Here is a 102,641-nt window from a genome sequence, read left to right as displayed (position 1 = left end):
TTGATGTAGAGTAAATCCTAAATCAAGTGTCCAGAATGCCAACCGATACGGTTCGACTGGGTAGCTCCAGTGAAAAGAACGCAATAACCAAGGCGTTTTGTTTTAGTTTTTGTAGAGCTTAAGTCAGAGCGGAAAATGCGAAGGTTTTTCTGTCATTTCCTTTTTTTTATTTTATTTTATCCCATACGACTGAAGCGCCTCTCGGCTACGAGTATTTATAGAGACAATATTGTACATAGATATTTAATGACTATACTGCGGCTCTAGTATAAGGAAAGGATCATTTACACTTGCTCTTGGCAATGTCTTATGCATCAGTTAACGGAAGATAGTGTGTCACAGCGTAAGTGAAATGAGTTCTCGATGAGGATTGGAATGGCAAAAATTACAGTTACAAACGTAGAAGGAAATCTTCGGATTCTCAACTATATACTAACTTCTCCGGATCGGCTAGTAATTAATATACAGTACATTTCTAAATATAGAATCACATTTCTTGGAGGTACGACTGTTATGTTGATGTTTGAGGTTATGGCTTTCAGTCTTAAATAAAACTCAAAAACGGATTTTTGCTTACATCCGACGTTTCGGACACATGTATTGTGCCTTTTTCAAGGATTAGCTGTGTTCCGTTTTATCGTTTGCCCACAGCATAGGCAGCATTTGTCCAACAGCATAAAACGAATTTCCCGTTCGGGTACTATACGGGAGTAGAAATCCGAAAACGATCCGGGTCGCAGAACTGAAAACGCAGTTGCCTGTTTTGGCGCCACTTTTACTCAAGAGTAAAAGTGGCGCCAAAACAGGCAACTGCGTTTTCAGTTCTGCGACCCGGATCGTTTTCGGATTTCTACTCCCGTATAGTACCCGAACGGGAAATTCGTTTTATGCTGTTGGACAAATGTTGCCTATGCTGTGGGCAAACGATAAAACGGAACACAGCTAATCCTTGAAAAAGGCACAATACATGTGTCCGAAACGTCGGATGTAAGCAAAAATACGTTTTTGAGTTTTATTTAAGACTGAAAGCCATAACCTCAAACATATAGAATCACATATTTGCCGCAATTGGATATGGCTGAAACGTCATTGGGAATTTCACAATATCTTGACTAATATCTGGACTAATATCAGACATTGCGAAACACACAGCTTCTAAGAATATGCATGCAAGAGCCAACCCAAAATGGTAATGCTACCATATGATTTAAGAACTCAAAATGTGACATAAATTTCGAAGGTCCGTATTTTACTTTGCCAGGTTTGTTGTCGACTTCTCTTAAGGTGCTTGTATATCGCGTCCACGTGCTAATAATTCTAATCAGTTCACAATTGTGGCACTCCAAACAAGGAAAAAAGTCATGATTTCGGGAGGAACGTGCATTTTAATGTTATGAAAATACACCATGACTTAAAGTCATGATATCAAAACTCATTTAACCGTTATTCCAGCTGTACGTTACTTTTTAATTTTTTAGCAAAAAAAGTGTCAATTTAAATCATGAAGTATGTATGCTGGAACCATGAATAAAATGCATAAAAACATAAGCACAATTCATGGATTTAGTTACCTGTCATATATGATAGTTATATATGATATGAAAAATGACAATTTCGGTCATGAAATCATGAAGCATCATCTAGAATAATGAATATAGTTCATGAAAACATAAGCACTATTTATGATTTTAGATACCTGTCATATATGATTCCGATTTTGTTGTTGAAAAGTGACAAGTTGAGTCATGAAATTATGAAGCAGGATCATGAAATTATGAACTCAGTTCACGAAAACAAACATTATGCAGCCCACAGACGCTCAGACGGTTTGACCAACATTGACTCCGCCCCCCAGGTTGATGCTCATGTTGGTGCTATGTTTGACCGTGTGTGATGCTGCTTGACGAACCAATTTGACAGTTTGTGAAACCAATTTGACGGTTGACGAATCGGTCGGCCAAAATCAAACGAGTTTGATTTTGCTCAAACCACCGGTGGGCGGAGCTAAATGTTTGACGAACCGATCGTACCATCTGTAGGGATGTTGCACGAACATCGACGTCATCATGTCAAATTGAAGCTTCGACGTCCCATGAACTACCGATGCAGATGGGTGGAAAGTCAAAATGCGTGAATTTACGCAGCGCCGGTGCCATAGTGATCTATCAAATGCGCGCTCTTGAGTTGTTTCTATATAGAAAGTGAAATATCGTTTCCAAGTATCTCTGACCGTTTTCTTTAGTAAATTCATCAAGGATTCTTTAATTATTCCTGAACCAATTTCTCCAGAAATATCTTCAGAGAATCCTGTGATTAAAAAAAATCCATCCATGGATTGTATTTGGATTTGTACTACAGGGATTCCATCAAAAATTTTACCAGGAAATTCTCCAGGTAATTCTCTTGTAATATCTTTAGGAATTCATCCAAAACTCCTTCATGATTCCTCCAGAAATCCAATCAAGATTTTGTCTAGTGATTTAACAAGAAACTTATGTAAGAATTCCTTTATAAATTCCTACCGGCAAGTTCAACTGAAATTCCTTATTGGATTCTATCAGGAGTTCCTACAAATATTCCATCAGTGATTCCTCTAAGAATGAGGAGTTCTTCTTCTTCTTGGCGTTACGTCTTCACTGGGGCAGAGCCTGCTTCTCAACTTAGAGTTCAATGAGCATTTCAACAATTTTTAACTGAGAGCTTCCTTTGCCAAAGTTGTCATTTGCGCATTCGTATATCGTGTGGCAGGTACGATGATACTCTATGCCCAAGGATGTCAAGGAAATTTCCATTACGAAAAGATCCTGGGCCGACCGGAAATTTAACCCAGAAACCTTCAGCATGGTTTTGCTTTGTAGCCGCGGACTCTGACCACTCGGCTAAGGAAGGTCTCTAGAATCAGGAGTTATTCTAGGGAATTAAACACAATTTCATCCAAGCATTCCATCAGGAGAACTTCTAAAGATTCAATCATAAATTTCACGAAGGTTTCGTTTAGCAGTTCCTTCAGGGTTTTTATCAGGACTAGCTCTAGGGATTTTAGTTTCTCTAGGAATACCATTAAGAATTCTTCTGGGGGTATCATCAGATGTTCAGCTAGGGATTCCATCAGGAATTCTTTCAGGGATTCCATCTGGAATTTCTCCAGAGATTCGATCAGGAATTCTTTCAGGGATTTCATCAGAAGTTTCTCCAGGGATTCTATCAGGAGATATTTCAAAGAGGGGGCCCAGATAGCCGTAGCGGTAAACGCGCAGCTATTCAGCAAGACCAAGCTGAGGGTCGTGGGTTCGAATCCCACCGGTCAAGGATCTTTTCGTAAAGGAAATTTTCTCGATTCCCAGGGCATAGAGTATCTTCATACCTGCCACACGATATACACATGCAAAAATGGTCATTGGCAAAGTAAGCTCTCAGTTAATAACTGTGGAAGTGCTCATAAGAACACTAAGAAAAAGAAGAAGAAAATATTTCAGAGATTCCACCTGGAATTCCTCCATGGACTCTGTCCGTCGTTGCTCTAGTTCTAGGAGTTCTTCTCGGGATTTCAACAGGAATTCCTTCAATGATTCCATACAGAGTTCCTTCAAGAATATCTTTACAAATTCTTCCAAGGATTCCTTCAGAAGTTCCCCCAGGGATTTCATCAGGGGCTCCTGTATCTATATTATCTGAATTTATGTATCTGCATCTGGATTCTATCGGGAGTACCTTTAGGGCTTTCATCAGAGTTCTTCTGGAGATTTCATCAGGAGTTCCTCCAGGGATTCCATCTTTGCCTCCAAAGATTCAATCAGGATTTCCTTCCTAGTTAATCTACGAATTTCATCAGAAATTCATCCATCAGGCGCTCCTTCAACAATATATTTAGGATTTTCTCCAAGGAATTCCTCCAGGGTTTCTTCTGAGATTTCACCCGGAATTCCTCAAGAGATTCTATCAGGAGTTCCTCTATAGATTCTATCAGGAGTTCCTTCAGGAAACTTATCAGGAATTCCTCCAGAAATTTCATGTGGAGTTCATCTAGAGATTTCATCGGGACTCCTGATACTATCAGGAGTTCCTCTTACAATATCTTTATATTCCTCCCAGTGGTGATTCCCTAACCTCAAATCTACCTGTCCCACGAATATAAATTCTTAAATTTCAGCAACAAATTTGCATGCAATGAGTAGAGATTTGTTAGAAAGGACGTTTTCAATAATTTACTCTTTGATTATTTTTAGATTTGTATTCTAAATTTGTCGAAATAGTCATTTTTACAATCATAGAACAGGTAGAAAATGAGGTTACGATTCGCCACTGATTCCTCCAAGGATTCCATCAAGAGTTCTTCTAGGGATTCTATCAGGAATTCCAATAGGGATTCTATTAGGAGTACTTTTAGGGCTACCATTAGAGTTCTTCTGAGGATTTCATCACGAGTTCATCCAGGAATTCCATCAAGAGTTCCTTCAGAGATTCCCGCTAGCATTTCTTCCGAGATTCTATTAGGAGTTCCTCCAGAGTTTATATCAGGAGGTCACCTACGAATTCCATCAGGATCTTCTAGGGATATCATAAGGAATTTCCCTAGGCATTCTATCAGGAGTTCCAGCAGGAATTATATCAGGAATTCCTCCAGGGATTTCATCAGGAGTTCCTATAGTAATTCCATAGGGAATTCTTCAAGGGATTTCATCAGGAGTTCCTCCTATGATTTCATCTGGAGTTCCTGCAAGAATTCTTCTTCTTCTTGACATTAACGTCCCCACTGGGACAGAGCCAGCTTCTCAGCTTAGTGTTCTTATGAGCACTTCCACAGTTATTAACTGAGAGCTTTCTTTGCCAAAGTTGCCATTTTCGCATTCGTATATCGTAGGGCAAGTACGATGATACTCTATGCACAGGGAAGTCAAGGAAATTTCCTTTACGAAAAGATCCTGGACCGACCGGGAATCGAACCCAGACACCTTCAACATGGCGTTGCTTTGTAGCCGCGGACTTTAACCACTCGGATGGGATGCCTCCCAAAATTCTTCAAGGAATAAATATCTCCAAGTATACTCAAGGGTTATCAGGAATTCCTCCTAAGATTTTTCCGGGAATGTCTCAAGATTTTATCACCGGAATAACTCTACAGATTCCATCGAGAATTTCGCAAGGAATTTCTCACAAAATATTTTCAGAGATTCTTGGGGGTTTTCAGAAATCATTCAGCAATTTTACCAACAATTTCTTATAAAGATTTCACAAGTAATTAGGGAATCCATCAGTATATCCTCAAGTGACTCTATGAGAAGTTCCTCCTAGGATTCAAAAAAGGAATTACTTCAGCGATTCCTCTGAGAATTCATTCATTGAATCCACCAGGAATTGCTTCGAAAATTTCCTCTAGATATTCCAACTAAAAACCCTCCAGGATTCAACCAGAGGTTCATCCATGGATTGGATCTGAAATTCGCCCAGGTAATTCTCCATGATTTCCATTAGGAAAATCTTCAAGGAATGAGCTGAAATTCTCATAGGGGTTCCACTAAAAATTCTTTCAGAAGCTTCACCAATATTTTTCCAGTGATTTCACCGGAAATTCAAGAAAATCTTCTAAAAGTTCTTCCAAAACATTCTGGAAAAAATCCTTCGGTTCCTTCAGAGATGTCACCAGTATTTTCTCTAACTATTTCTTCCGGAATGGTGTTTTTTTTAGAAATTTCGCCATGAGTTCTTCCAGGGTTAAGAATATTAATAGAGTTTCGCTAGAAATTCTTTACCAGAAAAATCTAATACAGCTTCGCCAGAAGTTCTACCAGAAAATACTGCAATGATTTGACTAGGATTTTCCTTCTTCAAATTATTCAGGTTTATCAGAAATTCCTCCAGGCAATTCCTGGTGGATTCATTGGAAAAAAATCCCCCAAGACATACTGGAAGGAATTAATGGATAAATTCCTTTAGGAATTCTCGGAGAAATATCCGGTAGATTCTTGAAGTAATTCCTTCAAAAATTCGAGGTCGAATGCCTCGTAGGTTCCCTTAAGGGATACAAAAAAAATCTTTTAAGGAAACACTGGAAGAATTCATAAGATAATTTATTGAAGATTCCCAGAAGAATCCCCTGAAAGTAACCTGGGGGAACCTCTCGAAAAATTGCAAGCGGAATTTCTAAAGGAATTCCTGGTGAAATCCCGTGTATGAAGTTTTTTTGAATTCTTTTGCAGTATTTCTTGCTGAATTCCCGAAAGCTTTCTGGTGGAATCTCAAGAGGAATTCCTTAATGAATCCTTGGAGAAATTTTGGGTGGAATCACTGTTAGAGTTCCTGAAGTGAATCTCTACATGTATTTCTGTAGGAGTTTTTGAAGAAATTTCTATCAAAAATCGCGTTGGAATTTCTGGAAGAATGTTTGGGTCAATCCCTGAAGGATTTTTCGGAGGTATTCCTAGGGAAAGGTTTTTGATGCATAGGAGAAATTCCTGGTGGAATTATTGATACAAATTTCTAGAGGAATTCCTAGTAAAAGCGCAGGAAAAAAAATCCTTATATAATCTGTATAGAATTTCTTGAAGTTTCGATGGAGGAATTCCTAAATACATCTGTGGAGGATATTTTGAAGGAATTCTTGAAGGAAGCATTGGATGAATAAATCCCTTGGAACTTTTTGGGTAAATCTCTGGAGGACTCTGTAGAGAAAATTACAAGAAAGAATCGCTGAAAAAATTCCTTTTGGTTGAAATTAAGGAGGAGTCCTAGGAGAAGCCCTGAAAAAAGTTCTGGTGAAATCCTTATGGGAATTTCTGGTGATATATTTATTGAGAAGTATCTGAAATAATTCGTTATGTGATTCCTGAATAATGATATAACTTTTAGAGGAAATAAAAGAATCTTTGAAAAATTGTGATAGCAATCTCCGGAAGAATTCTTGAAGTCTGCTTTGAAGTAAACTCTGAAAAGTTACTGAAGAAATCACTTGAGGATTTTTTTTGATCTTTTAAGGAATCAGTAGAGGAAACCCTGAATAATTAGCAGAGGAATCTTTGAAGAAACCTCTGGAAGAAAACCAGCCTGAAGAATTTTCCTCGGAGGAATTTCTGGGTAAATCTGAGGATAAATTTCTAGAGGAATTGTTGATGAAATTCCTGGTAGAATCCCAGGAAGACTTTCTGGTGGAATCCCTAGTATAATCAATGGTTCTGGAAAAACTTCAAAGTAGAATAACTAGAGAAAACCACTAAAGACTCCGAATACAAACTTTGAAGAAATTACCATAGCCATTCTCATATCGATGACTGCTCAGAATAATCCCCGATAGAGATCCCTCCTAATTTTAGAGTTCTGCCGGAATACTTCGTGCGAGTTGTAATTGTAATTCCTCCTCAATATCCATATCTTCCGGTATTTGTATTCTGAAAGTTCTGCTCTTTCTCACAACGATTATTGCCATAGAAGTATTCACCCCCACAGTCAAAGAAATCGAAAAAAATAATAACAATCACATATTCACTAGGCTTGCTGGGGGCATTTAAAACATGCGAAGAAATATGGTGTTGCTGCAACAAACTTTGACAGTCGGTCAAACGGTTGCAGCAACATAAATCGGTTTGACTAACTTGGGGGCGGAGTCAATGTTGGTCAAACCGTCTGAGCGTCTGTGGGCTGCATTATACGTCAATCAAGATTCCAGTTTTATAAAAGGTAAACAAATAACATGAAGTTGCAGTAATCGTTCCGGCTTTTGTACCGGTAGTTTCGGAATATACCGTGTCGGATTATTCTTTGGGCCATTAGCCCTTTACTCAGGGCAAAGAGATTGTCAACCGCGACAAAAACAAGAAGAAGAATAAAACGTGAAAATCATTCCAAATATGTAAACCGTAACGAGTGCCCCCAAAAATGCCACATCTGTAGCAGGAACGCGAATATCTAGTGCTAAGTTTGTACGCCAAATGGTATTTTAAACATCAATTGAAATGGAAAATGCTGATCGATTGTTTGGCGATGAGACAGTTCTTTACTCTGCGGCAGGCATTGCAGGATTCGCTCTCATTTGAGTATGAAGCACGATCAAAGCAAGCAAAGAAAAACATCCCATCTGTTGCGGTCCACGATCATCATTGTATCGCAAGGTGTAACAAGTCTGATAAATGGAAGCAGCGAGCGAGAGCCCCAAAGAGAGAGCGATGATGAAATCAATTTTTCTCGCTTGTTTACCGTTGGGGTTAGGTGTTTTTCTTCACTTGCACGATATATAATCCACGAACTTCCAATAGCAATAGTGTCCCCCAGGCTTGGAGCATGTTTAGAGGGGTTTTATCATGCACTACTATCTCCCCTATCTGATCAAAGTTGTAGCAGTATACGATAAACAATCTCTCATAATGTGCAGCATGTTATGATAGTTACGGAGAGCGATACGTGAGAGATTCTCTCAATTTTCTCAGGATTCAATCCCTGCTGCGGACGAAGAAAATGGAAGTGGAACATCCTGCTTGTGTGAGCCGTTATATTGCTGTTTGCGTTTGACGTGCAAATCTGGCTTGAATGCGTTCCAAATGCGGTAACACAAACTAATCAAAGGACACTTAGCAACCATGATCCATATCACCGCCAACCTAGCAAAGAAAAACGATCTTTGACTTCGCCTTCCTTGTTAAGGCTAAGTAGCCCGTCATTCGTTTTGGCAACAATGATGACTTTTCAGCTTGCATTTCAAAGTGATAAAACTCAGTCTTGATAGTTTATATTGACTTGAAAATGTATCACTGTACGCGCTAACATGCATAAAGTATGCTGATACTTTTTCAGCTGTGTCAGTGCAAAACCAACTGATTTTCTTTGATTCGAAATTGTGAGATGAATTAGCAACAATCATCAACGATGCGTACAAATTTCAATGACGGCCTACTTCGCCTTAAATATCTTCCCGCGTTTGGAGCTCCCGCATTTGATATTTGCATTTCAAACGCACACAGCAATATTGTAAAACGTGGGGAAACGTATCATATCCGAACATTTAAAATCGCCGACGAGCTTGTCAAGCAATTTTTTCGCTTAACGATGGAAGCTTTTAAGTACATTTTGGAACATCCAACAGTACCGGTAGATTAATTGATTTGTGAAACAGTTTGGAAACGCTTGTAAATGTCGCCAGGAATTCCATTGAAATTATGACAAAGTTTCGAGGAGCATGGTCAGCTGTTTATCCTTTTTCACACACAAAAATAGTTTCATTTTTATTTCACTTAAAAACACTATCGACGAACGCGAAAGAAGTTTTGACAAAGATTCAAAAAGGTGACAGTTAGATTTGTGTACCGCCCAGAGCACACGAATTCTTGAAAAATACTCATACTTTTATGACTTTTTGTTCACGAATCCGGCAACGGATTTTTTTCATGTAAGCAACGTGTAGCAACATGTGAGTCTACAAATTAAGTAGGTCCGTGCTCTAATTTTCATAACTATTCGCTATTCAAGTTTCGAAAAATGTACTGGGAATCCCAGCCGGACGGTCGGTTCCCAATTTATAAGGATATTCCGTGGACTCTGTCGAAGTCATTTGAGACATTTCCATAATTATTTTGCACAGATCGAACAAAACTACACACGGGTAGAAATCAGAATCCAAAATCATGATTATGCACCCGGATATCATGATTCCTGTGTGTTTTCATCTTATGAAAATACACCATGATTTGGGCTCACGATATCATGAGTCAGATTGTCGTAATGCGACACAAGTTGCAGCTGAGTGCTCGTAATCATGCATCGAATGCTCGAAAATCATGATTCGCGCATCCATTTCGGATCTATTTATATTTCTGTCAGTCAACCCGATAAAATGAAATAAAAAAAAATATTGAAAAGCAAGATTCAAACCAAAAACCTTCAGATTGCGAGTCACGTACTTTACCACAGTACCACTCTATCGTGATGAGAAATGGGTGATCGATGCGAATGACTTGAAGCAAAGTTCACCGCTTTGTGTTGTCGCTCTGGATGTTGCCTTTATGAAGAATCATGATTATGGCTCCAGAAACCATGATTTGTCGTCCTGATATCATGGCCTAATCAATTTATGAATTTCATGACTTGTAAATCATGGTGTGGGAATCAGATTTTTATCCGTGCAGAAACTCATTTGAAATCATTCTGGCCGGTTCCTGATTCCCTGGAACCGGTTTCTGGAACATCAGGTGGGGACCAAAATTTGATCAGCACAAACCATATCATGCGACGCATCAATCTTCAAGATTTTACAGCAGAAGTATAATACAATGCATTGAGTAATTATATGCAATATAGGGCTATCTGCAAGTACCTCCGGAAAAACCTAGAGCCGATTCCGGGACCCTGAAAAAGGACATCAATCCGATGATTGCAAATCATATCATGCGACATTCTTTAAGATTATTCGCCAGAAGTATAATTTGATGCATATTGAGTAATTTCTTGAAAGAAATACTTCCGGGATGTTCTGGAATCCATAATACAATCCCATAATTACAATCCATATCATGGGACACATCAATCTTCAAGTGTCACATTAATCCGATGATTGTTTTCCGAGATGGTTTTTTTTTTCAAGAGTCCCGGAATTGGCTAAAGGATATCCGCAAGTATTTGTATATAACCCAATGCTGCAAGTAAGTACTCAATTTGGATCATATTATACTCCCGGTACACAATATTGGAGAGTGGTGCATCGCATAATATGGAATGATATCATCGAATTGATCTTTTTCTCAAGGGTCAGGTAGGGGCTCCAGAACATTCTGGAAGTGCTTGTATATAACCCTATATTGCAAGAAATTACTCAATGGAAAACTCCCAATGGAAAAAACTTGAAGTTTGATGTATCGCATGATGTGGATTACAATAATTGGATAGATGTCCTTCTCATGGGGCCCTAAATCGGCATCAGAACATCCCAGATGTATTTGTAATTATTGAGTATACATCGTTATATACTCACAGCGAAAAATTTTGAAGATTGATGTGCCGCATGATAGGGTTTGCAATCATCGGATCGATATCCTTTTCCAGGGTCCCGGAATCAACCCTAGGATATTCCAGAAGTGCTAGTGTAGATGGCCCTATGTTGCATACAATTACTCAATATGCATTATAGTATACTTCTGTTCAATCTTGAAGATTGATGTGTCGCGTGATATGGTTTGTTCTGATCAAATTCTGGTCCCCATTTGATGCCCCAGGAATCGGTTCCAAGGAATCCAGAGCCGACGAAAATGTTTCGAATTTAGTTGAAAGATTCGGAATATACTAATGGTATACGATTTAGTTACAAACGTTGAAGATTGGTTTAATCCGTATAAAATAATTATGGATAGGCCCCGTGGAACATCCATATAAATTCGAAACCAACCGTGCCGAATGTGCTTCCCAGTACTGGTCACGAAACTTGAATAGTGTTGATGTGGTTTGTCCAACCTTTATTGAAATCAACCAACCAACATCGAACTATAGTCTTGTTTTTTTTCTAAAGCTTTAATATTATTTAGATCACTTTTGTTAAAGTGAACTAAATTATAGTCTTAAGATGGCCCTTTCCAAACAATGCCAGATTGGGTTCTCTAATTCATAACTTGGACTGGGGAAAATCCAAGTGAATCATTTATTCCATTTTTAATCTCTTTAGATGACTTATAGTCACTTGAGAGACATTTCAAGACGACTTTGAACAAACGTTCATTTTTGTCGAGATAAGTTAAAAAACGTGTGCTTCTTCTCTGCAAGAAAAGAAGTTCGCGATCTTCAAGGGTTTCCGGCAAAACGCGACGATCTTATTTTTTGCGATTTGGAAGGAAACCTTGATTCCCCTAACGGAGTTCGAAATCTCCTGCTAAAATCCTCAGAATTCAGAACAATTGACCACGATAGGCGACTCCCTTTGTTTCCTCGCTTGAATCAAAGAGCCTGAACTAGTGACTGCTTCGATTTGATATTGGGAAAACTTTTTTTTTTTTTTTTTAAGGCACTCCGTGCTCGTGGCCACTACTGTGCCGGAATCAGTTTATCTGTATCTTCCTTACCGATACAGTTCTATTTTTAGCTAATCTATATTTACATCTGCTTTCACTCTCTTCTGCTCTTTTGCTCTCACACCGAGCAGGTAGGAGAGTGCTCTGCTGTTGGTCCAATCGATTTCCATAAGCCATAGTCCATTACTCTCTTGCGGTGGTTCGTTTTGCCGTGTTCCTGAGTCGTTTGAGGCTAGCTGCCTGCGAAGTGGGTCAGTTTGTCTCAGTCACCATCTGATACTGACGGAGAATGGATGTGCTCCCCTAAGCACGGTCCTCCGTGCGGCGTCTTCTGGTGGCTGGACGGGTTATTTTTTTGGAGGGGCTGGAAATTGAATCCATGACCTTCCGCTTATGAAGCGAAAGCGTAACCTCAAGGCTACGGACCCCCCTATTGGGAAAACTTATCTAAAGTATTGAACTGATTGCTCTTTTTGATGCAATTGTCAACATTTGCCATTTCACCCTTGGAAGAAAGCGCGTTCGTGGTTGCAATCATGTTAAGTGGAATATACGAAAGAAGAAGTGAACTTCAAAGAGTTTTTCCTTAGACAGTATCCAAGAAGGGCTACCACCGTTAGCTTTCGCTAACTGTTCCAACAAAAAATCGAAGACACGGGTCCAAACATCAAAAAAGGATCAAAAGGTAAACAATAGTACTGAAGAGTACTGTTTTTGGAGCACTGAAAAGCTGTTTTAGGTAGTTTTGAAAACTTCCGATAGTAGGAAGAATTTGTGTACGCACAGCTCGAGAGAAAGATGCGCACTGACTGTTGAAGATAATGATTCACAATAAGTTCTAGTGTATTTCTAGACCTTCCTTGTGATTTATTTCACGGCAATTGTCTAATAGAAAAGTGGAGATATTTTCGCATCTTTGTTGGAAAATTTATTTTTATATTATCATTTAACAATATTATTTATAGAAGTTTAATTTTAGAAGTAGTCCATAATAGGTTCAACAAGCCTGATCTCTAAAGATTTCTTAAAATCTTCTTCTTTGACAAATTCTTCTAAATAATCTGTTTATAGCGTCATTCAATTCTGCAGAATTGTATATATGAAGTCTTGAAGTTTTGCTTGTATTCATGTTTAACTCACAAAGATAACGATTTTACGTACAGAAGTACAAAAGTAGTATAAAATTGTTATGTTCAAACATTTTATATATTTTGATGTGCAATTCACATTTCAAGGATATGTTATTCCACATCAAGATTGCTTTGTTGTTTCATAACACAGCATTTCTGCTTTCTGAATTTATGGAAAAAAATATATAAACTCTTGCATTAATTTAAGGCAGAATAATATTTAAGTTATTCTTTAAAAAAAATGTTTCGAAGTCATAGTTATAATTTGAGAACATTGCCTACATTCCTACATAGATGTCTTGTGCAATTTAATTAATACCTTGGGGTAGAGTTCTGCAGAATTCGAAAGTTTATGGCTAACAAATTCTGACTGCATAATGTATAAAATGATGAATGACGAATTTCCTGTACCCAGACAATAAAGAGAGAACTAATGAAAAAAAGTTTAACAGAAACACAGAAATTTTAAAAATGTTTCTGTTAAAAATGTCTGAGGAATTCTATGAATAACCCTCTTCGAAAACGCCAGCATAAACCATGAAGGATCACTAAGTGGAATATCTTGAGCAGTCTCGATATGTTCATAGAAGTTCTGAGAGTTTTATCAGTATTTATTTCATTCAATTCCAAGGAAAACTACAGGTCAGTTTTTCCTGTTTTTGTTTCAGAAACTGCTACAGAAGTATTATTAGATATTTTATCATAATATATGTTAGAATTTCGTCAAATGTACTCCTAGGAATTTTCCTATAAGGAATTATAAGCAATACCTATAAGAAATTCCATCCGAAAACTTAAAAAAAAAAATCATCGATTACTTTTTTACGTTCTCTTGAGACTTCTTAAGAAGCCATTTTATGTTCTTCTAGCATAATTTGCACCACAGAAATTCCATAAAAAATATCAACAGAAATTTCAGAATGAGAAATTCTTAAATGTTAAATGGAAAACTGACCATAAATTTTGCAAAAGAAAACCAGCTCCTTCGATTCATATTGAAATATTTTTAGGTGATCTGCTAAAAAAACAAAATTCAACTATCTTTCTGACTGTCGACAGTCATCGCGTAAGAGCTAATGGCAATATCTCCATAAAACATGTCAGTGGGGATTCATAAAAAACGTCACTATCACTAGTTATACTTTTAGAAATTTTGTAGTTAACATCCCAAGAATTTCTCAAGAAAAAGCAATATTGTGGAGCTCTACCTAGGATATTTATTGATGTTCTCCAGGAAATTGTTTATATATTCCTTCAGGTACAGCATTAGCTTTACGTTATAAAATCCTATAAAAGTTTGCAAAGAACTTTTTTGACAAATTCCAATGATTTTTTTTTTCAGAATTTAATAATTCTTCTTTATTCTACCTTATGATTTTGGAACCTTTTACTTGTTCGTACCTACGGAATTTCTGGGCTATAAACACTGGCTACCGAAGGTACAGAAGAGAGACTTCCCCGGACTGTGGACTGATTAACATATTATGTTATTCTTTAAAACGAAGCATTTCAAATATCTACAAAATTAAGCATGGGATATGGTTTGAATATAATTTCTATGGAAATTCATTAAGGATTTGAAAAAAGTCCTGAAGTTTATTGAATTGTTGGAAGAATTACTGAAAAGATTATTACCTGACTAATTCCCTTGAGAATTTGAAGGGTTTTCTAGAATGACTTACAAATATATTAGAATGCGCATTTTCTGAAGGAGCGTCCTGTCCTAAAAAAAATTCCGGAGGAACGTTTGGATGAACGTAGATGAAACTCCTTAGAACAATCAAAGGGATTCCTTTTGATTGTTAATTCCTATAGCAATTTAATAAATAATTTTTATGCGAAACTCTTGTGGGATTTTTAAATGATCCATTGTGAAGATAATTTATGGAAATTTTAAACCATTTGCTCAAAAAATATTTAAAAAATGTGAAACTTTTATGGAAAATTTTTGAATTAAATTTAAAAGGAAGGCTGAATAAATCGCTAGTGGGTTTTTTTTTTCAACTAATTGGACTTTTATACTTGATTTTGAAATTAAAATTAATAAATCCTTGCGAATCTTACGTTTTTTTGTGAATTGTGGTGAAATTTTCAAAGGGATTTCAATCAGGAATCTTAAAAGTGATTCTTTGGAATCACGGATAGTTTGCAAATCGCATATATTCACTGTTTTCAATATTTAATTTTGAATTCTCCGCAACTACCAAATGTGCACAGCAATTTAGGATAAAACGTTTGACCTACGGAAATCACAAAAATGCAATTACTTAAACTTACGATAACTATTAGATTAGTAAAAACTATGATTTTTGATTATATCTCGCATAACTTGTGATCTCGCCCTAAAAGCCATTGGTAACCGAGTGTGTAGCTCCTTGTTTCTAAGCAAATGAATGAACCCATGTTAAATACTATCAACTCTGGGAGATAGAGGAGGATGTTCTCTTCATCGTAGCATTGTTGAATAACGTGTAAATCCATTCGTTTGCTCGGTAACAACAAACTACACACTCGGTTACCAATGGCTTTTAGGGCGAGATCACAGGTTATGCGAGATATATGCTAAGCCCCCACTGGACCCCCTCAAAAAAATAATCCTAGTTACACCAATGTTGCTGGTCCCAGAAGCACATTCTGATTGCGCTTCTGGAAACCATGTATAACAAATGTAGAGTGACACAATCAAACATCACATCTGATAAAAAAATGCTACATGTAATATAGTGATGAATTAGTATGCAACGTTTTTGCCATTTCCAGCCATCAGAAACCATTTCTATTTCCAAGGACACGCCGCATATTTTAAAAGAAACCCAATGCTACACATTGGTACCAGGAAAAAGGTCACGACAGTTATTCCTGTCCTGTCACCTGTCACCGCTTATCGCGCACCTCCCTTGCATAAATTGGTACCTTAGCGTCTACATACCATGTTTTACTTATTCATTAGGGAGAGAGCAAAATACACGCAAAAAAAAAACTGATAAGCAATTAGAGCAACGTAGGGGTCAATAAAAATGTTCAACTAACCCCTCACAAAAGCAGCCACCTGTGAGGCATGGAAAACAGCGCAATTAAAGCATGGAAGTAAGGAACGTCGTCCCGGTAAGCATGCCACATGGGGGAGAAACACCCCCCGAGTGCGGTTCCGTTCGTTGGCCACTATTGCAAATGTTCGTATGAAATGTAGGTTAGCCGTGGCAGAGTGCTAGAAAAATATCACAACCCAGGAAGAAAGACACTAATCGATATAAGTTAGTCCAAGAGTGGCACACAAGGGTAAAGAATGAGCCCGGAGGCAAAGCTCTGATGTAGGAACGGTGGCAAGATTGTAGTAAATTAAAATTTATTTATTCAAGACACGCGGATCACGCTAGGCGAAACTTAAAACTTCCACGTTTTGCCGAAGGTTTTGCAAAGCATTTGTACGTTTATGTTTCCAAAGCATTTGTACGTTCTTGACACCTCAAAACACAGACTCTGGCCGTCAAAAGAACTAAGTACAGGAGCAGTCCAGGGCAAGTTTGAAGGACATTGCCAACACCAATCGAATTAAGTTTTCACCTTGGCGCAATCGAATTTAGCAAACATTCCACTTTCTCCGGTAGACAATCCAAATTTTAGTCAACCCGTGTGTTTGTTTTCCCATTATTGAAAACTTCGTTCAGCAAGGGCATCCATTCTGCTGGCCAGACAGCAACTGCGCGGAATTCAAGGCACTCGCTGAATGACGCATTTCAATGATTTTAGTTTTTCCCTCCTCTTTCGAGTGCTATCATTTCCGTTTCGCGCCAATATCCGATAAGTAGAGTTCCGTGCACTTCACATACTTTTAATGTTAGCGATTTCCATTATTGAATATGAGGAATCCTATACTAGCACTCATCACTTTTTTTATGTCTCTCTATACGTATACAAATACATCTACACTAGAAACTCCAACACGCTGCGAATGTCGAATAGAACCTCGAATAGAAATATACGGAAGCAATCAATATTATCACAAGCAACACCATTATACACTATGAATCGAATCAATACAAATCATACCGATCTATGTATAAACAAATGTTTTATATCTCATTTATACGTTTAAGCGAACCCTAGTTGATAGAGAAGGTTTTAATTAAAAAGCTATTTAGAAAAACAAAATCAACTTTCCCTTGCCCTCAAGGCCAAACATCACTAGAGCCGGTAGTGTTTTATCACAGCCCTGCTAGACCAGCAACCGTTTTATTAAAGATGATTACAGCTGACCAGACGTGCTCGCCTCAGTTCGCGAAACATTATAAGCAAAATAGCACAAAGTGATCAACCGGGGCCCAGATAGCCGTAGCGGTAAACGCGCAGCTATTCAGCATGACCATGCTGAGGGTCGTGGGTTCGAATCCCGCTGGTCGAGGATCTTTTCGTAAAGAAAATTTTCTCGATTCCCAGGGCATAGAGTATCCTCGTACCTGCCATACGATATACACATGCAAAAATGGTCAATCGGCAAAGAAAGCTTTCAGTTAATAACTGTGGAAGTGCTCATAAGATCACTAATCTGAGAAGCAGGCTTTGTCCCAGTTGGGACGTAACGTCAGAAAGAAGAAGAAGATCAACCGTGTGCTCCATATAACTTCCATCTAACTAGACACGTTCTGTTGGGGTCGATCCAAATATGTTGACCAACATTTTTTCAAACTCTGTTACGCTGTTTTACTAACAAATACCCGTACGATCACTTTACCCTAAATCCACCTCCTTCATAAACAATGGACGTCATGCTCGGACGAGCCCTCCTAGTTGCTCGCAATTCGTGAGCAGTTCGTAGAAACACTTATTAGATTGGAGTATACAAAAGATGCTCGCTTTGATAGATGCTGTGGCGGCTTCCCGGCTTGCGCGAAACGGACGCATACAATCTGTTGTTCTGTTCTAAGACGTTCGCGTGCCAGTACCCGAGGCAATGATCAGCAATATGTAGTAGGTTGAAGATCTACGGGTTGGAAGTGAACTTGCTCAGGAAGGGGCATTGGGTGGGCAGAATACATTTTAGATGATAAGTGGAGCAACTCGTCGAATGAATGAACTATATACCGGGTCAGATGATACGGTAGTTTGTTTCTTGCTCATCCGTAGTGCAATGGATTATATTATACTGTTATCAAACGGTGCAATTGTTTGACAACTATTGGACAAATTGAATCGATGATATCACTAATCTAAAGTGAACAAGATTTCCTTAGAGCTATTGTTCATGACGATTCTATACCATTACCAGGAATGCATTTTACCGGAAGACCACTTAACGGAATGCACCATTAGTCGGAAAACTAAATCTTCTATTTTCGAAGACCTTTATCAGTACATTTGTAAACTATTTTTATTCTCTTTCATTTATGCTCAGCACAATTTTTTATCACTCTAACCATGGACATTATCGATTCCCTTGGTTTCCATAAACACGAAAGACATCTCCAAACTGCTATGGACCAAATATTTTGTTGTTCTTGCTGGCGATAGGATTCAACTAGGACAAAGCCTGCTTCTCAAAAACTTGATATTGACAATGCTCTTGAAAGTTTAACAAATTCCATTGTTGAAGCCACGAGCATTGCAATTCCAACATGTGAAGTAAAGTTAGAATCCGTGATTATAGACGATGATCTTAAACTCTTGATCCATCATAAAAACGTGAGGAGAAGACAATTTTAACGCACTCGTGATCCTGCTATGAAAATTATGTGGCAAGATTAGCGGAAAGAAATTAAAACACGATTTTCACAAATAAGTAACAAAAGTTTTGAAAATAAAATTTCTCTATTGGACCCTGGCTCTAAGCCCTTTTGGAAATTATCTAAAATTAAAAAAAAAAAACCTCAGAAGCCAATACCGGCATTGAAAGACGAAAACAAATTATTACTAACTAATTGCGAAAAAGCTCAAAAACTTGCTATGCAGTTTGGAAGCGCGCACAATTTTAGTTTAGGACTTACTAGTCCAATTGAAAATCAAGTTCCTCAGGAATTCGAAAATATTCTCAATCAAGAGAACGTTTTCGAAAATTCCTGGGAGGCTGATTTGGAAGAAGTGAGAACTATTATCAAAACATTCAAAAATTTGAAAGCTCCTGGCGATGATGGAATTTTCTACATCCTCATCAAGAAACTTCCCGAAAGTAGCTTATCATTCTTAGTTGATATATTTTACAAATGTTTTCAATTAGCATATTTTCCTGACAAATGGAAAAATGCTATGGATGTTCCAATTTTAAAACCAGACAAAAATGCTGCAGAAGCTTCTAGCTATCGTCCAATCAGTTTGCTTTCCTCCATCAGTAAACTTTTTGAAAAGGTCATTTTGAACAGAATGATGGCCCACACCAACGAACATTCAATTTTTGCCAATGAACAGTTCGGATTCCGCCATGGACATTCGACCACTCATCAACTTTTACGTGTAACAAATTTGATCCGTTCCAACAAATCTGAAGGCTATTCTACTGGTCTTGCTCTTCTAGACATAGAAAAAGCATTCGACAGTGTTTGACATGAAGGTTTGATTGTAAAATTAAAAAACTTTAATTTTCCAATATACATTGTTAGAATAATTCAAAGTTATCTGTAAAATCGTACACACACTTCAGGTTAATTATCAGAACTCCAGATCTGAAAGACTTCCTGTAAGAGCTGGTGTTCCCCAAGGCAGCATTTCGGGACCAATATTATACAATATTTTCACATCCGACTTACCTGAGTTACCTCAGGGATGTCAAAAATCCTTGTTTGCGGATGACACAGGCCACTCCGCCAAAGGACGAAGCCTGCGTGTCATCTGTAGTCGATTGCAAAATAGTTTGGATATTTTTTCTTCATAATTGCAAAAATGGAAGATTTCTCCTAATGCTTCCAAAACTCAACTAATAATATTCCCACATAAACCAAAAGCTCTTTATTTGGAACCTTCAAGTAGACATGTTGTCATGATGAGAGGGGTTCCAATAAATTGGTCAGAGGAAGTTAAGTGTCTAGAGCTCATACTAGATAAGAATTTAACTTTCAAAAATTACTTTAAAGCATTCAAGCCAAATGTCAGAACTTTGTAAAATGTCTCTATACCCTTATTAATAGAAAATCAAAACTTTGTCTTAAGAACAAGATATTCAAACAAATTTTCAGGCCAGCCATGTTGTATGCTGTACCAATATGGACTATTTGTTGTGATACCAGGAAGAAAGCTTTGCAGAGAATTCAAAATAAAATTTTGAAAATGATTCTGAAGCTTCCTCCCTGAGATACATAGAAATATTCTCCCGAATCTGATTTGACAGCTGCTACGGTTTGATTCGACTTACTTTGTACGAGTGTACGGGACGAAACAAAATGTACAAATGAACTCAGAAAAGAAGTGTTTTATGCGAGGAAGCTCATCAATTTGACGAGTTTATCCACGTCGTTTTGCGGGTTTGATGTATTGACAATTCGATTTACAATTAGAAGTTCGGCAGTCGGCATTCTAATTTAGTGCTTCGCCGATGCATAAGGTATGCCTTTGTCGGCGAACTTTTGTTGGTGATATTTCATTTCTCTTATAAACTTCGGTCTAAAGTTAATCTGAATGCACAATAATTAGTATGAATAAACGAGTTATAACGTGAACTTTCATGCGATTTCTGGTTGTCTGGGTTAGTAGCTTAAGCTCATTACAAGTGTAAAACTGAGAAATGAGAAATAAGAAACGAAGCTCAATAGAATTGATAACTAGTTCAGTTATTGACTACTGCTAGGGATAACCCACGGAATAATATCGTGTTGTTTATGACGTGGGGATAACCAAACATTCCAATCTATCAGACAATATAAAGTAGGCGTCTCGATACTGCATCACTGTCATCACCGCAACCATGACCTACGATCTTACGCTCGCAAAGTTGGTGGACTTGGCCATCGGAACCCCCGAGGTGGGAACCTTCGATCTTACGGCACTGCACAGTTTGCTGCACATCATCGTTCGCAAGTTGGGTTGCCAAAAGTCACAAGTGGAACTGCTACCCGATCACAAAGGGAGACTCGATTGGCTAATTGAATCGTTGGATGAGAACCCGTCCGTTAACGTAGCAGTTGAACAAAGAGATGGCGATGAAGTCTTCCAAGTTCTAAAATTTGAGATTCAAGAACAAGAGCAAGTGGAACAGAGCACGGAGAGTGTTTCCAATAGCTCCGACATGCAGGACATATCACAACGGCTGTCAACTCTGGAAAGTGTTGTATCTGTTTTGCCAAGCCCGGAAAAGCTACAGCGATATCAATCTAGTCGAGAATCGTTGAAGCCTGAGGAATCGGTTGACTTCTTGAATATGGCCTCCCGCCTGGACACCATCGAGGTCAGTTTAGGGAAGTTGACTTCTTTGGCTAACGATCTGCTTTTGGAATTTGCTCGCTTGGAGAAGATGGTACTTCCGTATCTGGAAGGTGGCGATATAGCCGTCATGAAGACCCAAATTGATAACATAAACCATCTTTTGACGACACAGTTTCCCGGATTCTGCTCCAGGCGCTCGTCGGACCCACAACGTGCCTCAAAGCGATTGACGATCAATGCACTTCCAGAAGATTTCTACACTCGAGGAGTTCCTACAATAGCACAGTTACCAACAACCGCCACTAAACGTACCAATTCTCGCTTTCAATCCATGATGGTACCAGATCAGCTGGAGAAAGAGGTCGAGTGCATCAAAAGTGTTCTGAACGGTTTGATCGGGATGTTACCGCTTCCAGATGCTTCCGGGAGCGAATTGGTTCTAAGTAATTCAGAGATATCGTGCGATGAGTCCCAGCCCGCCATGAGAACTAACTTCCATCAGAAGGCGGCCAGTGCCATTATTAATCTACGTTCCGTTCAGAAGGAAATAGACGAGATTTTTCTCGAGAAAGAAGAACGACTAGTCGCTCTGGAAACGGCGCATAAAGAAGTTCTTGATTTAGGAAGCAAGTTGCAAGAAACTAGCGACACAATTAGAGAACAGTTTGATGTGTTGGAGAGCAAGTTAGAGCAGATGAGAGAAGAATTAGTTTTAAATATTGAAGATCGTTACAAAAGCCTCGAAATTAAACTTGAAAAACTATCTGAAAATGTTGAATATCTCAATAATGACACCGTAGGACGAGTTATCCAGCTGGAAATGCAAATCGAAGATCGTCCAGACTTTGCCTTGTTCAGAACCCGAGTATCGTTGGAAACATTCGAAACGGAACTTGCTATTCTCAAGCAGTGCATGGAAGATTTCAAACTAGAATTCGACAGAAACGATTTGCTACAACGAATCGATGCCGTGGCGTTGCAACTCTGCGAAAAGGTGGACCACAAGGAACTGTCTACGTTGGAGATGAAAACCAATAAGAAGTTGTCGCTGTTGCAGTTACGTTTGAACAAATTTCTAGCACTTCAAGAGAGCATCGAAGCGGCCGGAACTAAGCTCAAACTGTCCGGCAACTTTAAGTGCATTTCCTGTGACCACGAAGCTACGGCGAAAGCACTGGCGGAAGTTGCACCGCAATCAAATCCATTCCGAAGTAAAGTGCACTACCCGTATGAAATGGACGCTGGACATGAGACTCGCAAGAATCGGTACTGTGCCGGTTTGCACACTGCAGCTACACTGGCGCGTAAACCGAGGAAAATCAACGTACAGCGGATGTGTGAATCTTTGAAACTGGATCAGCAACTGGACTTGGGTTTGCACGTTGTGTCGCCGGAAAATCCCGCTTATAAAATTCATTTGTAGCTTGTGAATCTTGATTGTGAATTTTGACGCAATCAAGCATGTTGTTCAGTCAGTGCAAACACCACAGCCCAAAAATTACTTTGATTTTCAGTCAAACGTTAAATTTACAAATTCTAAAATAAATCACAAACCAATACAGTTGAATTTGTTAGTATTCCTGTTACTTATGCCATATGCCCTGAGCAATCAAGAAAATGTCTTTTAAGAATAGATCCTCGACCAGTGGGATATGAATGCACGACCCTCAGCTAGGTCTTACTGAATAGCTGCGCGTTTATTTTATACAAAATAGAGAAGCGTGGTAACTAAGAGATCAATCCCAAACGGATGCAATACAACTTGTTTTAGTTTTCTATTACGTAGTAATAAGTAGTTGATAAACTTTTATCTTTTCGAAACCACTATGTCCAGCGAAATAACATGAATCTCACTGGCAGACTACTAACGTCCGGTCCACGTTTCACACTATCAGAGAATGTGCAAAAAAAAAACGATAGAGTAAAGTGGGGCAAAAGTTCGAGTGGGGTAAGAGTTTCTTTTTAAGATTTCTAGCTCAATTCAAAACAAATCTTATAAATGTCATTCTGGTTCGAATGCCATTCAAGTAAGAGACTTTTACTCCAAATATCATAAAAATCGATTTAGATTTGGAAAAATTGTGGCTATTTGTTGTTTTTCGACGTGAACATTGTAATTTTTGGTCAAACTTTCGTTGCATGGAACCAATTGAAGATAAAATATTTTTCAATATTTTATGTAAGGTCGTTTCTAGGCCTATCATAAGGTTGCTTTGACGTGTATTAGATTTTGCATAAATGCTTGAAAACAATTTTTGGCCCATAGTGGGGCAAAAGTTCGAATCAGCGGGGCAAAAGTTCGACCCATGTATAAAATCACGGAAAAATTTTCAAATTGTTTAAAATTCACATATTATCTTCAAATTTAGTAAAATTTGTCTGATCGTGTGAAAACTGTCACCAAAATTTTACATTTCCACTTAGTTTTGCGAAAAACTGCTATTTTTGAGTATATTACAATTAACCCGGTTTTGGGAAATTTTTTGATGAAACTTTAGTGTGTATTTTTCGGCAAACTTAAGTTTACGGCTGGTGTAAAGTATGCCTGTCATAAAAGGATCGATACTTAGTGTTTTAGCCAGCGAACTTTTGCCCCACACTAGATTCGAACTCTTGCCCCACCGGTGGGGCAAAAGTTCGAATAAGACAATAAATTTTGAAACTGTTATAACTAAAAATGGATAAATATTTGGACACAAGTTTGTTCAGTAAAATTATAGCCAATATGTTGAAGGTTCACTGTATGGTATTTGTTTTGTTTAAACTGCTATTGTTTTCCTGGAAACTTTGATTATACCACTAAGGTCGAACTTTTGCCCACCTTACTCTACAAACGGGCACAAGCCGGAGATGAACGATGACGACGACGGACTGGCTCTCCCTCTCGCAATACACAGCTTCTCGTCAAAATGATGCAAATTTCCGTTTGAGTGTCTTATCGTGCGGGGCTGGCGGAAAAGTGCGTCAAACCCAATCGAGTATATACAGAGGCAGTATTGGATTTGCCTTATTTAACTTAAAATTTGGATCAGTATTATGTTAGTATTATAATAATCTGTATAATATTGTACTTACTGAGTAATTTCGTCCAGTTTCCGGCCGTATTTTAGTGCTTCATCTTCATCAGCCTTTCGCAATGCTTGTTAAGTCCTTCTAAAAACATCGTATTAAAAATTTAAAAAAGGATTTTTTTTGTTCCCTCTTACGGTGAGAAAGGTAACCGTTTCTATTTTGTACATTCCAATTGTGCTGCCTATGACAATGTTGCTGCGGATACAAATTGTTTCAATTTCGGCTCTTCATCAACAGAAAGTTATAGAAATGTGCCTACTTCAGGTAACATGCTTTTTTTTTTGAGAATATTCGATACAAATAATTAGTGGAACGGTCAAAATTGAAACTATATATGAAGTAGTTAAAATAGGGAAACAAATTACAAATAAAATATTATCGAACTTTTTTCTCTTTTTTTTTGCTTTTGGAATATTCGATACGAATAATTAATCTTCTTCTTCTTCTTGGCATTAACGTCCTCACTGGGATAGAGTCTGCTTCTCAGCTTAGTGTTCTTATGAGCACTTCCCACAGTTATTAACTGAGAGCTTTCTTTGCCTAAGTTGCCATTTTCGCATTTGTATATCGTGTGGCAGGTACAATTATACTCTATGCCCAGGGAAGTCAAGGAAATTTCCTTTACGAAAAGATCCTGGACCGACCGGAAATCGAACCCAAACACCTTCAGCATGGCTTTGCTTTGTAGCGCCATCCTTAGATGCAACGTTCAAAATTCAAACTATGGATGAAGTATTTAAAATATGGGAAACAAATTACGAATAAGATAGTTATCAGATTACGGTATGATAATAGATCAATATATTGTTTATCTCGAGCACATCCTCGCTTTCTAATGGTAAAGATGGTAAGCTATTATTTTTTAACATAATAATAATAATAATAATAATAATAATAATAATAATAATAATAATTATAATTGATACCAGTTTTAAACCTGGATCATTTAGATTCATAAGATATTCAAACTTTAACGTTTGGGGGTCATGCACAAATTACGTCATGCTCCAAGGGGGTCAAGCCAAGCCTTGCAAAATTTTCGAAGGACTCATACAAAAACGTGACAAAGGCGGTTGAAAAAGTAAATTCTCCACATGTTTTGTTCAGCTCATCGAACAAAATATGTGGAGAAGTTGCTATCATCATTCGTACGATTATGAAATTCCGTCGTCAATTTTGATTTACATTATTTACATTATTGAATTTATATTATCAATGTTTTTGATTTTTTTTAGTTTTTGTATTAAAACATAGCTTGGCTTGGTACTTTGATTCATTTTTCATTTATTTAGTTAACATCTACACAGATAACACTGAATCAACAATTTCACGCCACAATACTCGGTTCGTGGCCGCATCTCTCCATCCTCGGTTCTGCCCCACGCTCGCCAAATCGATACGCACTTGATCCGCCCACCTAGCTCGCTGCGCTCCACGCCTTCTTGTACCAACCGGATCCGAAGCGAACACCATCTTTGCAGGGTTGCTGTCCGGCATTCTTGCAACATGCCCTGCCCATCGTATCCTTCCAGCTTTGGCCACCTTCTGGATACTGGGTTCGCCGTAGAGTTGGGCGAGCTCGTGGTTCATCCTTCGCCGCCACACACCGTTCTCCTGCACACCGCCGAAGATCGTCCTAAGCACCCGACGTTCGAAGACTCCAAGTGCTTGCAGGTCCTCCTCGAGCATCGTCCACGTTTCATGCCCGTAGAGGACTACCGGCCTTATGAGCGTTTTGTACATGGTACATTTGGTGCGGGCGTGAATCTTTTTTGACCGCAGCTTCTTCTGGAGGCCATAGTAGGCCCGACTTCCACTGATGATGCGCCTCCGTATTTCACGGCTAACGTTATTGTCAGCCGTCAGCAAGGATCCAAGGTAGACGAACTCGTCGACCACCTCGACCCGTCTATCGTAACACTGCTACCTAGGCGAGCCCTGTCGCACTCGGCCCCACCAGCATGTACTTTGTCTTGGCCGCATTCACCACCTTTTCAAATGTTCGGCCGATGATGTCCATATCATCCGCGAAGCAAACAAATTGACTGGATCTCGTAAAAATCGTACCCCGGCTGTTAAGCCCGGCTCTCCGCATAACACCTTCTAGCGCAATATTGAACAACAGGCACGAAAGTCCATCACCTTGTAGTTGTAGTCCCCGGTGGGATCCAAACGAACTGGAGTGTTCGCCTGAAACCTTCACACAATTTTGCACACCTTCCATCGTCGCTCTTATCAGTCTCGTGAGCTTCCCGGGAAAGCTGTTCTCGTCCATGATTTTCCATAGCTCTACGCGGTCGATACTGTCGTATGCCGCCTTGAAATCGATGAAAAGGTGATGCGTTGGGACCTGGTATTCACGACATTTTTGGAGGATTTGCCGTACAGTAAAGATCTGGTCCGTTGTCGATCGGCCGTCAACGAAGCCGGCTTGATAACTTCCCACGAACTCGTTTACTACGGGTGACAAACGACGGAAGATGATCTGGGATAGTACTTTGTAGGCCGCATTTAGAATGGTGATCGCTCGAAAGTTCTCACAGTCTAACTTGTCGCCTTTCTTGTAGATGGGGCAGATTACCCCTTCCTTCCACTCCTTCGGTAGCTGTTCTGTTTCCCAGATTGTGCCTATCAGCCGGTGCAGACAAATAGCCAGCCTTTCCGGACCCATCTTTATGAGTTCAGCTCCGATACCATCCTTACCAGCAGCTTTATTGTTCTTGAGCTGGTGAATGGCACCCTTAACCTCCCTCAAAGTGGGGGCTGGTTGGTTTCCATCTTCCGCAGTACTGACGAAGGCATTTCCTCCGTTGTCCCGTCCTTCATTGCCTGTGCTCTCAGCACCATTCAGGTGCTCGTCGAAGTGCTGCTTCCACCTTTCGATCACCTCACGCTCGTCCGTCAGAATGCTCCCATCCTTACCCCTGCACATCTCGGCTCGCGGCACGAAGCCGTTGCGGGATGCGTTGAGCTTCTGATAGAACCTACGCGTTTCCTGAGACCGGCACAGCTGTTCCATCTCCTCGCACTCCGTCTCCTCCAGGCGGCGTTTTTTCTCCCGAAAGAGGCGGGTCTGCTGTTGCCGTTTCCGTTTATAGCATTCCACGTTCTGCCGGGTCCATTGCTGCAGCATGACCGCCCGCGCTGCATTCTTCTCCTCCAAAACCTCCTGGCACTCATCGTCGAACCAATCGTTCCGTCGACTCCGTCTCACGAACCCGACGTTGCTCTCAGCTGCATCGTTGATGGCTGCTTTTACTGTTCTCCAGCAGTCCTCAAGAGGGGCTTCGTCCAGCTCACCCTCATCCGGTAATGCAGCCTCGAGTTGCTGCGCGTATGCCGCTGCGACATCCGGTTGCTTGAGCCGCTCTAGGTCATACCGGGGCGGCCGTCGGTACCGTACGTTGTTAACGACGGAGAGTTTTGGGCGCAGTTTGACCATCACCATCACCTGACGTCGATTATGTCGGAGAAGTGCCGACCATCAATCAGAACGTGGTCGATTTGCGATTCTGTCTGCTGTGGTGATCTCCAGGTGTATCGGTACGGAAGGCTGTGCTGGAAGTAGGTGCTACGAATGGCCATATTCTTGGAGGCGGCAAAATCAATTAGTCGTAGGCCGTTTTCGTTCGTCAGCCGGTGGGCGCTGAACTTTCCAATCGTCGGTCTGAATTCCTCCTCCTGGCAAACCTTAGCGTTTAGATCTCCTATGATGATTTTGACGTCGTGGCTTGGGCAACTGTCGTACTCGCGTTCAAGCTGCGCGTAAAAAGCGTCTTTATCATCATCAGTGCTTCCGGAGTGAGGGCTGTGCACGTTTATTATGCTGAGGTTGAAGAACCGGCCTTTGCACATTCTCTCATTGATCGGCCACCACCCGATCACGCGCCTCTGCATATCACCCATCAGTATAAAAGCTGTTCCCAGCTCATGTGTATTGCCGCAGCTCTGGTAGATGGTATGGTTACCTCTAAACGTTCGCACCATTGATCCCTTCCAACACACTTCCTGCAACGCTACGATGCCGAATCCACGGTCCTTCAGCACGTCGGCGAGTATGCGTGTGCTCCCGATGAAGCTGAGAGATTTACAGTTCCACGTACCGAGCTTCCAATCGCTAGTCCCTTTACGTCGCTGTGGTCTTCGCCGATTGTCCCGGTTCGTATTCTCTCGTTGATTATTCGTTGCTTGATTTTTTTACGGCTGGCTTGCAGGCCTGACACCAACCCCCTAGATTTCCGGAGGACCATTCCCCCTAAATGTTCGGAGGACCATAGTGCGCAGTTTGATCAGCCGCCCCTGACATGGGGAACAGACGCTGTTGTGAGCCGCTCCTAACATGGAGTACAGACGCTCAAGGTTTGCAGAAGCAAAAGCAAAAGCAAACCCCCCCCTTCCCTGTCAGCATACGACCAAAGTTCCCACCGGGGGTTGGTTACCCGATCTTCCCTAAGGTTACTCGTACCCCGGCCAGTACCGCGAGGAGGTAGGGATAGGAGTTGCTGGGCAAGAGGCTAAGGACCGCACAAAGGGGTCTATTTTATTCCTTCAGGTACGCGAGGTACCAATGGTACGCCATGCCCAGCCATTTACCAGCCATCGTTTAAGCAAAGGGGAGCAAAAACTTCAAAATTTGCATCAGTGTACTATCCATAGTTGTTTTTCAAGTTTTCACTGTTTTTTCTTTCGGGAATCTCACTTACACTAGTAAAAAGAGAGTCCATTACGCGATGCCCGGATCTGAAAACACTGGCGGACAGTCTTTTCACACACCGATAATTGTGTATTTTAAACATATTTAATGATAGTGGAGTCACCGAACTTCCAAAATATCTCTATTTAAACAGTTTTGGATAAAACATTCTACCGTGATGAATTAAAATCCGGACGGTACCAATATCCGCACACTTGATTAATTGATTAATTTATGCATAATTTGAATGTTTTTATGTTTGGGATTTTTACATAGTCCATACTTCAAACATTGAAGATTATTATACTATCATTTTCAATTTTGTTAACATTGCCAAATAATTGATAAAAATAACAACACGTTGATCGTTTCTGTCGGACGTCATTCTTTCGTAGTCCATGTTAATTGACTTCACCATCACCATGATCTGGTTGATCAGACGTGCGTTAGCCGTTACGCCTTTGAAAGTTGCTTATTTTCCACAGATAAAAATACCTCGATTTTTCACCTTAACCCTCAACCTTCTTTATTTATGCCAAATCTTACATCAAGTTATTTTCTACCCCTACCTCAGCCATACATAAATCTACCTAATAGCATAAACATAAACATACGGCGCTCATTCTCACGCGACGCTCCCGCCTAAATGTTTCTTATCACATGTAGAACTCAACTTAACGAACGGGAGCGTAGAATCGCTCTGCTTCTCTTTGCGAGAACATCAATCCCCCTTTCATTCCATGCTATATCCAATTCGAGAAAGGGGGACTCAATTGCGACTTGCGGAAGCTCCCACCGCTCAGAGTGAGAATGTCCTTTGTGCAATGCGGTTCAGTCGCCGAGGACCATGACCGCTGAGCTCGCAAAAGGACGGTCGGTGGAAAATCCATTTTATTCGGACCAATCCGTGCAGTTAATTGCCGTGTGGAAAACCTAGCAGCTGCTGTTATATAGTGAGTGGATTTTAAACATGCCCAAGTGATACATCGATAATGAATAATCTAGTGAAGAGGTGTGGATTTTCCTTTCGTCGAAGCGCTGTGAAGCAAAAGGGAAAATCAATCGCGAAAAGGTGAATCACAAGCGGATGTGAAGTTTTTCCGTGACTCGATTCAAGTTCGAGACGGAAAATGAGATAAAATCTGAAGGATAATTGATGGTGCCGAAGGTCACATTCACGGTTCACAGTGCTTTCAGTGAAGTGTTTGACGCTTTTTTTGGATACGACGCATAATGTGAAACAGATGAAAATGAATGATAAATGTGTAAATCTGCTGAGCTAAAAGTGAAAATTGTGTTTCTTCAAGAAGATTAAAAAAATTGAAGATAAAAAAGCGTACGCCAGCAAGTATCAGTGGTGGTGGTGAGAGTCATTGTTATAGTCTGAGTTGTGAATCGGATGCTGGGTATCCGGACGCACGGCACATAGCAGATCCTGTAGCGAAGCGTGTCCTGCCGAGTCGGAGCGAAGGAAACCAAATTTGAGCAAAAGGTAGGGCGCTTTCTCGTGAGTTTCGGTAGCATTTCGCAGCATGGCGTGGATGGCGTTATTCGGGTGTTGCGATAATACAATAATCGTGCTGAACGTTGTTTACAAACGGAGAATAATCAAATGTGGTATAACTATAGCTATATCGCTATATATGTACAGTGTTTGCTACTCTGTAGAAATAAATGGGTTTCAATGGCTTTAATAGTTTTAACGCTGTAGTTGAACATTTTCTGATTTTTTTTTCTTAAAGGCATTTTTAACTCAAAACGCAAATTGCGTAAAAACTGCTTTTTCTTAACTGAACGAAACTTTGCACATGTATCAATGGCTATCCAATATAACATATTCCATCGAAGTTTCGATAAATTTTGTACGTTTAGAAAAGAATTATCAAACGTGTCACAATTTATCTTGCGAGTAGCAAATCACGTACAATTGACAACTGTTACGTGGAGCACATAGTAATAAAAATAACAATATTTTCTGTTCTAATAACATTCTGTATCATATTTAGAAAAAAAAATATGGAAAGTGTCATAAATAGTCATTCTGAAAATGCCCTATTTATTTGAGCTGGTTATGCTCTCTAATGATTTCATTGAATATAGTTTTTCATCGAAATACTGTCATATTACAAAATACTCAGTCATTACACAATGAACCAACGCTGCATCTTCGGTGAGAACCTCACTATGTAACACCACATACACGTAGTGAAGTGAAACTTGCCACGTTCGGAAGAAGTGTAAATTATTTTGGCAAACATTCAATTTTGTTTGTTGTCGCTAATTCGCTTCGAATGGATGGCTGTTTCGAGGAAAGCGATTGAACCGTCGTCGATGTCATCGTTGAAGATGACGATAATGCTATACGTCGATATTGCGTGAGAGTCGTTAATTCGTTTAAACAATGTTTTTTTTTAGGCGGTTTCACATTCTGAATAGGATGTTTGTTATTTATCGATGCGTAAACTCTTCGTACGAAGCAAATGGTCTCTTGAAAAACTGTCAACATAGCCGACATGCTTCTCCCAAGATATCGTTAGGGAGTGCATAATTGAAATTATTCTAACTTTATATGAAAATCAATAAATAAGCATTTAAATAACTCTTCAGTGTTCCACATTCTTCAAATTAATAGCATCTTCCCAACTAACAATTCAGAGCCACTAACAAGCATGCATGTTTAATTATTGTTCAATAATGGTAATGACAGCTAAATAAAAATTTTGCTCTATAAAGAACTGAGAAGGTGCTTTTTTAACACAAACTTAGATCAATGTTCAACGTTATGCATTAGAATGAACAAAAGTTGAATCGCCACTTATTAAACGTTTCCAAAGATTCTCATTCGACTAGTCAATATTGTTTTACTAATGAGCTGAACAAGACATGTTTCCCCTAATTAAAAAGCCAATATTCCACTTAACAATTGTATATGTATAAAAGGATATTCAGAAGACGAACTAACGTTTTACTTGCATCGCACTTCAGCTATTTCCACATGTTTAACATAAGCATGAATAAGAGCTGAATAAGTATCTTATAAAATCCTAATTCAGCTTCGGTATATTATAAGAACAGTTGATCCAATAGAGGCTAAAATGACGATTAACAAACACATTGTTCAGTAATAAATAAGCCTTGTAAAAGCGATCACACTATAGCAAAATTTCATAAAATGGACAAAATATCCGAAACGCGTGTTGAGTTCCGAATGCATTTCAAAGCTTATAACTTATGCTTTCTCAAAACTTTTTGAATAGTCGTTCAGAAAATAAACATGGTCAGCCTCCAGAAATGTAGGATTATTTTGAAAAACAAACATTTGAGCTAAGTATTCCTAGTAGGAGCGAAGTACTGACAAACAAAGCGTGATATTGACTTGATTGACATAAAAGATCTGAAGACAACATCAAAATTTTGTTTGATTTCAGTATGTAGTTAATTTTAGATATCGTTTCCAGATCTCTCAGGTTATTATCACTTTCTGCTATCCATATTATAATTAGCTATTGCTAAGCTTTTTTTGCCTGCTCGGGATGTTGTGCCGTACAATAAAAGTGGACATTTCTTTGACAGAATTGATTAAATAAATATCTATACCGAGCTACATTAAAAATGACATTTCTTCCCAACTGAATAGTGCGATCTAAGAAAAATGATTTACTTGGCCATTTCTGAAAAAAATCTCATGCGTCAAGATATTCGAACATTTTTCTATTCAGGCGCATAGTCTTCAGAACACTTCAAATGATTTAAATATATTCATAATAGGTTTATGAAAAATACAAATCAATAATATAATTAATTAATACAAATATAATTCATGAAATAAATGAATTTCAATTTAAGTTAATATATCATTAAAATTGAAGTTTTGAACAAACTTAAAATTATAAGAAATTAGATTAAGGTGAAGATGCATCGAAGCCAAACCTCAAATTTTCAAGAACATAAATCTAGAGAACTAAACATCCGTTCAAGCTGAAAACTTTATCGATTGGTCACCACCAGCGTGTGACCAAGAGTTCTGTTTGATCCTTCGACCTTGACGCTTGCTCCTGGGCAGTGCGTCAAGAAAGCCCGAACAGTTTTTTTTTTTTTTTATTCTTTTTGGGTCGCGCGCTTATTTTTTTTCCTGAGTGCTTTTTTATAGCCGAGCAAACGAGTGAAGCCGAAAGTGGATTGTGGCTGCTCAGTCAAGGATAACGGATCAATTGGTGAGCTCGTTTCATGCTACTATTTCTAATCTATAAAATATGTATGACTGCACATTCAATCGTTACAATGGTGGGATGTAAATATGATTTTTCAACAAACTATGGATGGTTCGTCACTGTGAGTGTCGACACAAACTCTGATTCATGATTTATTTATGTTTAACATTTTTTTTTCAGAACACCTCTTATGTTCCTTTATTTTTGTAATTAAAAAAAACTTTGAATGGTTCGACACTACAAGTGTAGACTTGCGAAAGGTTCACTTTATTCAACAAACTTTGGATGGTTCGCCACTGTAAGTGTCGGCATAATAATAAGAGTGTTCTATGATGTCCCAACCAATCGAGTTTTTTGTTTCTTTTCAAATGAGTAAAATATAATAACACATGCTTTCGTCCTGACAGCTGTAGGAATGTTACATTTAGGTATTTGTTCAACAAACTTTGAATGGTTCGTCACCTCAAGTGTCGGCATAATTTTCCTCTACATAGAAATTGTTCATATCAATTGAAAATATTATATTTACGTATAAGCATGTATATATCTCACAAATCATTGTTTATCATGGTCTAATCGCTTATCAAAGTGAATCCTATGACCCAACGATCCTCTCCATTAACAAACATCCCTCCCAGTAACCTTTGTGGAGATGCAGAGGCAAACACGGTCTCCAAATAGCAAAGGTTACACACTAACATTCCTTCCCTCAATCCCACCTGACTGCAAGGACGTGGCCGGCGCCGTTATTGACCCTGTATAAATAGAGGCACTGAATTATGCACACTGAAGAAGATTATGGCCAATCCCAGCCGAACTTCTAGTTGATTCTTTGTGCATTTTCACTGACTTCGGTCAATCACGGAATAGCAACCATTGATATGTGTAGTCAGTCTAAGCTAAGCTAAGCTAAGCTGGTCACCACCAGCGTGTGACCAATCGATTAGGTTTTCAGCTCGAATCGCTGCGCAGTCTGGTTCTCTAGATTTGTGCTCTTGAAAATTTGAGGTTTGGCTTCGATGCATATTCACCTTAATCATTCCAGACTGATTTCACTTTGTGTGAATAAACATTATTTTTGACCATCATTGACATAAATTTTCTCACTGTGCGCTTAAAATAGCCGACTGAACTCAGCTTGGATCAGCACTAAACAGCAGCTGAATAATATGCTTGTTCAGTTGTTGATTAGCGTACCATGTGTTGATTAGACGATGTCGAATAGAAGCTCAAACAAGATTAATATTCAGCTATGAGAGGTTTATATTTTGCACTGGACGATTCATTCATCAATTCTAGGATGGCGCAGATGGCAAGGCATACCGCTGACGATAGGAAGGTCTCGAGTTCGAATCTAGTATCCAGGTGATTTTTAAATATGGTTGTCATATCATGATAATTGTGTACACTACATTTAAATTGAAGCGCCTGAAAAATATTTTTTTGTTTTTTATTTGTTTTTAATTATTTTTGGACCAGTCGTATAAAAGCTGAACTAAATGTTTGTAAAACGATTTAAAAGCTGAAAAATAAAGTTGGAATTCGACGACATGCTTTAAAGTTTCTCCAGATTTGTGTGAACAACGCCTGAACAAAGGTTAGCCATGAAAATTATTAAAATGTTATTAAACATTATGCTGAATAAAACTGCCATAATGGTGTTTCTTAAATGAGTGAATGTTAGTTGGGTTAGCATCGCTATGTAAGATATCTTCAATGGTTTTGTATGTTTGTAGTATTTTTTAGAACTTTGTTTAGGTTTTTAAAGTACGTCTTAAAATACAAAGGAATCTGATTTAAAGTCATGATGTTAGACTGATTTAAAAAGAATGCATTTTCGAATTTCGTGCCTCTGAAAAAGAAGCCAGTGAGGATATACTTTATCATCATTTAATTGAATTCAGTAAAAAATCAGCACGTTGGTATGAAAGGAACAGTTGTTGAATTCAACGTTGCATGTTTTGGTATGAAAATAAAAAAAAGCCAAAATAAACATTTCCGAATGATCCAGATTTGAACCTTCACCTTCGGAGTGCAAGTCATGTATCTTAACTCGACACCAACTCGCATCTGTTAGAAGTAATTGAACTCAATATGCTTCTAGTATCAGCTGTCAATGCTTACTTGCACATAAGAGACGTGATGTTCTAAATCAACGATTATTCTTAGCATATCATTCTGTAGCCTTTTTTTTTTTTGAACCTTAAGCTAAGTATGCTGTTCCGCTCAAGAAAAGTAAAAATTTCTGCCCAAGAAATTGTCAAGAAATTTCTTACAGTGAGCTCCATTTGAATTGACATTTCTTCTAACTGCGTACTGCGATCAAAGAAAAATGCTTTTCTTGAGCATTTCTTGCAAGAAATTTCCCACGCATCGAGTAGGCGATTACTTTTCTGTCGAAGCGCATACTTCGCTTAAGGGAAAAATATAAGAAAAAATAATTCTTAATTTTTCAGTCGAATTCCGTCCATAACTTCTTACACAGGAATCGCAGTAGGCAGCAAAATGGATTATTCTACACGCGTTCTGCTGAAAGCAGCATCGATGCCAAACATCAAATTATCGGGAGCGCGGATCTGAAGTGCCGGAAAGCGGATCAGGCAGGGTGGTGGATCGATTTGTCAAACGCTGGTGATGACCAATCGATTAAATCTTTAGCTTGAACCGCTTTCTGGTTCTCTAGATTAATGCTTTTGAAGGTTTAAGTTTTGCTTTGTTTAATCTTCACCAGAAAAATGTTTTCACGTCGCCGGAGTGATATTTTGCTAATGTGAAAAGAACATGCTGATAAAAGTAGCTTACAGCTGCTCAATTGAGAATGGTAGACTAATTTGATGAGCTCGTTAAAAGCTTTTATTATAAACTTATTATAAACGAAACATAAACAGTTCTTCATTGTAAGTGTCGACGTAGACTTTTGTATATTAACATTGAGAACCCCATACCTTTCATTTTATCTGATTTTTCATTATAGAAAATAACCTTTGAATGGTTCGACGCTAAAAGTGTCGATTAACCATATGTTCACGATGTCTTTAGAGTATTGATAGGTGATTTTCTAACTAAGGTTCCATGAATCGCATCACTTACCACGGGGAATCCTGATCATGCAGCTATGATTCATCCCCACTAACAAAACTCCTTCCCATGGCAACCATGGAGATGCAGAGGTGATCTCGGTCTCTGATAACAATGGATGTTACACTAACACTCCTTCCCTTCCCCGATGACCGTAAGGACGTGGCCGGCGCGGTTATTGATTTTTTTTAATGTTTGGAGTTCTCGAAAGTGTACATTAAGGCCTTATTTGCTGCTGAACAGGAATCGCTAAAGAAATTTCTCGCCGATTCCTTGCAGAAATTTTCTACAGCGACTCCCGTTTGAACTGACAGTTCTTTTCAACTGCGTACTGCGATCAGAAAAAAGCGCTTCCTTGATCGATTCCTTGCAGGAATTTTCCACGCATCAAGATAGGCCAAGAAATTACTTGTCAGCAGCGAATCAGGCTTAAAGATGGAAAGCTACTCCCAAGCTACATCTCTTGGTTTCTTGTGCAACTTCGATTGTTCTGGTCAATCATGGAGTAACACTACGTACGTAGGTACTACGAATTGTACGGTCATCAATGCTTATGCTTAATTCCGTCCATAACTTCTTGCACAGTATCCATAACTTCATCAAAAAATACAAAAATAAATTAAACATTGATCTATATCTAAGAAATATATTTTGACTTATTTCTTATAGAATTACTTTTAGAAACACCGTCTGGTTTAGACATTTTCTTGAAAAAATGACAGATAAGGTAGACAATGGTCTACCTTATCTGTTTTTTTTTATTATTTTCAAGAAAATGTCTATACCAAGCGGTGTTTCTATTATTTTGACTTATTTCTCAGATATAGATCAATGTTCCATTGATTTTTGTATTTTTTGATAAAGTTTTTTTTTTTGCATTTTCCCCACAATATCCTTTTAGAAATACTTAGGTACCCGAACAAATTTGGACCTTAAATCAGAATAACAAAATATGCATCGAAATCCATCGAACGATGGCGAAGACACAAAAATTTGAAACTTTGTTGTGGTCACCCAGTACTATAAAGATGAGGCGAATCACCTTGGAATATAAGATGATCTAAGACATCCACTGCACGTCATTCATCATTTATTCCAACTATGCGGATACAAAAAAAATATGATTGATTCCCATGAAACGAAAAAAAAGTCTCATTCAATTAACCTTTATCTGTTTTTGAGCACAATCGCATCCGGGAACATCTGCGAACTTGCTTGCTGCATCAGAACTAAACATCGCCCTAGCTTTAACCAACGCATCGAAAATTGAGGTGCACCTTCGTGCTGAAATGAGTAATTAATATGTTTTATAGTGGTTCCTGACCAGCGAAGATTCACGAGGTAATGCTAAATAATTTCCCACGATTCGGCGCCCATAGACAGCGACAGCCATATACATGAAGTGATGAACGGCAGCTGTGTTAATAACGTCATCATTGCTAATGGATCTGCTGCCCGTTTGCGTTATGCTTAAACTGGCTTCCAAAAGTTTAAGGTTTACCTTGTTTGATGACTAAGAATGAGTGGAAACCGTTTGACCCTATCATGCAGATAAGTGGCATATGAAATTGATTTTAGCGAGTAAGATAGGTAATAGTTGCACTCACGTTTTATGTATGCATACCGGTGAGGTCAATTTGCCTCGTCTACGTCTGATAAACAGACTCACAAACGTTTGCTACCGGAACAGCAATCAGTGCCATTTGATCTAATGAAATACTAACATCTGGAATAAGCAATTGAACGTAAAACAAATGAAGCTATGAACAACACACTGGAAAGCCAATAACTGTTTCGCGCAGCGTTACCAACCTTCCTGTCTAACTTTGCATCCCAACTGGGACAGAGCCTGCGTCTCAGCATTGCATATTATGAGCACTAGCAAGTAACATTATAGCCGATAATATTTTTTTTAGATTTTATTTAAGTGAGTTTCAACTCATCTGACAAGTTCGGCACTCAAGTAGCCGAATAATAGTTTATTCAGATGAAGTATGCTTGTGAATGATTTGTTCAATTATTCTTATCCAGCAAAATGTTTTTGGGTGCCACAGTTATTACTGAGAGCTCTCTTCGCCAACTGACCATTTTTGCATTCGTGCATCGTGTGTCAAGCAGGAAGATACAACATGTCCTGAGAATTGACAAAATTTGCTTTACGAATAGATCCTCGCTCTGTGGGATTCGAACCTATGATCTTGATGGATATCTTCAACTAAGGGTATATGGAGCACGGCGATGAAGGGATGAAAGGATTAATTCCCAACCGGCATGTTTTTGAATTAGACATTTGACTAATTTTATGCTTGCGCTTGATGTATTTCACCTATTTCATGAAACATAAACAACATGACTAAATGACTAATCACTTCAAACTATGGAAATTTATAAGAAACGGTCACTAGTTTCGTAAACAAAATGGTCTGTAAGAGGATACCCCCTCTAAACCCGTTGACTACCATTTTGCAATACGCAGCTAAGAATTCAACTGCCATGAGTATATACCTACAGCTTGTATATTCGGTCTGACATTATCAATTTCTAGAACTAGCGAAAGGTTTGTCTTGAACAAGATCTAGCACTCGTGGATCACTAGTGCCGCAATGAAATGAAACAATATTGCGAATCAATCAAAATTTTACTTATTTTGTTCACATAAAATGCCTTGTATTCCAATTTTGATCTCGCACAGAAACATAACACGAGGAAGACATATCATAGACATAAGAAAATTATAGTGTTTGTCTGTACTCTTAATAGGCATTCCAACATAATTTAAGGTCTTATCTGAATAGTTCCAAGTCCCGAGATATTTTTGAAAATCCCAAGGTTTCGCGGAAATGCACATTGAACTATAAAATACTGATGTATCATTTTCAAATAATAACTCAAGAGCAACCGGAATGTTGACCGGTGAGTGTTTTTCTGCATAAATATGTTAAAGTTCTTGCATTTAGCTTATAATTGATTTCTATCGAGGTTATGCGTTCACTTAAGCTTACAGTGCGACTACTATTTACTGTCAGTAAAATAAATGATCATTAAAAAATGCTTGTATGAATTTCAATTTCCAGTGTTTATCCAGTTTTGTACATCTATAACTTTTGTCTGCAATTAAAAACACTTTTGTCTTGAATGTGCATAAGTAGAATATTCCTTTGTTTCACAGCCACTTCCAGAAGCATATATGTTAACCAAATAAGCCACATTTTACACTAAAAGTTCCTACAATCAGTTGATTGCCACTCCTGGTTAGTCTGAAAGATTGTGGTAACACCCAAGTAGCACACCATGTCATTAATAAATCACAGCAATTTGTGTGTAACAAACTCAAAGAAAATGGCAAAGCCAATGCACCGAAATATTGAACAGCTATGTAACGAAAAAAGCGCAGGAGGTGGAGCCAATATGTAACAAGTGAAGCAAATTATTACTAGTCACATATGAATTACAGTCGTTTAAATTGCTACAACTATGCAACAGACAAACATCGCAAGTTAATTGCAGAATCCTGGACAAAATGTTACCAAAATACATGTCGTTAAATTTAATTTTAGCTAAACAAAATATTTACAAAAGAAAAACAAAATCAAAAAGAGAATTTTAAGCCATTTAATTATTTTAAGCCTCTTCATATTTATTTTCATACTTAAATTACCGCAACTTTTAATGCGATTCAATATTTACCGTGATATTTTATATGATAATTTGGAAAAATACATGCGCCTCGAAAATATAAGCATTTTTTCCTGACATTTTTGAAATATCAATTGTTGGTGCATGCAAAATGTTCACGGTACTGATCTATTTTCGATTCACCACCCACCATCTCACATGCACTACATTCTAAAAGATTTAAGCATAGGTACGCATTCATCAATCTTGATTACATTGCTTATAATTAAAATAAGTTATAGTAGAAAGTATCAAAAAATCAATTTTTTTTATGTTTTCGAAAATGTTTAACGTTAGAAGCTTGATATTCAAGAATAATGCAGATTAATCATATGAAATCTACAAATAATTGTAGATATACAGAAATTTATGACCAGTAGTGTATAGAAATAAATAAAATCTCGCGTAACTTTTCAAAACGGCCTATCTAACAATTCACACATTTCGAGTAAATCGAGCTTGAAGGTTGTGAAAATATATTTTGAAACTGTATCAAAATGAAACAATTTTTCCCCACTGTGTTGCTTGTAGAGGGAAGCAGTGTAATAGAGTTCAACGTATGAAATGAAATTTTGTCAATTTATTTGGAAATTACACTGAAATCTATAAAAACATCAGATAGGACGTTTTGACCAAAAATATTTACATAGGATAAATCACATAGGTCGTTCTGTTTCAACAATTGTTACATTGGACATTCATTTCTGTCATTTTGTTTCAGTTATAGTAACATCGGATATTTTGATTTGAGCACTCAACAATCATGTTTTATTTCATTTTGTATCCACGTGCGTTTAACTGCTTCAACATTCAAGTTGAACTACTCATTTTGTTGCGGTGTGATAATCGCAGGCACCAGCTGTGCTTTGTTTTTATTCATTTGAAGAAGAGACGAATGACCTTCGGGTTAAAGTCTCTCACGAACAACAACAATTTGATTCATTCAATGCCACGCCGTCACTTCCCCCCCCCCCTCCCCCCGTCTATGTGTCCTATGTAACAACAGAAGGAGGGGAAACGTTGAGCTGTATTTGGGACTTTTTGCTTTCTCACTGTTTCTCTCTCAATATTCCCCTCGTTTCAATGCTGGTTTCGCCCACACTTGTTCGTGTGTGAGTTACCCACTGCACGACGGGTGGTGACGACTGTGTTGCATTCGGCACCAGCCGTCGGCGCAAACAAGAAATAGCGGTGGGAAATGATGACGATGACGGCGCCGTCGATTGTGTTGTAGGAAACCAATACCAAAAAAATACATACAGCTTCTCCGCTCTTCGGTGAATGATTGCTCTGCAAATATATGTACGCAAGTCGCGCATGCACGTTGCTCGTGTTGCTGCCGTGAAGCATATGTATATGCTTCATCGACCATGGATCTGAATCGAATTGATACAATAAGATCATGATGCTGAATATCATTTTCCTATATGCACTCAATTCGCTGATAATCGACATTTTGTTGCGGTGTGCTAATCGGAGACACCAGCTGTGCTTTGTTTTGATTCATTCAATCACACGACGTCACTTCTTCCCATCCGTCTATGTGTCCTATGTAACAACAGAAGGAGGGGAAACGTTGAGCGTATGTAGGACATTTTGCTCTCTCACTGATTCTCCCTCAATTTTCCCCCCGTTTTTATGACGGTTTCGCCCACATGATCATGTGAGAGTTTCCTACTGCATAACGTGGTGATGGTGACGGCTGTGTTGCAATCAGCACCAGCCGTCGGTTGAAACAAGAAATTGCGGTGGGGAATGATGACGTTGACGACGCCGTCCATCTTGTTGTAGGAACTCGAGAAAGGAGCCCACATCTAACAAATACATACAGCTTCTCCTCTCTTCGGTGATTGATCGCTCTGCAACTATGTGTGAGCAAGTCGCGCATGTACGTTGCTCGTGTTGCTGCCGGGAAGCATATTTATATGCTTGATCGACCATGCATCTGAATCAGATTGATACAATGACATCGTGATGCTCAATCTTGTGCTCAATATCATTCCCCTATATGCACGCAATGCGCTAATAATATGAAAAGAGATGTTGCAGCTGATCCAATCCAGCGAAACGGTAAAACATGGTTTGGCAAAAAGACCAAAATACAGTTTTGTGTAACTCATTCTCTTTTTGTCACTTGAGCGTTTTCAATTTTGCGAGGCAGTGCGACTATGAAAATATCGACTGAAATGATTGAGAAGCAGTTATTATGGCATTCTATGCATCTAAGTAGTGTCTCAGACACGCTTCTACAAATCATTCTACCTTTTAAACTCCATTACAAAGCTTTATTCAGGAATCTCCAATGTAACATTAGAATCGTGTTTATTCATAAATGTTACATAGGACATGTGGTTGGTTCTCTGATCAAAGGTCCAATGTAACAATCGATTAAAAGCGATGCAGTTTTGAACATTGGTCATTTTGTTAAGCTTTGAATAGATTAATTTGTTGTTAATATATCAGAACGAGTGTTCTAGTGTGCTGCTAAGTGGTGCAACGCAAATGATTTGCAATGATAATCTCGATTTGTTTACATTTGTTACTTAGGACGTTTTGAAAAGTTACGCGAGAAATCACTGTCTTAGGAACCCCTTATGAAAATTCGCCACAAGGAATCGGGTTGAAATTCATAAATTTGCCTTATGAAACCGAAATTTGAAAACAAAAATAGTTTTCGCGGCAACCTGGAATCGAATCACGGACCTTGCGATCGATAGGCTTGAGCGTACACCCCGCGCCATCGACGCCTTGATGTTGAGTGATGCTAAAACGATACATAAAGCGTTTCTATAGCGATAATCGTTCCATCTTTCATAAGGCAAAATGTATGAATTTCGATAGTCCAGTTCGCTGCGTGTATTAGTCACTCGTGATTGAAGGGCATGTTTTGACTTATATTAAATTTATTTGCAACCATTCATAGAGTTTCTTTGTCACCAACTTCATACTGCTTCAGGTTACATACGAGTAAGATGCGCTGTAACGACAAAGTAACTTTTTGTGCATTCTGAAAGAAGTGATGCACAGTGGGAATAATAATAAAAAACCTTATCATAATAAATATTCAATATTGTTTTGTATGAGTATTTTTATTGTCGGAATGTTCAAAACATATTAATACTCTCGTGATTAGAGACCTTAAAGAGAATTATATTTTATCCTTTTATTTTTCTTGAAAATTGTTTGCACAATTTGATCATATAAACTTCCAACGGGCACTTTGTAATAAAAAAAAAACAAGTATAACAATTAAAGGCATAAGTACAATGATAAGTCCAACTATAGCATTTGTTTCGTAATTCTGGTTCATCATTAAAAGATAATATTCTGTCCAATAAGAAGGATAGTTTAGCCCATTGTGCAATACAATAACATAATTGTTACATTATTGTTGCAGTTATGTCAAAAAAGTTAGCAGGCAACCTCGACAGTCTTCTGAAATATATGCTGCAACGCAGCTGTAACTTTCTCTGTTGACTGTTTACTAGGTGTTGTTTGTTTACTCTTGTTCTAAATTTATGGTAAAAAGTAATCTTCAAATTAACAAATGAAGAAAATTAAATTGGTTGTGAATTTTATTAGATAAACGCTTTAAAATCTATGGAAATAATTGAAAAAGTGTGCTTTGTGTTGTCCGCAAGTGTCGTGCGTGTAATCGTCTGAAAACCGAGTGTAATGAGTGATCTTTGTCATCGGTATTGAAACCATTTCGACACAGAAATTCAATGGCATGCCGTAAGTAAACATATATCTTTATAAAAGAGAGATTTTAACGTTCTATACCCAGTGTTGTTTAGACTCATTTCCCCGAAAATAACATTTTCCGAACTACGAAGCCACGAACTACTACAACCATGCTCTATCCTCCTAAGATAGAAAAGCAGATGGTTAAGCTTGAGTACTGCACACAAAATCGATCAATTTTGATCCCAGAGAGCCACAATTCAAGTTTCGGTGAAATGAGATGAGTGAGTGAGTGAGTGCGAATCATTTCACCGAAACTTGAATTGCGGCCCACCGAGATCGAAACTGTCGGATCCCATGTGCAACACTCAAGCCCAACCACCTCCCCCTCCATCTCAGGAATACAACGCACAGTTATAACAGTTCATGGCTTCACAATTCGAATTTCGGGGAAATGAGTCTGGTCAACACTGTCTATACCATTCGTTTTATGATATTATTGTTTATTGGTTTTAATATGTTTCCTACATCTAAAGCGACATACAATTTTTAAAATCATCTAAAGGTTCAGTTGCGGTATAACTATTTTGCAATTATTGATTTTCTTGTAACAGTGTCAATAACTGCACAGTAACATAGAACTTCATTGAATTTCTACAATGTTACTGAAGGACCGCTTCGAAACTGCTTTATGATTCACATTTTTCTAAGGTTTTTCGTAACAGAATGACAACACTATTGTAACGAAGGGAAATTATATATGTTTCTCTGTATCATAAGTGTAATTCCTATGTGATTCTCTCTATTTTTCTTATTCACTGGACAAGTTACAAGTGCTACTTGGGCATGTTGTTTCGATCGTGGGAAGTTTCAAAAAGCGTTTGGGTTAGAATACATATAGGCTTGTTCGACAATGTTTGAACGGTCAAAATGCTCGCTAATTGTTGAACACTCCAAAAGGAACGCATGGACTGCGAGTTTTTTAGCTGATCAACATTAGGCCATTGCCCTATAAGTATAATATTTGTGCCAACTTTAAAACCCTTAGAACAACATATAAAGCTAAAATTAAGGTAAACTAAGAACAATTTAGTCTATACTTTGTCTAGATAAATGGGTTTATGGACAAAAGGTCGGAAGACAAAAGATCGAAAGACAAAAGGTCGACAAGACAAAAGGTCGAGAACGATTTGGATGGTGGGAAATGTTTCCTCCTTAGGAAAAAGATGTTCGACCTTTTGTTCTTCTTTTTTGTTCTTCGCCTTTTGTCCTTTCGATTTTTTGTCCTTCGACGTTTTGTCATAGATTCAGATGAATGTTGTAAATGGTTTTGATAAGTACACAGACCCTTAGTCATTCACATAAGTGAACGGAGTAACATTTTGGTTCGTAATGATGTTCTTGATCCTACAAGAATTCCATAGAGTACAGACCTTGAGGTCTACATACAAAACAAGTTGTTTATTGATCGTTTTTAATTAGGACATATAGCTGTTAACCCTTCGTATAAGAATACTGAGTTTTAATTTTGTTTATAAATGCATAAATGCCCCTAACTATTCATGGGAGCAAACGGAATATTGTGCTTATTTGTACCGATGATCTTGAATTAAGGCTATCTATCAATTTGGATGTAGATCTTATGATAAATATTACAAGATGCTATTGCTTTTGCTACTGGACGTGTGCCACTTATCAAACAAACTCGACTAGTACACGACACTGAAGACGGCCTTACAGTTGAGGTCGAAATACGCGTATCTGTCAAAGGATACAAACTCTAGTGGAATTAAATGGTATAGTACTAAATTCGGGTTTTTTCATCTACTTATAGGTATTCTACTAAACAGCTCGAAGATTTATTATAAACAAGTAAATTTTGACCGGCTATTCCCATGGCTTCGCAAAATAAAACTCAGAATCGATAATATTTATCGGCAAAGGATGTTAAGTAATCAATTAATAACTGTAGTTATGCTCATAAATATATAAGGTTAACCCCTTAACTGGCATTTTTTTCACAAAATTATTCAAATCGCGATAACGGTTTTATACCTTAAAACATTTGATTATAAATTTTAAACAAACATCTGTAAATGTTTTTTCACAAAATCTTTTCTATTTTTACAATCCCTGTCAATTTTGATCATATGTCATATGGTTCCGAAGATATTCCGGAATTCTTTAGGTGACTGACCCTTGTCAATATTTCAGGCATCAGAATTCTTCAAATGTTCGGTTATTCAAATTAACCAAATCGCATGATTTTTTTAAAGCATGATACCTAACATTGTAAGCCCATACTTCACTCGATTGATAACTTGACCAAAATCAAAATGGTGGTTATAGAAACTTTATATGGGGAATCTTTGTTCCCCATGCAACATCGGAATATCTTAAAATCCAGGAGACTGGTGATCTATATCGACACATCTTGAGCATAGATGACCACATAGTTCGTAGTTGCTGCTCCGTGATTGACTAGAGCAATCAAAGTTGAACAGAAATCTAATGAATGGGGCTTGGAATTAGCTTATCATTCTCAATGTGATCAAATCGTGACTTAAAATTTTAAAAGTCAATAACGGTGCTGGCCACGTCCTTACGGTCATCAAGGAAGGGAAGGAATGTTGAGTATACAACCATTGTTACTAGATAACGAGTATACGTCTGCATCTTCACAATAGTCATAGTAAGAATATTGGGTTAGTAGGATAAGGTAAAAAAGGTGCAAATGTTTGGGTTCACCTTCGCATTCGGAAGGCGATGGGTTATTCTTACTTCGTATGTATATTTCCAAAAATATTTTTCGATTTTTTTTATACTATTTTTTTACTAATAGCTGAGCTAGTGACAAGATATACACAATTTACACCATCTTCAGCCATTGGCTTTACAGACCTAGCCACAGACTGAACATAACTAACATTGGACAACGGAACGAACATCGGACCAGTGAAGAATTTTTCGTTTGACGAAAAGTTTTCTCCGACGGGGAAGGAAATCGAACTCACACACCTAAACGACCGACGCCACTAACCGCACGGCTAAGGAGCCCATAGGGTCAAACATTACTTTTAAACAATGGTGCACAAATGTTATAAAAAAATTGAAGAACTTTTTAAGGTAAGAAAACTATGCTGCCGCTAGAGGGGTAAATATTTGTTCCGATGCTAACGAAGTATAACTTTGGTATATTGAGGTGTTGGTGCAAGCTCTGCGAGACATCTGGGGATTTTTTTTTATTACCGTACGGGTTTGGGCCGAAGGGTCTCAGATTTTCATGAAACTTTTTCCACAGGCAGGGTTCATGGATATATGAATAAAAAAAAATTGAGAAAAATTCAGGGTCGCCTATTTTTCCGGAAAACTCAGGTGGAAATTTTTTGTTTTCCCTTGACACTACTTACTTTGAAAAATCATAACTCAAGAACAAAGCATCGTAGAAACAAAGTTTTTATATGAAAATTTAAGCAAATTTTCTCAAAAATCCAAAAAAAATATATGAACTGGAAAAAGTTTTCTACAAAATTTTCAACCGTTGGAAAAATTCGTAAAGAAAAGCCGGAAAAACTATGCCCGAACTCGTGGAAAATTTTCAAAAAAATATTTTCGAGAAGGTAATTTTATAAGCTTTAATCACTGAAATTTTTGGAATGCACTTTTTTTTCGTTTTTGAGTTATGGCCAATTTTGTGAAAAATGTCCAGATGTGCCATATAAGACTTTTCTTTGAAAAATCATAACTCAAGAACGAAACATTGTAGAAACAAAGTTTTTATATGAAAATTTAAGCAAATTTTCTCAGAAATCCAAAAAAAATATGAACTGGAAAAAGTTTTCCACAAAATTTTCCACCGTTGGGGAAATTCATAAAGAAAAGTTGGAAAATCTATGCCCGAACTCGCGGAAATTTTTTAATAAAATATTTTTAAGAAACAAACTTTATAAACTTCAATTCTGGTAACTTTTAGGATGTACTTTTCTTTAGTTCCTGATCTATGGCCAATTTTGTAAAAAATGCAAAGATTTGCCATACATGCCTTTTCGTTTAAAAATCATGACTCATGGAAAAGGTCCATGTGATGGTATCGGTGGCAATATTAAGCGAATGGCTAGAGATGCTAGTATTAGAAAGTCAGCGGAAATTAATAACGCCAAACATTTGTTTGACTGGGCTGTGTCGCAAAAGGTGAAAGACCAATTTAAAAAAGATTGGGAATTCATCTATGCAACTGAAAATGACTATTGAGAGGCTGAAAAATTACTTCAGGAGAGATTTTCTAACCCTGTTCCAATTCCTGGAACAAAAAAATATCATTCATTTATTCCAAAAGACGAACGAAGCATTTTTGCGAGTGAATTCTCAGATGCACATGAAAACCAAGAAAGTACAGCATGCTTTGTTCTTAATACTACAAAGAAACGAAAATCTTCTGGTGGTTGCAACCAAAGGCAATCTTCCCGGTTGAAAAAATAGATAGTTTTAAGATAAAATGTAAGTTATGTACTGAATAATTAAATAAATAAAATTATAGAAAAATATAAAAAGAATCTTATTTGTTCCATAGAAAAGAAAGAATCCCTTGGAATGGAAAAGAAACAGTTTTTTTCAGCTTTGCTTAACGGTGTAATGTTTCATGAAAAATATAATCTAATCCGACTTATACTTCATTAAAACCAATCCCATATCGTTTCTTTCAGATCTTTTAGAAAATTTGCAATTGCTTTGATAAAAAAAACCTTGTTTTTCTGATGCTTCGATTGAAATATGGGTTTTTAAAGAAAAGGCTAATATGGTCATTTTTCACAAAATTGACCATAACTCAGGAACAAAAAAAAAGTACATCCTAAAAGTTACTAGAATTGAAGTTTATAAAGTTTCCTTCTCAAAAATATTTTAATAAAAATTTTCCGCGAGTTCGAGCATAGATTTTCCAGCTTTTCTTTATGAATTTCCCTAACGGTGGAAAATTTTGTGGAAAACTTTTTCCAGTTCATATTTTTTTTGGATTTCTGAGAAAATTTGCTTAAATTTTCACATAAAAACTTTGTTTCTACAATGTTTCGTTCTTGAGTTATGATTTTTCAAAGAAAAGTCTTATATGGCACATCTGGACATTTTTCACAAAATTGGCCATAACTCAAAAACGAAAAAAAAAGTGCATACCAAAAATTTCAGTGATTAAAGCTTATAAAATTACCTTCTCGAAAATATTTTTTTGAAAATTTTCCACGAGTTCAGGCATAGTTTTTCCGGCTTTTCTTTACGAATTTTCCCAACGGTTGAAAATTTTGTAGAAAACTTTTTCCGGTTCATATTTTTTTTGGATTTTTGAGAAAATTTGCTTAAATTTTCATATAAAAACTTTGTTTCTACGATGCTTTGTTCTTGAGTTATGATTTTTCAAAGTAAGTAGTGTCAAGGGAAAACAAAAAATTTCCACCTGAGTTTTCCGGAAAAATAGGCGACCCTGAATTTTTCTCAAATTTTTTTTTATTCATATATCCATGAGCCCTGCCTGTAGAAAAAGTTTCATGAAAATCTGAGACCCTTCGGCCCAATTTGTACGATAGTAAAAAAAAATCCCCATCTTTGAAAAAATTAACTCAGAAAAGTGCATTAAATAGCAGCCGTTTCATAAATCAACATATGGTGTGGTAGTTCACTGTAAATTTATTATTACTTAGGCGATTTTCCTAATGGAATTTAAACCATGTGCAGTGAACACCTGACTCGCTTTCATGAACAAAAGTAATTTATGGAATACAATATGTATCTTCAAATCCTGTCGATTTATTTCCGTGTAGTACCATGCTTGTTAAACGAAACGTTCCTTCCTCATGCGAAACGTCCAGGAATCAATTCAAGTAGAAATACCAAAGATAAAACTTAACGCTCTGACTTTCTTCATGTAAGTCAGTTAAATTTCAATTTCTTTAAATTTAAAAAAAACTGTGTATGGTATTGTACAAGTAAAAAAGTGTCCGATTTCGTAGCCCAGCTCGTGATTTAAATTGCCGAAAAAAACTGTACGGTGCATTCAGAATTCTCCTGCCGTAACCATAAGCGTAACCCCGACAAGAAGTCATGCCTACTTCCTACTGACTGCTGCTTTTCAGCATAGCTGACAACTATTTTAATACACCCCACCACAGAAAGGCTCTAAATTTAGACCAATTTGCAATTGCACTTATGCCAGACATTCGGTCGCAGCGCAGCCCGTCCGTATGGATGACGGGGAAGATGGTTCAATATGCACCGATGGGACTCATTAAGTGAAAATGGTACACCACATTTTTTTGAATTATATGGAAGGGTTTATAAGAATATGTTTAAGAAAAAAAACCTCTAATTGAACTTTAACACTTCACTTTTGCAAAAGAAAAAATAGAATACTAAAAAACACTAGTAAGGTGAGTAAATACCTTTAAACTCTAATATGATGGTTATCTTGACAGATAGGCCTATTTTGTCTGCGACATAAAGACTTCTTCAGTGCCTTTTTTTTCTGTAAATGGTGCGTTTGACCTTTGTTATTTCACCCAAGTCGTAAGCTTTTTCGATTATTTCATTACCATATATGCGTTTCCATGTTATGTAGTAAACTTATGAGGAAGATTGGTTGCTGGCTCTTCGTTATACATACTAAACGTCGTTTTAACCTACTCTTGGATCATTTCTAAGCATACCCATTTTCAGTAATATATGAAACCATAAAAAAACTCATCAATAGGAAAAAAAAATCATGGTGGAAGCTTCACAGCAAAAAAATATTAATATCGTGTGGTTTGTAGACATTTACATTCAAATTCTTGTAAGAACATGTATAATACAGTCGCCTCTCCACATCTCGATATCGAAGGGACCATCGAGATAGAGAAAGATCGAAACATAGAACCAATTTTTAACGAATACTAGATTGAAAATCACTCCGTTGCCAGGAAAATCAAAAACAAACAGATGTCATTTGGTCTTCGCAAATTGTTTTGAATCCCTAAAATCTAGTCTAGAAACCTTTGATAATGGGCATATTGACAACCGGAGAGAAAATTGGGAACGAATATCACATCGAGATAGGGAGATATCGAGATAAAGAGGATATCGAGATATGGAGAGTGAAAATGTTTGCAGAATGAAGGGACCGAAAAAATCATCGACATAGGGAGAGATATCGAGATGTAGAACATATGTACGACAATATTGGTCAAATTACGTCTTTTATAACGACAAATGTTCTCTATAGCGATATTTTTCGGATCCATGAAAATATTTTAATTTTCTAACTATTCTTTATCGTGATAAATATTCATTATAATAAGCAAAGTTCCCTAATACTCTATTTGTTCAGACTCACTTGCAATGAACGGAAGTCGTTTGAGGTGAATCAGAACATACTCCCGGTCGAAAACGAATGTTTCCTACTTCTACTGTATTCCGTTACAATAATTACACGAGTGATGTACTGTACAGTTAAAACGACGTAAAATTTGTTTTGCTGTGTAGCGAATTATGTATATGTAATTTACGTTGGTACTTCCAATGTCCTTAGAATGTAGATTTTATAAGGCAAACATCCTCTAAGTGGCATCTTGGACCACTTTTCCCCTATGCGGTATGCAACTATAGCTAACAGCTGCACCAGCCAACAGCAGGTTTGTGTCATTCGCATGTGAAGCGGTGTGCTGCTTTATGCCGGTGGTTGCAATTTTCTATGCCTTTTGTGACAGACCCCGGCAGCTAGAAAGAACTTGCTCCAGGAGCTGAATAGGGTTACTGAATACGAATAGGAAAAGTTATTTTTAACTTCGTTTACTTTGTTGGCCTCCCTAGTTTCTCTTTCAAGAAAACCGACGCGGAACGAACGACCCACCACACACCAGTGAAAGGAGTAATGAAAGTTCCGCTCCGTATACGATACACTTCCGTTGCCTTTCTGGGCTGCTCCTGGGGCTCCCTGCTCTGGGGCGGAAATCGTTTGCCATAACCTCCTACCATAGCCATGGGTGTAGCCAGAGGGGGAGCGGGGGTGCTGCTTCATGAAGATTTTCTAAGAATTGATCAAAAAATCAGGCTTCCATCAAAGATCATTCTAATATTTTGTCTGGAATCCGGAACAGGTCTTACAAGGAATCTACAGAAAAGTATTATCATTTAATTTATCAAGATTCTTTCAAGAATATTACCAGCTGAACAGAAAATTTGTGTGCATCTTTGGTTGCTCGGGTCAACTACGGGATAGCAACTACGAATTCTAGTTTCATTTATACTCATGATAACTCCAGAACACATTTAAAAACTTTAACAGATTCTCCAAAGTATTCGTTCAGCAATATCACTAATGACCCATCCGAGCAATTGTTTGCATATATTTAAAGAAATTTTGTTAGGCATTCTTTCACGAACTTGTACTACAACCACCATATCCCAAGCGATTAACAAAGATTTTTTGTTTTGTAATCCGTTCTGTTTATAATAACTCCATAAACTACCCCAAAAATCCTTCAAAATAGGCTATTTTTCTACAAATTTTTGAGGGAATGCAACTTGTGATTCATAAAAAAACAACACATAGATAAATCCTGGTAGTATCATGAAGGAGGTCTTTTAAAGATTCCTCCAGAGATTCCACCGATTTTGTTTCTATAAATTAAGAATACATGAAAAAAAAAAATTTCATAAGCCTATGGCGAAAATACCGCAACTTATGTAATGCTAATAATAGCAGGCAACATTTTTTTTTTAACTAGAGATTGTTGGACTAATACTAAAAACATCCATCGGCAAGTTTTGAGATATTGGCTGTTGAAATTGGACAAAGCGCGTTACCAGTACGCCACGAGAGGATTTATGAACGCAGAAGTTAACCTTAATTCTATTTTAACTCCTCTTTCGCATACATTATTAATGTCGATTTCAATCAACTTGCATGCTATATCGTTTACCAGCTTGTATAGCGATTTAGTTGCTTTGTTGTTGTTTGTTTAGTTGCCTTGGTTTGAACTTTGTTCTTATGTGTCAGAAGCTTATAATACATTCGATACTTAAAAGCCACTTTTTGATGCTTCAGGGGAGTATTGTAACTTACCATATAAAAACGAAGAATTTTGTATGTAGACTTCACTGCCCATAAAAGCATAACTGTCCCATACTATACCCCTTTACTATACATATAAAAATTACCACATTTTTTGGAAAATGTGAAAAAATATGAAGTAAGTGAAGTCCCATATTGATAAATAAAGGCATAACAATCTCTATACGAACTTTGATCCCAAATAGCAACTGTGAAACTTGATTTATGTTCAAGTTTATATTTTTGCTTATCAATAAGAGCAAAATGAGTAATCTGTGCATTAGTTCTGAATGAATATGTCATGCAGAAATGTACTGGAAAATTATAAAGGTTTGTATGAGATGGTGTTATTTTCTCAATGCCTACTTTTTCCATGTGGTACAGTTATGTCTTTATGGGCAGATTCAAGAACTTTGAAAAAATATCCAATTTACTCAACAAATTTTGAATGTTTGTTGGATGATAGAACCACAGACAAACAAACGTCACACTCTCATCATTTTCCATCGACAACCTTTTCAACGGCCGATTTAAAAATATGATAGGTGGCCAACCCACCACCCACAGCGCTCGCATCGTTTTTGTTCGTGTTTGACGTTTACACACTACCGCCATCTGCTGGCCCGTCGGCCACACACCGATTTTAGCATTGGGCGTATGACTATGACTATGACTTTGATCGAGATTTGTTCTATGTGCTACGTCTGTTGTCTGTGATAGCACTATAAAGTTTGATAAATTTTAGCATGTATTTTATTCAAACATTATGAAAACTAGTATTTATACAACTTCGATGGCATGTAGTTCAAAATTGTTACTTTCCAGACCATTTTTGAGACTAGAGTTGCAAAATTTTATTCTTGGGATACACAAAAAGGTTATTTCTGCTACGCTGTGTAATCTTCTAGCAGTTCCTTTAAGGACAATTTTTCGAAGACTTCTAAAGTATTTTTACAGAAATATTTGAACGATTTGATCAGGATTTCCGCTAAGATCGCCTCCAAACATTAGGGATGTCCCAAGTAATTCAATCAGAGATTTGTTCAAGTATTCTTCTTTGAATATGTTCAAGAATGACTACCGTATTTTTTCCAGACATTTGCATGGAATATGTTTAGGTGTTTTCTTGAAAATTCCTTATGCAGTTATTCCTGGATTTCTCTCCAGGAAGTTGATAGAAATTTCAAAATGGATGTCTCTTGAATATTTCTCCGTTCGTATTTTTTTCCAGATTCTTGCAGGAATCTTACAAATCTCTCGATTCCTACAGTGGTTCCTGTAAAAATTCTTGAATTGTGATTTCGGTGTTTTTAGCTATTTTTCCTGAAGAAAGCCTTAGAGTTGTTAACAAGAAGTTATGTCATGCGTTCAGAAATCAATTTTATTTAACCTAATAAAGGTACCGGAAAACAATCAAGTAATTTATTCAAAAGTTCCTTGTCAAGTATTATTGCAAGTATTTTTGATTATTCAATGCAGTGATTTCATCAGAAATGTGTCCATAGATTTTCCTAGCTACACGATTTCAGAATTCCACACAAATTAGTCGAAAATAAATATCAACAAAGGAAATTTCTCAAAATATTTTTTCTTAGATTTAATATAATTTTACTATAGAAATTACTATTATTAGTAATTAGCACCCAGATAACCTATAAACATTTCAATGAGTCGTAAATCGAATTCTATCTGCTCACTGCCCTAATATAGCATACTGCAGCAAAGCCCTAAAATAGCAAAAGCATTGTAATTCAAAAGTTAATCAGCATTTCGAATGCAGAATATGTTTTGATTTCCGAGCATATTAATTGCCTTTATACTGGCACAAAACTGCTAAGAGAACAAGAAACAAGATACTTCATAAACTTAAGTTTTCAAGAGTAATCAAAAAATATATGCAGTTTTTGTAAAATAACTTAGACAAAACCATTTTTTAGAAAAATGTGATTTATGGACAATTTGAAAACATCCAAATTTACTTCAGAAACATGTAAAAAGATTTAGAATCAGTCGAATATTTATGAAGTTATGGTCAAACACAGATTAACTTTTTATTGAAATAAGGAAAAAATGGGAGAAATATATTTTTAACTAAAACTTGTTTCGATTTAAGACTAATTCGATATTCTTTGAAATTTGACTTCACCGAAGGCCATTTTTTATAACTTAAAAATATATCTTCAAGACGCTTGCGCCATCTCTTAATCCTAATATTTTTAGCTCAAACTTTGAGGTTTCTCTTTTAATGTAATTTGAATTTATAAGAGCACAAAAATGTTTGGTTTTGAGAACTTGAAAAATAAGCCACACCTTAGAGTCCAGTCAAGCACCGAGAAACATGAGAGTTTAGTAGCTTACGAAAGTATTCACTATACTCGCTCGCTTTGATGTATACATGTACACGACGATGTATGTGTCAAATATACTTACTTACTTATTTGGCTTTACATCAATTATCTTGATAAAGCCTCGCCAACAATAATTCGCCAATTCACTCGGTTCATGGCCGCTTCTCTCCATCCTCGACTGTGACCCGCACTCTCCAGGTCCTGGTGCACCTGGTCAATCCACCTAGCTCGCTGCGCCCCACGCCTTCTTGTTCCGACCGGATTCGTAGCGAACACCATCTTTACAGGGTTGTTGTCCGGTATTCTTGCAACATGCCCTGCCCAGCGTATCTTTCCAGCTTTAGCTACCTTCACGATACTGGGTTCGCCGTAGAGTTGAGCGAGCTCGTGGTTCATCCTTCGCCGCCACACGCCATTCTCCTGTACGCCGCCGAAGATCGTCCTTAGCACTCGGCGTTCGAAAACCCCAAGAGCATGCAAGTCCTCCTCGAGCATAGTCCACGCCTCATGCCCGTAGAGGACTACCGGTCTTATGAGCGTTTTATACATCGTACATTTGGTGCGGGGGTGAATCTTTCTTGACCGCAGATTCTTCTGGAGCCCATAGTAGGCACGACTTCCGCTGATGATGCGCTTCCGTATTTCCCGACTAACATTGTTGTCAGCCGTCAACAAGGATCCGAGGTAGACGAACTCGTCCACCACCTCGAAGGTATCTCCGTCTATCGTAACACTGCTTCCTAGGCGGGTCCTGTCGCGCTCAGTTCCGCCAACCAGCATGTACTTTGTTTTCGACGCATTCACCATTAGCCCGACTCTTGTTGCTTCGCGTTTTAGGCGGGTGAACAAATCTGTCACCGTTTCAAATTTTCTCCCAATAATATCCATGTCGTCCGCGAAGCAAACAAATTGTCCGGATCTCGTGAAAATCGTGCCTCGACTGTTAAGTCCGGCTCTCCGCATGACACCTTCAAGCGCAATATTGAACAACAGGCACGAAAGTCCGTCGCCCTGTCGTAGTCCCCGCCGAGACTCGAACGAACTGGAGTGTTCGCCCGAGATCTTCACGCAGTTTTGCACACCGTTCATCGTTGCTCTGATCAATCTTGTGAGCTTCCCGGGAAAGCTGTTCTCGTCCATGATTTTCCATAGCTCTACGCGGTCGATACTATTGTATGCCGCCTTGAAATAGATGAACCTGGTACTCAGAGCGTTGCTGGAGGATTTGCCGCACAGAAAAGATCTGGTCCGTTGTCGAGCGGCCGTCGACGAACTCGTTTGCTATTGACTGTTTAACGATAAACTTGCGACGATCGACGCGCCACCATATTTCATATAATAGAGGGTATTAGAACTAACTTGGAGGTGATGATTTAGAAGTTATTTGGCAATTCAGAGGTTAAAATCCCCTCCAAACACTAGCGATTTTGCGGTGGGATGTTGACGTTTGATAACAAATAGGTGATAGACGACGGAAGAGAATCTGGGATAGCACTTTGTAGGCGGCGTTTAGGATGGTGATTGCACGATAATTTTCACACTCCAGTTTGTCGCCCTTTTTGTAGATAGGGCATATAACGCCTTGCTTCCACTCCTCCGGTAGTTGTTCCGTTTCCCAGATTCTGACTATCAGCCGATGCAGACAAGCGGCCAACCTGTATGTGTCAAATATACATCTCATGTATCCGAACGAAGTCAAGGGGCTCCGCAGCTTGTTGGTTGAAACGCCTATCTAGCGAATAAGGAGTCGTGGGTTCAATTTGTACATTTGACACGTGTTTCGTCGTGTATATGAAAACTTCAAAACGTTAAAACCTTATAACAGCAAGTTTCCTTAGGCGGTAATTGCCTACATAATCATTTATTAAATGTGCAAGTTTTAAAACAATCAAATCCGCTTTAAAAGCATGTAAATAGATGTGTAGTAGGTGGAGTTTTCATGAAGTTACGATCAAACAAAAATAACATTCTTAGTAAAATGAAGAAATAATTGGAGTAAACTACTTTTAACTAAAACTAGTTATGTTTTTGGACAAATTTGGAGCTCGATTTTTTTTTATAAATTTAATTTTGAATGGAATGATGCTAAAAGTTTCAAAATTGGTTGAAAAATAACAAAGTTATTTATATTTCACTGAAGGTCATTTTTATAACTTGAAAATTCACCCTCAAGTTGCTTGCGCCACCTCAAAATGTTTATATTTTCAGCTAAAATTTTGAAGTTTCTTTTTTTATGTGATTTAATATCAAAAGAGCACACGATTTTTTGGTTTTGAGAACTTTTGAAAAATAATCCGCACCCTACTGGACACCCTTCCCTTGCCTTTTAAGAGAATTGACGAGAACATAACGTATATAATAAATCAACATTGAAACAGTTCAAAGGGACACTATAAATAGTGAATCACATTTTTATCTGATATTGTCGCGCGCCCACCAAATCGGAACGCGCGTGTGGGACACGCGACGTGTGACTCGTTCCCGACATAACTGTCATAATGACATGTGTGGCGCTGCATTCTTACGATGTTTATGAACACAGCGCACTATTCGAATACTAGTCGCGACGCTTGGAGATAAAGAAAAAATATATTTAAAAAAAATGTCGGATCCATAATACATGTGTTAGTGTAAACTTGAAATCACGAAGAGAGAATCGTTATTGTAATTAAGACTCACTATAAATTTATCATTATGCTTCCTTTCACTCACTACGTTTCACTACTTTTTCTAGATTTATATTGACAAGCTTTTTATTTCAATCTGACTATTTAATTCTTGTTATTTTATTTTTCTTATTTCATTTCTAAGAATATTATTTAAGATAACCATGTATGGCTAGCGCGCAACCCAGTCAACATTTTGGTTGGTATAACTTTTGTTATGCATCATTCTATATGAATCAATTCAATCGTATAGAATGCATGAAAAGGCTATATACCTACCAAAGTGGAGGCTATATACGTACTTGGCACGACTTTTTCAGACTTTCTGCGACCATAAAATTTGGATACGATGCCATAAAATTTGGATGAAAATAAAAAAAAAGTTCTCAACAATACTCGAACACGGGATCTTTTGGATTTGGAATCGGACACCTTACCACTGTACCATCAGGGGTTTTATATCTGAAGAGTGATTATATGCCAATATTAATGCATGTTTCATGCACAGCGATATTTGCTTTGTTGTTCTTTGAGGCCCATCGTCAGCAGATACCAAGTTTGGGTGGCAATTTTTGCTAAGTTATTGCGATTTCATATGATGCTTTCTAGATTGATATATGATCTGTCAGTTTATACAACTTCACGCGATTCTAAGTTGCACTATATACGACATGTTTTGCTGTCAACATAGATTGTCGTTTATGAATCGCATTGGGGATTTATATTCAACTTGTGTTGACATTGATAACGCCTTATTTGGCATGTTGTGCGATTTTGATTTTTGACGCACGAATATGTGATTTTGGATGCACATTCCCGAGACGAACCAGCCACGGGCTGAAAGTCTCGTAAATAAAGTTAATAATAATAATGGATGCACATTCTTATACGATACTTGGTTCACTGGGAAACCTGCAATTTGATAGCATTTAATACGCATATATGGCTTGCCAGCATTTAATGGTCTGCAGTAAAGGTGCATATACTGCTAAATAAATGTTTTTATGCCTATTGGTTACGTAGGCAGACATGAAAACTATCAATTTTACCGAAATTATGGTATATAGATTACTGTAAAAAATACCGGCGTTATGTCTGTAAAGAAAAAAAAAACAAAAATTAAACCTTGAATGAACAAAATTTGACCCTTATTTAGCACATAGCAAATCTCAAAGATTAACCAGTGGTAACGTCCACATCTTCAAAGTAAAGCCATGCTGAAGGCACAGGCAAATAGGCGTAACACTGACGAAATTTTCATCGACCACTCTTTTAACGATCATTTCAAATTCGCTGTGTTACAAATCTCACAAGCAGAGGCACGCGCATCGTTTTTCTTCGCGTTTGACGTTTCAAACAACCGCCATCTGCCAGTTTTGTTGCACGGAACACCTTTTCGTGCAACATGCTCACCAGATGAACCAGATGATGATGGTGTAAACTGGGCGATAGCTTTTAAAGAAATTTGTGTGTTACGTCTGTTTGTGTGTGCTGAAGGTGTCTGGGTTCGATTCACGAGCGGTTCAGGATCAGTTCGATATTTCCTTGACTTTCCTGGGCATATAGTATATGCGAAACGATATACAAATGTAAAAATAGTAAATTTGACAGAAAAAAAAAGAAAGACGTATTCCTATGTCAAAAGCTTTCAAATAATAACCGTGGATGTGCTCATAATAACACTAAGCTGAGACGCAGTTTTCGTCCCTGTCAGAAAGTAATGTACTGTGAATGAGAAGAAGAGAAAGGTGATATTTTTGCAAATTAATTTATTTGTTTTGATATCTCTGGAATAAGTTTTGATTATATCCTTGAATGATTTTTAAAAGATATTGTTGAAAAAATTCACCCTAAAATAATCCGCAAAATGTAATTCATGAAGGAATGCGTGATGAAACATCTCAAAATATATGTTGAGAAACACTTGGAGGTAGCATAAGTCGACATCTGAAAGGAAAATTTGAGCAATCATTAAAAAACTCTTGAGACTTTTAAGTTCATGTAGGAATTTCTGAAATAATTTGTTGAGAAATAGTTGTACGAGTTCTTGGAGGAAACCTTCGAAGAATACGACGTTTAAATTACATACATTATGGAGCCATTATTAGATGCAATGCTTGGGGGTCTTCATCTGTTGATCTCCTTAGGTTGATTTCAAGCCAATTGGTAAAAAGCACCATTGAGGGTTTTCGTACCCTTCTTTTTTGAATTGCTGACCACGCCCATGTCCATCGCTCGTTCACCAATGGATCTCCACATCCAAGTGCATAAGAAAGCCTTGAATAGCTGCTTCATCATTTCCAATATCCTGCTGGTGTTCTCCATTTACTCAATATCTCTATATCGGCCCCGAATAGACAAGCTAATGCTTCCCAGAGTCTGTTAATAATGGAGGATTTTTATCGCCCTCTTCTTTCTACCCCATTTCTCCGCAGCAATGTTCCACCAGCATGAGATCCGGCAACGAATCCGACTGGGAGCCCCTGCTCGAAACGGATGCGAAAAGCTCTTCATCATCGAGGCGACCTCCCGCTGGTTCCTCCGGTCCAGGAGCAGGCACATGCACCACTAATAGGCGCGACAACAAAAGCCACAACCAGCACCACCAGGAGAAATGTGGCCGTATCAAGCTTGGGGTGTTGGTGGCGCTAGTGTTCATCACCTTCTACCTGTCGCTGTCGACGATCAGCATACGGCCGGTGGTGCACCAGATGGTGGTCACCATACCGGACGATGACGAAGACCTTCCAGGACCAAGAGGTAAGTGGCCACACGTCTATATATGTACAGTGACGAACGAAACAATAAGACTATCAGTTTTTAATGTATTCGAATCCTCTGAGCAGAAAATCAATGGAGAAGGGCGTTCGCAGTTTGATGCAATATCATTTTTGGATCTTTTTATAAATCTAATTGGTAATCGCTGTAGGCAACCTATGATTTTGCTTAATATCTAAGAAAATATCCAAGAAGGACTACTTATGAGCGAATGTTTTCTCGATATCGCATACAACATTGTGTACAAGTGCCATAGTGGACTTTCCAGAGTGAAGAGGCATGTTTGCCAAACATACATCTTCTTCTTTTTCATGGCATTACGTCCTCACCGTAACAGAGCCTGCTTCTCAGCTTAGTGTTCAATGAGCACTTCCACAGTTATTAACTGAGAGCTTTTTTTGCCAAAGTTGCTATTTTCGCATTCGTTTATCGTGCGACAGGTACGATGATACTCTATACCCAGGGAAGTCAATGAAATTCCCATTACGAAAAGATCCCGACCGGGAATCGAACCCAGATACCCCAAACATGGCTTTGCTTTGTAGCCGCGGACTCTATCCACTTGGCTAAGGAAGACCCCTCTCAGAAAAAAAAGTCTAAAACTTTTCCCGGGTATTCAAATGGCACTTTCAATCATTATGCGTGTTAATATATATATGGCTTTTGTAGAGCTAACATGCCCAAAATTGGCTGTATTAATCTAAGAAGGCGAATAAGTAGGCTAGTTGTTAGTTGGGTGTGTATATGACGCACAGCACCCTTCCCGCTAGGATCTGGGAATATACCCAGTTGCTAAACATGTTTGAAAAACTCAAAGCCTTCTTGTAGCAGAAAAAAATAAATCCAATCTGCTCCTGAAAATTTTAAAGGAGCGAAACTATCAAAGTTAGATTATTTTCAATTAATAAGGGAAAGCAAGCTCAATTCATTCAGTAGTCTTATTGTTTCATCCGTCACTGTACGCCCGTCCGGGAAGAAAATGCCGGCATGGGGTAAATTGTGTTGGCTGCAACTGGCTGCCAAATAATATTAGTAGAACAAGATACTAAAATAGCAAGTTGTTAACAATGCGCGCCTTTGCACGCCTCCCACTCTATCCCTATGCTATGTCTATCCTCACGTTATTTCACCTTTCACGCCATTCATTTTCCACACAATCATTTTCCCCATCCTTTATGAATCTTTCGGTTTGTTTTAGTTTGATTAGTGTTTAAGTTTCGTTAGTGTCTAATTCACTTGTTGCGTCCATTTTATTTGTTATAACACTAGAGTGTTTGATATACTTAATATTCATAAAATTAACTTCTGGCCGTAATCAGCACTTCAGGACTTCATCAACAATATCAGTACTTTCTGAATATAGGGAACCGGATCATATTCTTGACACTTTTGATTCACTTCGGCAGTGGCTCAGCGTAATATTAAAGCGCTTCTTATTGGAAAACTTCAGACAATTCGGCCGATTAAAACCTCCCATGCCAAAGTGAAACATGGAAGTGCCCAAGTGGTTCTGCACCCTATTACATTGGAACCTCGAATATTTGGATTCTTAGATTGTGGATCTTACTCAGGCAATCAGATCTAAATCTAAGGACTCTATCTATTTTTCCTATGCTATTTTGATACATATGTATCAGCAAATAGATAAGTCCTAATATTACAGAAAGTAACGCCAATACTTTGATATTTTGACTGTATGGAATACGTTTTCCTGAAACCATTGAAAAATGCTTGGTCCAATCTGTCTGAACACTGACCATATTACCGAAAGAAATCATTGCTTCAGTTTTCATTTTATAATCCAAAACTATCCAAATACATCAATTCTTCATTCACGAATCATTTGACAACTCCCTTCCCGATTGCAAACTGCGGACATTTAAAATCAAATAATTATTAATTTTATTGAATTGGTTTTAATGTTTCCAATGGTTTTTTCTTTTCGTTTTGCCCCCTATACTTCAATTCAATGTTATACGCCAACCCACTCAACGGCAATCAAAACACCCGATCCCGATGGCCACTGACTGAATTTCTATGTTGCACGCTGGTTTTATGTCTGTGTAAATAATGTTAATACAAAAAAAAAACTGCAAATAAAAATCACCAATCTGCACCACGCTATTTGCTGCAAACCTATCGCGACCAAACTCATAAACTCGCCCAGGCCTAGCCTCGCCCAAAGTAGTATTTGAATCCTCAACCAACCAAATCATTCCCGTTATTCCAAACTCGATGATGACCAACAACCCCCGCGTGGTGCTCAAACTACAACAACCGAAACATTTCTCCAATGATGCTGATGATAAAACTCCGTCTACGTTCCCATCTACGACGACTTCCAACGCCACGACCAACGCAGTGCCAAAGGGATTTCTAGTCTGGGGCCCAGGATGCAAGATCCTGGATTTGGATCCGCTGGCGGATGACGTAATGCGGCTGTTCCACAAGGAGCACTTCGTGCCCTGTTCGGCGAAGAAACCACTCACCACTATCGAGCAAGCTATGCAGACGACGACGACAACGACGACATCATCTACGAAGTCTACGCTCGAGAACGATACGGTTGTGTTGCGGTTCCACAGGGATCGCATTGCGTCGCATCTGCCGCACTACATGAAGTACATCGAATGCTGCTACCAGAGCATCGAACGATCCGGGATCAACGAAAAGGCTGATAACAAATTTAAGTGAGTTGTTTTTTTTATTACACTGAAACCTACATTTACGTTACATCAATTTACACCAATTCTATTTACGTAGTTCCATTTACGTTTATGGAATTTTTGTTCATTTGAGACAACGCGGCATTCGTTTAGCACATTATTATAAATATTTTGTGTACTCGGAATATTGAAGCTTGTGCGAAACCCAAACGAATATCTTTAACAGTAACTACATCATTCGTGATGATATAAGATGTGTATTCTTGAACTCACGAATTCTTTGGAGTAGAGATATTCAGATTTATATAAAGGTAACCAATGATCAACGAGAGCTTTATCATTGATATTCAAACTCATACAGAATCAAACAACTATGATCTATTTTGAGTTCATTTAACGCTAATCTAAAGTCTTCCAAGTACTCATATGAATATTGGACTTCAGATCTACAAACGTGACCAGTCACCTATTTAACTTTGATGAATGGGGTTTGCACCCTAACGAGCTCAATCAAATGTGTCCTATCAAGTTTTGAGTTCCACAATTGTTTTCTTTTATCCAAAGCTTACTATGAGCATTGTATGAAATATACAAGCGTGATCAACGATCTCACGGAGGTCTATGAAGTTTCATACGCGTACAAACTCAAACAAACATCATCGATCAAATTTTGAGTCAAATGATTTCGACTCAACAAACGTAACAGTGTTCTCTTAAAAATACGGTTAACTCTCCCTTACTCGGTATTGAAAAAACACCATCGAGTTAGGGAGGTTTTGAGTTACAGAACACAAAACCAGTACAACTGCGATCCAAGGGACCATCGAGGTAGCCATGAAAACCAACTTTTACTATGGTTCTCTAACTCGATATCGAGATACGGAATATCGAGTAAGGGAGAGTTAACTGTAATTTAAAAGGTTTACTCTGGACTCATGGAGTTACGAAAGATCAAGTTTAGGTTTCAGATTATTATTGAACTACTTTCAGTAAAGAGCTTCAGATCTAAAAACATAATTTGGTGATATCTTGAAGGTTAACGGTTATTGTTTAACGGGGATTGTACCCGAAAAGCCGTAATAAAATATATCCCACTAATATTTAAATCCAACATCTGTATAATATTATCCACGAATTGTGATCAACACTTCGGATCTACATATGTTATCATTAGGAACAATGGAAATTCACGATTTCGTGGAAGCCGTGGTAAATTTATATGAAAATTGCCATGAATTCCATTTTTTTGCTTATAAAAATGTTTAATTCATACTGAAGTCGAAGTTCAAAAAAATAAAACAAAATATTACCATTTAGTCACAGACAAACAGACGTAACAGCTAAAAATTTCGATTAGAAACATAGTCACGCTGTTTAGCCAACTGAGAACTAGACGGTGGTAGTGCGTAAACATTAAGCTCAAACGAAGGCGATACGATCACTACGAGTGAGTCCTTGGCTACTACTAAATATCATAATTGAGCGTCATTTTGCTAAACAATAAAAATAATTCAATTGTTACATATGTTTGTCTGTTGTATATTTTTATTTGGGCGTATTTTTATTTGCTATTCTCGTTTAAAATTGTGTATAACCATTCTGGTATTAAATTTATTATCTTAATTTGAAAAATCAAAATATATATTAAATTTAATTCAGCGAAATTTCACTGAAAGTGTGTATTTTTAGGTAGAATATTGCCGAAAATGTGGGACCGCGAAAAAGCCGCGAAATTTGAAATTTATTGCCTTGGTCAAACGCGAAATTTCAAAAATTTTGTCGCGGATTTCCATTGTCCCTAGTTATTATTCACTCAAGGGTTCTTAACCCCTCTACTAGCAGCTTAATTTTATACCGCAACAAAATATTCAAATCACGATAACTTTTTTGTTTTTCAATATTTTTGCACCATTTTTTCACAAGTTCTCAAAAAACTCTTCTAGTTTTAGATTCTGAGTCGTTATTGATCATTGGTCATCTGGATTCCGAGATATTCCAAAATTTCTTAGGGAAACGACGTAGCGTAGCCATAACCCAAGTAAATTTCTCAGCCTACAGAATTTTTATCGTACTCGAATATAAACCCTTCGGAACAATACTTTATTGAGAGTATGTTGTAAAAAAAACAATGCAATTTAGTGTAGCCATCTTTGAGTAATTAACATTTAGATTTCTGGTGCTGTAGGACATTTCCCAGAAAGTCAAACCCCAGAACGACATTCCCCAGAATGGGACATTCCCCAGAATGGGACATTTCCCAGAATAGGACATTCCCCAGAATCATTTTTATTCATTTTCAAGGTACGAAAAAAAGGTAAATTTGCTCTTTAATGAATGTTTGAATCATCTGAGCAGAATCTCAAATAGAGAAACTTAAAACAAGATGGAGTACCGTGTACCTTTTAATTCCGCTCCTAAATGCTTATCTTTGACAGATACGCGTATTTCGACTACCACTTGCAGTCTTCTTCAGTGTCAGTTACTCGTATCCACTAATTTGGAATGTTAACGATCATTAAGCAAGTACGTGAGGATGTGCACCATATAAATACTACTTTTTTTTTCTATTTCACACATCTGGGTCATTATATAATAATTATTAAAGGTTCAAGAAGCTTGATTAGGATTTAATTCTTTGCTCCATTAGATAAAGCAATGAGCAATGCAATCCAGTATCATTTGATTTCAACAAGGATATGACGACTACGGAAAATGTATGTGTCTGTTATATTTATATGGGCTGGTTGGTCCAATAAACTCTTAGCAGTAAATGTTGGAATGTAAACCCAAAAAAATGCCAAATATTCAAGCTATATCAAAAAATAATTCAGGGGTGAATCATTCATCATTTGAAAACGGCCTCTTTCTAAACTTTTCTTGCACTTCAAGACCCATATAAACGCGTCCCTGATCCATCCAAAAAAATTTTTTTTGTCGAACAGTGTAATTACACAAGAGAAGTCCGCCTCTCTTTTATATAGTTCTCTAGAACGTAAAGGCTACAAAATATCAAAGCCTGTGTGCACTAGGGTGATTGATCAGGCTACAAAAATCTTAAATTACATCCTCCAAATTTGTTTAGCTTTTGGAGGTCCAAAACTCTAAGAAGGGGTTACGCGAGTTTGAGTTGACGGACTCCACTCTAATTTTCAGAGTAGCTTCTGGGAATCCAAATGAATCAATTTGGGGTGTAACTAATATGAGATTATTTAAAAATGGATTTTTTCCATTTGGACTATTCTAGTGATAGTATTATCGTATTGTATTAATTCCAGTTTAGTGCTGTTATAGGGAAAAATCTCTAGTTTTCACCCTACAAGAGTTTTACCAATTTTCGGATTTTTATACAAAGTAAGCATAAAATCGTCTGGATGGGTCGAAAACCAATGCTAGTTGGAAAATTGATGCTCTTCCCCTGTACTTTCGGTGTCCATTTACCTAGGTTTTGGCAGTCTTATATTTTTTTTTCTAGGGAATGTCCCATTCTGGGGTATGTCATTCTGGGGAATGTCATTATGGAGAATAGGTTTCTGGGAAATGTCATACAATCGTTTCTGGTACCACTCTGGCTAAATATTTTAGTTCTTTATAAAGCCAGCATGGACCAGAAACCTAATTTAAACGCCATATCAAAATTTTTAGATATCTCGTAATTTTCGGATATACTTAACTGATTTGTATATTTTGTTCAAAGTATGTTTTTGTTTTATGTTTTTGATTAATTGACCAAAAACCAAATGGCCACCGAAAAATTCTATTTGAAAAATGTCGATCCCACGGAACATCGGAATATCTTCAAAACCAGATCACAAATGATTAATATCGACACGGATTCCTAAACTAGAAGATTTTTGAGGACTTGTGAAAAAATGGTGCAAAAATATTGAGAAACAAAAAAATTATCGCAATTTGAATATTTGTTTTGCGGTAATAAAATGAAGCTGCTGGAAGAGGGGTTAAATAAGGTTCATATTCAAGCAGACTCAAACAAACATAATCTACAATGTCTCCACAATAAGGAATCATTTTATGCTTTGCGCAAATTTGAATAATTATAGAAAACGAAACAAATAATATATTTCACTGCATTAAACGCCAAATGGTAAAGTTAGCTTATAGTTACAGTTATTGCACATTATAATTATAATATTTATGTTGAGCAAAGTTGTTCAGATGTATGAAAGGTAAATGATGAATTGATTCAAATTTGTGCCATTAGGCATGAAAAATGCAATTTTGCTATCGTTTAAGCTCGACTTAAACTTGAAATATAGAGAAGAATTATCGATCTTCGACCAAGTTCAAGACATGTAAGACGTAGCTTGATTTTTAGCAGTCCTCGTGAACATACAATTCGTGTATTTGTATACTTTTGGAACATATTTAATTGGAGGGTAATGGCAGGTGGTGCAATAAAACAATGAATTCGGATGCCATGACTCGTAAATGCTTAACTCTCCGTCTAACAAAGCAGGATTTTGAAATAGAATGCAACATTGTGATTATATAACGGCATTATACGCGAAATAATCGACTACTGTAAAAATCGAGTTCTGTAACGAGTTGTTTACAACATTTTTTCGAATATAATAGTAGTTAACGCAACAAGTTGCGTAAACTACTATTACAAGCCTAGGCAAGCCTCGTGCTATTAAAATCGAGTTGTTTACAACAGAAGACAACCTGAGGGTATCAGTAATCATATCGGGATGCACTCATCATTATTTCGCAATTTATTGTATGATGATTCTTAACGCAACTCAAAAGCGTTGCAAAAAAGTCATAACGCAAATGATTTCAGTTGCGTAATGACTATTCCATACCGCATTTTATTTTTGCAATTTCTCACCATAATAGCAAGTAATAGGCAGTTTCGCTTGAGCCTGAGAAATAAATGAATAAGTAAAAAAAATAGGCTGCTTTTCATCACGCCAATCTGTCATGGAACGGCCTACTTTCCTGCACTGAAGAATGTAGTGCGGGAATAGTCATTACGCAACTGAAACTTGTGCTGTAATGATTCATTACGCAACGCTTTCTCATTACGCAACTGTTTTGAGTTGCGTAATGAATCATAACATAACAATTTTTCAGAAATTATAAAATAATGGTGAATGCACTACGATAGAAATTCTGACACCCTCAAGTGGACTTCTACGAAATTGCAAAAAATTTTGTACGTAACGCATTGCATGGGTTTAAACTGATACGTATACGTATTGCCATTGGCGTAGCTAGGATTTTTTTCTGGAGGGGGCCTAGGGGGGGCCTAGCAAATACTTGTTTTACAGAAGTAATGTCAGTCGCAATAATCACGATTTTCACAAATTTGGTAGTTTATACCGATTTGTAATGATTTCATTCATTTATAATTTTGTCTCATTTCGTGGCATATCAGTGATATTTGTAAATTTCAATTATCGCTACGAAAAAGATTCACTCTTGTTGTAACCAGTCAAAAATCTTTAAAGATTTCTAGCAAAAAGCTCACAAGGATTGTCTTTTGTGTTTCTCCTTTGATTATTTCAGGAATTAAATCATGTGCTTTGAAGAGTTTCCTCTGAGAATTCCTACGGGAATTTATTCATGAATTATGTTCGCACTTTTCAGTGCTTTTTTCAAGAACTCCTTTACTAGTTTTCATTGAGTTCGTCCTGGGATTCCCAAAGAGAATCATTATCAGACTTTTTGATCTCATCAGATAATTTCTCGAAGAATCTCTATCGAACTGATTAAAAAATCGTTTGAAGAATTCCGCATTACAAATTATTTTAATACTTTCTCCTCGAAGGTCCTCTAGGTACACATTACATATAAATTCCAATTGTTAGTTTAAAGTATCCTCCTGTGTTCATAAATAATTTGTTTAGGATTTCTAAGGATTTCTCCAAAATATAGAACAAAAATATATAGGATTCTCTCCAAAAATGACTTCACAATCAACAAGCAAGGATTCATTCCACGAATTCTTCAGAGAGTTCGCCAACAGTTTTTCCAACTTTGCTTTTGAATTTCTTTCTAAGGTTTCTCTATAGAATTGTTTGAAGAAATCGTAGCAAAATTATCCAGACATCCTGCAAAAAATATTAATTGACTCTTCCAGGTGTTACTTTAAGGATTCCTAGCAATATTCCACAAAAATTTCCTGAGTAATTTAAAAGAATCTAATTGGGAAATTTTATTCATGATTACTCAGAGAAGCTCTCTGCAATAAATCTGTATTTTTTCGCAGATAATTATTTTTTTGATTTATCTAAAATCAAGGTGCAACATCTCTTCCGTGAAAATAATCAAAAATTCCCGAGTTATTTGTACAGAGATTTATTAGAGAATTATATTATTGTTTCTTGTAGATTCTTCTGAAAAATTACCAAAGATTCATTTTAGCATTTTCCAGAGCTTTTTTCATAAAAGCGCACTAACGATTCTTTTGGGATTTTAATTGAACATTTTTGTCACCAGATTCACTAAACACTTGCAATTCATTCTTAATCTTCAAAAAAAAATCTCCAGAAGTTCCATCAAATATTCTTTCAGGTTCTAGAAATAACTTTTTTTTTTGCGATTATAAATCTCAGGAATCTTCCATATAAAAGACATATAAAAATTTAAACACTCTCCATTTTTTGGGTCTAAAACTACTCCTGGAAAAACTTAATATTTTTTAGGGATTGCTTTATAAATTCCTCTATGAATCACTCCATATCAGATTTCTAAAGTAACGAAAGGTTTGAAATAACCTTGTTGATAAGTTATTGAATAATTGCAGCTTATACACAATTCGCAAAATATCACTGAATTCCTGTCGTAAAATTTAAGAATTTCTGAAACATGTTAACAATGTACCTCACAGAAAAGCTTAAGTGGTTCTTGTAGGATTTACTACATAAAATCGTGTTCTTTTTCGACGTCTTTTGTAATAGAAAATGGTCCATGTTAAAACGTATGAAATCTTTACTGAAAGTATTTGTAACTAGAATCTTATTTAGTATGAACTCTGAAGATTCATGATAGTATGGTGAACATATTGATGTAGAACCCATTTTTTCCTACCTCTAGAAATTCCAAACAAACTTTTTTGTAGGTTTGATTATTATTATTATCGACTATTTTGTAGTACTGTAGAAGTTTAACACGAAAATGTAAGATTCTAATTTAACCCTTTCTTTCCTACAGCTTTGTTTGACAATTTAACTATCAAAATGGCGTTTCAAAAAATAGTACTTGAACAAAAGTTTTCACAAACAAGCTATATTATTCAAAATCACAATAAATTTTTTTGTTTGTTTTTCAATAGTTACTTGATTGTTTTCCAATAGTTTGACCCTAAGGTCACTTATTCCGATGTTTGATAAGACAAATGAGCGAATAAATTTATTCCAATCATTATTGAGCTACTCGTACCAATTCGGTTTAGCTACCGTTCGTTGAAAATCGGTGGCACCTGTGCTACCTTGGGAAAGAGAGGGTTAAATCTTAGTGGAAACTTCTGCATTACTTTGAAATTTTGTTGAGGAATTCCAGATGGATTTTCAGGAATAAGAAACCATACGCATAAGAATTCTGTAATTTTTCACAATTTGTATAATTAGATTTAGATTCTTTAAAACCTTGCTTTTTGGAGTATGGAAAGATTTGTACGAGGTTCCTCAAAGCGGTTTGCGAAGGAAGAAGAAACATTAAAATGTTGAAGCAAGTCGAACAATACGTGGGCAATGGTACAATGAAAGATAATTTATAATATCTTCTCTACAGGTAAATTACAGGATAGTAAAATATTCTCTAATGAATTAACAAATAAAACAAACTTCTCGAGGTCCATCAGAATCTTCTTTATCCTTAAAAGCTATCCTTCCTTGATTTCTGGTTTTCCAGAATTCTGCCAGAAAGCCTCGAGAAATCACGCTTTCGTATCGCACAAAAATTCAAACCAAGAACCAATTTCTAACGAAGTGTTTTAAGGAAAATCAATAAAAATTTCTTTATGAATATCTTAATAAATTTTCCCCTTCCCAGTTATTTTGCTACAGACGCCTCTACCGCTATGCTTATTTCGAAAGCAAAATTTTCCTGGGGTTTTCAACAAATTTCCTTTAAAGATTCCAAGGTAAGAGACATTTTGAAAAAAATATTTTTACAATTCTTGAATGATTCGGGGATTTGAACCAAAATTTCCTGAAAAGAAAACATATAAAACTTTTTGACGCAATTTGTGAAATATTTTAGAAATATTTCTTAAAGACTTTTGATGAAATTTGCGGAAGAATTTGTAATAAAATTTTTGGAAAAACTATTTAAAGCAGTTCAAAGGAGAATTTCTAATAGAACTTTCAGCAAAATACCTCTGAATTAGATTTAACAGAATTTATGATTATCCGGGAACATTTTCCGAAACCAATTTGATAATAAAAAGTTGACATAGGAGTGGATGTCCACCAGGATGAATTCGCTTTGAAAGTATGAACAAGTCCCACAATATTATTTGACTAATTTCGAAAAAAATAGCAAAAGTTCTGAAGCTCCCCTTAAATATTCCTTGAGGTATTTGATTAAACTAAAACTTTATAATGCATATCAAAAAGCTTTTTGAAAAATTGTGCTACAAATTTGTTGAATATTAATCAAATAATTTTGGAAATAATAAGTTTTCTTGAATAATATCAAGCAATAAATTTATTCATGCAAAACTACTTAAAAAATTGAATCAAAATCAAAGAGAGCTAAGGTCACTATGGTCGATTTGGTTACATTTTTTTTCACGCCATGTTAAATTTCTACCATTCATTTGAAGAAAACTTGGCCATGCCGAAATTCCTTGAAAGTTAAGCCTTATTTTTCGACAAAAATTCCCGCTATGTATTGTCTGAGAATTCCTATAGTAACTTTGTCTATTCTTTCAATTATTTTTTTCGGACATTATACGAGTTGAAGTGAAATGGATTTCTTTAGTGGATTCTCATAAGGGTAATCATCATCACCACACACCTCGAGCAGGGTATCCTCCAAAAACATGAGAAATCAGAATGCAGTGCTGCTCTATGCTGAAACAGAATTAATTGGATTGTTCAGAAAAAAAAAACGAATTTTTGGGATCAAACTTCCATTTTTTTATACCACAATATTTTTGGTAATGGATTTGTCAGACAAGTTATGCTTACCGCATACAACATGAAGCTAGTTCTTATCAATCGATCGGATAAGCTTTCGGTTGTCGCGTGATTCACCAAAGTCAGAACCATCACGCTGATGCTGTATAAGACAAGCGAGGTTTTCTCGCTATAGTGTTCTACAACATAAAATAACGTAGCTACTGAAGAAATTTTTGTCAATAACAAGAGTCATGTACCTAGATTGATTCAGAAGATTTTGCTGCAAGTTAAATTGTTTGTTTGTCTTTTATTTTTTTAATTTTGTTACCATCAAAAATTCTGGGGGGGCCTGGATGGTTCTGGAGGGGGCCAGGCCCCCCTGGCCCCCCCTTTCCCTAGGCCAATGCGTATTGCATGGGTTTAAAGTGATATTCACAGATCGGAAGTCGTAATTTTCAACTCCAAAATGGCGTTAGACATCAATTTCCGTCGGTCCCTTTCCAAAAATTCGTCCCGATTCGACGGTTCCGTTCTAAAAATACTCCAATTGCGTGGGATTGCTAGTCCACAAACCGGAAGTTGCCATCTTGGATTCCAAAATGGCGTCGGACATCGATTTCCGTTATTCACTAGTCGTTCCCGTTCCAAAAATGCCCATATTGCATTGGTTTCAATTTATTTCCACAAACCGAATGTTGCCATCTTGGATTACAAGCCACTGTGTTTTATTTTCTCGATTCCATGCGCTTTTTGAATAGCGCCCAAACCATTGATTTTAGCGATATAGTTTGTTCGGAGAAGTTTCTTGGTATATTAAAGCGCAACTTTTGACGAAAAAAGTTTTGTGATCAATCCACCTAGCAGTGAGATAGAAAAACTATTTTTTCAAAACATTTAGATAGACATATGGTATCTTCGGCAAAGTTGTAGAATTGGCTATTTGAAACAACTTTGTCAAAGACACGATTTTTCTATCTCTTATACTTTTTGAGATATATGCCGTTGTATGTGAATGGCCCCTAAAAATCATAGTTTTTATCATAACTTTTTTTCAAGATTTTTAACATTTTTTGTGTTTTCTATAAAGTTGTTTGTCATGGAAAACCCGTGTTTTTGCTGAACATATCATCACCCTATCTTTTGAAGTAACAAAGTTATTCATAAATAACACTTTTAAGATGTTTAACAACTTTGTAGAAGATATTAGAAATGTTAAAAATCTTGTAAAAGAGTTACGAATTTTTTGACATGAAGTACATAAATTTGTATGGAAAAACTCATTTAAAATCATTTTTATTCATAACTTTTTACTTAAATTTTTAACATTTTTCATGTCTTCTACAAAGTTGTTAAACATCTTAAAACGCGTGGTTTTGCTGAACATCGCACCTCTCTATCTCTTAAAGTAAAAGAATTATCAGTAGAATTCGTTTTGATAAGGCTTATTTGTTTGATAGTAAAATTCCATGAAAGGCGCTTATAGACAACAGTTTTTATCAACTTCCGAAATGGTGATCCGATATGGTACTTTCATGATTTGTAAGAGTTGTCTGCGCCATTTTGCACCGAAGCCAGTTATAGAGGCCTAAACTACCCTTGAAAAAAAGAGTTATTTATGAATAACTTTGTTTCTTCAAAAGATAGGGTGATGATATGTTCAGCAAAAACACGGGTTTTTCCATGACAAACAACTTTGTAGAAAACACAAAAAATGTTGAAGATCTTGGAAAAAAGTTATGATAAAAAATATGATTTTTAGGGGTCATCCACATACAACGGCATATATCTCAAAAAGTATAAGAGATAGAAAAATCGTGTCTTCGACAAAGTTGTTTCAAATAGCCAATTCTACAACTTTGCCGAAGACACCATATGTCTATCAAAATGTTTTGAAAAAATAGTTTTTCTATCTCACTGCTAGGTGGATTGATCACAAAACTTTTTGCATCAAAAGATGCGCTTTAATACACCAAGAAACTTCTCCGATCAAACTACATCGCTAAAATCAATGGTTTGGGCGCTATTCGAAAAGCGCATGAAATCGAGAAAATAAAACACAGTACAAGCTGGCGTTGAACATCGATTTCCGTCATCTACTCGTTTGTCCCATTCTGGTAGGTAAAAAGAGCCAAATTGCGTACACTTTGAGCATCTTTTTCCAACACACTCCATCAGTATCGCACTTTGCGTAGGTAATCGCTTACACTTTTTCCCTACTGCTCGCCTTCTTTAATTTCGTGTTGGTACACTTTGCGCCTCTGTCTCCTCTTTATGCATTCTACTCTTAGCGCGCCTTTAATAATAACCTTTAAGGAGGCAGGATCCGTCATTGATTTCGGAATTTTTAAAAGCAGTTTCTTCGTTCAAAACCAAGAAAATTTACAGGAAAACGTGTTCACTGTATTATGTTCTCCAACCGAAACACAGTGAACACATTTTCATCGAATAATGTTTAGTTTTGAACAGAAAAACTGCTTTTGATGTTTCGATGATGAAGATGATTACGATGACGGAGCGTTGATCGTTAAGGGCCTTACATGAACCACGTACACAATTTTTGGCAATTTAAGTCATGCTTTAATTTTTTTTTTTGATAAGAATTTTAGGAACATGCTTTTGGAAATTCAATATTTTGTTCAGACTTCCTCCCTTCCTCAAGTATTTCACAAAAAATTCTCTTACTAATCCCAAGAATAGAATATTTCATTTGTTCAAGAAGTCCTTTGATTATGAACATTCTAATATACATCGTAAACAGTGATTTCTTGAAGTATTATGATTGAGATTACTCAAGCAAACTCAAATTAGCATAATCTCACTTGTTTTGAGTCAAACGAATATGTAAGGCTATCAAAGAATTCATCTGAATATAGGCCCTCAGATCTACAAGCGTAATAAGTTACCTGACGTTAACGAATAAGGTTTACACCCAACCAGGCTCTATGAAATATCTCATGTCAAGTTTTGAGTTCAGCAATTGCTTATCCAAAAACTACTTTGGATATAGTCCTTCTAATCTACAGGTGTAACCAAAAATCGCTCAAAACATTAGGAATGAGTTTCATACTAAAGCAGGACCTAAATGTACATGTAGATTTGTCGTTTATAATTCCTCTGGAAATAACTGGTAATGATTTTAGATTTAATGACCTGTAGTCTGAGGAGTGTTTGAATAACCTTGAACAGACGTTGTACTAAAATCTTGATAGAACATAACTAAGTGAGTCCCTATGAGTGTTAACTTCGTTCAAAATATCACTGGTTACTCTTGTAGATATAAAGTCCTATACTCAAAAGAATTCTTGTATAACCTTAAATGTTCGTGGAACTCAAAACTTGACAGAATGTTTTTTCATGAGCCTGTTTCCCATGAAGTTCGTGCTTGACTTGAACACCAAAGCATATCAGCATATGGCTTACATATAGATTTGCGAAAGCTTTGTTACACAATTTACAAAATTTCATGCAAACTAAATTTCTAGGACGGGAATTCCATTTACGTAATAATATCTTTAATAAACGGCCCCCTGACCCATTACGCAAATGTAGGTTTCAGTGTATCAGTTATGCGTTTTTGAAATCATGGAAATCTCCTGTATTTGAAAATAAGAAAATGGATTAAAATAAGAAATAATTGAATTGTATTCTCTCTTTGTATTTTCCACTCCACAAAACAGTTTAGGTGAGTGTAAATATTTCTCCCACGATGTCCTACTGCCCCCGAACGTCACTAATGGGGTGATGGTTCGCTGCAAAGGTAGCGTATCGCCCACCAGCAAGACTCGCAAATCGGTCTACACCAATGTGCATGCCTTTATTCGAGCCAAGCCGGCAGTACAGGAACGGCTAGAACGATTCCGTGACAGCTACAAACAACGACCGCTCAGTGTGCTGATGGTTGGAATCGATAGCATCTCGCGGCTGAATCTCATCCGAGCAATGCCCCACACCGCACAACACCTGTACGATACGGGGTGGTTCGAGCTGAAGGGCTACAACAAGGTGAGTTCAACGAAAGGATCTTCAACTTCAGATTATTTGATTCACTGTTCTACTCGTAGATCGATGACAATACGTTCCCGAACCTGATGGCGATCTTGACTGGGTACAACAGCACTTTGGCTTACGATAAGTGTAATCCGCGTAAAGTAGGTCAATTGGAGACATGCCCGTTCGTGTGGAACATGTTCACCAACAGCGGATACGTAACGGCCTACGCGGAAGATGAGGCCAGTATCAACACGTTCAACTACCACAAGTACGGGTTCGTCAAACCTCCCACGGATTACTATCTAAGACCGATGGCACTGGCAGCGGAGAAAAATCTAGTGAAGAAGACCAAGAACTCTCTAACCATGTGTCTGGGCTATGAAACCTACGCAGACTTCATCTACAAATATGCGTTGGACTTTGCTACGTTCTACAAGGATGAGCCCAGCTTCGGACTCTTTTGGACCAACACGTTCAGTCACAACGACATCAGTGATCCATCGTCCATGGATCTACGAATTAGATACTACCTAGAACAGTTAGATGAGCGAGGTATTCTGAACAACAGTATGGTAATATTCTTTAGTGATCATGGGCTGCGTTTCGGGGCGGTTCGATCTCTGCTGACCGGATGGCTCGAAGAGCGACTTCCTTTCATGTTCATGTGGTTGCCGGAATGGTTCAAAGAACAGCACCCGGAAGCGGTCCAAGCACTGAAAATCAACCGAAATCGACTGACAAATCCCTATGATCTCCACGCAACGCTTAAGCATATCCTGGAGCTTTCGGAACGTGTCGACAACCTTCCGGCTCCTTTCAGTTGTCCAAACTGCCAGAGCATATTCCAGGAAATGCCCTGGAACCGTTCCTGCGAGGAAACGTCCATCGCACCGCACTGGTGCACCTGTTCAAACTTCGAAAAGATCGACAAAAGCTCCAAAATCGTTCACGAGGTGCTGAGCTATGTGATCGACTCGATCAACAAGGATCTGGAGGATCATCAGAAAAATTTAACCAAGAAACTTTGTGCCAAGATTCAGCTGAAATCGATCTCGCTGGCCAAGGTGGCCAGATATCCGGACGCTGCCGAACCGCACACGGACTATCTGTTGATATTCGATGCCAAGCCCGGTTCGGGCAAGTTCGAAACGACGGTCCGCCATTACACGAACCGGGACCAGCTCAAAAACCCGTTCGAGGTTACCGGATCGATCAGCCGGCTGAATGAGTACGCTAGTCAGAGCGAATGTATGCACGTGGATTACCTGAGAAAGTATTGCTATTGTTTGCGAAGGAAGGGTGGGTAGATTGGGTGGTGTGGGAGGGGCGGTGGATTAATATGTAAAGTTATTGTGACAATAAGTGTGTAAAGTTGTTTAAGGCAATCAAAAGTAATGCCTAGCGCACAGATCTTAAGTTTAGCAAAACTCTCTTGAATCTTATTAAATTGTTTTTTTTTTTTTCACAAATAAAATTCACTTTTCTTTTATCAATTTTGTGTAATTTTTAAATTCGTTTTAAAATTTTGATCGCCAGTAGAACATTATGAAATAAGTAATATGTAGCTTTTATATCCTAATGCCCATTCATGTGATTAATATAAAACTGGGTTTGAAAAAATACCTAACCGTTGAAAATTCCTGCCATTCAATTCATAAATCAAGTTTTTTTGTAATCTTAAACTGTTGTGTTACAATTATATAATTCTTTTCGCTTTTGGAACATTATTGGGCTAACGTTGCAATACTTGAGGATCATTCTCATTATTGAGGCCAAGAAAGGGTCAAATATAATGTTCAACTAAAATTCAGGTTTATCCTTTGACGACAAATTTTCAAGTATTTTTATGCCGAAACTGAAACTTTTACAAATTAAGGTTTGGAATTTGTATACTCTTTTATTCATTTTCCATTTCTTTCGAATTGACAAATTCGAAACTCAATTCTCGTACTCATTTCAAGATAATATTATTATTATTATTGTCTTTATTGGCGAGACTTTCAGCCCTTGGCTGGTTCGTCTCATGAAAATGGTGTTTCAAGATAATAACAAAATACAGTTTAATCCAAAATGTCCGAACTTGTCAAAGTGAATCTCAAGCTATATTTAAAAATTTAACAAAATTTCATGTGTTGTTCAAATTTACATCTTCTAAACCATTACACGAAGCCACAAATCAACCCAAATTTGAAAAATTTTGACGCAATTCGGCTCTTCCGTGGGATAACCCAATTAGGGTTAAATGATATATACCTATCATTAGGTTGTTTTCATCTGACAGCGGCAAAAAAAAACAACCCAGTGCAAAAAAAAATCTACCCAGTGTTAGCTTTTGAAGTCTCCATGATGGGTTAAAACAATTTAACATTAGGTAAACTCGAAAAAACCCAAATTTGGCTTATTCCATTGAACTCCAACGCTGTGTCGGTGCGTCTCTCTTTGTTTTTTACAACAATGCTGTTAATATTTTAAATGCAAAGAAAAAGAAAATTTTATTTGAGTCATCAAACTTTATTGTTGATTCGTCTTACCAGCAAAAATTTTTAATTCAAAGAACAAGCTCATTTATTTCTATAAACAATGTCGTTTATTCTGAAAATGCAGAAAAATAACAGCTGAAGCAATAGCAGCAGGAGATATTGTCGAAACAAAAATTCTGATTTATTGAACCAACAAAGTTTTTGAATTGATTTAACAAAAGCACGTGCTTCGAAACAAAAATTTATATATGTTATTTTCATGATATGCATTTTTTTATGAATTCAACAAAGAAAACAGAATTCATTTTTAGCTTTACTCATGTTATATTAATCTGTTTGCATAAGTTATTACAAAAGCACAGAAAGTTAAACCTTTTTAGAATGTAATTGCCTATAAGCATCTGTTTTTTATTTCGTCTAAGGTTCGCGTAATTTTTATTTGATAAACGCAAAATGACGATTGTTTTTATTCAATCATTCAAGATTGTTGACTCCATGAACCAAAATTTAAAAAAAAAACCTTGAAGCTAAACACGAACCGCAATATTGTATTCTACTTTAAATTTTGTTGCTTCAAATATAAGGCTTTATTGAAACTAACAAATAAATGGATTAATTCAATACGTTCAAAACATGTTGATTCTAATAACAGTGATTTTTTAATCAACTCTACAATATTGTTCTGCGAGTGCAACTTGCAATAATTTTTTATTGATTTTGTTTAGCAATTTTTAAAGAACTAGCTAGTGAATTCATTTGAGACATAATTACCGCAGTTTTCAAAAAGTTTTCCGTAAAAAAAATCTAGGATACCTCCAAGATTTTTGGAAAGAAATTAATGGTGAAATCACTTAAAATTTCCTGACAGTAAAGCAAAAAATCATAGAAAAAAGATGCATGTATGAATTTTAATTTCCAGCGTATATCCTGCTATGTAGCAATTTCATGAAAAAACGATCTAGTGGGTCACCGAATTCCGTGAAAATTTGCTATTTTGTTCCTTATCCAAAAAGAAGGATACACGTGTTTTTGGATTTTTTTTTATTAAAGTTACCATTTCCGAAATAGAATGGCCAGAAAAATCGCGATCTTGCAAAAATTTTATATTTATTTTTAATTATAACTTTTGACCGATTTTCAATTTTCTTGGACGAAATGAAAGCTAAAGATTTTAACTTTTCAAGAAAAATATAAAATTTCACAAAAAAAATATTTTTTTACATTAAAAATAATATCTATTTGAAGGCCTCGGGACGAAAGGGGCTAGTGCTGTTCTCATTTTTTCTTGAAAGTTCAGAAAATTTTACGTTTACCGTCAAATTTTCAGCAATGTATGTTTTTTAGTTTTTGAGATATAGTTTTTTGAAAATAAAAAATATGTCATTTTTCATCGGCACACACTGTAGGTCTCAGCGCATTAGATTTTTTATTTGAATAAAAAATCATAACTTTTGAACAGCTCAACCAATTTTTCATTTTTTTTTTATGGAATAAAAACTTAAGATTTCAACTTTTGAAATAAAAATTAGAACTTTGAAAAAAAAATACATGAAAGGATATAAAATTTTTCTAGTCAATTTGTGGTCACATACGTTGTCCCGAAGATGTTTTCAAACATCGCATGTAGCTGTAAATTAAGGTAAAAAAAATAAATATGTTATCTATACATCGTCAAGGCAAATATGTTATCTATACATCGTCAAGACAAAAATAGCAAACTGAATACACACAGTAAATTAAAATTATTTCAATCATCTTTTTCTATAATCGTTTAATTTACTAACAGGAAATAGTAATCACCCTCGTAATGTTCCTACTAGATAATTCAAAAGAGTGCGTAACTAATCGATGATGTGATTTCGCTCTTCAGTAAATAAAGGTGACAAGATGCAAGTTAGTTGTCAGTTTTTAACCTCAGAACGCAAGATTGCATCGCTTCCAACAAACTTGCATTTTGTCACTGAAGAGAGGGTCGATTATGTTACTTACGCCCTTATTTTAGCACACGCTTGAATTCGGAGTTCTGATATTCTTAGTTCAATATGACAAAAAAATATCGTTTCCAACATATTGGAGCAATTCTCGCTGAAACCAGGCCGCCATTGGCACCCATCGTTGGAATTCAAATTTTATGTCATTGATCGCTAGATTTCGATAAAACTTAAGGGTGGTCCTTTCGGTTTTCTTAAATTGATGGACCCCTCGTACGTCAGCTGGCTAAACAGTTTGCGAAAAAGCCCATTTTTCGATAAATCTAGGGTATTTCTTCACGTGATATGTCTCATATTTCCCTTGAAACACATAGCAAACTTAGTGGCATCGTATAGAGAAAGAATATAGCTTTCATTTGAAGTTGGAAAAATTTTGGAGGCCATTTTAAATTTCGCCGCTATCTTGAATTTTGTTAGAAAAAAACTATTTTTCACTATTAGCGCACCGCTCGTTTTGAATTCTGAGATCGCCATCATCTCATAAGCCGTGAAGAATGTTTTTTTGGACTTGGACCAACGAAAAGCATTTAAAAATTGAATAAACATGTTTTTCTGACCCAAATTAAAGCGTTTGATACTAAAATTGTGACAGGGCTTGAAGATTCACACAGAAAAATCCAGTTTCCTGATCCAGTTTCCGATTCCTGAATGTTCTAACAAAATTCACAAAATACATACTGATGAATATCAAAATTTGGACATCAAAACATGACGTCATTAAAGTTTTATTTTTTTTTTTTTTGATTTCTCAGAATTATTTTCCAAAGTTTATTGTCTGACGACATAATTCGCAAAAAATCAAATTTGGCGATCTTTCATTATATACAACATTATCAAGTCAAACCCCGGTATCATTGCAGCCAAAATGTGTACCTTTCCCATTCCAAGAACAAAATCTCTGTAAAAACAACTTAACCTTACCAAACTTAAGTATAACATGAAATAAATCATACTCTAGTAGCACAACCAAATCAAACAATGCTAGTGAATGTAAAATTAGGTGAAACTCGTAGCTTTGAATATTGAAGAAAAACAGCAAAATAAAATGATTGAAAAAACGGTGATTTGCTTATTTTCCTATACCATTAGCGAACAACAAGAAAAAAGCCACAAAGATATTTAGTAAGTAAGGTTTTCCCTAGATGAGAAATATTTTTGTTATTTACTATAAAGATGACTATAGCTGGAAATAGCAAACTTAAATTACATTGATGAAAAATTAAACTACGAAAAAAGTAAAATATTTATAATAAGAGCAAATGTAGAACTAAATAGAAACAAAAAAACGCAATTTGGCCATACTTGAACTAGTTAATCACATTTATTTCAATTCGATAGATCCGAAATTCCACATTTTTACAACAAATATCTATCCACAATCTACCGATCAAGGTCTCATTGGCGCGCCTGGGATTCCGAGGTGCGAGTTGAAGAACGCCTCAAAGTTGCTCGTCAGACTGGCAACACTGCGACGAGCACAGGTTGCTTCGATCTGATCCACCGACATCGGTCGAACTGGCACCCCTGAAGTAGGGTTTATCACATTAGCCGATCCGCTGCGAGTCACCACACTAGGTTGTGAGGGGAACTTTGGGAAACAGTTGCACAACCGGATAGCCGTTCCCGGTACGGTTGTAGCCGGCGCTGGTTGCACTGAACCTCCGCTAGAGTTCGGACTTTCCTGAAGGGAGATTTTTCCTCCGCATGAGGAACAGAGATTCGCTGGAACTGTTGGTGCCCTAGAAGGTTTGCATTTCGGGCACAACGAGCTGCGGAAGCTCTGGGATTCCCTGCAGCAGGGACAATTCTGGGCAATGTAGTCGTAGTTGGATGCAATGCTGCGAGCATTCGAACCAATCGATGAACATGCGCAGGAGTTTCTCGTGAAAGAGCAAGTCGATTGAAGGTGAGAGCAACCGGTGGTATTAGAACATGTATCATTAGTACTGCTCACAACTCCCGAAGATCTGGAACGTGAAATCATGTATTAGAAAGGAAAAACCTCAGTCTCTTGATCGTTACCCTAGTTCCTCGTTTGATATAGATCCGTAAGCTAAAAGGTATGCATCAATTTCATGAATTTGGGTGGCATCAGTAGAGCTGAATATTTGCTGACTGCTAAAGTCATTTGGAGGAGTTTTTACAGTCGGTACAAAGCCAGCGGTGTTACCGTCATCTCCACTGAATGCCAACCAAGGGCGCTGGATACGAGTACTTTGACTCCATATATGCTGAGGCTTAGGAATTGAGGTGGACGAAGATGTTGTTGCGATCGGTGTCAGTACTGAACTACCATGTAGTGGATCGGTAGATTGCTGCGGAGTTTCGTTCAAAGATAGCGTGACATTAGGAGGTTCCTCAGCGAAGCCTCGCGAGAAGTTGTCCGAATCGGATGCCGAATGTGATGCAGCCTGGTTTTCGTGCAACCTGGATGTAAGTAAGGCATGTAGTGAATGAACAATTTCAAGGAAATCATTGAAACATTACCTGTTATCGCGGAAGTACTGCGAATCATCGTACGTCGGCGGTGGGCTCGAAGAGTTGCCGGACGGATCTGATCCTGATGTTGTTTGACAGCCAACGCTGTGACTCTGGCTCGTCGAAGTCGACGCTGGAGCTTCTGCAAGCGACATTCTATGTCAGAACTATTAACCCTGATCTCTTCATAAACTACTCCAAGTACTTATTTCAACTCACCTACTATACGGGACGACATGAAGAAGTCTGGTTCTGATTGGTCCCAACGAGGTTCATGCAAGTCATCGTCTTCGTAATCAGAGACGTGTTGACCGTCATCTAAAGCATACGGAACCTGTAGATGCGTTGCACTTGTAGATGGCCTATCGCTGTCCATTTCAGGAGGCAGACGAACTTCTAAAATCGGATTGTTACTCTCCGACACATTACTCGGACGTCGGGATCGCCTCATACGACTTCGACGTCCTGAAGCGGAAGATGAGTGGCGCCTACGCTTTCTGTTAATGTCGTCATCCATTCCAACCTTATTTATTTCATCATAATCTGGCGGAGCTTCATACATCGGAGGCTCGTCCACATCTTCGGGACCCCTTGGACCGTTATTATCTGCATTGATAACATTCACTACAAGTTTCTCCAAACCATCGAACTATATCATTATTTCAAGAAAATTACTTACCCAACAACTCACTGATTGTTTGAAGCTGACTCTGTAATTCGCGTTGCTGTCTAGCACGATTTCCGGTACGATACAATAGAATGATGAACACCGAAATCAACATAACCAGTCCAAAAGCACTTGCGATAAATATAAGAGTAGCAGTGCGAAGATCCGGATAACGATCCATCTTTGGAAAGTAATAATTCGGCGTGTGTGAATACCACCGTCGATCAATACGTTCCGTTTCCCATTGGGCTTCACAGCTAGTCGGTTCATCACTACCATCTCCACAATGGTCAAATCCATCGCAATGTAACTGAACCGGAATACACTTCCTGTTTTGACACAAGAATTCAGATCCCATGTAACAATCTACAAAACAATCAATTAATTCTTGAGATTCATACATTTCCCCGTCAGCCCCTACCTAGATAACTGAAAGCCGCGTAAACCAATGCCATTCTGGACTGCACAACGAATGTAGCCCGCAAATGAACGTAGAATCCCGAAGTCAGCGGCGTAACATAACTTTTCTCTTGACCTCCAGCATTAGGTCTAATCACGTCCAGAATTCCGCCATCAGAGGTCGTTCCCTGAACCACCGTCAACAACGAATTCGGTCCCATTTTCTCAAAAGTGTCGACCCTCAAAGACAAGTGAGTCTTCAAATGAGCATATGTATTCGGTGGTTTGACCAACCAAATGCAATCGAAGATTCGACCATCATCCACGCCCTGCACCATCTTCATCATTGTGATGGCCCCTCCTACATTTTCAACCACACCACCACAATTAGTGTCCGGTAGCATCAGTGGATTTGCAGCGCTATCGATCGTTAAAAACGAAACCCTCGCCCTGTAACCTAACCCAGAACCGCCGTTTGCATAGAACCGAATGATCATGGACGGTCCCGTACTCTGAATCACCGGAGGTCGAAAACTGGCTCCTGAAATCGCGTGCAGTCGTTGCCCATTCCAGTCGTAGAACTCCATCGTTGAAGTCTTCGCCAGTAGAAAGTCACTGAAGATGACATTCACTCGGCAGGCTTCCACGTTGCAATTCAAAACGTACTCCTTGCCAAAATCCCGCGGATAATAGGAGGGGAAGTACGGCGTCGTAATGGTCTTGGTATGGGCCCCTGCAGTCAGATTATGTATCGCTCCAGGGTTTACCTGCAGTGTCTCGCGATTCCCTGCAACGAATTTGAAATTACGTCAACGATTATATTTCATTATCCTAAACCGTTACTTACTCTCAGCGACGTAATCAAGGGTAAACGCATGCGAATGGTTACTCCAGTAGATAAACCGGATCAGAACCGAGCGGGTTTGCGTCTGGTACACCACGTCATGGCCGCAGTTACGTCGACCGGATTGTTCCACGTCGAAAGGCGGTTCGGAGAACTCCAGAAAATTACACCGGCATGGAAGCTCATTGTGAACGGAACACTTGGACGGGAAGTTGCTGTAGCTGTAGTACATGGATAAGGATGATTAGTCAATTCGGGTGTTCAAAATTACACAGACTATCGGTCCTACCTCAATGAGATTTTGAAGTTACACGATGGACAGGTTACCAGCTCCAGGGTGCAGACGCTCGGTGTGGTTTGGTTCAAAGACTAGAAAAGAGGAGTGGGCCAATGTGACTAAATAAATTTAGGTTGATAAAAACGTTTAATTTTTTTGAAATCATGTGCGGTTGCAATTTTAGGGCAAAACATACAGGGATACCCAAAGTAAGTATTAGGTGGGTGTTTGGTGTAGGTGGCGATTTTACCAAGATATTACCTATTACTTAGATTTTACCTAGAATTAGAATTAACTTTTGTAGTTTAATTAAGAAAAATATAAGCATTTTATTAAAGACTGGACAAACATATTGAATAAAATATTTGAGCAACTTCAAATGTATTCATTTGAAGCTGAAGTTGATTGAAAAAATCGCGAATCAAGCTGTTAAAGTTGTTTTTAGTGAAGGACTGCTTTCAGTTATTGCAATCGGTAAGCATCCCCATCGATCCTCGTAATTGCAAACTCTCTTACCTTGTAGGATCTCAATGAAGGGACTCAAGCAAATCGTTGAGGCATTCGAAATAACCACTTTCAATTGGGATTACTTGCAATGATCGAATTATCTCTCCTTATTATTACAAAAAAAAAACAATTCAATTTATGTTTACTGGCATAAATAATGGAACGCTAAGAAGTCACCAAACAGTTCGAATAAGCTTCCTCCGCCAACCACTCAGACTTTGGATATTGGCTTTCAGATCTACAAGCGTAACAAGTAATATCTCGGAATTTAATATGGTAGAACAATCTATATAAAATTAATTAAAATCAACTAGAAGTTACACACTCAATCACGATTTGCTTGTTCGGTAATTTTTAATACTGGGTACGAATTGTAAATCAAAATAAAATACCGAATTTTCAGCTTTTTGATTGAAAACTTCTGCCGTTCAGTAATATTTTTTACTTTTTATTGAACTACGGTAGCTGTCAGACGCAATTTTGAAACATTACCGAAGGGGACGGACCTGGTGTAGTGGTTAGAACACACGCCTCTCACGCCAAAGACCTGGGATCGAATCCCATCCCCGAGATAGTCACTAAAAATTTCAGTGACGACTTCCTTCGGAAGGGAAGTAAAGCCGTTGGTCCCGAGATGAACTAGCCCAGGGCTAAAAATCTCGTTAATACAGATAAAAAAAAAAAACATTACCGAACAGGCCGAAAAGTCAGTAAAAACAATTACCGACTATTCAGTAGATGATGTTTTTTACTGACTTGTCGTCAAAATCAAATCAAAACAAACTGATGCGTATGCGGGAAAGTGTCAAATGAGAATCTCCTGGGAGGGGGGATGTAGAGTAGTTGTCTACTCGTCTGATTGATAATCAGATGGTCATGGGTTCGATTCCCACCCCCTTCACCCTTTAGCAGTAAGGGAAGCCGTCCACAGACGTAAAAAGAATAGGAAAGTCTACGGACACCCAAACTTGCAGGATCGATAAAGCAGACTTGAGCATTGTAAACTCCACGTAGTATAAATAGAAACAGGTTGGACATATAGCCTTTGATGCTGGTCCATTAGAAGGTGGGTTCGCACAAAAGAAAAGCACCACCGATCAGAATAAAGAAGAAGAAGAAGAGAATCTCCTGCTGTGAAATCGTCCGGCGCCGGGAGACACGGCTATGGCAACCAAACTTTTCCTGCACCTATTTTGCGATTTCTCGTGGTAAGTAGTCGAAATTTAGTGAGAAAATCAACCATTTTAAGCAACCAATACGGCTCAGGACGATTTAACTGCTTACGTTGGTAAATTCGGTTGGTTTCTATACAAGAGGTAAATTCATCTGCATCATTGAGTTTGCCTCTTGTATGCAAACCAACCATATAATGATTTTGTCACACATTTTTCGATTACTTCCACTGAGATATGAGCATACCGTAGATGTTTGTTCGTACCAAAAATGCATGTCGATGTTCATGTTCATGTCGATTGGGTTTTAATTTGTATTGATTTCTGAAAAAACAGTATCCGGAAAAGCAAAGCATTAAGCATGGGAAACTGGAAAGCCAGTAAAAACGCTCAATAATTTTACTGACTAAGTCAGTAATTTGCATCAATCAAAACATATTTTGGTTAACTGGTTTTTTTCGGTAATCGTAAAAATAACCGAAAAAACCGTAGTTCCAAAACCCAGTAAAATTTTACTAGGGTCGGTAATCTGAATCGGCTGTGTATACTATACATTTGCTGTATAGTAAGGACCGTTCATTTTATGAAGTGGACATCTTGTACATGCAATATCTTTTTTTATTTATTAATGAAATCGCAATCGTTTTTCTGTGCATCGCTTGACTAATGTTGTACAATATTTTGATAACACAGCCACCAAAATAATTAAATTCACACGAATAAGGCACAACATTTAGAACGGTCGATTTTTGGAGGTTATCAAAATCAATAATTATTAGAATGATAATAAATCTTCGAGCTATTTAGTAGAATACCTATAAGTAGATGAAAAAACCGAATTTGGTACTATACCATTTAATTCCACTAGAGTTCTAGTTCACTCTAGTGGAATTAAATGGTATAGTACTAAATTCGGTTTTTTCATCTACTAATTATTAGAAATTTTCTGGAAAATTCGACGATCTATATTTTTTATTTTCGAAAAAGGATTATCCTTTGAAAGCATCATCAGTCAAAAGCCTGCTGCAAAATACACCCGATTCTGTTTTTGCACGGGGGATGCGTACCGTGCAAATAATGTTTTCAGTTCAAAATTTCAAAAAGTAACACCATTTCTCGACGTTTCGTGCAAAAATAAGGTTTTGGCGGAAAAAAAATGTATGGAAACGACGTATTGGCTCGATAATACACGGAATAGTTGAAAAGAGCGTTCAAATTGCTTTAAAACTGATGCAATATCACTAAAATTTGCTAAAACTTTTCTTACTAGTACTAATAGTTGCGGTAAAGTGTTTCTATAGTGGAGGACACCATAAGAAAACCACGGATACCGCAACTGTAGGAACACAAATTAATAATATACCGCATCTAAAGGAACAGTGTACCAATAGTGGAGGTATCATTTTTCACTGACATGTCGGGTTTCTGCGATAAAATCAATTTTCATGAAGTCAATGGTCGTTACTTCCCGTTACAACATTAACGTGTACATTAAATGCGCTTCTTGGATTTAGGCGGTTGAATAAAGTGCAATCATACTTAGTACCTCCACTATTAGTACATCTACCCTAAGTCAATTGGAAGCTTCACAATATGGACTTGAATGACGCAGGAAAAAAGCAAAACTGAAGTTGCGAATTCTTTTTCATTTTTAATATTTGTATTGCAAAGCAAACTAGATGGAAAATTATTGTAAAATGATAAAATAAGCTTAAATCTGAAGATTCGAGGAAATACAACAAGATTATTGTTAAATTTCATCGGTTAATCTTTAAATATTAATTGAGTGTCCGGATTTTGATTCATCACGGTATACTGCAAGCATTTCTCCGATAACCATAGTCGTTACACTCAAATTGTAAGTTGATCATAAACCTCCAAGGGCTTTTTAGTTATGCTTATTGCTTATAGATCTGTAGTAATCTTTGAAATTATTGGAAAATCTTACCCCGAACCTAGCTCGCCGTACCGCGTCTAAATTCCACCATTTTGCACCAACGAGACTTCGCGGTATTTATTCAAAATCGTCATAGCGTATTCGTGATCAAACGTCAACATCCCACCGCAAAATCGCTAGTGTTTGGAGGTGATTTTAACCTCCAAAATGCGAAATCATCACCTCCAACTTAGTTCTAATACCCACCGTTATATAAATTATGGTGGCACGTCGATCGTCGTAAGTTTCTCGTTAAACAGTCAATTGCGTTTAGATCGCCAAACCAATCTGTCGTCGACCTGACTCGCTAATAAGTAGTGTGTCCGAGAAATCCGACAACCGAGTGCGCTTGGAAATCCAGGCTTCCAATTGAATCCACGAAGCCCCGAGCTCGTCACCATACTCGAGGAGCGCATGGGATAGGCAGGAAGTCCGCGAGAGGCTGCAGCCGTTGAAGAGAAGTGAAGTAGGTAAGAGTTGTCCGCCCCCGGTCCGCATCGTCCGATGTTGAGGACGGACGCGAGGAAAGAGAGGAAGATCAGAAGTCAGGTAGAAGAAATAGGACTTCAAGAAAGTGGTAGTACAAGTGTTCACGGGACCAGGAAAAAAAAGGAAGTTTTACTTGAGTCTATTTATAGGGTAGAAGCACCGGTTTTGGCCATACGCCAGTTGTAGCCATAGTGGATTATACACCGTTTTACATAGCCAATCAGCATGAAACCTACTGTATACAGTACTGTACAGTACATTCATTTACTCGTCCAAAGTGATTCAAAACATAAGAAAAACAATTAATTTTCCTTATAATTTTAACTGCCATACACCTAATTTGGCCAGGGCACTCCTAATTTGGCCACTCTTATGAGAAATCAATGCAATTGGCAAATTTAGGAACCGAAGTTAAATCTCTGGCCGAAACTGGTGTCGTTAGACTATATTGACCAACGGGATTTTCGAAGCGAAAAAATGGTTTTAGCTCAGTTTTGATATTTTACAAACATAATATGGATTGGAAGCTTGCATTTGACATATTTGTAGTATAAATACGGCTTCCCATTGATTTTTTATTGACATTTTCTCTTAGGCTGGCCAAAACCGGTGCTTTTACCCTAAAAATTTTCTTTCGCGAAGTGTCACGAGCGTAGCGCCGCCCCTGAGGCTTGGAGACGGAGGTCTCATCTAGGCTGGAAGTAACACAGCCTACAAATTACAGATCCATCTAATGTGTCGCTTGCTCTTGAGAGGAAGAGCGATGCAATAAGGATCCATCCTGTCCGGCGCAGTGCAAATAAAAAGTGCTTTGATCGAATTAGTAGTGTTTGGTCCATCATCACACCACTCAAATCGTCCGGCTGGAGAAAGTTAAAAGGAGCTTTATTCGGTACGCCTTTCGACAGCTGCCTTGATCTGATTCATAACGTTTTAAAAAGATCTTAGTTAATTTTGAATTAAAGACAATGCTTTAGTATCCTGGGTTTTAAAATTCACTCTTCTCATTTCATTTGGCTCCTTCCCAACAAATATTTTTCAACATTATTAACAACAAAGTATTTTGGTTAAATAACATTCATATCATTCTTGCTTATTATACTACAGCCGAAAAAGATATAAAGTATTATGAAAAACATTGATGAAATAAATATATTCGCTCACAGTCAATATAATTAGTGGAAGGTTAAATTTCGTGAAATCTGTAATGAAAAGTTGAGAATATTGTCTTCCTGATAAATGTGAATAAAATTTAGTAAAAGTGGTTGTATTAATGAATCAGACAATTGCTTGTATCGTTGAAATGGAAAAAAAAGTCGTAATTAGCAAATATTATCATTTTTTTACGATATCTTTCTTTTGGTTTCAATACAGTTAATGCGACCAACGGCTTTAAAATGAAGAAAAGAACAAAAATGTTTAACATAAAAACATTAGGACAAACACATTAGTAGAAATTGCATTTTCATTTTTTTCAGGATACGCTAAGTGTACTCTTTAGTACTCTTTTACAGTATTGAAATAAATGTACTCTTTCCGGTGAAAGCAAATATGGTAACCTTAAGTGCGCATCGTACCTTCGTGCTGTGCGTACACAATTTCTCTCTGCTCTTGGAAGTTTTCTAAAAAACTACCTAAAGCAATAAAACAGTACTTCTCAGTGCCAAAAAAACAGTGCTAAAATTAAAAACGGTACTTTTAAGGGCTACTAAAACAGTACTTTTCAGTACTATTTTTTCTACTATTGATCCCTTTACGATCCTTGTTTGGACACGTGCCTTCGATTTTTCGTTGGACCCGTTGGCGAAAGCTAGCGGTGGTAATCCTTCTTGGACACCGTCTTGGGAAAAAAAAACCTCTTAGGAGGTCACGCCTTCTTTCGTTTTTTTCACTAAACATGATTGCAACTACAAACAAAAAGAAGGGCGAATCTCTGAATTCACAACTTTTTTCCAAAAAAGTGGGATTTTAAACTGTCACTAAACGTGGCAAGAATGGAAGAAAGAACGTTTCCTCGGAATGCGAACTTTCTTCCAAGGGTGAAATGAATAATTGTATCCAAATGAGCAATCAGTTCGATGCTCTACACAAATTTTCCGAACAACAAATTGAAGCAGCCTCTAGCCCAGGCTCTTTGATTCAAGTGAGGAAGCAAAGAGTGCCGCCTATCGTGGTCAGTTGTTTCGAATTTGGGGGATTTAGGCAGGGATCTTGAACTCCATTAGGGGAATCAAGGTTTCCTTCCAAATCGCGAAGAACGGAGACTTTCGCGTTTTGCCGGAAACTCTTAAAGATCGCGAACTTCTTCTCAAACATCTTGAAGAGAAGAAGCACAATTTTTTTTACTTATGACGACAAAACTGAACGTTTGTTCTTGAAAGGTTTCTCAAGTGACTATAAGTCACCTGAAGAGATCAAAAATGGAATTAATGATTTACTTGGATTTTCCCCAGTCCAAGTAATCATTATGAAAAAGACAACCCAATCTGGCATTGTTCGGAAAGGGCTTCCTTAAAAATAATATTTAGTTCACTTTAACAAAAAAGAACTGAATAATATTAAAGCATTAGAAATAGCAAAACTTATGTTCGATGTCCGTGTGACATGGGAACATTTCCAGAAACCTGGAGGAAATTACCAGAACCCCACTCAGTGCCGTCGGTGCCAAAAGTGGGGTCATGGTACAAAAAATTGTCGCATGGATGCTAAATGCATGATATGCGGAGGTTCTTCTCACGCTAAGGACGTCTGTCCAGTGAAGGAAGATACCACCAAGTTCATATGCTCGAATTGTGGGGCCAATCATAAGTCAAATTTTTGGGATTACATTTCACGGCAAGAGAGTCATTGAGGCTCGTGCCAGGCAGATAAAAGATAATATCCGTTACGATAACGGTCGTTTCCGGAATTTCCCTGGTAGAGTATCGAACAATACTCATTTTTCAGTTAAGAATCGCTTGATTAGGAATCATACCCATCAAGAAGATCATAATCATCATTCACAGACTAATTTCAATCCGTCGGGTAGCCGTTCGAATCTTCTAATTTCGAATATATCTACCCACGGAAAATCCTTTGCCGATATCGTAGTAAGTAATTTGAACTCCTCTCCTATTCGTTCTATGAGTACCCATTCTACTTGTTTCAAATCAAATGGAAAAAACGCTACCGCCACAGGTAACATCTACTCCGCCTCTTCGTCTACCGAAAATTTTAACGGAAAATCATCAAATGTATACACTTCAAGTGATATGTCTGTATCTGTTTTTAATTTTCTAACTGAACAATTGAATCTAATGATTGATGCAATGTTCAAAGCCACCTTTATGACTGAAGCAGTCCAAGTTGGTATAAAATTACTAATCAAATTGTTATTGGATTACGTTTTTCTAGTGGCTTCAAATGATAATTTAAATATTTTAAATTGGAATTGTCGTTCTTTGAATGGTAAAGAGGACTAGCAGTTTAATTTTCTTACAGTTAATAACGTGCATATAGCAGTTATTACCGAAACGTATTTGAAACCTGGATCTAAACTCAAAAGAGATCCTAACTTTTTTGTTTATCGTAATGATCGACTTAATGGGGCATGTGGGGGAGTTGCAATCATCATTCATAGGCGTATAAAACATCAACTGTTTTCGTCATTTGAAACACAACTTGGTAAATATACTTTCATAGCTGCCTATTTGCCCTTTCAATGCTCTGGACAGCAAGATAATTTGCTCCAAACTGACTTGCGAAAATTGACTCGCAATAAGTCAAAATTGTTTGTCATTGGTGACTTTAATGCCAAACATCGGTCATGGAATAATTCTCAAAGTAATTCCAACGGTAAAATTTTATTTGATGAGTGCTCTTCAGGATATTTCTCAATTCAATACCCTGATAACCCTACATGTTTTTCCTCTTCAAGAAATCCATCTACGAATGATTTGGTCTTAACCGACTCTAGTCATCTTTGTAGCCAACTGAATACTCGTGCTGATTTTGATTCTGATCATGTCCCTGTTACATTTCAAATATCCCATGAAGCAATTCTCAATCCTATCAGCTCCACTTTCAATTATTTTTGAGCCGACTGGAATAAATATGAAACACATATTGACTCTAATCTTGATGTTAACATTTCTTTACAAACAAAACTTGATATTGACAATGCTCTTGAAACTTTATCAAATTCCATTGTCGAAGCCAGGAGCATTGCAATTTTAAAATGTGAAGTAAAATTTGAATCCGTGATTATAGACGATGATATTAAGGTGAAACATCTCGGAGTTCAAAGATGACCGTCACAATGGCCGACTTGTGACCCTACTCGCGTTTTCAAAGGCACACAACTGGAGAAATAGTAGGCAAAAGTTCCTAATCTTCTTATTTTGAGCTGTGCTAGTGTACAAAGCCAAAATAAAAAGTACACTGTTATTGGATGCTTTCTACGCGAGATTAGTGCTTTTGAAGTTACAGTGCAATCTTAGAAGTATGATTCCAAACTGTTTCACCTTAAACTCTTGATCCGTCTTAAAAACGTGAGGAGAAGGCAATTTCAACGCACTCGCGATCCTGCTATGAAAATTATATGGCAGGATTTGCAGAAAGAAATCAAGAAACGTTTTACACAATTAAGAAACAAAAATTTTGAAAATGAGATTTCCCAATTGGACCCTGGCTCTAAGCCCTTTTGGAAATTATCTAAAATTTTGAAAAAAAAAAACCTCAGAAGCCAATACCGGCATTGAAAGAGGAAAACAAATTATTACTAATCAATTGCGAAAAAGCTCAAAAACTTGCTATGCAGTTTGAAAGTGCGCACAATTTCAATTTAGGACTTACTAGTCCAATTGAAAATCAAGTTACTCAGGACTTCGAAAATATCCTCAATCAAGAGAACGTTTTCGAAAATGCCTGTAAAGTGAGAACTATTATTAAAAAAAATCAAAAATATGAAAGCTCCTGACGATGATGAAATTTTCTACATCCTCATCAAGAAACTTCCAGAAAGTAGCTTATCATTCTTAGTTGATATATTAAACAATTTTTTTTCAATTAGCATATTTTCCTGACAAATGGAAAACTGCTAAGGTTGTTCCAATTTCAAAACCAGACAAAAATCCTGCTTCTAGTTATCGTCCAATCAGTTTGTTTTCCTCCATCAGTAAACTTTTTGAAAAGGTTATTTTGAACAGAATGATGGCCAGCATCAACAAAAATTCAATTTTTGCCAATTAACAGTTCGGATTCCGCCATGGACATTCGACCACTTATCAACTTTTACGTGTAACAAAATTGATCCGTTCCAACAAATCTGAAGGCTATTCTACTGGTCTTGCTCATCTAGACATAGAAAAAGCATTTGACTGTGTTTGGCATGAAGATTTGATCGTAAAATTAAAAAACTTTAATTTTCCAACATACATTGTTAGAATAATTCAAAGTTATCTGTCAAATCGTACACTTCAGGTTAATTATCAGAACTCCAGATCTGAAAGACTTCCTGTAAGAGCTGGTGTTCCCCAAGGCAGCATTTTCGGTTCAATATTATACAATATTTTCACATCTGACTTACCTGAGTTACCTCATGGATGTCAAAAATCCTTGTTTGCAGATGACACAGGCCTCTCCGCCAAAGGACGAAACCTGCGTGTCATCTGTAGTCGATTGCAAAAAAGTTTGGATATTTTTTCTTCATACTTGCAAAAATGGAAGATATTAATGTTAATAATATTTTCAAGGTATTCAAGCCAAATGTAACAAATATGTAAAATGCTTCCAAAACTCAACAAATAATATTACCACATAAACCAAAAGCACTTTATTTGAAACCTTCAAGTAGACATTTTGTCACGATGAGAGGGATTCCAATAAATTGGTCAGATGAAGTTAAGTATCTAGGGATCATGCTATATAAGAATTTAACTTTCAAAAATCACATTGAGAGCATTCAAGCCAAATGTAACAAATATGTAAAATGTCCCTATCCCCTTATTAATAGAAAATCAAAACTTTGTCTTAAGAACAAGCTTTTGATATTCAAACAAATTTTCAGGCCAGCCATGTTGTATGCTGTACTCCATATTGGTAGCTGTTGTAATACCAGGAAGAAAGCTCTGCAGAGAATTCAAAATAAAATTTTGAAAATGATTCTGAAGCTTCCTCCCTGGTATAGTACCAATGAGTTACATAGAATATCCAATGTTGAAACATTGGAACAAATGTAGTGTCTTTCTGAATAAGAAACGCTTGAAAAACAACGAATGTTGTGACCAAATATGAGCTCAGCATTTCAAAAAAACGTTGTCGACGCGAATCAGAAGTGCAAAGAATAAAATACTTCACTTGCAAACATTCCTAATTTCGCTTATAACCGTCAAAAATTTTTTAGAAGCTAACTATCTTCCGTTGGGAGAATTATCAGAAAAAACCGTCAGGAAACATCCGAAAACTTTGGATATCTTCAGTAGGCTTGCAAATTCTACTAAAGATTAAGTCACAAAAATTCCAGAAATTTGACAATATGAATACTTCCAGTAATTATCATTTTTATACTGGATAGAATTTGAATGGATGTTGAGTAATTATGACTGACATGTAATTTTTACCTGACAGGATCACATTGAAGGTATTTCCCCGTATTTTTACAATTGAAAGAAACAAAATAAGTTTCAATCAAAATACTTTACAGATAAAACAAATTGCTACTCGATTATAATGGTCTCTTGATATCAAAATCAAAATACTTTACAGATAAAAAATGCTACTCGATTATAATGGTCTCTTGATATCAAATCGGATTCAAGAGCCCTCGTATTTATTAAAAATCAGAAGAAACTTCTCGGACCCCCTGAGAACTCTTCACGCCCCCCTAGGGGTCCGCTGACCACCGGTTGAGAACCCCTGATCTAATACATGCAAACGCATATTACTTGAACTCAAATCTAATTAGCACCTCTTCGCCATTCTTTGTTTGGCGTCCTTTGCTTATTATTGCTCATAGGTCAAAGGTAACCAACCAAATTTCAAAGATGAAAAATATGTCTTACTCTTTCGAATGTTACATTTGTAGCCTGTAACTGTCCACGATCTCCTAACTCCAGATACACCCGATGTCCATTATAAACTCCACATATTTCGTTAGTCCGGAAAACTTTGGGTAATCCTTGAACTCCTGTAATGATCCATATCAAAGTAATCCACAGCAGCTTCAGCTTTGAACAAGACATCCAATCAACTGCATCACTGCTTCTTCTCATTGCCGCACTCGTCGAAATGCTCAATTTGGCGCCCTGCCGGGATACTAATCCCCAAAATTATCAGTTTTTCACCACCACTAATTGATGACTAATTGACTGATTCTTTCTATGTCTAGCGGAAAGCACCATCGATTCTTTTCGTATCACCACCGTATTCCGAGTTTTGTTCGCGCCCGTTCGACCACCGAGTTAGTACTAAACGCAACAGGACAATGTGTCCCACCAGGTAAACTCCCGAAGGAATCCCTAGAGGTGCATTTACGAAACAACACTAGGTGACCGAATCCCTGCGATTGGAATGGGGTGCATTATGCGACACGCGCATTTCTTGCCAGGAAGTTGTTTTGCGTTGAGCGGTTCATTGGGAACGAAATGGTTTGAAGAATTGTAATGCCTTTGCGGTCCACATATGGTGAACTCTAGATCGAATAAAGATCTAGGTATAGATAGGTCATTAACTGTAACTGGATGGCTTTGTTCGGTGCAGAGTAGGGAAACAGCTGGCTATTACATCACAGATTAATGTTCTTTTGGTTTTTGCTTTGTAGTATTGCGTCGGTTTCCGCAACAGTATTGAGGGATCACTATGAGTATGACATCGATTGCTTTCGAATAATTCGTGATGCAGGTTTCTGCACTCTTTTCAATAGGTTATTGAAGTGTGGCACTCAGCATAAAAAACGACCAAATTTTCGATATGCTTGATGGGGGTGCATTCTCTGCCACGGTGCCCCGACAGACCGTTATTATGAAAAAAAAAAATTGTCCATCAAATCTGAGCTCAGGGCTCGATTCCTGAGGCCATTCTGCATCTCTGAACCAATTTAAAAAAAACATCCCTAGGAGAAATCTCGAGAAATCTTGATTTGAAGTTTTCGACCTAAAAGTTCAGTGTAATTCATATTAAATTTTTGCAATAGCACTGAAAAAACCTACAAAAACGCTCAAAATGGCTTAAACCAGTAAGTTTAGTTCAATAGAATGAAATCTAAGATATAAATTTCAATTTGTTATCTAAGAAATAGATTGATGTTACGTTCGATAAACGTGAAAGATTTAATACTGAATATTATTAATTACCAGCTTGTTTTTCGACTTTCACACTAAGTGACCAGCCCACCAAAGTCTGCCGTATTTATTGTGCAAAATAAGATTAACTTCATTGTACATCTGGTACTACTCTTGATGTTTACGTCTAGTTTTACACCGAGTTTTGCCCTGTCACAGCTGTTCGAAGATTAACAAAGTCTTTAAAAACTTCAAACAAACTCCAATAAGTACTACTAAAGTATCAACATCACTAGGACTTCCACACTATATACCTGCAACCATTTACTTCGTTTTATTATTTATCCGGGATTCATAGTCAATCCGTTGATTGATTTTTATAGTATGTGACAAAAGTTAGTAACCAAATGCTGTTTTTCCATACAAACTGCCCAATTTTGGAGAACTGTGTCTCAGCTTCTGGTATTCTGAATTAGCTGAATTTTGGATGACGAACTACAAATATTCTGAAGTTTTTTGTATGCTGAGCTCACTAAATTTCAGTAATTTTCCGAAGAGTTTCAGACGATTGGTCAAAGAATAACCGTAGTAACCGAGAAATTTAGTTGGTTCGTTCCTTTGGTAAAGTTGTTTACTTTCGGAAACTTGCAGAACACACCAACAACTTACAGCTCATCTTTTTTTTAATAAATCGAAAAAACTCTCGGCTACTTACTTTTCTCTTTGACCAATCCTCTGAAACTCCTCGGAAAATTACTGAAATTTAGTGAGCTCAGTATACAAACAACTTTTGGTTATTTGTAGTTCGTCATCCAAATTTCAGCCAATTCGGCCTACCAGAAGCTGAGATGCGGATCCCAAAACTTGGGCATTTTGTATGGGAAAACAGCATTTGGTTACTAACTTTCATCACCGACTGTAGGTCGTGTTCGACTCAGTAACGAAACTCTAGCTGTTGCAGGTAATATCAATGACTTAAAAATAAGACTTAAAGCTGATTAAGCTGACAAATAAAAAAAAGTTTCCGAATTTACTGTTCGATATTGCGTTTTGTCGTATATACTCCTTGATTTTGCAGACAATGACTTTATTGGAATCGATCACAGTGCAGTAAAGCAGGGTTTCACTATTTTAAAGATGGACAACTAGGATAAGCTTGTAATGCCATTTACTCTACCCAATCGTATAAGGATTCTTGTAGAGAAAGATGCAGGTTCAAATGTGTTGGTGCTGAAGCAGTGCTTGATGGAAATGTAGACGAATTTGTTGAAGAGCCTGTGACGTATGATAATAATGTTTTCCGTGTAGTAAAAACACGTGCTCTGGCTGCGAATATCTTCTTGTACGGATTACGTAATCAACGTAGGGACTCGTATCTTGTTAAGGGAAATGACATTTCAACACAGTTGCTTGATAAAGGCTTATCTGACTTCAAAGATCCATTATTTCGTTAACAACTTCGCCAAAACTCCTCGCGGGTCTTTATCGTACAACAATGAAAAGTGTTTCGAAAACTAAATCAGTTTTCAATAATAATGAAAAGAGAGCAATGATGAATGCAAGCATGCCTAAATGAAACATCATTGTCAATTTTCCCTGATAAAACACGTATTCTTGGCTCTCTATGCACATGAAAACTTCAGTGAGCTGGTAATTTAGTACGAATGCCGGAAGAAATAAATGCATCAATCAGGTGGAGGCCAACGGCCCCGTGAAAGATGTCCGCGTATGTTCTTTCTGATATTGACGTGAGCGTATCAGAGCAACCAAATCATTCTAGATTTGAAACAAACGGTCGATACTAGCTTTAATCGACAATAAAAGTAATCACATGTCTTATCTCCTAACTATTATTGTACCACATTTATTCTCAGATCTTTTTTTATTTTTGTTTTTGAAATAACAACATTGTTAATTGTTAATTTACTTGTTTTATCTTTCAATCGGTTCAACATAAATAACAACAATCAATTAAATTTAAAACAGTAAACTATGAAAAAAAAACATACTGAAGCCACTCCGGTGAGTGAGGTTAGTTGTACACTTTTCTAATTATAACAACGATAACAATATTATACCAGTTGAGAACAGTTTGGCCTACTTTTTGAGCGTGTTTGTAGGTTTTTTCAGTGCTATTGCAAAATTTCAATATCACATATCAAGGTCACAAACTTCAAATCAAGATTTCTCGAGAATCCTCCTAGGGATTTTTTAAAAATTGGATCCGAGGTGCAGAATGACCTCAGGAATCGAGCCCTGAGCTCAGATTTGATGGACAATTTTGCTTCAGTTTAACGGTCTGTCGGGGAACCGTGTCTGCGGCTATCCTAGTAAATGCAATAGGAACAACCGAATCGATGCAACTGTTGGATAATACCCATAACACTAGTCTCAAGGATTTTGTGCCATTTGAAGAATAAATAGAACAATTAGCAAATAATCCATCTGTTGTTACGAAAGGTTTGCGAAAGCCGTTTAGAGATGCTTTAGTGTATGTGGAGAAACAGTTGTGACAACTTAATAAGATATAATTCATAGTCTACAACTTATTCGTTTCCGAGAAAATAGTATATTTGAACAAAGGTGAAAAATGGACTTGATGAAAACAGGATTTCTTGGAATGCTTAAGTCCTTAACTTCTAAAGAACAGAGCAGAGCAAAAAACTGAACCATTTTTCATAACATGTTTTCATGCTGAAAGATAAAGAATCTCTATACCTTGCTTAATAAACTGGCCCAGCTCAGTATAGGCACAGACAAACAGACGTAACACTTAGAACAAATTTCTTCAAAATCCATCGCCCAGTTTATACCATCATCTGGTGAGTATATTGCACAAAAAGGTGTTTCGTGCAACAAGACCGACAGATGGCGGTAGTGCGAAACGTCAAATGCGAAGACAAACGATGCGCGCGCCTCTGGTTGTGAGATTTGTAACATAGCGAATTTGAAATGATCGTTGAATGAGTGGTCGATGGAAATTTCATCAGTGTTACGTCTGTTTGTCTGTGGTATAGGGGAAAAATAAAGCTGTACGATTCCACGGGGCACCAGCCAGGATTATTCCTTGGGGTTAGAAGAAGCCTTACTGAAAAATTCAGCTCATTTGGTCGTTCCATGAGCTGGCGCATTTGAACTGATGCGATTTTCAGCTCAAACATATGAGGAACAGCTTATCATTTACTGTTTGGTTCAGGAAAATTGTTGATCTCGTTCAATTGGACCCCAAATGTCTAAAACACTACTTGATTCATTAGCGAACAATATCGTAGAAGGTTGTATCATATATGACCATATATGTCCCGCGAAACGCGGAACGCCTTGTCAGATCTCGTTCCCAATCAAACAATTGCCATATTGGATATGTGTTCTACAATCATTTTACACACCAAATTTTTATTGCTGTAAATCAGCAAATTTTTGCTGATTTTTTTTGTGCTGTAAATTCAGCAATCGATCCAGCAAAATAAAATTTGCTGAACTAATCAGCACTGCAAATTCTCATCCAAATGACAGCTGGGTTGCTGACCATTCAGCAAAGCGAATTTTAATTTGCTGATTAATCAGCACTAGGTTATTTGTTATTCTAGTGGGATTTCTTGCTGGTTTCCAGCAATTTCAGATCGCCAGCACCCGGTAGATGAAACATTTTAGGTAATATTTGTAAAAGATGTCATAGAAAACAATATAAATTGCGAATGCGTTGTATGTGATAAACATTTATTTAAAAATAAACGCAATTTTCTGCGTTCTGGGGGAAAATGGACACCGTCTACCGTAACGGTAATGTTGCCACCTTGAAATAGGTAAACATTTTGATATTTATTGAACCATCAATATCAAAGTGAATGTTTAGTACTTACCAAATACGATATTACGAAAAATATACATAAATATATGAATGTTCAGGTAAACATTTGTTTTAACTCCATGCTGATATTGTGAATAAAACGAGTGGGAGAATTTTTTTCTTTTTTTTTTTTAATTTTTCGGGTGACAGATAAAACAGTTTGCTGATACGAGTTCAGCAATAATGTTTGCTGGTTTACAGCAAAATTTCAAATGGATTGCTGGTTATCAATCATGTGTCATATAAATTGCTGAAAATCAGCAAAGCTGATGGTGATGACAAGTATCCAGCAAGTTAGATTGCTGAATTCCAGTAAGCAATTTCAGAAATGCTGTATATCAGTAAAATAGTATATTGCTGGATTGGTTTCAGCAAACGAAATTGCTGGAAGATTAATTGAAAATTTGGCCTAAAACATGATGTAAATGCTTTTTTTCAGTCAAACAAATAGATTTGACGCTGTAATATCAATATGAAAATTGCGCTGTCCCGCGAAACGCGGGACGTCTGATCACTTTAATCATGATTAAAATTGATAAAGTTGGTGTTTTATCTATCTTAAGTAGATCATGCAATACTGCTTTGTATTTCTTCGACATAGACCAATCCAATTGCCTGCGTAGTAGTGCAATATTCACAAAATTGTTTTTTTTTATTTCTTTATTAGTATCGTTCCAAACATTACACACCAAATTTTCAATTAATCTTCCAGCAATTTCGTTTGCTGAAACCAATCCAGCAATATACTATTTTACTGATATACAGCATTTCTGAAATTGCTTACTGGAATTCAGCAATCTAACTTGCTGGATA

At 37.3% G+C, this 102,641-nt stretch overlaps 3 protein-coding genes across 5 annotated transcripts; 2 read left to right on the top strand and 1 right to left on the bottom strand.

Moving 5' to 3' along the window:
- The first annotated feature begins 20,996 nt into the window (after positions 1–20,996).
- Positions 20,997–22,877, top strand: LOC110676807. Its single transcript, XM_021846023.1, has one exon. It carries the CDS (start codon positions 20,997–20,999, stop codon positions 22,875–22,877), a length of 1,881 nt encoding a protein of 626 aa, XP_021701715.1.
- Positions 22,878–29,990: 7,113 nt separating this feature from the next.
- On the top strand, positions 29,991–79,822 carry LOC5564096. Of its 2 annotated transcripts, none has more exons than XM_021840832.1 (5): positions 29,991–30,711; positions 60,393–60,717; positions 62,903–63,425; positions 76,168–76,492; positions 76,552–79,822. In XM_021840832.1, exons 2-5 carry the CDS (start codon positions 60,408–60,410, stop codon positions 77,785–77,787), a joined length of 2,394 nt encoding a protein of 797 aa, XP_021696524.1. In that variant the 5' UTR covers positions 29,991–30,711; positions 60,393–60,407; the 3' UTR covers positions 77,788–79,822. The 2 variants fall into 2 exon arrangements, with proteins under 2 accessions (XP_021696524.1, XP_021696525.1); XM_021840833.1 differs by having other exon boundaries at positions 29,996–30,711; positions 63,098–63,425.
- A 1,783-nt stretch (positions 79,823–81,605) lies between these two features.
- Positions 81,606–97,184, bottom strand: LOC5564099. 2 transcript variants are annotated; one of them, XM_021840831.1, is made up of 10 exons: positions 96,761–97,184; positions 85,629–85,708; positions 85,343–85,560; positions 84,518–85,282; positions 84,109–84,462; positions 83,649–84,035; positions 83,439–83,571; positions 82,974–83,378; positions 82,467–82,918; positions 81,606–82,399 (listed from the first exon to the last, which is right to left on the bottom strand). In XM_021840831.1, exons 1-10 carry the CDS (start codon positions 96,968–96,970, stop codon positions 82,347–82,349), a joined length of 3,057 nt encoding a protein of 1,018 aa, XP_021696523.1. In that variant the 5' UTR covers positions 96,971–97,184; the 3' UTR covers positions 81,606–82,346. The 2 variants fall into 2 exon arrangements, with proteins under 2 accessions (XP_021696523.1, XP_001648425.2); XM_001648375.2 differs by having other exon boundaries at positions 81,606–82,918.
- Between the last annotated feature and the right edge of the window lie 5,457 nt (positions 97,185–102,641).

Source organism: Aedes aegypti, chromosome 2 (genome assembly GCF_002204515.2).
Source record: "Aedes aegypti strain LVP_AGWG chromosome 2, AaegL5.0 Primary Assembly, whole genome shotgun sequence".
In the NCBI taxonomy this organism is placed as follows: domain Eukaryota; kingdom Metazoa; phylum Arthropoda; class Insecta; order Diptera; family Culicidae; genus Aedes; species Aedes aegypti.
Note: the sequence above shows the minus strand (reverse complement) of the source record. Positions and strands in the feature narration are given on the sequence as shown.

Excerpts from the sequence above, each read along its gene's own strand:
- LOC110676807 (XM_021846023.1), top strand. The coding sequence starts at position 20,997 with ATGACCTACGATCTTACGCTCGCAAAGTTGGTGGACTTGGCCATCGGA.
- LOC5564096 (XM_021840832.1), top strand. The coding sequence starts at position 60,408 with ATGAGATCCGGCAACGAATCCGACTGGGAGCCCCTGCTCGAAACGGAT. Across the intron at positions 60,718-62,902 it reads AGACCTTCCAGGACCAAGAG|GCCTAGCCTCGCCCAAAGTA; the intron begins GTAAGTGGCCAC and ends AAACTCGCCCAG. Across the intron at positions 76,493-76,551 it reads AGCTGAAGGGCTACAACAAG|ATCGATGACAATACGTTCCC; the intron begins GTGAGTTCAACG and ends TTCTACTCGTAG.
- LOC5564099 (XM_001648375.2), bottom strand. The coding sequence starts at position 96,970 with ATGAGAAGAAGCAGTGATGCAGTTGATTGGATGTCTTGTTCAAAGCTG. Across the intron at positions 85,561-85,628 it reads AACTTCAAAATCTCATTGAG|CTACAGCAACTTCCCGTCCA; the intron begins GTAGGACCGATA and ends CATGTACTACAG. Across the intron at positions 83,572-83,648 it reads CATGTCGTCCCGTATAGTAG|AAGCTCCAGCGTCGACTTCG; the intron begins GTGAGTTGAAAT and ends TGTCGCTTGCAG.